Source organism: Brassica rapa, chromosome A03 (genome assembly GCF_000309985.2).
Source record: "Brassica rapa cultivar Chiifu-401-42 chromosome A03, CAAS_Brap_v3.01, whole genome shotgun sequence".
Lineage (NCBI taxonomy): Eukaryota > Viridiplantae > Streptophyta > Magnoliopsida > Brassicales > Brassicaceae > Brassica > Brassica rapa.
In genome coordinates this window covers 21,572,100-21,686,498 of record NC_024797.2, presented here as the reverse complement: position 1 = coordinate 21,686,498, position 114,399 = coordinate 21,572,100, and the positions used below count along the sequence as shown (strand labels likewise).

At 34.8% G+C, this 114,399-nt stretch overlaps 22 protein-coding genes, 3 long non-coding RNA genes and 1 other non-coding gene across 40 annotated transcripts; 13 read left to right on the top strand and 13 right to left on the bottom strand.

Moving 5' to 3' along the window:
* Window positions 1-6,832: 6,832 nt before the first annotated feature.
* LOC103860456 lies at window positions 6,833-7,604 on the top strand. Its single transcript, XR_631364.3, has 2 exons — window positions 6,833-7,052; window positions 7,145-7,604. It is a non-coding gene; the product is annotated as an uncharacterized LOC103860456 (long non-coding RNA).
* A 5,308-nt stretch (window positions 7,605-12,912) lies between these two features.
* Window positions 12,913-18,134, bottom strand: LOC108871182. 4 transcript variants are annotated; one of them, XM_033288388.1, is made up of 4 exons: window positions 14,707-18,134; window positions 14,509-14,590; window positions 14,314-14,430; window positions 12,913-14,232 (listed from the first exon to the last, which is right to left on the bottom strand). In XM_033288388.1, the coding sequence occupies exon 1, from the start codon at window positions 17,907-17,909 to the stop codon at window positions 16,809-16,811; it is 1,101 nt and encodes a 366-aa protein (XP_033144279.1). In that variant the 5' UTR covers window positions 17,910-18,134; the 3' UTR covers window positions 12,913-14,232; window positions 14,314-14,430; window positions 14,509-14,590; window positions 14,707-16,808. The 4 variants fall into 4 exon arrangements, with proteins under 4 accessions (XP_033144279.1, XP_033144278.1, XP_033144280.1 ...); XM_033288387.1 differs by having other exon boundaries at window positions 12,913-14,430; XM_033288389.1 differs by having other exon boundaries at window positions 12,913-14,590; window positions 14,707-15,497; window positions 15,601-18,134.
* Window positions 18,135-22,546: 4,412 nt separating this feature from the next.
* Window positions 22,547-24,561, top strand: LOC103860455 (BEL1-like homeodomain protein 7). 2 transcript variants are annotated; one of them, XM_009138058.3, is made up of 5 exons: window positions 22,547-22,772; window positions 22,857-23,420; window positions 23,487-23,866; window positions 23,950-24,010; window positions 24,095-24,561. In XM_009138058.3, exons 2-5 carry the CDS (start codon window positions 22,893-22,895, stop codon window positions 24,476-24,478), a joined length of 1,353 nt encoding a protein of 450 aa, XP_009136306.1. In that variant the 5' UTR covers window positions 22,547-22,772; window positions 22,857-22,892; the 3' UTR covers window positions 24,479-24,561. The 2 variants fall into 2 exon arrangements, with proteins under 2 accessions (XP_009136306.1, XP_009136305.1); XM_009138057.3 differs by having other exon boundaries at window positions 22,603-23,420.
* On the bottom strand, window positions 24,554-28,746 carry LOC103860454 (protein CHROMATIN REMODELING 35). The gene is made up of 6 exons (XM_009138055.3): window positions 27,979-28,746; window positions 27,307-27,863; window positions 26,998-27,222; window positions 26,715-26,867; window positions 24,868-26,621; window positions 24,554-24,775 (listed from the first exon to the last, which is right to left on the bottom strand). The coding sequence occupies exons 1-6, from the start codon at window positions 28,004-28,006 to the stop codon at window positions 24,772-24,774; spliced, it is 2,721 nt and encodes a 906-aa protein (XP_009136303.1). The 5' UTR covers window positions 28,007-28,746; the 3' UTR covers window positions 24,554-24,771.
* Window positions 28,747-29,009: 263 nt separating this feature from the next.
* On the bottom strand, window positions 29,010-34,106 carry LOC103860453 (phosphatidylinositol/phosphatidylcholine transfer protein SFH7). Of its 3 annotated transcripts, none has more exons than XM_033287198.1 (13): window positions 33,891-34,106; window positions 33,630-33,672; window positions 33,292-33,538; window positions 32,484-32,583; window positions 32,122-32,388; window positions 31,943-32,020; window positions 31,720-31,871; window positions 31,518-31,617; window positions 31,350-31,436; window positions 31,133-31,253; window positions 30,677-31,053; window positions 29,425-29,499; window positions 29,010-29,317 (listed from the first exon to the last, which is right to left on the bottom strand). In XM_033287198.1, exons 2-13 carry the CDS (start codon window positions 33,646-33,648, stop codon window positions 29,303-29,305), a joined length of 1,638 nt encoding a protein of 545 aa, XP_033143089.1. In that variant the 5' UTR covers window positions 33,649-33,672; window positions 33,891-34,106; the 3' UTR covers window positions 29,010-29,302. The 3 variants fall into 3 exon arrangements, with proteins under 3 accessions (XP_033143089.1, XP_009136302.1, XP_033143090.1); XM_009138054.3 differs by having other exon boundaries at window positions 30,677-31,041; XM_033287199.1 differs by lacking the exons at window positions 33,630-33,672; window positions 33,891-34,106 and having other exon boundaries at window positions 33,250-33,484.
* Window positions 34,107-34,360: 254 nt separating this feature from the next.
* LOC117132560 lies at window positions 34,361-37,337 on the top strand. Its single transcript, XM_033287200.1, has 2 exons — window positions 34,361-35,544; window positions 35,746-37,337. Exons 1-2 carry the CDS (start codon window positions 35,435-35,437, stop codon window positions 36,587-36,589), a joined length of 954 nt encoding a protein of 317 aa, XP_033143091.1. The 5' UTR covers window positions 34,361-35,434; the 3' UTR covers window positions 36,590-37,337.
* Window positions 37,338-41,388: 4,051 nt separating this feature from the next.
* Window positions 41,389-43,011, bottom strand: LOC103860452. 2 transcript variants are annotated; one of them, XR_631363.3, is made up of 3 exons: window positions 42,918-43,011; window positions 42,681-42,818; window positions 41,389-42,376 (listed from the first exon to the last, which is right to left on the bottom strand). It is a non-coding gene; the product is annotated as an uncharacterized LOC103860452 (long non-coding RNA). The 2 variants fall into 2 exon arrangements; XR_004456252.1 differs by lacking the exon at window positions 42,918-43,011 and having other exon boundaries at window positions 42,681-42,880.
* Window positions 43,012-44,734: 1,723 nt separating this feature from the next.
* LOC103860451 (bifunctional dihydrofolate reductase-thymidylate synthase 1) lies at window positions 44,735-50,556 on the top strand. Of its 2 annotated transcripts, none has more exons than XM_018657870.2 (9): window positions 44,735-44,840; window positions 48,049-48,100; window positions 48,209-48,657; window positions 48,722-49,148; window positions 49,243-49,308; window positions 49,417-49,478; window positions 49,543-49,617; window positions 49,703-50,099; window positions 50,198-50,556. In XM_018657870.2, the coding sequence occupies exons 3-9, from the start codon at window positions 48,248-48,250 to the stop codon at window positions 50,297-50,299; spliced, it is 1,539 nt and encodes a 512-aa protein (XP_018513386.1). In that variant the 5' UTR covers window positions 44,735-44,840; window positions 48,049-48,100; window positions 48,209-48,247; the 3' UTR covers window positions 50,300-50,556. The 2 variants fall into 2 exon arrangements, with proteins under 2 accessions (XP_018513386.1, XP_033143481.1); XM_033287590.1 differs by having other exon boundaries at window positions 44,763-44,840; window positions 48,049-48,147.
* A 406-nt stretch (window positions 50,557-50,962) lies between these two features.
* LOC103860450 (40S ribosomal protein S25-3) lies at window positions 50,963-52,094 on the top strand. Its single transcript, XM_009138051.3, has 4 exons — window positions 50,963-51,215; window positions 51,296-51,370; window positions 51,451-51,585; window positions 51,858-52,094. Exons 1-4 carry the CDS (start codon window positions 51,213-51,215, stop codon window positions 51,969-51,971), a joined length of 327 nt encoding a protein of 108 aa, XP_009136299.1. The 5' UTR covers window positions 50,963-51,212; the 3' UTR covers window positions 51,972-52,094.
* A 21-nt stretch (window positions 52,095-52,115) lies between these two features.
* Window positions 52,116-54,205, bottom strand: LOC103860448 (F-box protein At2g16365). The gene is made up of 3 exons (XM_009138050.3): window positions 53,955-54,205; window positions 53,111-53,709; window positions 52,116-53,036 (listed from the first exon to the last, which is right to left on the bottom strand). Exons 2-3 carry the CDS (start codon window positions 53,691-53,693, stop codon window positions 52,369-52,371), a joined length of 1,251 nt encoding a protein of 416 aa, XP_009136298.1. The 5' UTR covers window positions 53,694-53,709; window positions 53,955-54,205; the 3' UTR covers window positions 52,116-52,368.
* A 6,161-nt stretch (window positions 54,206-60,366) lies between these two features.
* On the bottom strand, window positions 60,367-68,723 carry LOC103860447 (3-ketoacyl-CoA synthase 18). The gene has a single exon (XM_033289016.1). The coding sequence runs from the start codon at window positions 63,178-63,180 to the stop codon at window positions 61,717-61,719; it is 1,464 nt and encodes a 487-aa protein (XP_033144907.1). The 5' UTR covers window positions 63,181-68,723; the 3' UTR covers window positions 60,367-61,716.
* Window positions 68,724-69,001: 278 nt separating this feature from the next.
* On the top strand, window positions 69,002-72,992 carry LOC103860446 (probable LRR receptor-like serine/threonine-protein kinase At2g16250). Its single transcript, XM_009138048.3, has 4 exons — window positions 69,002-71,408; window positions 71,494-71,619; window positions 71,718-71,740; window positions 72,084-72,992. Exons 1-4 carry the CDS (start codon window positions 69,547-69,549, stop codon window positions 72,677-72,679), a joined length of 2,607 nt encoding a protein of 868 aa, XP_009136296.2. The 5' UTR covers window positions 69,002-69,546; the 3' UTR covers window positions 72,680-72,992.
* A 137-nt stretch (window positions 72,993-73,129) lies between these two features.
* Window positions 73,130-73,201, bottom strand: TRNAQ-CUG. Its single transcript has one exon. It is a non-coding gene; the product is annotated as a tRNA-Gln (tRNA).
* Window positions 73,202-75,215: 2,014 nt separating this feature from the next.
* Window positions 75,216-76,415, bottom strand: LOC103860445 (putative FBD-associated F-box protein At5g50270). Its single transcript, XM_018657357.2, has 4 exons — window positions 76,232-76,415; window positions 75,778-76,130; window positions 75,565-75,699; window positions 75,216-75,494 (listed from the first exon to the last, which is right to left on the bottom strand). Exons 1-4 carry the CDS (start codon window positions 76,413-76,415, stop codon window positions 75,216-75,218), a joined length of 951 nt encoding a protein of 316 aa, XP_018512873.1.
* An 849-nt stretch (window positions 76,416-77,264) lies between these two features.
* Window positions 77,265-78,596, bottom strand: LOC103860443. Its single transcript, XR_631362.3, has 2 exons — window positions 78,359-78,596; window positions 77,265-78,227 (listed from the first exon to the last, which is right to left on the bottom strand). It is a non-coding gene; the product is annotated as an uncharacterized LOC103860443 (long non-coding RNA).
* Window positions 78,597-78,722: 126 nt separating this feature from the next.
* LOC103860444 (plastid division protein PDV2) lies at window positions 78,723-80,105 on the top strand. 2 transcript variants are annotated; one of them, XM_018657974.2, is made up of 3 exons: window positions 78,723-78,956; window positions 78,987-79,154; window positions 79,339-80,105. In XM_018657974.2, the coding sequence occupies exons 1-3, from the start codon at window positions 78,870-78,872 to the stop codon at window positions 79,909-79,911; spliced, it is 828 nt and encodes a 275-aa protein (XP_018513490.1). In that variant the 5' UTR covers window positions 78,723-78,869; the 3' UTR covers window positions 79,912-80,105. The 2 variants fall into 2 exon arrangements, with proteins under 2 accessions (XP_018513490.1, XP_009136293.1); XM_009138045.3 differs by having other exon boundaries at window positions 78,787-79,154.
* Window positions 80,106-80,426: 321 nt separating this feature from the next.
* Window positions 80,427-84,921, bottom strand: LOC103861105 (putative defensin-like protein 9). Its single transcript, XM_033289021.1, is given in 3 exon segments — window positions 80,427-82,146; window positions 82,148-82,160; window positions 82,652-84,921. Coding segments are annotated over 3 exon segments (225 nt in total). The 5' UTR covers window positions 82,716-84,921; the 3' UTR covers window positions 80,427-81,998.
* Window positions 84,922-86,524: 1,603 nt separating this feature from the next.
* LOC103860442 (indole-3-acetic acid-amido synthetase GH3.10) lies at window positions 86,525-88,858 on the top strand. The gene is made up of 4 exons (XM_009138044.3): window positions 86,525-86,892; window positions 87,010-87,111; window positions 87,180-88,006; window positions 88,238-88,858. Exons 1-4 carry the CDS (start codon window positions 86,585-86,587, stop codon window positions 88,774-88,776), a joined length of 1,776 nt encoding a protein of 591 aa, XP_009136292.1. The 5' UTR covers window positions 86,525-86,584; the 3' UTR covers window positions 88,777-88,858.
* A 689-nt stretch (window positions 88,859-89,547) lies between these two features.
* On the bottom strand, window positions 89,548-90,362 carry LOC103860441 (cold-regulated 413 plasma membrane protein 1-like). Its single transcript, NM_001302037.1, is given in 5 exon segments — window positions 89,548-89,796; window positions 89,834-89,841; window positions 89,844-89,899; window positions 90,007-90,114; window positions 90,193-90,362. Coding segments are annotated over 5 exon segments (591 nt in total).
* Window positions 90,363-92,443: 2,081 nt separating this feature from the next.
* Window positions 92,444-93,004, bottom strand: LOC103860440. The gene has a single exon (XM_009138042.3). It carries the CDS (start codon window positions 92,905-92,907, stop codon window positions 92,686-92,688), a length of 222 nt encoding a protein of 73 aa, XP_009136290.1. The 5' UTR covers window positions 92,908-93,004; the 3' UTR covers window positions 92,444-92,685.
* A 1,871-nt stretch (window positions 93,005-94,875) lies between these two features.
* On the top strand, window positions 94,876-95,985 carry LOC103860438 (diphthamide biosynthesis protein 3). 3 transcript variants are annotated; one of them, XM_033289020.1, is made up of 2 exons: window positions 94,876-95,279; window positions 95,757-95,985. In XM_033289020.1, the coding sequence occupies exon 1, from the start codon at window positions 95,030-95,032 to the stop codon at window positions 95,276-95,278; it is 249 nt and encodes an 82-aa protein (XP_033144911.1). In that variant the 5' UTR covers window positions 94,876-95,029; the 3' UTR covers window position 95,279; window positions 95,757-95,985. The 3 variants fall into 3 exon arrangements, with proteins under 3 accessions (XP_033144911.1, XP_009136288.1, XP_009136286.1); XM_009138040.3 differs by lacking the exon at window positions 95,757-95,985 and adding an exon at window positions 95,422-95,724 and having other exon boundaries at window positions 94,878-95,279; XM_009138038.3 differs by lacking the exon at window positions 95,757-95,985 and adding an exon at window positions 95,494-95,710 and having other exon boundaries at window positions 94,890-95,279.
* A 240-nt stretch (window positions 95,986-96,225) lies between these two features.
* LOC103860439 lies at window positions 96,226-97,547 on the top strand. Its single transcript, XM_009138041.3, has 3 exons — window positions 96,226-96,791; window positions 96,891-96,998; window positions 97,091-97,547. The coding sequence occupies exons 1-3, from the start codon at window positions 96,477-96,479 to the stop codon at window positions 97,391-97,393; spliced, it is 726 nt and encodes a 241-aa protein (XP_009136289.1). The 5' UTR covers window positions 96,226-96,476; the 3' UTR covers window positions 97,394-97,547.
* A 2,216-nt stretch (window positions 97,548-99,763) lies between these two features.
* Window positions 99,764-101,025, top strand: LOC103860437 (CCG-binding protein 1). The gene is made up of 2 exons (XM_009138037.3): window positions 99,764-100,068; window positions 100,432-101,025. The coding sequence occupies exons 1-2, from the start codon at window positions 99,858-99,860 to the stop codon at window positions 100,821-100,823; spliced, it is 603 nt and encodes a 200-aa protein (XP_009136285.1). The 5' UTR covers window positions 99,764-99,857; the 3' UTR covers window positions 100,824-101,025.
* Window positions 101,026-101,183: 158 nt separating this feature from the next.
* On the top strand, window positions 101,184-104,026 carry LOC103860436 (pollen-specific leucine-rich repeat extensin-like protein 3). The gene has a single exon (XM_009138036.3). The coding sequence runs from the start codon at window positions 101,239-101,241 to the stop codon at window positions 103,810-103,812; it is 2,574 nt and encodes an 857-aa protein (XP_009136284.3). The 5' UTR covers window positions 101,184-101,238; the 3' UTR covers window positions 103,813-104,026.
* Window positions 104,027-104,361: 335 nt separating this feature from the next.
* LOC103861104 lies at window positions 104,362-106,901 on the bottom strand. Of its 4 annotated transcripts, XM_033289019.1 has the most exons (7): window positions 106,134-106,901; window positions 105,980-106,046; window positions 105,214-105,903; window positions 104,996-105,132; window positions 104,824-104,904; window positions 104,658-104,735; window positions 104,362-104,581 (listed from the first exon to the last, which is right to left on the bottom strand). In XM_033289019.1, exons 3-7 carry the CDS (start codon window positions 105,365-105,367, stop codon window positions 104,546-104,548), a joined length of 486 nt encoding a protein of 161 aa, XP_033144910.1. In that variant the 5' UTR covers window positions 105,368-105,903; window positions 105,980-106,046; window positions 106,134-106,901; the 3' UTR covers window positions 104,362-104,545. The 4 variants fall into 4 exon arrangements, 3 of the variants coding, with proteins under 3 accessions (XP_033144910.1, XP_033144909.1, XP_033144908.1); XM_033289018.1 differs by having other exon boundaries at window positions 104,362-104,735; XR_004456892.1 differs by lacking the exon at window positions 104,362-104,581 and having other exon boundaries at window positions 104,718-104,735; window positions 104,824-105,659; window positions 105,748-105,903.
* A 258-nt stretch (window positions 106,902-107,159) lies between these two features.
* Window positions 107,160-110,501, top strand: LOC103860434. The gene is made up of 9 exons (XM_009138035.3): window positions 107,160-107,398; window positions 107,472-107,669; window positions 108,109-108,206; window positions 108,644-108,713; window positions 108,779-108,967; window positions 109,050-109,306; window positions 109,395-109,485; window positions 109,583-109,793; window positions 110,012-110,501. The coding sequence occupies exons 1-9, from the start codon at window positions 107,225-107,227 to the stop codon at window positions 110,230-110,232; spliced, it is 1,509 nt and encodes a 502-aa protein (XP_009136283.1). The 5' UTR covers window positions 107,160-107,224; the 3' UTR covers window positions 110,233-110,501.
* The last annotated feature ends 3,898 nt before the right edge of the window (window positions 110,502-114,399 follow it).

Below are 114,399 nucleotides of genomic sequence, written 5' to 3'. Positions count from 1 at the left end.
AGCAAATCCACCTTTATAATAGAGTTGCTCTATTTTAGAGAAAAATATAGAAATAAAAATAGAGGTGGGTTGGAGATGGTCTTAGATAGCTTCTTGTCTTCAAAATGTCAGGGCAGGCAAGATATGCATGTGTCTTGAGCAACGGAATATGATAGTGTTATATTTTCTTAATTACGCACTTATAGAACGCTCAGAAGTTTTTATATTACACTTCTTAGTTTGTTGTCATCTGTTTATTTATTTTGTTCATTTTTTTATCGCCATTATTTTTGTCAATTTGCTTTCCTTGAGTATGTTTAAAAGTTAAAACTTTAGAAATTAAAACATAATGCCATCATTATTAAAAAAAACAGTGTGGCTTAGAGAAACAACATACTAATTATGGCCCACAGTGAGGTGGTCATGTGGAAGATAAGACAAAAAATGTGCTATAATCTTTTTTGGAAGTTTGAGTGTTCACCGGAACAAAGTCACTGTCCGTTTGAAGTTTAACAGACGATCTAATTATCATTGACAAGATTCAGAAAAAAAAAACTCCAAACTCAAATAAGTGTGATAATCAGTCCACTTTCTATAGTAGTAAATTTGTTTTTATGGTTTATTATTAAATTGAGCGGATAAAAAATATAAAAAAATTATGGGTTAAGTCTTATATCTTTTCTTTTATTAAAAGGTTTCAGCCCACATCTTTTATTTTTCGTTTATGTTGTCATTTTCTTTGTTTCATATAATATATGTTTTAATCTTTAAAGTTTAGGATGCCTAAAAAATATCGAGATAGAACATTTTCCTCAAAGTCTATATAAGTGTAATTTTCATTTCGTTTTTGGAACACCAAACCACATTGAACTAATATTATATAATATTCAAATTAAGAAAAAAATAATCTTATATCATCTCCAATAATTTACTTTATTTTATATTTTAAAAATAAAGAGAAATTTGGCTCCATTAAGTCATCTCTATCTTTTACTTTGAAGATTGATTGTTATTTAATTTTTATTATCTTACAAAACAGTTTACTTTACAAGTCCACAAATTCTATATATTTATTTTGCAAGCTTAGGAAATTCTATATGGATGAAAAATATAAAATATCAAAATCACTTTAGACCATCTCCAACCCATCTCTATAATAGAGATCTCTAAAGTAGAAAAAAATAGAAATGGTGTTTTTGGTCTAATGTGTTCCTCTATAATAGAGGAATGCTATATTTACCTCTATAAATAGAAGAATACTATTTTTTCCCTTAAATATAGAGGAAAAAATAACATTCCTCTATTTATAGAGGCAAATATAGTATTTCTCTATTATAGAGTAACACATTGGAGCTAAAACACCATCTCTATTTTTTCCTCTATTTTAGAGATCTCTATTATAGAGATGAGTTGGAGATGCTCTTAGAGATGAATTTTAGACAAGATCGGACCAAAAATAAGTAAAACCGAGATTTTTTCCGATTGAACTAGACAAACCAGGTTCAGTAAAACATGCATAATTTTTAATTTAACCGTTGAATCGACCTTAAACCAGTTGCATTGAAAAGCTAACACATTTCTATATTTTGTGTCTGGAAATGAGTTCAATCCATTGGTGCAAAGTATTTTATTCATTGATAAACTTATGAATTTTGTATTTTAATTATTTTTTAGATCTAAATTAACGTTTTATGTTCTAAGTTGACCTATAATCTAAAAGACTCAGTAAAAAATTAAAAGATTTTTAAAATACATTTTGACTCGACAAAAGATTCAAAACAATGATTAGAATCACAGTTTATGAAGTTCTAATACCATAAAACAATTTTAAAACTTGATTATATTCATTCTTCAAGTAAGGTTATAGAATGATGTTGAACCTTTTTTTTTTAACACAATGATGTTGAACCTAATACTATTAGGAAGATACTAGAATGTGATATATATAATAGATTACAAGAAAGTGTAATCCTTTATCGTACTAAAAGACAGCACTCTGAAAGAAGTGGAAGACTCGAGTATAAACCAGCTCCAAGTTTTAAAGATAACTCTTCTCGTGAAATCTGGTTGGTTTGTGGCAAAGGCAAAGAGGATCGTCCTACGATCTTGCACCATGTGACATTGTCGATCTTGTTTTGTCAAGATTCTGTAATAACATTGAGAGCTAGAAACGAGAAGCTTTAAAATAATTAAAGCTTTGTAATAGTTAGATATATGTATATAAATATATAATAGTTAATGCTTTGTGTATATGTTTTTTTTTATAAAAGGTTTAATGCTTTGTATGTAGTTAGATATAAGTGTAACTAGGAGTTTGTCACTGCTTCGCGCGGGATATTACATTATTTTAGTTTAATATTTGACATTTTAATTTTTATTTGGTATTAAATATATTTTGTGATAATTATTTTAACTATATTTTCTTTTTTATTGTTTTTTTAGTAAAAACACATTCTCACTTCATCTTCATATATTTTTAATTGAATTAACATTATTTTCACTAATTTTATTATTTATTAAGAAATTATAATTTTTTAACATTAAAAAATATTTTCATGATTATACCTATTGTAGATTTTTTTAAAAATGTTTGTAGATTTTTTTATACCTATTGTAGATTTTTTTAAAATGTTTGTTATATTTTTACTATAATAGTAAGTACGATGGAGTTTCTTAAACATTAAATTTTGGTGTAAGCATGTTCGTTGGACGTTCGAAGATTGGAAGATAAAGTCCGGTAATGATATGTATGTATTTACAAAATCTGTCAGCAGTTGTGGACTATTTTTTGTTAGATTATGATTAACCTCGGTTTCTTATTTGGAATTTTTAACTCATGATTTGATACTTTTTTTTACACTTTTCGGTTAAAAAATGTCTCTTATATCTCTTATTTAAAAGACGGTTCTTAACTTTTATTAGTTAAAAGCTAAAAATCGTCTTTTATCCGAAGATAAGAACTCCAGTTAAAAAATCGGGGTTAATTATGACCTTAAGGTTTTCTTATTTGGGTTTCTGAATCATGCATGGACCTTTTGCGATGAAAATTAGGATACTGATTGTTTATTTTTGTTCCCTTCTTGTGTTTGTAGTAATAATTCGTTAGTTAAGCCATCTTTTTGTCTTTTTTTTAGTTAACTTGAAAGGTTTTGTATGTCACCGTTAATTATTTGGCATTAAGCTTATCTTCAAGCATATATATGTACGTTTAAGTTAATTTTATCGTCTACAATTTTTGTTGTTTATAGTGTATTGAATTCTAGCTATAATACTTATCTAAATAATATTATTTCTGTTTAAAGTTTGAGTACTTTAGTTGTGCTATATCATTTTTCTATTATTTGAGGAATATTTTAATTATACAATCTTTAATTTGTATTTTATTTACAGCCATACCATTGATGAACAGTACCACATGCATCCTCGCATCAAATTTGAGTTTATCCTTTCTCTTATAGAAAAATTACATAAAATGCCACTCAAACATTAATATGCTGACCAACATTTCTGGTTTTGGTAAACCATCTTCGACGTACGCTCGAATTCGAAAAGCTCCAAATGCAAAGATAGCCAAAAGCTAGTTCCATATACCTGAAAAAGACAAACCCACTGAGGTCATTCACATATCCGTAGTGCGTAGAACCCATGGATAGCATGGTCCACAAGATATGTAACCTACTAACCTCCATAAACTTGAAGAACAAAAACAGGAATTGTCTATCAAATTTAAATTCCATGTGATATATAATGGAGATGAAAACCATATTTGATATAGAGTATAGAACAAAACTCAAGATCAAAACGATATTTGTTTGTAATTGATAAACTTTATGAAAACCATATTATGTTGCTTGATATTATAGAATTTTTTTATAAAATGGCGTACCATATTTTAAATATCAGCTATTCATCTCTCATATGGTTTTGTTTCAATATCTTCTCCAAATATTTCTTAAAATAAGTTCTAAGAAAAACGTTTAGTAGAGCATAGAACAAGTCAAGATCCAAACGAATCATACGATAATATATAAATATAGTATTATATATATATAGTATTTTACATGAAATGAAGTACCATATTTTAAATATCATATTTTTCGTCTGTCATAGACCTCTTGAATTTAATGTTATGAACCCCAATTTTAAATATGCTCTAACCGATTTCAATTGGTACATGGGTTGGCGTTGATATAGCCATATTCATTTAGCCATATTTTAGGTAGCGAGTTTTTAATTAAAAAACGTGATTAAGCATAGATACCATATAAAAGATTTCCTAGATCTTTCTAAAAAGAAATCTGTAATAAATTTCAAAAAATCCCTTAACCTGAAAGTCAATATTTTTTAAGTAAGGAATGAACTGCCGCAAAAATTCCCTATATATAAATCCTCGAGCATTATAACATGTTTTGTAGCCACGTGTCATCACGAAAATGATTTTTAGAATTGTTATAAATTAAGTTGGTCAAATATTACCCGAAATGGTGAAATAAGTAATTAATAATGTACAAAACAATATTAATCGGATATCAATTCGCGTTCGGATATAACCCATTCGGATTCAAATATTACCCGAAATGGTGAAATAAGTAATTTGTTTTGTTGTTCTGATTAGATGATTTTTATACTGAGCTGGTGAATATATACAAGAAAAACATTTATATTTCGAGTCTGCACTTATATTATATAACAGCTTGATATATTAGATTTGAACACTAACATGTTCATATTGTTTGCCAGTAATTTTTTTTCAAAATTTTGATTCTTAAATATGTATATAGAGTGAAACTAACTTTTACAGATGTCCATTTTTTTAATTGACACTTATGTAATTCACTGAATTCATAAAAAAATTTAAGAAAAAGAAACTTAACTCATATCAACGAAACAAAGACAAGAACGGAATCACAATTCTATAGAAGTAGAAAATGAAATCACTTATGGAGAGTTAATAGTAAACAAATATAGAGCAAAAAACCTAATCTCCTTTCGTCATTATGACATTATACAATCGATGTTGCCTATTTGGTTTTAGTGATTTGTGTCAGCCATAAAACTTAATTTTCTTTTATATATATGAAGTCTTAAAAATAATTAAATTGAGATGTAATACGTCAACTCTTCAACAACGATGATATATTTAAGGGACTAACATTTGTATTCATCATTTTATAATCGATAAAGATTGTAGTGTTGCAAAATGTTAAAATCATTTCATAAACAAACATTATTATAAGAACTCACAGGAAGGAATGGAAGGTCGATCTTATAAGCGAAGTCATAGACGCGGAGGACGTTCCCAAGATTATCTCTCTCCAAATTAGCAAGACAAACCGGAGTGATGGATATAGCTGGAATCATACAAGCTCAGGATGCTATACTATGAAATCGGATTATGCTATTGCAGTGGAGCAGAGGAGGAACAGGCAGGATGCTGAAATGCTCTTGGAACCGAGCTGCAATAGCTTTAAGAAGAAAGTTTGGAAGCTAAAAGCCCCGAGAAAAATGAAACACTACCTATGGCAAGCACTGTCAGGCTACGTGGCCTCTGCAAGCAAGTTAAAGGAGCGACATTGTGGCACAGATACGGTCTGTCAACGGTGTGGAGCAGAGAATGAAACCATTAATCATATACTTTTTGAATGCCCACCAGAAATCCAATGTTGGGCTCTGTCGACAGTTCCTTCATCTCCGGGGTTTTTCCCGTGTTCATCTGTATACGTTAATTTTGATACTTTGCTGCGACTGGGAGGAAGTTTAAATACTGAAGGCATGGATACACCGATCTTTCCATGGATCATTTGGTATTTGTTGAAAGCCCGGAATGATAAATGCTTCAGTAATAAGGACACATCACCGATGGATACTCTGCAACTAGCAAGGCATGAAGCGGAGGCTTGGAAGCTAGCTCAAATTATGCCAGAAATGGTCGGAGCAAACGAGATCCACGAGGAGACACAACAAGCGCATGGGACTTTTGCAGCGACTGGCAGATGGAGATGTCAGGTCGATGCGTCATGGACTGAGCAGGACACCGAGACTGGATTGGGATTTACACTTTTGGAAGAGAACAGAGATAGTAGTGGGACAGCGCAAGGTTAGACGCTCGAACTCACCACTACATGCGGAGGCAGAGTGCCTCGTCTGGGCTATGGAAGAGCTAAGTGGCCGCGGTTTCAAACATGTGAATTTTGAATCCGACTGTCAACAATTGGTGCAAATCGTTACATCCCCAAAAGCCTGGCCAGCACTCGCACCGGAACTCGATGATATTCAATTACTTCGATCATCTTTTTCTCTATTTTCTTTATGCTTCATTTCAAGATCTCTGAACTTCCGTGCGGATTCTCTTGTAAAAGAGGCCCGATCACGAGACTCACCTTTTCTACTTGTAGATGTTAAGGTCCCTCAACAACTAGCTCTCGAAGCTAGAGTGTTAGGATCTATTTGATCTTTGAATGAAGCTTTTGATGACAAAAAAAAAAATATATAGAGCAAAAAACCTAATCTCCTTTCGTCATTATGATATTATACAATCGATGTTGCCTATTTGGTTTTAGTGATTTGTGTCAGCCACAAAACTTAATTTTCTTTTATATATATGAAGTCTTAAAAATAATTAAATTGAGATGTAATACGTCAACTCTTCAACAACGATGATATATTTAAGAGACCAACATTTGTATTCATCATTTTATAATCGATAAAGATTGTAGTGTTGCAAAATGTTAAAATCATTTCATAAACAAACATTATTATAAGAACTTACAGATTATCATCTAGTTGTTATTATTTTAAACTTATAGTCTTATACGATATGCTTAGTCTATGGTCAAATTTACATAATTACTCAATTATGTGGCCTAAAGTACTTTTGATGATATATAAAAGTATCACTCCCAGCCTAATTCAAAACTATCCTAGACCAAGCGAAAATGAGTTCTATGAATTTCGTTCTCTAAGTTGAAGCCTTACAAATAATGTGGGATCTAAAGGTGAAAATCACTTGAATTTGGAAGTATTACTTGCTGCTGGTGGAAAGACCATTGAAATGGTCTTTCGTAGATGCAAAGGTAACATACCGTATAGCTTTTGCACAAATTGTTTTATATTACATTAGAGTTTGTACTGGATTTTATATATATAATTTCAAATATATAAACAGGTGGTTTCAAATATATGAGGAGCTTTGAAGGACGTTCTCAAATTTTGTTTGAACCTGAACGTCCAGAGATAAGCTTTAAAAAAGAAGTAAGCATATATGAACATTTTCATGCTTCTGGATTAACTTACTATTATGTTTACTTACATAAACTAATCTGTTAGGAAGACTAAATTATTTTTCATGATTTCAAGCAGTGCCTTTTGATGGGATGCATGATATTTCGAATTTGATTTATGTTTTTATTTTCTGAATAATTGAGCATTTTCAGTGTATCGTTGATGTTAACCTTCTGCAAGTTTATTGATGTGTCTACCGTTACATTATCTTGGCAGGAATAAACTATATTAATGTGTTATTTTTAGTTGAGTATGATTCATGGTTAAAGAAGAAGCAAGAATAAAGAAATAACCTAACCAATCGATTATTCCATCAATTTACAGCAGCACATATAAATGCAGAATCAGATCTCTTAGAAACACAAAGAGTTATAAGAACAACTTTTTTTATTATCTTTAGAAACTACTCAAAACTAAAGCTCTCAATATGTTTCACTTAGATCATATTGGAACACTTCTCCATTAGACCTATATTTATATGAAAGACAATTCCCTTTAACATGTGGGATATGGAAAACACAACCTAACCTAAATAGAAATTTCCTTTTCCTATTTTTAGGTTTCCTTATTGTGTTTATCTTAACATATTAAACATCTAATAATATGTTAAGTTTCCACAAGCTTGGAATTATCCAACATTCACCCCCTTAATTCCAACTTGAATTAGGGAGATCAATTTCTTGAACTCCGATTAAGCTACTCATTTGCTTGAACATAATCCTTGCAATGGCTTGGTAAGGATGTCGGCCTTCTGCTCAACACCCGGCACATGCTCCACTTCGATATGCCCGTTCTCCACACACTCACGAATGAAGTGATATTTCTTGAGTACATGCTTACTCCTTCCATGGAAAACTGGATTCTTGGTTAGAGCAATGGCTGATTTGTTGTCGATCCTAAGCTTGACTCTCTCGCCTTCTTTACTTAGTATCTCACTCAGCAACTCCTTGATCCATATAGCTTGCTTTGCTGCTTCTGTTGCTGCCATAAACTCTGCTTCGCATGATGACAATGCAACCGTCTGTTGCTTCTGCGACGTCCAAGTAATCAGTGATGAACCGTAGTAGAATGCATGTCCTGACGTGCTCCTCCCGTCATCGAGATCAATGTTGTGACTGCTGTCACTATAACCAACGACACTCCTTGACCCATCTCTCTTGAAGAACAGACCGAAGTTTGTTGTTCCTTTCACATACCGCAGTATGTGTTTGATGGCTTGTCCGTGAGAGTCTCTCGGATTGTGCATGTATCTGCTAAGAACACCTACTGCGTAACACAAGTCGGGTTTTGTGTGAAGCAGATACCTCAAACATCCTATGATTCTTCTGAACTCGGTAGCATCTATCTCTTGTTCATCTTCTGCTTTTGAGATCTTCAAATTCGCCTCCATTGGAATTTGAATTGCGTTACACGCTTCCATCTTTGTGTCACGCAGGATTCCTTGAGCATACCTCTCTTGTTTTATTCTGATTCCGTCTGCTCCTTGAATCACCTCTATGCCAAGGTAGTACGTTAGCTTACCTAGATCTGACATCTCAAACTTCTTAGACATCTCCTCCTTGAATTGCCTAATCATCTTAAGCGAAGTTCCTGTCACAAATAGATCATCAACGTAGATGGCTATGATCAAGACGTCTCCTCCTTCAGTCTTGCAGTACACTGATGGTTCCTTCGTGCACTTCTCAAATCTCATCTCCTTGAGAACCTGATCGAGTTTTACATTCCATGCCCTGGGTGCCTGGCGTAACCCATACAGAGCCTTGTGTAACACATACACTCGATCCTCTTCTCCTTTCTTTTCGAACCTTCAGGTTGAGTTACATACACTAACTCCTTTAGATCTCCATTCAAGAAAGCGGTCTTCACGTCCATGTGATGTATCTCCCAACCGTTCGTTGCTGCGAGGGCTATTAAGAGCCGAATGGTTTCAAGTCTTGCCACTGGTGCAAACACTTCGTCGAAATCTATTCCTTCTCTTTGTACATAGCCTTTTGCCACAAGTCTCGCCTTATACTTGCTCACTGTACCATCGCCTTTCTCTTGATCTTGAAGATCCACTTCAACCCTATGGGTTTCACTCCAGCGGTCTATCCACAAGTTCCCATGTCTTGTTTCTTGTGATAGACTCCAACTCGGCCACCATCGCTTCACCCATTCTCGTACGTGTTCAGCTTCAAAATAGTTCTCTGGCTCGCCATCCACTGTGAGCAACAACATTGCACTTCTTGATCTGCAAGTAACACATAATCATCGAGATATCTTGGTTTTGTTATGGTTCGGCCTTGTCTGGTTACCAGCGGTTGACCTCCACCGTTTTGGTTTGCATTGTGATCCGCATTCTTTTCTTCCTCATCTTGGTTTATAGCTTCCTGTTCATGATCCTCACCTTGATCATTACCTTCTTCTATATCACCCTCATGTGGAAGCTTAAGCATGCTCGGTTCACAATCAGCTTGGTTTGTTGTAGACGCCCAGTCCCAAGCTTTCTCTTCATCGAAAATCACATCTCTACTCACCATCACCTTCCTTGTGTCTGGATCATAAAGTCTGTAGGCTTTGGAACCCGGCTCAGTTCCAAGATTGACCATACTCTTTGATCTCTCATCGCCCAGTCCCAAGCTTTCTCTTCATCGAAAATCACATCTCTACTCACCATCACCTTCCTTGTGTCTGGATCATAAAGTCTGTAGGCTTTGGAACCCGGCTCAGTTCCAAGATTGACCATACTCTTTGATCTCTCATCCAACTTCTTCAGATAAGGGCCAGTGATTTTCGCATGAGCTACACAACCGAATATCCTCAAGTGCTTGATATTTGGTTTCCTCGATGTAAGGCACTCGTATGGTGTTTGATTCTTCAAGGCTTTTGTAGGAACTCTGTTGATGAGGTAAGTTGAATGTCGTACAGCTTCACCCCACAAGTAGTTCGGCATCTTCATTGCCTTCAGCATACTTCTTGTCATTCCCATCAAGGTTCGGTTTCTCCTCTCCACAACACCGTTTTGTTGAGGTGTGTAAGGCACGGTTAGGTGCCTTTTAACTCCATTCTCTTCACAGAATAGATTGAACTCAGCTGAGGTAAACTCTCCTCCTCTATCGGTGCGAAAGGTTTTGATGGTTGAGCCTGTCTGCTTCTCTACACTCTCTTTAAACCTTTTGAATCGATCGAATACCTCACTCTTCTCCTTCAATAGCATAACCCACATATACCTAGAGAAGTCATCGATCAAGACAAAGACATACTTATTATTTGCAGGCGTTGGTGGTGTGATTGGACCACACAAATCTCCATGCAATAACTCTAATGGCTTTGTCGCACGAAACATGGCTTTGGTCGGGAATGACTGTCTGATCTGCTTTCCTGCGAGACATGCGTCACACACGCTTTCTTCGTGTGTTACACACGGCATTCCTACGACCATCTCCTTCCTTACCATGTTGTTCATCACTCCATAGCTTATATGTCCTAGTCGAGCATGCCACCTCCATGTAGCATCTACGTCCCTGACATGTAAACACTCCGGGTAGCTTATCTCCATAGGGGTCTTGTAGAGACGGTTTGGAGATCTTGTCACACGAACTAGCAACCTTCCATGCGAATCTGTGAGCGTTAAGTAGACATCTTTCATGTTAACCTCACATCCGTTCTCTGTTGCTTGCCCAAGACTCAATATATTGTGCTTCAGATCGGGTATGTAGTATATGTCCTTGAGTGCCTTCTTCTCTCCAGTCTTGCACACAAAGGTAACCACACCCTTTCCTACAATGTCAACACACGATCCATCACCAAACTTCACCTTCCCTTTGGTGTTGAGATTCAAACTCGAAAAGAACTCCTTGTTCCCTGTCATGTGATTGCTCGCTCTATTATCCAAATACCAGACACTTGCACTGCCTTTGTCGATATCAAGATTCTTCGGAATCACCTTATCTTCGTTCAAAAACACCACCTCGTGTACATAGAGTGCATCAGCCTCTTCTGTCTCGTTTAGGTTGGTTTCTTGATCCTTCTCTGGCTTCTCGGGACAGACAGTTGCGTAGTGACCAGGCTTGTCACATCTCCAACATATCAGCTTTGAACGATTCTTCTTCGAGTTGTTATCTTCGGTGTGTGACGCACGGTTTTGGTTGTGTGACCTACCTCGACCTCTGCCTCTACCGTTCCTTCCTCTTCCTCTACCACGGGAATTCTCATAGTCCCTCTGACTATGCTCTTCATTGTTCGAAAACATCAGCTTCCCTTGGTCTTCTTTCTGAGTTTCTTCTCATACACGCTTCTCGTACGCCTTAAGCCTTCCAACTATGTCTTCAAACCCCGTCGAGTTGAGATCTAGGACTTGCTCAAGTGATGCTACGATCTGGATATACTTCTGTCTTGGAAGACCCTTCAAGAACTTCTTGACCATCTTGGATTCTTCTATGTTTTCTCCCAACGAGGTTGCTTTGGATGATAGGCCCGATATCTTCCCCGCGAAGTCATCGACCGTATCTGCATCATCCATCTTCAACCTATCAAACTCTGTCATCAACGTCTAAAGTCTCGCCTCCCTTACACGATCAGCTCCTAGGTGTCGCGACTTGATGGCGTTCCAGATCTCTTTTGATGCGGTTTGTTCTCCCACCTGGAGAATCAAAGTCTCTGGAACAGATTGAAACAAAAGAGCTATCGCAACATCGTTCTTCTTTTGATCATCTGAACCGGTTCGATTGTGTCCCACACTTCATGAACACGTAGTAGAACCTTCATCCTCATCGACCAAACTGTGTAGTTTGTCGATGACAACATCGGACATTGGATGGATGTAGATCCAAAGTCCTTCGTGCGTGGAGCCCTAGTCACGTCAGCCATCTTGCCGTCGCGATCTCTTGTTCACAAGCACCAGGATCTTAAGCTACAACTTAAGCTTAGATCGAGTCTCCAACCTGAGGCTCTGATACCAATTCAGATCTCTTAGAAACACAAAGAGTTATAAGAACAACTTTTCTTATTAGCTTTAGAAACTACTCAAAACTAAAGCTCTCAATATGTTTCACTTAGATCATATTGGAACACCTCTCCATTAGACCTATATTTATATGAAAGACAATTCCCTTTAACATGTGGGATATAGAAAACACAACCTAACCTAAATAGAAACTTCTTTTTCCTATTTCTAGGTTTTCTTATTGTGTTTATCTTAACATATTAAACATCTAATAATATGTTAAGTTTCCACAAGCTTGGAATTATCCAACACAGAAGACAAATCCTGCAATTGTTGATAGATATGTGCTTGAAAGGCATATTCCTTGGTTCGTCAGTCCTTGGATCCTCGGTGATAATGTACTGGTCGGCTTTTGAAGTCATTGTAGCTTGAGATTTTTAGAAATTGTTCCCGGAGTTGGAGTGAAAAGGATTTGAACCTTAGAAAACAGAGATGGTATATGAAACTTCATATTAAATTTGGAAGGGGAGGATTTTGGGAATGTTTTCATCGTTTAGGTAGAATTTTAGGTGAAGAATTTGTTTTGGGCTGTTACTAACCTGGCCAAATTGTTCTACAATTTGTTTATCATCCCACGAAGCCCATTCAATGTTTGTGAAAGGCCTGCTCATATATGTACTCATTTACATGTCTATGGACCATAAAATAAAACATGTAATAGTTTATAGTTTATAACTTTATATGTAAATTGCTTTTAATATGGTTATAGTTTTATGATTAGTTATTTTAACTCATAATTTTTTTTATTAAAATATGTAAAGTTTAATATAGAATCTTATTTAATCATTTTGGATTTAACTTTTTTTTAGTAGACTAATTTATTAGTTATCATGGTTTTTACTTATTTGGTGATAGCATATCCCATAAGATGATTTTCTGTCTTCTTATGTTAAACTCTTATATGCGTTAGCTTTTTTGAGTGGAGAATCAAACACATTTACGTATTACTATAACTAGGGGTATATCCTCCGCGTAAGCACGGAACTGGTATGTTGTTGATGCATTGTGTAGTTTTGTACGCGGAATTTTGTCGTTTGTTATTTTTCTTCTAAATTTTGTTTTTTCTGTGTTGTCTACAATGACAAATATGTGTTGTTGTAGCTTAAAAATGTTATGGGAAGTGGAGTCAAGTGTTTTGGTTAGTATAGTCGTAGAGATTTATAATAGAAGTAAAAATTTCTTGTATTGTATTGTTGATGAAGGTTAGTATAGTCGTAGAGATTGATGTATATGTTAATATATCCACGCTTTTATATTATTAGGAAACATAGATCAATAATTTAAGTATAGGTATTTTTTTGGGCGAGTATTGTATACGTTTCAACTAATACCGAATTTAAATTGAGTTCGTGTAGTTGGATTTCAGTTGGTAAAACTTATGTTAGTTAGTGCTAGCCTGTTTGACAAAAAAAAGAAAGTTAGTGCTAGTCTGTGTCAAAAAATTTATGAGGTTTTCTTGTTATTTTTTTCTCTGACTATTTTCTGTGTTGAATTTCAAAATTTTATCCGTCCAGCCTTCGGCCTGACTGAATGTATGCATAGAAGAGAGTGAACACAAAGGCATCGTGTAGCTCAATTTTGCATGTTTACCTGTAATATGGTTCACTATATGAATGACCTTTTGTGCATTTTGTTATCGACTATACTAAATATTACGTCAACCCTTTTTTTATAATATTAAATTTAGCAAATGTTCTCCTATGAGTAGTTACTTTGCCGTAAATGGCAAAACAAAAAACAAAAACTGGAAATAGAAAAAAAATTGCTAAGTCTGTAAAATAGGAAAAGATTGCTAAGTGGCCGCAAACACCCCCGTGATCATAATGATTAAAACAATGGCTTATCTTATATATCTTTGAGTATCAAAAGTCTTGACTGCCAGATTTGTCTAGCTTCCTGCTGCATTCAGTGCAAGAGAAAAAAGACCAGCCATTTTGTTGCAGGACCTCAACAACCCGAGCCTTGCAAATGAAATCCGCTTCCTGTGTCTTCATCAAGACAGTAGACTAACTATTTAATAATTTATTATCTCAAACTAAAACACATTTTAAACGAACCATGAATGTTACCTGCTCATCAGAATTGGAAATGAATTTGTTTAGATCTCTTATTGAGACAAGTTCCTTCTTTTTATCCCATCCTTGGTATCGATACAGGGGAAAGCTTCTCAAACTGGACTTCCTAACCTGGAAGCAAATGGTATCATCAGATAAGTTAGTGTACGATTTCATTTTGGTCAACAGCGAGACCTAATGAGTTGTTACCTGGCTGTGAACTCTGCAATGGCTGGGAGGTTAGTGTCAAAATAAAACTTCGCTGCTGGGGTGGAGTTGATGTACAGGTTACCTGCGGAATAAAGAGTGTTTGGTAGATTATGGGTTGTACGCAATATTAATTACGAAAATATATGAATTGACAAAACCTTCCTCAATATGGTATATAAGTTTACCGATATAACAAACCTCCAAATATTTTGGGATTGACGGTAGTGACCACTGACCACCATGACAGACTGGGTTCTATCACCTGATTGATGAGACCCTTAAACATTTCTGCAGCATCATCCCATAAACACAGGTACACAACCACCGTCCTGTCATGTGAATTGTAATAACTTATTACGTTAAGGATTCCATAAGTAATAGAGTTGAAAAATAACGGCTTTGTACACTTACGGTTCAATAATGAAACGGACCACAACTCGGGGCATAGCTTCAGCGTCCTTAAGGTCAGAACCTTGGACTGAACATGAATTTGCCCAACAACATCTGCCATGTGATGAAAGGCTTAAGATTTCAGCACCAAATCATATACAATAATTTGAACAATAAATTACCAAATGTATGGGGAACAAACCAGGGAGTTCTAAGTCAATGTTTCTTAGAGCTTGGAGCTGGTCAAACCTCCTTAGTATGAATGTTTGGAGGTTGATGACGGGAGCATTGTCGATGACTTCATCAATGGTTGTTTGGGGGATGAACCGGATCACCAGTAATCTCGTACATATTTGTGCATCTTGAAACTTCAAAATTTCAGCCGTGTCTGATGCAGGACATAACCATCAGTCTTTAACCACACCCACACACTAAGGACAAATGCGAGAGAGTGCATCAAGTAAAGTTCTACACATCAAATAGCAGTTGAGAGAAGGAAAGAGAAAATATCTCACGTTCCAACAACATTAGTGATTCTTTCGATTGTCCGTTATCGAATCTGTGAAGCTTCCAAGTACATATCAAGTTATGTCCGAGTCCTGAAAAACAGTACACAAAAAGGCTGAGACTAATGCCATCAACTGGAAAAAATATTTCAAGTTCAGTAACAGAAAAAAAAGAAAAATAAGAAAACAAAGTTACCAGTATAAAAGCGAGTACGGTTCTCTCGGAAGAGCAGAGATATAATTAAATCATCCAGAATCTTTCTGAAGACACGCTTCACTTATAAGATAAGTAGCTAACAAAGGCCAATCCGGAACATCATCACGTTTCATCACTTCACCAGCCTCACCATTGGTCCACAAATAAACCCATGAAAGGAATCTTAAGCTCATGACTTCATTGAAAGTTTATTTAAAAGTTCAACGCTTCTGAGCTTACGGAATCAACACTGATGACAAGATAAGCTTCTCTCCTTTTCTTAGGTTCTGAGAAGCGTAGACGGCAATGTTGAATGGAGAAGAAAGATAATAGTGAAGCCTAATCGACTCAAGCATAAAACGCAGATTTCAACTTAATTATTATGCAACCAAATCAACATTAACATATACTTGTCAAGGATTCAAAAGCAATCTCAGCCTAAGTACTCTGCCTTCAGAGAAGCTAGCTTCGGACATGCTATATTCTCGATAAAGAACAGGACACACGCTTACTATGGTTGGCACATGAACCAGGATGGCTGCGCTGTGGATGGTCATGGTGACACCATGTGGTTCTTTAATAGATTCTGGTATCCCATTGATGACTCTCCAGATGATGATTCTTGATGAGAACATAAGTATCTTATTTGTATGCATCAATTTTATTGTATATGTTTTATTTTTTTAGTTTTTAAATCAAACAGCGAAAGTGTATGTAAAGAATTAGATCAATAGACAAATGCAGAAACTACAGATTTTTTTTGTATTTGTAATTGTTTGGGTGTATCTGTTCTGGCTTAGAGATTATGACTCAGTTTCAATTCTACCTATCAACTTGTTTACAGTTGATTTAATTCAAGCATACATGTTTTTTTTTTTTTTTTTGAAACACTTTTCTCGCCCAAGCACGCTTAACTGCGGAGTTCTGATGGGATCCGGTGCATTAGTGCTGGTATGATCGCACCCCAATTCAAGCATACATGTTATTATCTATATATCAGCCTATTAGCAGTATCCAACGGAGTGTCTCTATTTTTTTCTTGCTATGCAAGGGAACATTGGTTCTTTGTAGGCATTATTTCATTGTATTGCAAGTTGCAACCATGCTTCAAATTATTTTGACATAGTAATGTTTAGCTAAACTCAAATGCAGAAATAATTGAAGAAACTGATATACTTTTTTTTTGAAACACAACTAATTTTCATTCATCAATTTTCTTGAATACAAATACTAGAGGGAATTATCCATCCTCTTTGATAAAAAGCATAAGATACAATAACAGACCAAATTAAGAAAGATAAATCTTCAAAGGAAGATGACAGCGAATTCAAGACAAAGCTTGGATGCGTCGATGGGGCATACCCGACAGAGCCGGACAGCTGAAACTTAGTCACATAATGTGACGTTGAGGGCCAACCCTCACCTGCGAGACAACACATGGTAATCTCGGTTGCATCTTCTGGCCCCGTACAGACCGCTACGCAAGATAACAAACCGGTGATAAGGCTGAAGCCGAAGCTCGGCAGCGAAGCCGAGAAAACATCTTCTTCCATGGGAAGAAGGTACGGTGGAAAAGTCCTCTCTTCAAAAGACGAGCAAGAGTGAAATGGAAACGGTCTCGGTGAATCCACCGATAAACTCTTCTTAACAAGATAATATGCTATTATACGCAAAAGTAAGGCCCCCGTGAACCCACCGGAAATCCTTATCAAACAAGTCAATACCAAAACCACATTTTTCAATAAAATCAGTACAGTCGGTACCTTCAAAAGCAGTACCGTATTTCTTGGTTCTGTGTAACTGGTTTGTGGGCTATAACAATAAGGGAGATTAGCAGTCCAGGCCCAATTAGTGATCACCCTTGGCCCAACCCAAGACGATTGATTGAGAGACGGGAACGAGTGGAAACAGACGTCAGGGATGGAAACTCCGGCGGTGATGGATACGCGGCCGTCTAGCCAGGGATGGTGCGCTTCAGCAAGCGGCGAGCTTGGACCACCAGAGAAGATGGGTCCTACAAACAAACAGAGAGGAAGAGCGGCACAGTGGATCTCCTCGGAATCCCGGAGAGGACCGTCAACTTCTGCGTTTGTCAAGCTGGATCTGGTGGGAGAAGTTCGGGAGTGGCTCGACCTTATCAGGTAGCACGATATCGGTACTGAATCCTTGGAAAACAGTGGAACCCCACATACACAAGGGTATAGATTACCGCGACCGGGCACTAAATGTGGTAGAGAAGGTGGAAACGGCCGACGACACTGTCGAGGCGTAGATTTAAAGGTTTGGGGGTGACTGAAGCTGACCGGCATGATGGAGAAGCAGGGAGACCCCAAGAAGGTCACGGATCCGGAGCCCCAGACTCCGAAACGAAGCCACGAGCGGCGGAAACGATTAGAACATGGTGGTGAGCGACTTGAAGACGATGAGTAGCAGGAGATAGAGTTTAGGGCCCGACGCCGGCGGCCAGAGGCCTCACCGGCGTCGAGAGAGATGATGTTTGTCGGCTTCTCGATTTTCGGGCCCGAGAGAGAAATTAAATTTTTCCCCCTTGAGGATTATACGGTTGAAGAAACTGATATACATTTACCAAATTTTGCAATGTTATTGTAACACACAGATGTAAATTACTTAAAGAGTTAACATGTTATCTATAACACACGATTCTTGGGCTTTTTACCTCTCTTAGGATAAGGAAATCTTAGAAAATGGATCGTGTCCTAGGATCAGATATATGTTCAGGGTTTAGTTCTGAAAAGTTTAGTGATACTCTGTAATTGAGATGGCATACAAACGGCTTGTTCTAATCTCCTGACATATCATTATGCCTCCATCACAAAGCGTCATTACAATTCTAATAACATGATGTGCTTCTTTAAGCAAATCCTCCAAATGTTTGGCTTTAGCTTACTCGGTAGCCAATCCTTCAAGATTTACCTCCGTCACCGATAGTGATGTACACCGGAGTAGACCAACATTTTGATGTTATTTTACTACACTTTTTAAAATGTCTAAACTATCCATCAGTAGAACTAATGTGAACGGGTACAATTGATAACCAATATAAATTAGTATAGACAGTCCAAACATCCGTAGAAGTTAATAGATCGACCAAAAAAATTAAACACACGTATAAAATATTAAAAACCCATAGATAGAAATTTATGAACTCAGCCCATTATCTACAACCAGATTAAAACACCCGCAAACTAAGAACACATTTTGAGAAGCCTAATACTGATATCCGATTAGATGGGTCATGACTAAACTTATAGTTCAACTTTTTTTTTTTTTTAGTTCAACTTCATTTAGCTAACGAGGACCCCAGATACTAGATTAGTGTCAACGAAAATGAGTGTTTATGTATTAGTTTTCTAGAGTTCCAAAAAAAAAAAATGTATTAGTTTTCTTATTAAAAGGTACCTCAGAATCTCATGTTTAACGTCAAAGCTTAGAACATAACAATTCTCTAATTTCCTAGCCAAAACTCCCTTTTAATTTCTTACTATATTCTCTCGCTCCTTCCCTCTATCGTCTACATTATTTGTTCTTATCATTATTGTAAAGCAGTGTTGGTTGGTCGTATATGAGTGTCATGTGTCACTCTTCCCTATCCCTGAGGCTGACTCTGACCAAGTCCCTCTCTCTCATTCTGCTATCTCTGGCCCAATTCAGACATCTTTACCTTTCCTTTAGCCACCCATCAATTCAAGTTTTTCACTTTTTTTTTTGTCAGCTACCCATCCAGACCAGATCAAGTAGAAGACAAACGAGCCAATTTTTCGATGAGCATTTCCATCTGTCCGGATAAAAATTGTAGTCTCTGATCCTTGCTTTTTTTACTAATGTGTCTGCCCAACCGTTTCTACTCCGAAGAATATAAGATAGACTCACATCCTTGAAGTTTTTCAGTAATCTCTGGAACATATTGATCTCTGTCGCGAATGATGGTCAATCCATCGGATTTATAGTCATGTCCACTAAGTCCAAGCAATCCGTCTCGAACCGTATCGAAGTTATCCTTCTGTTTCTCATACATAAGGGCATCTGCATTAGTGAAACTTAGAAGGGGTTCACCAATTAATTTTTTATTATTACTTTCTTTTTTCGTTTGATTTATTAAAAAAAAAAAACCTAAACCAATCGTGGGCTGCCACGCGTCGTGGACCCACGAAATAGTTGTGAACCTGTCTCTTACGCATGAACCTGCAAGACCCTGAGTTCACCTTTTTTGTTTTAGAAAGCGTGTGAACCTGGATTTAAAACCCTCAATGCGGATGGCCTAAAGATGCCCAAAGTAGATTTTCCATTTCAGGATGCAAAGCTGAGAAATTCTATTGCAACCCTGTAATCCGAAATATTCCAAGTCCATTTAATCTTTAAGACTACATCCTAAACCACCGACGTTGCATTATTGATCTATGATGCATCAATTTGACAAATAGGAATTTGGAGAACTCAAGGGGCACTGTCTCAACAACTTTTTCACTTATCCACCACAAACTATATGTGCAGTTTTTTATCGTTTTTAATTTCAAATGTATATATTTTTTCGTTTCAAATATTTCGTTTAAAATCTTTAATTGTGTATCCATTCTGACATTATAAATTCAAGATATTTAATCATTTTGTACTGTCTTGAGTTCGACTTTTACTCAATTTTTTTTTGCAGCTACTTAAACATTAAAGCTATAAACAGCTCCACCATGTTAAGACAGGACCTACACTCAGGAGGTGGAAAGTAAAAGTTGTACATAAACATTTTGGACAGAAATGATTAGGCCTGGGCATTCGGATCTTCGGGTCGGGTTCGGGTCGGTTCCTTTCGGGTCCGGGTCTTTCGGGTCTAGAAAATTTATACCCAATAGGTACTTGAGAGGATTTCGGTTTGGGTTCGGGTCGGTTCCTACCGGGTCCGGGTCGGTTCGGGTCTAAAAATAAAAAACCTGCAAAAGAACCTGTTATTTTCGGATCACATCCGGTTCCGGTTCGGGTACAGGTTTTTCGGGTTTTTTTCGGTTCGGTTCCATGAGTTTCAGATATTTTTCAGTAGTTCTCGTAACATTTAACCTGAAACCCGAAATCTTTACCCATGTAAACCTGTTTACGAAGCATTGAAAACCAAATAGCCATAATTTCATATCAAACTTATATGTTTTTGCAAACAATTTAACCACACAAAAGTACTAAATAACATAAATCTTATGAAGTTTCAATCCAAAAACAAAAGAAAATAGAAAACAACAACTTCATCACGTCTTCCCCAAGTTTCTTTGCTTCAAATCAAGTTTGTGACACATGAACAAAAGTCAAATCACAAAACAACAAAACACAACTCAAAAATCAAAAGAATCAAACAAACGTAACTTAGTCATCAAGTGAATCATCGAGCAAGACAAAAACGAAACGAAACCATTATCAAAAAAAAAAAGTGGAGACTACCACAGAATTAAGAAACTTGGTTTAGATTAAGGAATTATCACAAAATTATTTTGAGAAGTCTCAGAAAGTAGAGAAGAAGAAATTAGATGAGTATGATTTAGGTCTTCCAGTTTGATTGATAAGTTTTTTTAGGTTTTGTTCAAGATTGAAGGCTGTTTGGGGGAGTGGAAACGACTGCAGGAGCCGAGGAGATACCGAGGTTTGAGACAAAACATTAAGTGACGTGCTGTAACTTGAAGTCTTGAAGCACGCCTATTTGTGTTTTTTCGGTTCCATTAATACCCGTTCGGGTATCGGGTCTTACCCGGATCCGAACCTGTACCCACGGGTCTATGAATAAAATATCCAACAGGTTAATCTACACATACTTGTACCTGTACCTGGACCTGTGATTTCGGGTCGGTTCCGGTTCGGGTTTTCGGGTCCAGGTTAAAATGCCCAGGCCTAGAAATAATATTAACCCGTAAATATCTTGGAACTTAACACAAGAAGACAAAGCTGAGTGGGGGAAAATAGCACTTATTCACTGTTTATGAGAAAAAAATAAGGAAAGGTGTTTTCATTGTTTTCGTTACTTACAAAAATAGTTCTATGCAAAGGCAACTAATTAGTAGCATGTGGACCATCATCACAAGATAATATTTGAAAAAGAACAAAAAATGTTGAGAAATTTACTTTAAAGACAAAGAAGAAGAAACTGTAAAAGCTTACCAATTGAAAAAGTTATGAGCATCCGTGTGTAAACTTTGACACGTCTAATCATATTATTCCCACCTAATAAGTACCTTGTACAACAAGGGGGCAGTTGCCACCACATAAATATTAAAAACAAGCCTAAATGCATATGATTAGTGAAGATTTACTAGCTTACTTGGTTAAAATGAATTATTTGCCCCCACTCAACCAAGGTTCAACTCTCTTTATGCTCCATTTTTTTTAATGTTTTTCAGTTTTTGACGTAAAATTATTTTCTGCCCCCATTAAAATTATTTTCTAGATCCGCCAATCTTATAAAAAATAAATACTCTACACAAAATATCTGTATAGCATCATCTCATCAGTATATTATTGATATTTTAATATAGTTAAATTATATAATTAAATTTGAAGTTCAAAAATGTAGCCACTATTAAGATATTGTATGATTAGAGTTTCTGGGGAGTTTTTGACAAATCTTGAAATGGAAGATGTTTCAGTTTCTCTTTCTTTTTCTATTTTTATTATTTTTGGTGAAATGCTCACTAAAAATATCAATAGAGGTGCTGTTAAAGTGCAAATCGGACTTATACTTTTCTTAAGCTGTATTGTTCCAAAATTAGATATGAAAACCTCCATTAATTTTTGGCTTTTCTCCAAATCTGTACTGATGAACATATCATCTAAAAGGAATTAGGAATATCATTATTTTTAACTTTTTAGTAACCAATCAGGAATATTTTGTATTTTCAACATATAGTAAATTAATAGAAAGAAGAACATGATTGTCAGGTTGCTATTGCTCCAATCAATTTATTTTATTTTATTTTTTTTGAAAATACTCCAATCAATTTATGCAACAAACAAAACAAAATGAGGGGTTTTCAGATCTTACCTCTCTCTCCTAACACATATTTGTAGTTTAAAACATTTTGATATCTTTTTTCATCTTCACCAAATAATAAACTAAGAAGAAGAAGAAGCAAGTTCAAGCACCAACCGGCTTTAAAGCATCTATTATCTCCTTACCTGAAAAGGAAAGTTAAAAAACTTTTTATTTTTCATTTACTTTGTTCTTTGTCCAAGAGTTTAGTGTTGATTGTGTTTGAATCTTGCAACAGATCAAATCCTGTTTCAGAAGAAGAAGAAGAAGAGATATGGCAACTTATTACAAAAGTAGTGGCTCAAGTGGCATTTATTCTGAGTTTGTCCCTGGCAACGCAATGATCTACACGAATCCTGCAGTTTCTTACTTTCCTGGAGAAGCTAACAATGTCTCAGCTTCAAAAGAGATTCAAGTACTGTCTAGTTACGGTGAAGAAGCTTCACACGTGGTGGAGATTCAAGATTCTCGTTCTTGGAGAGATCAAGAAGACAGGGCCTGCTTCCCGGTGATGATGCGTCCCACCACGGGACAGGGACTGTCCCTTGGCATCAGCTCGCAGATTGAGACACAAGTTGTTTCGGGCTTTCACAACTCAAAGTATCTCGAGGCTGCTCAAGAGCTTCTGGATGAAGCTGTTAATGTTAAGAAAGCTTTGAAGCAGTTCCAGCCGGAGGGAGACAAGACTGAAGAAGACAAAGAGAAGAATCTTCAAGAATCAATCACTAACCCTGACTTACCTCAAGCAGAGAGACAAGAACTACAGAACAAGTTGTCTAAACTCTTATCCATATTAGACGAGGTAATAACCCATACTCTTTGCTCATAGTGATTAGCTCTCTTGATAATGTGTGTGTTTGTCTAAAAGGTGGACAGAAGATACAAGCAGTATTACCATCAGATGCAGATAGTTGTGTCATCTTTCGATGTAATAGCCGGATGCGGAGCAGCTAAACCATACACGGCTCTTGCGCTTCAGACAATCTCAAGGCATTTCCGTTGCTTGAGGGATGCAATATCAGGACAAATCTTGGTGATAAGGAGAAGTTTAGGAGGAGAACATGATGGATTAGATGGGAGAGGAGTTGGTATAAGCAGGTTAAGGAACGTTGATCAAAAGGTAAGGCAGCAAAGAGCGTTGCAGAGGTTAGGAGTGGTGCAACCTCACGCTTGGAGGCCTCAGCGCGGTCTACCTGATTCCTCTGTTTTGATACTCCGTGCTTGGCTCTTTGAGCATTTCCTCCACCCGTAAGTCTCTTTACTACACTTGTGAGTGGTTGATTCATTGTCTGAATGAGTTTTTTTTTCTGTTTTGTAAACTGTTAACTTAGTTATCCAAAGGATTCGGACAAGATCATGCTAGCTAGACAAACAGGGTTGAGCAGAGGCCAGGTACTTATTGTAGTGTATTTTCTCTCATTCAAATGCTTTTTGGTTTGTTGTGTTCATTCTTTGTTTGGATGATTGTGTTGAAAGGTGTCGAACTGGTTTATAAATGCACGTGTGCGTCTATGGAAACCGATGGTGGAGGAGATGTACAAGGAAGAGTTCACAGACGCATTGGAGGAGAATGTTACCAACTTGTCTTCCGGAAACAACAGACTAGCAGAAACCACCGAGTCTCAAGAACAGCAACTCGTGTCTAGTTCCAACAACGGTGGGGCAAGCACTAGCACGGTGGCACGTGGTGGTGAAGACCGGCTAATGATGATCACCGAGATGACAAGAAATGGTAGTGGTGGGATGTCTTTAACATTAGGCATTCCGGACAACTACGAGAATAGTTTCCAGTACTTAAACTCTGGCAACGGCCAGCACCGGCTAGGCTCTTCACAATTGTTGCAGGATTTTGTAGCTTGATGAAAGAATACAATAGAGAGAGAGAGAGGGGTGTAGTAGTAATTATATTCTTTTTGTGGAAGTAAAACCATCAGATGAATTAAGAGGAAAATAAGGCCAAAGGGTTTAACATCAAAAGAACACTAGAAGCTCTCTACTTTATGAAACAAAACCACAAGCATGTCCAAAAGATTCAACAATCTTTCATAAAAGAGCAAAAGGAACTACCCGAAGTTAGTCTTATTGACAGGTTTCTAAAACCTAAAGCATGTCTAAAGCCACAAGAACAAGTTTCCGTCAGCAATTGCTTCGGTTTACCTGAATAAAAGGAGCATTGAGCAAGTTATATATTAACAGAGAGAGAGAGAGATGATGATGAGTTGATGACTTATGTTTAAATCTGATGTTACCTTTTGTAGAGAACTCTTATGTCTTCACGTAAGGCAGGACTTTCAAGGAACATATCACCAGCATCATCCACATCGATTGTCTCTACCTCAAAGTTCCTGAATCCACAGTACTCATTCCACTCGAACCACATCTTCGAGATGACTTCCTTTTTGAAGCAAGTGTTGTGATCCTCTTCCTCAGGTGATGACCCAGCTATCAATCTGTACGCATGCACTTTCTTCGTCTGTCCTGGTCTAAAAGCTCTCCCTATCGCTTGCCGTGTCACTGAAGGGTTTAGAGGCACATCAAGAATCAGAATCCGAGATGCTCCAACCAGAGAGATACCTTCTCCACAAGCTCTTATCGAACCGAAGAACACTTTGGCGTCTGGCGAATTGTTGAACCTCTCCATAGACAACTCACGCTGCTCAGAGCTGGATTCTCCTGTAAGAACAAACACTTCTTTCCCTAGCTTCCATCCCTTAGCTAGAGCAGCTAGTCTCTCAAGAAACTTCAGAGGCACGAGATACTGGCTGAACACCAAGAGCTTCTCACCTGCTGAGTCACACAGGTCTATCAAGTTTAGGAAGAACTTCGCTTTCACGCCTTCATTCACATCTAGCTTCTCTAGCATCTCGTCCATTGTTGTATCAGAGACGTTATCCGTCTTTTCAGAGAAAGCGTTTAGCTTCGGATGAAGGTAAATCGCACTCCCCACAGCTGAGACCTTGAATTTCCTTTTCTCGCGCCTCAACTTCTTCACTTCAGTCAACTGCCTTGGAGACAGATTGAGAACCACAGTGAAATCATCAAGCCCAGGAAGCTCATCTAAGAAGTCTCCTTTATAGTAGTGAAGCACCTTCTTTGTCATCTCCCTCAAATCTTGGATCATGTTGATTTTCATCTTGAAATCCTGGCACTTCTGCAGCGTGTGCTCCACGATCTCGTTGAAAGCCGCGGATACATCTGAACTGCCTCCCAGATGAGACCTGACATCGGATATAGGAGCACGACTCAAGATCCTTTTAACGATAGACTTGGAGGTATCCAACTTGAGGAACTTGGGTCGAACCAGGTTCAGAATGTTGAAAACCTCCTTTACGTGGTTCTGATAAAGCGTTCCTGATAGAACAACTTTCCTTGGTGTTTGGACTTGAGCAAGGGACTGCAGTACATTCGTGTCCTCGTTTCTTGGAGTGTGTCCTTCATCCAAAATGAGGATCGAGGGTACTTTCAGCAATATCTCCTGGCAAGAACGTGAGTCGGTACTTGTATCATCACAGACAATGGTTGAGAACTGCTTGTACCCGAGAAACAAGATACTCTTCTTCTCCATCCACTGTTTCAATATAGCCAGCTGCTGTGCACGGTTCTCTGCTTTAGCACTGTAGAAGTCAAGAAGTGGAATGTCTTCGACTTGCCATCTCACAAACTCTCTTTTCCATGTAGACAAAATCCCCTTTGGAAGCACAACCAGTGGCTTAGCCTGAGGATACTTTGCAAGGAAGCTCTGCATGAAACTGATGATCATGAAGGTTTTTCCAGAACCTGGAGCATGAGCCATGATACAACCACCAGGCTCATCTGCTACTAAGTTGCTGCAAAGGAACTGGAACCCTTCAATCTGATGAGGCTTCATCTTGTTTGCATGCGTTGGATGAGCAGAAAGTCCACCTATCATCAGCCCTTCTTCAGATAACTTGATCTCAAAATCTGATTCCCCAAACTTTTTCATCCGAGCTTCAGAAGCATATGTTCTCGTGCTTCTTTTCGCCTGCAACAAAACAAGTTGTCACAACTAAGCATCAAGAAACATACTTTTCCATCAAAGCAGAGAATTGCATAGCATAAGAAGAAAGATACTTACTTTGCTGAAGTTCACATCAATGATGTCTAAGATGCTTTTGTCAATAACTCCGCAGACACGGCAAACATAACCCATGTCGTCCTTCAGTATAAAGGAGTGCTCACAGTCTTCCACTTCATCAGTCTTTGATTCATTACGTGAATTATCTACATCCTACACGTTGAAAGTGATCTCAATGAACAAAAGTGACAGCACAAACCATAACATAAAGACTAAAACGAAAGGAGACTTCACAACTACCAATTATATCAAAAAGAGCACTAGAAACACTGCAATGACATACCTTGGAACACACTATTGACATAGCCATTTCACTCCAGATATTACCAAGATCCTCATCTGCTGCTTCAGACTCATCACCACTTTCATCTTCCTCAACGCCCACATAGACACCCTTATCATTGACCACACCATTTTCAATGGCAAGAACCTTTTCTCTCTTCCTTTCTTTGTCAATAGCCATACCGTTTTCTAAAGCAAGGAGGTTACCTCTGCTACTTTGCCCCTCCTGCAAAAAAAAATTACAAAACAAGAAAAGATCAATACAGAGGCGACAAGCATTTAACTAGACTTATCCCTTAATGGAACTCACCACCAAGGCCGTAATGGCACAAGACATCTCCTTCCCCTTCCCCAAAACAACCTCCTCAAAAGCAAACTGCGGAGTCACAAGCTGCACATCACCTTGACTCTTCTGATGCTGCACAAGACTTGACTGAAACGGATACTTAGGCTTCTCACTCTCAACACCCTCATCCTCATCATCATCAGAATCAAGAATAACAATCTCAGTGGAAGGAACCACACACAGAGCTTTCTCAGTACCATCACCACCATCCAAGTCGATGACAGAATCCAAAGCCAGCTGATTCTCCAAGCTCACAAGCTCCTCCTGACCATCGTCTGCTCCAAACACAGTATGTGCCAGCGAAGGATAAAGCCAGACGCAACGCTTCACGAGCTCCATCCTCAGGTTAGCCACCTCTTCCAACTCTTTGGTGACGCTCCCGAACTTGCCGCCGTCTAGAGCTTCGAGCATGTTGGTGACGGCAAAGGGGTGAGAAAAGTCGGTGACTTTCGATGAGTTTCGAAGCCGCTTTGCCTCGGAGGCGAGAGAGAGTGCATCGTCAGGCTTCCTTTTGCGGTGACCTGTCGTCATCGATCAGACATGCATTCAGTGAAATTGGAAACCTAAATTGTTGTTATTGTTACATTTGAGTAGCGAAATCGAAAAGTGAGAGGGGATTGAGGAGAGACGTTATACCGTTAGAGGTGGGTTGGAGAATCTCCATGAGAAGGATCAAGGAAGCAACAAGCAACCCAGACTGAACTTTTTTTCCCGTCGCCTCTGAGAAATTTTATGGCGATTTTTTATTTTATTTTCTTGGCCATAATTAATTAATATGAGAAGTTGGTTTATTGAAAGCATCGATTAACCGGTAGACAATAAACGGTTTGAGTTCTGCCTTATTTGAGTCATCTTGCTGATTTCCAACTGGCTGATGACGTGGAAAAGGTTAAATTGTTCTTTATTTGAGTCATCTTGCTTATTTCCAAAAAAGTTATATTTTCAAAATTTTAATATATATTTAATAAAATAATATCAATTATATAATAATCAGTTGTGTTTATTAATATTATTATTTCAATGTAGTTCGAGTTGGTAAACTTAGATATCCAGAGATTTATATTCACATACAGTTAGATGGTTATATCACTAATTGGGTATCAAATTGTTGGTTGTCGCTTGATGAACGTAAAAAGACAAACTAATAATAAGAATAAACTGGACTTGCTTTGTTCCATTGATACGCATCAGTTACTCAAATAACTTATACATGTCGAGACTCGAGAGTCGGTCAAGCAATTATATTAAAACCAATAAGAAAATTACATAATATTCACAATGTTAAATATACACTCCGAAGATATGATCCAATTGTATATTCGCCAATACCAATGACTGACAAAAAAGGGATAAAAATAATCATACAACCTACTTATATACAAAAAATCTAAAACTCAAAAGTGATCAAGCAGTTAGGGAAGGAGTCCCTACTGCTACATAAAGATTCGGAAAAATCTTAAAATCTTTATTGTTAGCAAATAGTAAAATACATAATTTGTTTGATTATCATCAATCTGTTTCCCTTTTTTATTTGTACGCATCAATCTGTTTCCCTAAAGACCATCTTTACTGGAGGGTCAGCCACAAATGGCCACCAATTTCAGTTGCCATCCAATGAAATAATTATATGCAATGACATCAAATATACTCTCTCTGCACACCAGTGATAGTTAATACATTGGTTATCATTTACTCGGACGAGTTAATTTACGTATACGTACGAAAAGTTGCAAGCGAACACCAAAATAAGCACTCGAAATTACAAGAGAGAAACCTTTTTTTGTTCAACAAGAGAGAAACCAAAGCATGCCTCTAGTGGCAACCCCCACTTTTTGCTTAACAACAAAGTTATATATAGAAAAACCATATATGCATATATTCCTCATGTGCTTTTCATCTCATCTTATTTTCAGACTGGAATTCTTTTCTTTTCTTTTTGGGGTCAGAGTGGTTCGTTGATTTAGAACCTGAAACACTGAAAAAATACAACAAAAAAAACTTTAGGGACGTTGACAAAGAATACTAGAAATTAATTAAGCATATAGTATTAATCATAAAAGTTCTCTAAAGGATTCATCTCACCAGTCTCTTCTTCTTCTTTTTCTTCTCAATAAATTCAAGAATCCCATTCTGCTTAGCGATCGTTTCATCCAAAGCCTACACCGGAAAAAGAAGCAAAACAATCAACTATAGTACAGATGATATTAGAAATTAATTAAGCATATATAGCATTAAACCCGTACTATATGCCATAGGGTGTTCAATCAGGATATCGGTTCGGTTTCGGTTCGGTTTTTTTCGGTTTTCGGTATTTCGGTTAGTAAAATATAACTACCATTCTAAATCCATATTTACTTCGGTTTGTTTCGGTTTATATACCGTCGGTTTTCGGTTTATTCAGTTTTATACCAAAAAACATAATTATTTTGTTTGAGATCATATTATATGAATTTTAGAGTCATATTGTCAACACACTCATTTATTAAAAATATATTACATGTTCAAATAAATGAACAAAAAAGTAAAAATGCTTCTACCATCAAATAAAATAATCAAATCTATAACTAAAATCAAAGCTTGAAATTTTGAAAATAAAAATATGAAACAAAACAGAAACATGAAAGAAAAGTTTTTCCACTCTTCCATATTTAGTGTTCATTAAAGTCATGCTTTTTCAATTGAAAATTTTCCATTAATTATTGTCCATTAAATTTATAATCTTCATATTAATTTAGTGAAGACTAAAATAAAGCAAAAAGATAAAAAAAGACTTAGAAAATAAGATGTCTGAATTGCGATGTATTGTTATTTAGTTATAGTTCAAGTGTTTTACAAATTAAGGTTTTTTATTACTATAAAATCATGGTAATAATTATTAACACAAATTTAACTTATGTAACAAATAGATTTTCATGTATTGTTATAAAATAGATACATATTTACATGTTTCTACTTTTAATCGGTTTTGTTCGGTTTATTCGGTTTAATCGGTTATATACCAAACCATATCCAAATCCTACGGTTTTTATAAAATTATATCCATTCGGTTTATATGGTATATACCAAAACCAAACCATATTGTCTATTTCGATTCGGTTCGGTTCGGTACGGTTCGGTTTTACCATATTGAACAGCCCTAATATGCCATCTTTTTGAAAAGTAAATGTAGTAATATGTATTTTTCTTTTTTAAAAACGTGTTTATTTCCACTAGTTTGCATCAGTACCATTTTGCTACTTTCTTTAGCATTTATTGATTAGCTAATTTAATATTTGTTCTTCGTCGTTTACTCGTTTATTTAACTGAGTCTAGTTTGACTGAGGTTAGATCTTACCTTTTTGGTCTCAGATAACTCATGCTCAAGCACTTGGACCCGGTTTAGCGCAGCCTGAAGTTTATCTTCTTTCTCTAGACCATCATCCGCTGGTTTCGAATCAAGGGACATATACTTTTCTTCAAGATCGGACATTCTCTTTGCCATTAATACATACTCGGAGCTTGATACTGGTGTTGAAAGCTGATCTTGGTCGGGGTTAGTCATTTTTGATTCCTCATTGTAAACTGAGTTGCCAAATAATGCAGCCTCCGTGAGCTTGCGTGGAACGTGTTTAGATAGTCGGACCATTGCTAGAATTCCCATCACAAAGGCGATAACCCCTCCCACAAGAAAACCATCATCTTTCTTTGGTAGCCCATTCCCTACGTAACAGTCTATGACGATTAGACAAATTGGATTATAGAGCGAGAAATAGTCTTCAGACTTGAGCTATAATGTCAATAGCTATATTACCTCTTTTGACGGTTTTTGGAGGCTTTTCAGGTAAAGACAAAGCCATGAACTTGTCAACAGTTGCAATGTGTTTCTCACACACATTGACTTTTATGGTTCTCTTCTTCTTTCTCTCTAGAGGCTACAAAGTTAATGCATAAAATATTGTTAATTAGGTATAACTGATGAGAATTATAAGTTAAATGTGTTTTGGTTGTTGACAAAGTTCTCAGCTTACTTCAAAGACCATCGATATTTCATCTTCTACAAGTATGCGTTCGTCCTCTGAAATAGTCGAGAACTTGGCCTCAGGGTTCTTCACCATCTGCTTTCCATAATAACACACTTATGTTTGGTAAGAGACTAAAAAAAACGTAAAAAACAAGTTTTAAGCTCCTAAGTTGACCTTAAGAATCTCAGGATCGTTCCATGGGCCTTTATCAGATCGCATGCAGCCTCCTTTGCCTTCACAAGTGCAACGACCGCCAAAGAAATGTGGCAACTCGCTATCACAAGAAATCGAATTTTGTAGAAAATTACAAATAAATATATATAACACAACGCAGCATTAATTAAGATGATTAATCACTAGTAAATAGTAATCTTACCTAGCGTCAATGGCTTCGAGCAATTTGCTCTGGTATTTGTTCCCAAGAACATGAATCTTTGACGTCGTCTTTGGATCAAGGAAAGATTTAACAGGGCCCCATAAGAGCCGGAATCCAGGACCCGCATTGATGATGAACATTCTGTTTAGAGTCTACAAAGAAAAACTTAATTCACAAATTTGTTACCATTTGTAATAATGAAAAGCTGTTTGAGATTGAATACCTCAGGGTAATTTTCGTTGTCTATCTTCAGAAGGCGTTGTAGTAGCTCCCTTGCACATTTGTTGAAGTTCTTAAGCCCCTAGTATTCGAAAGATGCCACATATTTTTAAATATCCACATTCTTTTTCAAATTTATATACTGTATCTTTGAAAGAAACGATATATGAAAAGGTAACGTACCACGCCTTGCACATCAAAAATAGTCGTGCTTTGATCGATGTGCTTCTTGGCTGCCGCTGAGCAAGAAGGGAACTTGATATTGAACATTTTCTCGAACTCTTTCACATGGTATCTCTCGTACCGGTCCATTGTAGTCACTTGTAACAGCTTATTAGCATCGATTTGGCCTAATCTCTCGATGTAAACCGGCCTTCCTTCTTTGTCCACTCCATGATAGCCTTGAGGATAATGTTTGACAACTTCATCGATCTCTTCAAACTCAAAATCCTTCAGCATCAGAAATTTTTTGAAGAACTTGTCAAATATTATATATTTACTCGGCATGAGAGAGATGTTCCACGAACTATGGACAAAATGTGAACCTCGATGATTGTATCGGCTCCGAAATCTTTCCTCCATTGGAGCATGTCACTCCACATTTGCTTCGCTTTCTCAGTGTCAAGTTTTCTCGCCCTTAAGAATCTTCGCAGATAAAAAAAAACATCAGAGATTGTAACGTTAATGTTATATTACTAAATTCGCAAAAACTATAGGAAATTTATTGGCAGAGAAAGACAATTAAGTATATAACGTGCGGTATAAAAAGTTCTTGATTCTCAAGTCAGTTTTGGACATTTTCGGATCTGATACGAAATTTTATAATACGTAAACACATCATAATTTTTGTCATCTAATATATTGATATCATCCACATTTTTTGACATACTCTCACTATAAATAAATCTAAATAAGTTATTTGAATGACTTGGCCAGTCATGAGTATGTGGGTCCGTAATTTTGTAAGAAATACGATACCCATACCAAGTAATATAACTTTTATTTGGAGAGTGGACTTCTTCCAATATGACTTGAATTCATTATATTTAAAATTAATATTAAGTAATCTATGAGTTTTAATTAATAGATCAACTCAAAGTTGGTTGAAGTCTAAAATATTTCCACGTCCAAAAACTAATGTTCCACAACAGTTAGTTTTCATCATGCCACCTACTAAAGTTAAAAAAAAAAACTAGTTTATGTTTCTTTTATTTTTGGATATTTGGGTAGTTGGCTTCGCTGTTGACCTTGGATTTGGCAAACAATTATAGATTCATTTTCCAAAATGCAATAATCTATTTTAAGTTGTACCTAAGTGCAATTTTTGTTTTCTTTCATGCGTTGAAAAAGAACCTGAGCATCATGTGAGGATCATCGTGTTGGGTAGGTAAAAGGTCGTCTTGGAGAAGGAGTTGACGGAATGCATCAATAGACCTAAGATCCTCGGCATTGATGCCACCTGGTTCTGATACGATTCTGCTGCTGGTCCTCCGACTCTTCCTCCTGAACGACTTCTTAAATCTGTTTGATGCGCTTATTGCTTTCTTTCTAAAGGAGCTTATCTTCACAATCTTCCTCTCATCCTCCGAAGTTTCAATATCTAAACCACCCATGACTCATTAGTTTAAATTAACATTAGAAAAGAGAAAATATTGTATTTACGGCGTAGACAAATGCATTGACTTATATACCTTGTTTGGTGTCAGCCATGCTTAGATGAACTTAATTGAGCACCTAAAGACAATTAAGATGATTCAGAAATAAGTATTGGCCGGATATGCAATGGCCGGATTATTCATACAATTAATATGAAATAGGAATTGTTGAATTAAACGCCCTGGCGCAATTTCAGAGAAGGGTAGATGGTGAAGGATCAAGCAAAAGATAATTCAAGATATAGAATAATCAAGATTGAGAAAGATAAGATGAGAAATATTTGTTTTAGTCTTTACCTTATCGGAGTTGAATGATTGAGAGGGGAAAGGGTGGAAGATGGTAATGGAGAAGATGATTTGAAACTAAAACTTGGAGAAAAATACTTGATTTGCAATCTCACAAGCCATTGATAAGGTCCAAAGATTATTCCCTTCTTTTTTTTTTTGCAACTTGTTTTTTTCTGCAACTTGTTTGTCTTAAATATGGAAATGGACATGTGTGATATATTAAAATCTACGAGCAAGCAATCATATATTTACAATAAACCTATATAATAGAAGAGAGAGTGACGCCTATGTTGACTAAGTTCAGGCTGTTCAGCCCACTACTCCGAGATTGAACATATTTTACATCAACCACGCTAAAATAAAAAACATAGACACGTAGCACGGTACACTCAATTGTTTTTAGAAGTGGGATTTGCTGAGACAAAAGTCACAAAACTAATGGATTTCAGAGTAATAAATTACAAATCACTTTTTTAAAGCACAACCACACATATTACATTGGATTTTGGATACACCGATTAATTAAAGCATACATATATGACAATATCATTTTAAATTGAGGTTAAACACGTTGGATTTTATCTGTGTTTGGATGCTAACTTTTTTCCTGCTTTTCCACGACGGTTTATGTTATTTAATTGTTTTTATTAATTTAGGATATGTTCCAAATCTATGAAAAAATTTAGACTAATTTCTAAGTGAAATCGCAGTCTATGAATGAATCGTCTTTCCAGATATTTACATAAAGTCCACAACACAATTTTTATATCCTTATGGCCATACAAGTTTATTGTTACGAAAGTTGCTTCAAATTCAAGTTGTTTAGCCTCCCAAAATTCGTCTATCACTATCACTAGACTATCTATATACAGACCATCTATATACGGTTATATTATTTTCATGGAAGTCATAGTTTTAATCAATACTTAATGAATTTGTGGAACATGTTGGGCCGGCTTGCCCGTAAGATAGAACATATTACATATGCATTTACAGAATTATATCATTGCTTTGAGGTTTTATATATTTCGTAAGATTAACCGGCTTTCATAGAATATAACATTTTAGTGGAAAAAAAAGATAGAACATGTTACCAAAAAAAAAGAAAGAATTAGTCAAAAAAAAAAAGAACATATGCATGCATGCCTCTTTAGCCGCTTCCTCGCAAAATTTAATAGAGATTGATGACTTCATTCTCAATTTCTAAAAAGATATCCGGAGACGTTTTTAAATTTATCCAACGTAATCAAAATGAACAAAAGAAAATCACTCTAATCAACTCACGTAACCATATGACACACGGATTGTTTAGGACATCTCTGCTTTAAAATAGAATTTACAGTAAAAAATACTTTAATGATATTTTATTTTTCATTATACAATAGAGTAAAAAAAATGTGTTCATTATTTTCCACTCTAAAGTAGAGTACCATTATCCTCCGGTCCCTCCAGTACCACCCGACCCTCCACATGTTCTCTTGGGTAGTGCTTTTCTCTGTCAGATCTCACCGTCTTGCTCCTCTCCTGTCCAACAAAAGGAATCTGAAGCTTTTATGCCATGGGATCTCTGCTCTGATGTTGATGTGATGTCCACTCAGCCTCTTCTACTGCTTCTTCCACTGGCTGAAGTTTCTCTTATCCGCACTCTCACCACTATGGGAAGGTACTCCGTCCTCCGTTATTCTCTGGTGTCCAAGCTGATAAATTTTGTCTCTGGTGAGGAACATGATTTGTTAAAGTCAGCTTTAAGGGCATTGACTATATAGCATCAAGAGAATTGTGTGGTTGTGTTATTTGTTGCAAGTGTTTTGGAAGTGATAGCTGATTGCAAGCGTATCTCCTTACATTGCTCATCTTTTCAAAGTCTTGAGGACTGGGTTTTGAAGGATGAAATATTGGCGGTGAATTGCTTTCTAAAGGCAGCTTTTATTACCTTAGCGCAAGCTTTTGGAGGGTATCTCTTTACTGTTATGTGCAGGTCTCAGCCAAAGCCTTTTCTCACAGGGAAACCTTGGTCACATGTTGATGGACCCAGTTTTCTTTCCTTCAAGCTGTCGCAAGATGTTATGATGTTCTGGAATGACTCTTTCCCTCGTTTTGAGGATGTTACACACCCTTGGAGTTTCAGGGTGAAGTTCTCTTTACCTCTGTATGAGGAAGTTACTCTTTGTAGTACCACTTTATTACCTCATTGCGAGGCTGTTACATGGAATTGTGTCTTTGTGGCTACGGATTCTATTGTCTCAGACTGGTCTACTTGGCTATGGTGGTCCTGCTCACAGCTATTAGGCTCTTCAAAAAGGTGTTTTGTCACCTATGAATTTGTAGCTGGGTTTTCTTCAATTGGTTATGATTGTTCAGTGATTGGATCATGGATTGAAGCCTGTGACCCCCATCACTCATCTAGTAGAGTAAGTGAGTACTCTGTCCTAGTAGTTAAGGCTATTTTGCTGCATAAAGCTTCTCCATCTGCAACATCATTTGGACTCTCAAGTCTCCAGTGTCTTTCAGACTCAATTGTCTCCCGTTTTGCCCTACGCTTAGGGATGGATTTGAATGAGATCACAGGTTTCTTCATCTTTGAAAATCTTGTCACTCTCTTCACTCCTCTATCATGTTGTTCTAATTTATGCACAGCAATTTGTTTAGCTGTTGCCTTTGCAAAGGGTTTAGTACCCAAACTTTGTTGTTTAAATACTCTAGTTTGAGTTGGATATGAAATGAAACCTTTGACAAAAAAAAAAAAAGTAGAGTACCATTAAATTGAAGTATATCACAATTTTGTTATAGAATTGCTATATTTTAGGTGAAAAATATGGTAAACCATTAGAAATAGTTTAAATAGACAAATAATAAAAACCAAGAAAATTGTTTTGAATTAACATCGGTTATTTCGTGAATCCACCATGAGATACAGATTGTAACCATATGACACACAGATTGTTACATTGGGCATCAAAATTATGAAAAATCTACACCTGAAAAGGGTGATCATATAATTCTCCTCTCTAGAGATCCGAAACGCTCTTCCTAGATAACTAGCCGATGTATCATGTTCTCTTCAGTGACATCTACAGCCTACTGCAACTCATAGATTCTTGGTGTTTGCGTTTTCGTGGAGCCGACAGAGAACTTTGTAGCTTCTTAAATAACAAATAGTGTCACTAAGGACATCATATACCAATTATATGTAAAGGTCTGGTCCCACCTGATATGCTCTCCTCTATAATAAAGAAGAACACAACAGATTAAGCGCCGGTTTTAACTTATGGATCAGAAATCCTTTCTCTGACCTTTGCCTTATTATGGTTAGATGTCTTATTCGTCCTTTGTTTTGGCTGATGCCTTATGGTGCTCAGTAGCCACTTTGACATATCTTATTTTTAATTTATTGGTTCTGTTTAAGTTTCCGTAAGCACCAATCAATTTGCATCGTTTGAATGAATCAGTATTAAAAAGAAGAAGCAGTTTTAATATATTACTCAGAAATGAAGATTATAGTAGAAGGTTTTTTCAGTCCGCACTGAAAATGTAAGGAGTATTCCAACGCCTTATAAATCACTCAGGTACCATGCACATGTAATAAAGAAGGGAATATGCTTATTACACGGATTGCTCATGTACAATCATCGTATATTTTGTTTTTGTAAATTACTAGGGTTAAACCCGTCCTACGGGCGGGTAAACAAATATACAAATAATTTAAATATATTTAAAATGTTCAATTCATTTTTAGCTAAACATTAATTTACTTTTTATATATTTATCATGTTAAACTTGTCTATCTATTTTACAAATCATAAATTTAATTAACTCTTAAAATTAGGGCTGTTCAATATGGTAAAACCGAACCGTACCGAACCGTACCGAACCGAACCGAAATAGACAATATGGTTTGGTTTTGATATATACCATATAAACCGAATGGATATAATTTTATAAAAACCGTAGGATTTGGATATGCTTTGGTATATAACCGATTAAACCGAATAAACCGAACAAAAACCGATTAAAAGTAGAAACATGTAAATATGTATCTATTTATAACAATACATGAAAATCTATTTGTTATATAAGTTAAATTTGTGTTAATAACTATTACCATAATTTTATAGTAATAAAAAACTTTAATTTGTAAAACACTTGAACTATAACTAAATAACAATACATCGCAATTCAGACATCTTATTTTCTAAGTCTTTTTTTGATCTTTTTGATTTATTTTAGTCTTCACTAAATTAATATGAAGATTATAAGTTTGATGGAAAATTTTCAATTGAAAAAGCATGACTTTAATGAACACTAAATATGGAAGAGTGGAAAAACTTTTCTTTCATGTTTCTGTTTTGTTTCATATTTTTATTTTCAAAATTTCAAGCTTTGATTTTAGTTATAGATTTGATTATTTTATTTGATGGTAGAAGCATTTTTACTTTTTTGTTCATTTATTTAAACATGTAATATATTTTTAATAAATGACTGTGTTGACAATATGACTAAAATTCATATAATATGATCTCAAACAAAATAATTATGTTTTTTGGTATAAAACCGAATACACCGAAAACCGACGGTATATAAACCGAACCGAATCGAAGTAAATATGGATTTAGAATGGTAGTTATATTTTACTAACCAAAATACCGAAAACCGAAAATAACCGAACCGAAACCGAACCGATATCCGGATTGAACACCCCTACTTAAAATCATAAAATAGATTTTTTGTTTGTTATAATTTAGCTTATAACGACATGTCACCTCAATTATTTTTAACAAAACAACATCTTTTTTTTTCTGAACAACAACAAAAAAACATCTAACAAATAGTTGTAGACTTAATCTAAATCGAATGTTAAATTTTCTAAGTTGCTCTCATTTTTATATACAGTCACACACAAAAAGTATTATCGTAAACTAAGTTTGTCATCATCTACCTTTATTGTGGAAAATCATCATCTGTCGACTTAAAAGAACCGTTTCTTATGTGTTTGCCTCTTAAAATTTTCCGACAAACAATAATGTTTTTTTTATTTTAATATATATGAAGATGTTTAGTTATTATGTATTGTATATTTTATATTTACTTATTCGTATATACAAAATAAGAAACAATAATGTTTACCTTGTTTTCTAAATTAGCACATCTCATTTAATTTTCGATGATCCTAGACTGCTTTTGTTACAATGAAACAATAATGTGATAAAGACCAAACGAATATTATTAAAATTAATCACATTTTTTGACCGAGCTACGATTCATTAAAATAAAAGCAAGTTTACCCACCACAAAAAATTGTCAAGTTTAGAGATAAGAGAGTTGATTTTGCCACTGCATCAACCTCTTTATTACATAATATAGGGATGCGATGGAAAGAGCAAGCTTTAAAGAAGCTGCTGAAATGGTCAATATCAAAGAGAATGCCATTAACTCTCCTTGATGAGTGTAGCTTGGAGAAAATTAGACAACATGGATGCCTTAAAATCGAAGAAAAAAATATGAACAATAGTTTGTCATTTACTTGTGCAATAAGTTGATCATGCTAACCGTTATCCGTATATACCTATAGATATTATATATTAAAATTTGTATAACTTTATATATAATTTGATAGTAAATGTGACGATAACGTTTTACAATAATACAATGTTTTCTAAATTAAATTCTTATCCTAAAAAATGTGTAAATAAGAATTATGATGTTAATATCTGAATGATGAAAATCAACTGATAAAATCTACACTATTATTTATGAAGTGATTTTGCTTATTTGTCATGTTCTCTATGATTTTAGATAATTTTGCTTATTTTTTTTTTTTTTGTCATCAACAAACAGACTCATATAGATTCTGCGAACCAATACGGTAACTCCGCATCCATGTGAACGACGAAAGACGATTGTTTTCTGGCACATCGTGCTAGACTATCCGCCTTTTGTTTTTCTTGTCCGGGGTACATGAATGATCTCTGAGCTAGTAAAACATGTCTTCAGTAGCTTTATGTCGTGCAGATAACTCTCAAACGCCGGCCATTCCTCTGGTTCCGAAACCATCTTCACCAATTGAGAACAATTCGTAGCAAAAGTAACTTGAAACTGATGTAAATTCTTCATACATTCCATTGCCCATATCAATGCTTCCATCTCTGCATGAAGAGGTGAAATACATGCCCTAGAATTTCTTGCACCCATCAATCCCTGAAAGCCCTCGAGTATGCTATACCATCCTTGACCTGAATAAGGTTCTTCATTTTTCCAGGAACCCTAATTTTGCTTATTTGTCATGTTTTATTAGGTTTTAACTAAATTATTGATTTATTATCTGTTATTAGATGAGTCATTAATATATTAATTTAAAAATATCCTTAATGAATCTTGTATATAATTAAAACGAATGTTAATAATATTAAATTTCTGTGTTATATTTTAAAAAAAAAATAAACAATATCTTCACTGAATTTTATATATTATTAAAAATGAATTTTATTTTAATAGTATAAATTTTATATGTTATATGTTACATTAAATAATTGATTATAAAATAATATAATAGAATTATAAAAAATAAGATTATTCTTATCTATATTGTGTTGCTATCTGAAAACAATATTTTATTATAAACTTTAAAAATTTAAGATAAAAACAATTAATAATAATATTACTCAAGCAAAAAAATCATATAAAAAAATTTTCTAAACTATTTCTAAGATATGAGTGTTTTAAAAAAAAATAACACAATAGTAAGTATATATTTTGATAAAAAATATTTGACATATATAAATACTTTGATGTTTGATTTAACTATTTAAAACAATAAATAATAACTTATTATGTTGGTTTTAGATTAATAAAACATAAGCTAATAAGTATCCATAAGAAGTTTATGCCCGTATGTGCGGGCAAAATACCTAGTAAATCTTTATTAGTAAAGAAGAGTAAGCCAAACCGATGGTTACGTTTTTATACATGCAATAAAAACATAAATTATAAAAGAAAAGTAAAACATATTTATGGATATTAATTATGAAGTAATCGAATTATTAAGTAATCGATTGAAGTTAAACTTGTGATCACTCTAAAGTCTAATGCCATTGTGCTCACTCTAATTATTAATTATTAAATTATAAAAGGAAAATATATTTATGGATATTAATTATTAAGTAGTGCCATTGTGATCACTCTAATTAAATGGATGGTATATATTTTACATTCAGAAATTTCTTACTCACCTTTGTGAATAGTAACATATTTTGTTATTATTAGTGGTTGTGATAATGCTTATTAAGACGTCGGCTGCTATTCCGGATGAGTTTTAGTTTTGATTTACTTGCATGAGAAGTAAGGAAGAATATGTGTTTTAATTTTGTAACCATATATGAGAGTGAATAAAATAACATTAGAGAGGATGAGTTTAACATTTTCACCGAAGCAACATATAAACTATCCCTCCACAGCTTTAAAGTGATTTGTTGTCGTTCACGCATGATGTTATGTGTCATTCTTTTTTTTTTGGCTTAATGTTATGTGTCATTCTTGCACTCCTAATGTTTTGTTTTCAATATATCTCGTGGAATGTTGTTATTATGTAGATTTAATGAACCATATGTAACTTGTTTGAGATGTTAATGATGGTATCAGGAAGTGTGGTGTCGCAGGAATAAATTATTCATTTAGATAATAATGCTTTCCATGTGCAGACGATTTGAAGTGAAGTGTGGTGCTTATTTCTTAACAAATAGAGCTAAAGAAATAGATGTGCTGACGATTTGAAGTCATATGACTTTGTAGTGATTTGAAATTAAATTAAAAACTATAAGGCGTTGTGAGTGTAAGCCGGTAAGGTAAACTGGATAAGGCCAGTCTGGGTGGAAGTGCAAATTTATTAACTTGCAAATGTCTGAGCGGTGCAAATTTAGAAAATATAGAGCAACAAAACATAATCTATAAAAGACTTGAAGTGCTCTGACTTCGTTGAACTTGGAAATAAAATAAAAAAGCTAATGCAACGGACAGTCCACATGTCTTGCAACTTCAGCTCCCTTTGTTCTTCTAAATTACTTATTGTGTTGTTTCTTTCCAGAGGACTCAGCTTTCTTCTCTTGTCATCATCGCTTCTGTTCCTATAAAGACAATGCTTTAATTAGATAACAACTTGCTTTTGAAATCGAACATATCAGACGAACAAAAGATCATAGAATGAGAGAACCACACAAAAATCCATTTTTAGAATGAGAGTTCAGAAGCCTGAAGTTTATAAAAAGTGACTCTTGGCTACCAAAAAAGTTTTGCAGAGAAGGTGAAAAAAGAAAAATCAATCAATTGAGCAGACTCTTGGAAAGGAAAACACTTCGGAAGAGATTTTTCAGTGAGTAAACGCCTCCTTGTCAACCGAGAGTAACCGAGTAGTCAGTCATCTTGAACGGGTCGATCAATTATTTCAAGGTGAAGTGAGAGCTATCATCCTCATCTCAACTCCATCTCCTCACATAGCCACGTATCTAAACACAGATAAACAGCAGAAAATTATATTTTTGGCATCAAAAACACATATGGATTCAAACACTAAATTTCTCTCAAACAGAGCTACAAAACAATGTTGCGCTTGTGGTTAAACACAAACAATCCAAGACCTAAACTTTCTATGTTAAATAGACAAAACAATAAGCCTTACAGACAATCAAGCAATATTCAGGACATCAAGGATACACTTTCATTTCGTAGACGAACTAAAACTCCATAATCCATAATCCAATATCAAATTTCAATTTCAGATTCAAATCATAAGAAGAAGAAGAGAGTGACCATGATGACCGAGATCCCGAGAGGAGGAATGAGAGGTACAGAATCAGAGATCTCCACGACTCCTTCGTGCTTAGGGCTGATTCGAACCGATGAGGACTCTCCGTTCATCGCAGTTTCTTGTGTTGCAGCGAGAAGCCACTAAAGAAGAAAGATTGATTAGTTAGCCATTCACACAATAAAATTAACTTTGGTGTTATCACGGATTGAGAGGATGATGTTCAAGGAAAGAGGGCTTACCTTTTATAGGTGCATAGAGACCAACTTGCAGAGGGATAAGATGCATCAATCTCAGATCATGCTCAGACGCGGATTGATGGTATTAAGAGGTTTGTTAAAGCGATGAATTAATAACCTCTAACGTTTCGAAGAATTAGAAAGGAACGTGTAAAGACGCAACCGAAGCTTCTTACAGATAGGCCGAAAACAATATATGATTGGCCCACAAACAATGTCCAATTCGATGATCCAATATTCGGTGGTGATGTGGAGAGATGAAGCTATATGATTGGCTAGAATTTATAGTCCTACGTGGACAGGCTAAATGGGGTTTATATTTGGCTTTTAGTATAGGTTAGATACATCTTTTCATTTATCTTGTTGACACACAAGGTAGTAAAATTTAAGGTAATTTTTTTGATAATTTTTACTCGTTAAAAACTTAATACTATAAAATTGAATTTTTTTTCTTTCCTTGAGCCAAAAACTGACACTTATCATGCTATCATTTGCTGAAGGGCATTTTCGGTTCAAATATTATTTTAATGGATTATGGCTTGTAAATTAAGTAGTAGTAACAATAATAAATGTAAGTAATATATCTATTAATTATTTGATTTTCAATAACTTAAATTATAGCTAGAATTAACGTCCAATATTGATATGGTATCTGCATAATTATGAATTTATGATGAATTAAGTAAAAAATGAAATATTACACATGATCAAGTGTTAGATTTAAAATTGCTATTTTCTACATAAATGGAATTATCATATATATTATAAAATATTATATAAAGTTAATAAAAATTGTCATATTCCAAAACGGAAAAGAGCAAATAATCTATTAGTAATTTTTACAACTGCAATTTAGTAAAATATAGATATTTAATGGTTTGGTCGATAAAAATGTTGGATTGAAATCAAATTTTATCTATTTATTAGAAAAAACAAATGAAAGAATGATTATTTGACCTTGTATAAGGAGTAAGAATGCAAACAAAAAAAACACAAATCAATCAAATTGAGTTTTTTATTCAAATCGAACTAATCCATAAATAAATCAATTGTGTGAATTTGACTTTTAACTGGACGAAGTCAGTTTAATTTTATGATTTGGTTATTGTGACAAAATAATGATACGTGTAACTAATATAAGTCAGTGTAAAATATATTTAATATAAATTCAAAAACTAAACTAAATCACTAATTATTTTTTTTGTAAACCAAAATTTACAGAAAATTTCAAAAAACTAAAAACTTGAAATCAAAATACCAAAACTACTCGAACAATGAAGACCTAAGAACAATCTCATCACTAGTATTACGAAGGATTATAATCAATAAATTTTTTTAAAAAAAGATAAAAAGAAAGAGAATAAAGAAAATACAGAGTTTTGGTAATTTGTGATCTTTGAATCGGATTCAGCACAATTGGTGGCAGCAATTGTCGAACAATCTGGTATCTCCGATCTCCATGGAATCCTGGCTGACATCTATCTTTTCTCTTTGCAATTTGATTCAGTCTCTTTTAGATATGTTAATCGTCCCTCTCTCTGTTTTGAGGATAACTTGGCTAAGTAGGCCCTCAGAGGCCCTGTAAAAAACCCACTTTAAATTTTAAGTAATGAAGTATTTGTGAACAAAAAAAAAAAATACAGAGAAAAAAATATTTTTTTTTGAGAACCTAATTAAGATACTTTTGCAAATGTGTCAATTTATGATTGGTATAATATTGTTTTTATGATTTTAAAATTTAATTAATAATGAAATAATAACATTATTAATATTTTTGTTTATGAGATAACTCTGGTGGGTTTCCGCTTATTTATTTACTCTCTCGCTTATCACACCTCTCGCTGGCCTTTTCAAGCGCCAGAAAGAGAGTTTCACAATCAAACAAAACAACAGTTAGGTGGTGAGGAACAAGGAGGCTTTACCTACCAGAATATGAGACAGGAAAACAAGTAATGATAGATAAACCCAATCCAGAGGTTCACCGAGAACCCGGAGATCGGAGAATCAAAGCCTAGAGGACGACCACGAAAGAAGAAGGATCATCCCGAAGAACAGAGATTCAATGGTGAATGATGATGAACATGATGATAGAGAGAGTTAGGGTTTAAGAAGATTGTTTTAATGTTTGATTGATTATTCCCAAATGGGTAAACGTTTACATATAGTGTTTACTAAACCAAAGCTAAACCAGAAAGCTAAACCAAAATGCATAAATGAAATATCTAAACCGGAATTAACCATAATTCCTGTCACAATACTTCCTCCTTCAGAACATCCTTGTCCTCAAGGATGATAAGAACTTGGTGCCGAAACCATCATAATATCTCTGTTGATCTTGCTCTGCTAACATCTCTGGTGGTCTTTGTGGATGAAATACTTCACCGACACAAACTTCAGCAAACCAATGATTAAAATAGCCAATATTACCAGCCATTGAAGTAAGCTCCAGCTTTTGTACCTCCCTGCAGTATCTGCTTTGTTCCAACTTAATCTTGAGAGCCTGTTGTTGTGTCTCATTCCTGTCTCTCTCTTGTCTCTTATCGTTGTACTTGAATATCCAAGCTTTTGACTGAAACATCGCAATAGTTCTTCGGACTTCAACGTGAGATGATACAACCTCTTCTCTTGCTTGGCCAGTGGTGCCACAACTTGATACATCCTCATTTCTAGTACCAGCAAATAATGATGTTAAGATCTCATCCCTTAGCTCTAGTTTTAACCCTTTGAGTTTCTTCTTTATTTTCCTGAACTCTGGAGGCCGTGGCAATGATCCATAGAACAACAGAAGTGACATTATGTAGATACATATAATTTGTAGCTTCATGATATCTCTGTCTCCGTAACCTCTGATCAGATAAGAAAGCTTGAGTGTGGCTCCATTTCCATTGTACTTATGTTTCTCAGTAACTAGGAAGGAATCATCAAAGCTCCATGTGTTCGTAACTGGCGTCATCTCCTTTGATATACAAATGACAATATCCACGTGTGGCTGTGTCAACTTAGTGCATCGCTGGCCTTGAATACAACTTGGCGAGGTAACCCTTTCACCAAAAATCAGCCATCTTGATGAAAAGAACCTTACTCTTTTCTGCCATGTCCACAACCTTAGAAACCAGCCACTGCAAGCTTGACAAGTCTGTTCTGGAGGATACCATTTCCACTGCAAAAGGAACTCAAAGAAGCTACAGTGTCGGCTCTGTTTTGTTAATAGACTCCAGACAGAAGCACTAAGAAAATATTCTTGCATCATGTGCCTTAACACCAACCCTTCAACCTTAACAAGATCACAACTGTCACAGTATTTATTTCTCCACCACATATAGAAGGAGAGCATTTGAACATCCGGGTTGCTAAGCTCAGCTTCTGATCATGTTGTACTCGAACTTGTGACAGCTCTTTGTTGGAATGAGCAAGTACACTCTTAAAGTTGTTAAGCAAAGGATGACCCGAGTCTGTTGTAGCGCTATCTGAGAATGAAAGCTTTCTTGTTTCCTGTTTATTCTGTTGAGACAAAATTTGCAAAAAACACTGCTTCAGCATAGTCTCACAGCTACAGTGTGCATGATTCTCTTGATAAACTGGATATCCAGACTTAGTCTCCTGCTCCCGAACTGAATATGCATTCATGCAACAACTTGGGAAGAGCACAATGTGATCCGTAGTGATTTCCAGGCATGAAAACGATTCCAATAGCCTAGATCTCCATTTGTGCTTCAAGTGGAACTTTATATCAGCAAGAGTAAGCTGTCTCAAGCCTAAAACTAGCTGTGGCCTACTGCAAGGCATAACTGGTTCCGGAACGTTCAGTAACGAGTTAACGTCTGACGCTGCCTTCTCCAATGACCTGAACTTCTCTAGATTTTTCAGTGAACTCTTCTCATCAAGCTTTATCATCACTGAACAAACCAACTCTATCATGTGAAGCCATCTCATCATGCTTATAGATGCAGAGCCTACAACTGTCAGACCACATGATTTCCTCATCTCTTGTATAACCATATCATCAAAGCTAATATCAAACGGAGGCGTTAAGATCGCAAGAGCAAACGTAGCTTTTAATCCTCCACGCTCCCATACACGTCTTGACTCTTTAACAAGCAGTGACATCAGTTTCTGATACTTACAAACATTGGTTGCTAGCCTAATCCATGTTTCAAGACTAAGATCAGAAAGTACCTTGAAGCTCTTCCTCTCATTCACCGACTTAGTTTCTGCCGATTGAATGAACATCTCCAAACCATTTCTAAGAAGGTTTCGTGTGGGTAGGTACTTGTCTAAGCAGTTCCATGAAGTTGGCTTGGCAATAAGCCCACCTGGTTCCCATACGTGATCAGCCACTTGAGATTTCTTGCCCACCATGTGTTCGATGTTATTCCCAAGAGAGAAACTCATGTTTTCTTCTGCAACACTTTTGTTTTGAGCTTCTTTTGGATCTGCAGCATAAACAACCTGTAAATCTGAAGTCAAACCCTCCAACGATTCAGAGAAAGAATCTGGCTTCATCACAGTTTCAATAACAAGTTCATCAGAGTCGGCCAAGCTTTCTTCAACCATGGGTTTGTGGTCGCTTTCAGTCACGACAGGTTGGTCGTCACTTTCGATCATGAGAATCTTCACCCCTTTGTGCTTCAAATCATGATGACCAGGCGTGTCTCGTTCTTCACAAAAGATACACAACCCATTTGACATCCTCTCTTCGATTTCTTCACAGGAATACTTCAGAAGGGTCTTGCTTTTTCTTGCTTTGGGTTTGTAGTTGAACGATGGAGCCTCCATCGCAGCTATTGTCCGAGAACCGTAAGGCTCTGATACCATTGAGACAGGAAAACAAGTAATGATAGATAAACCCAATCCAGAGGTTCACCGAGAACCCGGAGATCAGAGAATCAAAGCCTAGAGGACGACCACGAAGGAAGAAGGATCATCCCGAAGAACAGAGATTCAATGGTGAATGATGATGAACATGATGATAGAGAGAGTTAGGGTTTAAGAAGATTGTTTTAATGTTTGATTGATTATTCCCAAATGGGTAAACGTTTACATATAGTGTTTACTAAACCAAAGCTAAACCAGAAAGCTAAACCAAAATGCATAAATGAAATATCCAAACCGGAATTAACCATAATTCCTGTCACAGAATACCCCCAAGCAATCCGCCAAAGATTCTTCCTTTCGCCTTTAAATCGGTCAGTGATAGTCTCAGTATTCGTTTTCTTTGCAATTAAGGCTGAAAGTTCGATTCTTTCGATAGTTATTACATCATATGAATCTCAATCTGTGTTCCATTGTCTCAGCCTCTGCTGTCTTAAACTACAAAGTCTTGATTTTTCACCATGACAACTACTCTCAATGCCGATGCTATAACTCCAGACCCTCAGAGGACTTACCAAGTCGTTGTAGCTGCAACCAAACAAATGGGTATCGGCAAAGACGGCAAATTGCCGTGGAACCTCCCCACTGATCTCAAGTTCTTCAAGGACATCACTCAAACAACATCCGATCCGACCAAGAAAAACGCTGTTGTGATGGGTAGAAAGACTTGGGAAGCTATCCCCACCAAGCACAGGCCCCTTCCCGGTCGCCTCAACGTTGTTCTAACTCGTTCCGGTGGGTTTGACATAGCCAACACTGAGAATGTTGTCACTTGCAGTAGTGTAGACTCTGCTCTTCATCTCCTAGCTGCTCCGCCGTATTGTTTGTCTATTGAGAGAGTGTTTGTCATAGGAGGTGGTGATATATTGAGGTATATGAGTTAAACCTTTTTAAAATTCCTTTATCTTATTGTTGATTGTTGTGTTTGTTTGTAGGGAAGCATTGAACATGCCTAGTTGCGATGCTATTCATTTGACTGAGATTGATACAAGTATTGAATGTGATACGTTTATACCTGAGGTTGACACTTGTGTTTATCAGCCTTGGTGTTCTTCTGTTCCTGTTACTGAAAATGGACTTCGGTTTCGCTTCACCAGTTTTGTCCGTGTGAAGAGTTCTGCTGATGAGTCATCCTCTAACGGGTCACAACAGTCTCCTCTTCAGTTTGATGGGAAGAGGTTTTCGTTTCTTCCCAAGATGGTTTTTGATCAGCATGAGGAGTTTCGGTATTTGAATATGGTTGGTGATATTATCTCAAACGGTAACGTGAAGAATGATAGGACAGGGACTGGTACATTGTCGAAATTTGGAACACAGATGAAGTTCAATTTGCGCAGAAGCTTTCCACTTCTTACAACAAAGGTATATGCTCACTTTCGAAGGCTTTGGTCTTCTGTCATATCTTGAGTGGCACTATATCTCTTATTAACGCAATTTGGTTGCATCTTGTGTTTAGAGAGTGTTTTGGAGAGGTGTTGTTGAGGAGCTTCTATGGTTTATAAGTGGCTCAACTAATGCAAAGGTAAAAAAGAGAAAGATGTTTTATCACCATGGTTGAGCTAAACCATCTCTACTGTGCTTTAAACTATGCAAATGAATAGTTCTGAGAGGCGACTCTATGCATTGGCAGGTCCTTCAGGGAAAAGACATTCATATATGGGATGGGAATGCGTCAAGAGAGTATCTTGATGGGTAAGATGTTAAACCGTTTCATGAAATTAAAGCTTCTTGCTGATACATTGCCACTTAATTTCAGTATTGGTCTGAGTGAGAGAGAGGAAGGCGACCTTGGACGTGTTTATGGATTTCAATGGAGACACTTTGGCGCCAAGTCAGTAACATCTCTATGCATCTCTTCTCTTGGATTTTCTTCTTCTCTGTTTGGATGAAAAGATATTTCTCTCGTTTTTTAACAGGTACACAGATATGCATGCTGATTACACTAGCCAAGGCTTTGATCAGCTCGCAGACGTAATCGACAAGATCAAGAACAATCCTGATGATCGGCGTATCATATTATCTGCTTGGAACCCTTCTGACCTCAAGCTGATGGCGCTGCCTCCGTGCCACATGTTTGCGCAGTTCTATGTGGCGGAAGGGGAGCTCTCATGCCAGATGTATCAGCGTTCAGCGGATATGAGCCTTGGTGTGCCGTTTAACATTGCTTCCTACTCTCTTCTTACTTGCATGCTAGCTCATGTGTGTGATCTTGTCCCTGGTGATTTTGTCCATGTCATTGGGGATGCTCATGTGTATCGAACTCACGTGAGGCCTCTTCAAGAGCAGCTTCAGAACCCACCAAAACCTTTTCCTGTAAGTTACCAATAATAACAAATGATGGTTGAGGAATGAAGACATGTTTATCTATATTCAATGTGTTTTTTTTGTTTTGGATACTGCATGTTTTGAAGATAAACGCTGAGAAGAAAGACATTGACTCTTTTGTAGCAGATGACTTTGACCTCATTGGTTATGAACCTCACAAGAAAATAGAGATGAAAATGGCGGTTTAGTTTGCCCCATCTCTTAAGTGTGTTGATGTAAAATGTAAGATTGAATTGGGATGAATGACCCTTGTGTGGTGATAACTCTTTTTCACTGATAGTCTGATACATGTATGTGTTGGAATACATGTATGTGTTGGAACTTCCACACAGGGTTCTAAAGCGATTTAGGGGGGTTACTCTTTTTCTTGATGCGAGTTTCTTTTCTGTTCTGAACTACTTTGGTCTGATCTTAACCATCCTCATCTTTTCAGTTTTTCTTTTCACTATACTTAGAGGAAAATCCCATTTTGGTATTTTTATTTTATTTTTTATTTTTAAGAAAAAAAAAGAAACCGACACGTGATTATTTTACCTGTAAAATGAACAGTACATGTCGCCTATAAATTAAAAAACGTCTATTTGAAAGTTTAAAGTACTAGTAAAAAAACTTCAGTGTTTAAAGTGGTAGAAAGTGACACTTTCATTGTTTAAAATGCGATTTTCCCCTAAACTTAGTAATAATAAGTTCAAGATGCCTAAAAATCCTTGGCAAATCCAAAAATTTCCAAGTCCTGAAGTTGCCAAAGATCATTTGTGAGTGACAGTCTAAAGGTTTTGTTTTAAATAAGAAAAAGAAAGCAAGGAATGTAGAGAAGTGAATGAGAAGTTAATCACTGCTTAAAGTTAGGAGTCCCAACATAAGTCTTGGGTTCTTCTACTTGATCATTCTTTGAAAATGTATGTCGCAAATGACAATGAGTAAGAAGCTTTAGGCCTTTTTGTCTTTTGTTTAGGGCTTTCAAAACAGTCTAAAACGCAGAGTTTTATTAAGGACTTCCTCTTCACTGTTTACAAAAAAAAACACTCTTTAGGTTTAGGTTTTTCGTGTTTTCAGATCCTCCCCTTGTAGCGCCGCTCTTCTGTTCAGTCAAGTTCTTCAATGGTGTGTGGTCCATTTCTACCTATCTGCTGTCGTATTATGACGATTATCTGATTAAATGGTTTTTCTTTTGGTGATTCCAGGCACCGAAGAAGGATAAAGTTCCACCACCGTCCTCAAAGCCGGCCAAATCCGGCGGCGGAAAGCAGAAGAAGAAGGTCGTTTGTTCGTTTTCCATCAAAAAAATCAAATCTTATTTGCATTTGTTTGCTTACGTTCGTTTTATTGATGTCAACAGAAGTGGAGCAAGGGAAAGCAAAAGGAGAAGGTGAACAACATGGTTCTCTTCGATCAAGCTACTTACGACAAGCTTCTCTCCGAAGCTCCCAAGTTCAAACTCATCACTCCTTCCATCCTCTCCGACCGTCTTCGGGTATTTCCACTCCTCAAAGTTTCAAACTTTTCACCAGACGAGATCCAAAGTTTATTGATTTACTCTCTAAAGTTTAGCTCTTTGTGGTGTGGGTTTTGAGCTTTGATTAATCTTTAACTTGATTGGGTTTTTAGATAAAGTTGTCAATGGTCTTAGCTTGAGTTTGTTTATATCTGAAAGCTTTGAAATTTGTTATTGGGGAGTAAATGATCTGATTTTCATATGATTAGAGTGTTAAGTGACCTGATGATCATATTTGTGGTGTTGTGCAGATCAATGGGTCACTTGCTAGGAAGGCCATTAGAGATTTGATGGCTAAAGGAACCATCAGGATGGTCTCTACTCACTCTAGCCAGCAGATTTACACTAGGGCCACCCACAACTAAGTTTCTCGTTTCATTTTGTGTGTTTCCTCTCTCTCTTTTGTCTCAAGTCTTTGACTCGATGTTTAGATGTTGAATCTTTTCCCTTCAATCAAGATTTTCAAGAATGGAGTTTTTAATTGTGCAGTTTTTGTCTTTAAGATAAAATAAAACACAACTGCAATGTGATTACATAGTCTAATAGTGTTGCAGCTAAATGATTTGTTTATATTACAAATAAGTTATTATTCATATATAACTGATAAAATAACGAGACCAACGCTCCTAAGTAGACTTGATGATTTGGGATCTGTCAAAATCGTACATGGTTCGAATTCAACTGAAGCCTGATATCTAGTTCTGGTGCTGTCTCTAAGTAGTAATGATAGCGAGGAGGATCAGGATGGTGGTTTTGTTTTTCCTACCTAAGATCCCGAGCATTCCAGACCATGAGAGAGTCTGTCTTTCTAAGACCATACGGGTTCAAACCGCTCAGAGCCTTCCCCATCAGTGCCATAGCTGCAATACTCGGATACTGTTTCTTCTCCATCTCCTTTTGGTTCTCTGTCTCAAACCTAACATCTTCCCCTTCTGGTTGATCTGTATCCTTCTTCTTGCACCATCTCTGGATCCATGGGTGCTGAAGCGTGACGTCGTCATCGCCTCCCTTGATTTGTGGAGTGTCAGGTTCTTGATTTCTTGGTTGGAGATTGTTGATACCTGACTTCAAGATTTCAAGGAATAGGTTGTTGTTGTTGTTGTTCCCTTCTTCTTCAATCTTCATCAGGCTCTTGGTTTCATCATGTCCGCTGGAATCAAAGGAGTTTCTCTTCAGACGCTTGACCCAATTACTGCTGGCTTCCGGTTCTTGTTCCAACCCCACACGTTTGCAGCCTCTAGAGAGAAAATGGTCCACGTTCATGCTTTGAGTAGCTGAGTTGCTTGTTTCTTCTCCCTGATGCCCATCTACTGAGTTCTCTCCATCCATAACCAGAGGCGGTTCTTCATTCATGTCAGGTATCTCAGTCCTAGGAACGGGCGAATCGCCTTTTCGTCCTTTGCCCTTAGTTGAGGAAGAAGCAATGGAGCCTGCCAAGAATAATTAAATCAGAAATGAGAATAAAGAGAGCAAGCAGCTAATGATAACACAGTTTTCTATATACCAGAGAGATGCATCATCTGAAGTTTATCCATTTCCAAGGTATCAGTCTCCGCAGATGATTCATTCTTCCCTTCTTTGGTATCCTTTGAGCTTTCCAGAGACTCCAGCCTAACTCCTCCTCCTCCTTTATGCTGGTGATGATCTACATTAGGAAACAGATCAAGATACCCACCAAAAATCTTCCCTTTGAGTTTCATGGAGCCCTTCAGTAGCTGAGGATGATGACCATCTTCTTCTGGCAAGTTGATCTCTCCAGAAACTCTCTGAACCGAATCAACCGTTGCGTAAAACCTCACTGGTCTCATCAACTCTAGCAGGTTCTGTGTAGTCTTTTCTTGAACATCGTCATTATACATCCAAGGCATTCTTTTATTAGCAGCCATAGCTTTCGAGCTTGAACCCACATCGTCTTTGGCTTGAAGCTTTGTAGTATTGACCTTGAACATAGGAAACGGCAACACCTCTTTATCTTCAGCCCTAATCAACTCCTTAGAGTCACTACCACTACTCTGATCATAAAACTTCACTTCATTACCTAACTGAGTCCAACGACCTAACCAAGCAGATTCCTTTTTCTTGCTCATTCCTTTGTCAAATCACCTGCAAGCAAAAGTCACTTTCTTTCTCAATTACAATGGATAAACTCATCAAAGCTTCCAGATTTCACCCAAAAAGTCACATTTTGATTCGAATTTCATAAAAACAAAACAAGTGTTGGATGGTTAAACACAAACAAAGGGTCTAAAGATCACATTTTTCAATCAATTCTCAGAAAGAAAGAAAAGACACAAGCTTCACTTTCAGACAAGACATACAAATCGATGCAAGAGATTTGAGATTGTTACCAGAGACGAATAAGTGGAGAGAAACTGTCTTCTTTTTGATGAAGGAGGAAAGAAAGAGAAAAAGAATCAGAGCGAGAAGGCGAATATCACCAAATCCATTTCTACAAGAAGCTGAAACCTCGTATAGTGTCGCATAGCATCTACGAGTACAATTATTTTCTAATTCTTTACAAAATTTCGAAAATTATTTTTAATTGTAAAAGTGACGTGTTCCTTTTCCTGCCATGTCTAATGCAAATGGCGCACAATAAAGATCCGAACAATGAATGTAGTACTGTATACTATACTGTGCATATATCTAGACATTGTTTTGTTGTTCTATCGGTCGGGTTTACCAAACTTTGGTTAACAAATGTTTGAGATACAAAAAATGATAATTACAATCTAAATGCAGCACGAAAGTTGATTATACTATTTTTATTGATTTTTGAACACCTTAAAATTATTAACATCCCACATCGTGTGTGGATGTTGGTTCCTTGGGCAATATATATATATATGATGTGGCAATCCTCCACTCTTAAGCTAACTTTTGGGTGTGAGTTAGACACATCACTAATAAAAATAGGTTTTAAAGAATGTTAATCATTGGAAACGACTTTTAAATAATAACAGAGATAAAAATTTATATTTTAATTTATTACCAAATTATAAAGAACCTTAAAAAAAACACAAACCCATAAAATCTTACGTTACATTATTGGCGAATTAACGAGTTTTTAAATTAACAGACTCTTTACGACAAAAGTTTACGATTTAATAACAACGAATGAACGAGTAAATTTGAGATGAAAATATAATTGCATTGGTGATATAGAAGTTTTGAAAAATACTTTCTTTGTTAATCATTAGTAGTTTCCTACTTATCAAGGATGAAATTTCATATGTAATATATATATATATATATATCATCCCCTATATATTAATTGAAGAACATTTGAAAAGATATAACCTCAATTTTGTATTAATTAAAAAAGGCCCCAATGCATAGGTGGCACTCAATTAGATAGTCAATTACATTCAATTGAAAAATAAGTAGGTCCACATTCGATTTTTATATGTTGTTAGATACATAAGTTGGTCAAACTATATGATATAATGATATGATATGATATTTTCTTTCCTTAAATAAAACCTACGGAATTACCATAAATGACTAATATATATATATGACAATTAATAATTTTAATAATAAAGATTTGATAACAATTTATATCTCCTCCATCATTTTTTGTTTAATTTTATATTATTAAAATAAATTAAACAATCAAATTAGCTATAAAAATAAAATTTAGATTTTTTCGTATATGTTATATTTTGAATTTTTAAAAACGACAATAAATGACTAAAACTATTAAAATTATTATGTTAAAAATTAATGATCAATGGTTTAACATTTTTATTATAAGAAGATACACATGATTTTAAACCATATGAGTAAAAATATCATTTAATAATAAAATAAATATATATATATATATAGATTAAACACTATATACCATAAGATTACATAAATATTTAATATTAAAACTTTCAATGAATTTTCAAGAACATTTATAAATTATAAACTTATTAAAGATTTCAGATTGAAAATTTTGTTATCGATGATTTAAATATTTTGTTATAAAACAATATGAATGATCATAGAACCGTATGATTATAAATTCTTATTTAATAAATAACTATACAAAATATACTATTCTTAGAAAAATAGGTTGGTCCATCTTAACTTATATTACACTTTTTATTAAACTAACTATCGAATTGATAAATGACGTACCAAAAAATGTTTTGCACTTTCCTTAAATAAAAGCTACGAAATTACCTAATATGATTAACGTATATGTGAAAATTAATTATTATGAATAATAAATATTTCATAACAATTTTTGTATCTTAGTTTTTTTTTAATTTTATATTATTAAAATATATTTAAAAATCACATTAAATATATAATAAAAACATTTAATTTTTCTTATATGTTATATTTTGAATTTTTCAAAACGTCTATAAATTATTAGAAATTTGAAGATCCCACTCTGAAAATTTTGTGATCAATAGATTATTTTTTTGTCATAATAAGTTACAAATGATCATAAAATTGTATTAATATGAACTTTTATTTAATATTATAAGAAGATACACATGATTTTAAAACCATATGAGTAAAAAATATCATTTAATAATAAAACATATATATATATATATATAGATTATACTATATACCATAAGATTACATAATATTTTAATATTAAAACTTTCAATGAATTTTCAAAAACATTTATAAATTATAAACTTATTAAAGATTTCACATTGAAAATTTTGTTATCGATGATTTAAATATTCAGTTATAAAATGATATGAATGATCATAGAACTGTATGATTATAAATTCTCATTTAATAAATGACTATATAAAATATACTACTATTCTTAGAAAAATAGGTTGGTTTATTTTAACTTACATTATATTTTTTATTAAACTAACTATCAAATTGATAAATAATCTACCAAATTTTTTTTGCACTTTCCTTAATTAGAAGCTACGAAATTACCTAATATGATTAACGTATATATGAAAATTAATTATTATGAATAATAAATATTTGATAACAATTTTAGTATCTTAGTTTTTTTTTTTAATTTTATATTATTGAAGGATATTAAAAAATCACATTAAATATATAATAAAAACATTTATATTTTTTCTTATATGTTATATTTTGAATTTTTCAAAACGTCTATATATTATTAGAAATTTGAATATTCCCACTCTGAAAATTTTGTGATCAATAGATTATTTTTTTTTTTATAATAAGTTACAAATGATCATAAAATATAACGCATATGAATTTTTATTTAATAAATATTCAAACTAAATATATATATATATATATATATAGATATATATATATATATATATATATATATATATATATATATATATATATATATATAATATATATATATATATATATATATATATATATATACTAATGATTTAAAGCAACAAGATTGGCTGATCAATTTAGTCGTCCAGTTGAAATCTTTCAAAAGTATGAAAGACTAAAGTCAAAGTAAATATGGATTTAGAATAATAGTTATATTTTACTAACCGAAATACCGAAAAAAACCGAACCGAAACCAACCCGATATCCGGATTGAACACCCCTAATCCAAATGAAGCTAAACTATTGTTTTATTCTCCAAAATATAATAAAAATAATAACTTAATCCCGCGCAAGGCGCGGGTCTTATCCTAGTTTCTCTTAAGATTGAAACATAAAAAACTTAAAAATTTCAAATAGAGAATGACGTCCTATGGCAATATCTACGAGTTATGGATGTATAACTCCGACGAAAGGGTGGCGAACAAGGTTCTCAATGGTCTAGAGATATTTTTGTACCATGTGTGTATTACACTAATCACGAATAAAACCAGTAAGATGCCATCTTTTGTTTAGAGTGAAAGAATACAAAAATTTGCTCATAGTGAAACTTTATAAAACCATTTAGTAAATAGATGATTTACACCATAATATTACACATGGTTTTAATATGGAGAAGGTTATGGTTGAAGGTAGGCATGAGACTTTTATCCGAGATCCGGATTCGATCCAAGATTCGATCCGGATCCAATTCGAAAATCCGGATATCCGAAAGGGCCGAATCCAGATCCAGATAGTAAAATATTGGATCCGTCAAAGCCAGATCCAGATATTTTAATTTTTTAGTCCGGATATCCGGATCCGTAAGTTTTATTACTAACTATTTCAAAAATAGTAATATCTATATATAAAAATTAATTTTATTTAATATATTTTCATTTTTATAATAGTATATGTAAAATTTATGTAAATTTTGTAATATTATACATAGAAATAATTAAAAACATTATATATATTAATACTATTTTTTTATTTATTTTAAGGATCTAAATCCAGATCCAGATATCCGCCGGATATTACAATTTTTAGAAGGATATCCGATATCCGGATATCCGAGAACCCCGGATCCGGATAAAAGCAGTAAAATTACGGATCCGTCGGATAAGGATCCGGATCCAGATACTTTAAAATTGCCAGGATACCCGATTCGTCTCATACCAAAGGATGTGATACTTACCAATCACAAATAAGTTGAAAAGATTATATCAATATGATATACAGTTAGAACGATGAGATGACATGCCGAACATATCCAAACGGATAGAGAAGTTAATCATCCATCATATGCAAAAGCGTGGAAATATTTCAATATGCTACATTTTTATTTACTATAAATATTTGAATATTTATCTTGGGTAATGCACATCAAGGTCAACAACTCAAAATGGTCGTGCTGCAGCAGATTCACGTTCTGATGAATGCCAGTCATCCTTTATCGACATATGGATTTAGTCTTGTTGTAATGTCTAGAAGACAATATTTATTGTGGTAAGTAATTTTTACGCCAGACAACTTTTCGTCGGAGATTTGCATTGGAAAGGAATTTGTACTTATTTCTAAGTATTTAAAGTGGCGACTTGATCTTTTCTACAACTTTTGATACAAGAATTCAAAGAGTTATGGTCAACATAGATTTGCACGATTGAGTATTCATTGAAAAAGGATTTTGTGATAATGGGTCTGCACGTTTGAGTTATTGTCAAACTCTAGTCATAATTATAAGATAGGACATCTTTATAGAAATCTAACATCGAATTATACAGTGTGTTAGACAACCAAGTTTTTGTTTCAAAAACATTATCTAACAATGAACATAAGTTTTTATTTCTTAAACTACCATATCAGCAAAAAAAAAACATAAAAATGATTGTTAAACTAGAATTTAAGATACATAAAAGCAAAAACAATATCCCCACGATGGCACAGATCATACTCTAGCTTAGTCTTACAACATATAGTAAGATTATTTTGGTTGGTTCAACATATAGTAAAATTAAATGTTAAAAGTAATACACAGAATACCAAATATCAAAACTACAAATAATTGTTCTCTAAAAATTATTAGCATTAAAATAAATGAAATAGTATATATGAAATCATTTCACATTTCTTGACCATGCTTATTGTCACAATCTCTAATAAATATTTTAATATAATATGTAACATATAAAGTACTCAACAAAATTATAAATTTAATGGAAGAACTTATGAATGTTATTTTTTATTTTTTGTTGAAAATTTCACACAAAAAATAATAATAAAATAAGCACAATATATTAAAAATAAGCAATATCCAAGTAAAATATAAGAAAAATCTAAAAATAAATAATAAAAATATTATATATAACATAGTTAGGAAAAATTAATTTTGCATAAAACAAGAAAGAGGATGCCTATAAAATAGCAAAATTATAATTTTACTCAATATGATGATAAAATTACATTTAAATTTCAGAATACAAAATACTGAATCTATTGAAAATATATATCAAATTTTTATAGTCAAAGAAAAAACCTCATATATGTAAGTAGATATAGCAAATCCCAAATTTACATGTGATTGCATTAGTGTGATTGTTCTATTGTAGACTTAATCCAAATTTACATTGATCACACATCATCTTTAGTTAATAATGTGAGTTCCTCAATAATATATCATTAGTATCAGAAACAATATACACATATATTGAAAAAAAAAATTTGATCAATTGATAAAAAAACTTGAATAGACAGTTAGAAACATTAAATATTTTGTTTGAGAATATGAATAATAATTTTTGATGACTCATTTGATGTATTCTTATATTTGATAATCCAAACTTTTTCAAAACTTGCAGGGTGAATATTTTTCAGATATGGAAGGAGAAGAAAGCCAAGTTTAGTGTGTTCCCACTTTTGGCTACATTGTTGAAAGTGACATGTGGTTTATTTACGGCATCTTCCATCCAGGAAACATCATGGTGATTCTGAGTAATGGCTTTGGAATAGTGATGACTTTCTAAAAACTGTTTACCTTTAGCATTTATGTTATGTAAAAAGATAATATCACATATTTTTTCCTTAATAATGATTTACATCAATCATATTTTGATGTTATTGTAAACTAACTTTAATCTAATAAAACAAAATCAGATTTTGAAAATAACATTTACTTAATAAGTAATTTACAGAAAATGTTATTGAAAATTAAGATGTAACTAGAGATTTTATTAAATATATTTTTGTCTTTTACTAAAAATTAACCAACCAAAACTATTGTCTATTTATTTAAAATATTACTGGATTTTGACCCGCGCTTTAAAAGCGCGGGTTTTTCTTAGGATTATATACAAAATTTGTGAATTGATATTTTGAAAATATTGTAAATTATTATGTTACAAAATCATACGATATCAAAAAGATAATTTATTTAAATTATATAATTCATGAATTAGTTTATTCAAGATTTTGTATGTATTTTTTTTGTTCAAATATATGTACACTCTTATATAACTCTCTCTTAGGTATGAGCATTTTACCAAACCTGTAAGTTGTTAAAATGCTTTGATGAAAATACTAATTTGTTATATTTTTGTGATGAAAACACGGACTCATTTAAATAATAGATATCTAATATATGGTTCATTAAAGTCTTGTTATATGAGGTATAATGTTGGTTTATAATAATTTCATACCATCATTCGATACAAACATATTATATAAACATTACTAATAGAAACAATGGTTCATACAAAACCTACGTACATATTTAAAAGGCTATAGGTCGACAGTTTATATTATAATATTTAAAGTCAATAAACAGTAATATGTTTTATTTAAATGTAGGAGATTTTTATTTGGTTGCTATAAAATAGGTTGCTTATAAGATTTAGTTATATATAATAGGTTGGACTAAAAAATGAAAGAGTCCAACAACTTTATTTAAGTAGATTTTTTTAAAATGTTTCTCTTTTAATAGTATAGACTAGATTTTGACCCGCGCTTAGAAAGCGCGGGTTTATTTTTGAAATTAAATACATTTTTCTTATATAAGAGATAATGTATAGGGTTGAGTACATTTACCCGAGTACATTGAACCGTACCAAACTGAGAAAAAACTCAAAATTAAGCTGAATTTCATAATAATCGAGCATAGAAAAATATAAACCAAAGTAAGGACCAAATGAATACTTAAAATTTAAACTACAAATTATATACCTATTAAACATAACTACACCATTAAAAGTTTATACTATTAATAGATTATATGTGGTAATGATCACATTTGAATAATTATCATATATTCATATGGATTTATTGTTAGAGCAATTATATAATAGATTATGAAAAAATAATAAATGAATTCATTTAAATTATGTAAAGTATTTATATAGTTAGAGAAATATAAGTTAAGACCAAATAAATAGTTAAGTCTAATGAAATGGTCCAACAACCTTGTTTAAGTAGATTTTTTAGGAGTGATTCCCTTTTAATAGTATAGATAATCACCAGATTTTGTGAAAATTTTAAGCCACAAGATTTCTTAATAGCTATAAACCATAATTAAATCACATTATAGCTAACCTTTTTAAATCGTGTTTGTTTCGTATTTACCACGGAGAACAAACAGTGTATGTATAAACAGTAAGTATCCAGTTTCTTAAAGATTTATAGCTTTTAATTAATTCAACTTGCATGAAAACTTCACATGGCACAGGGGCGAATCTAGACACAAAAGCACTGGGGAAACATACTCACCAACATTTTATAAAAGGAAGAGAAACAAGTGGACCGATGCATGCATATTGGAGATCAACCTTATTAACTTTGAAAGAATCAAAGATCAAGCTTAACCGGGTATTTGTCAATGCAATGTTCCCAAGGACTATTAACCGAAGGGTTAACATCGCGTAAAGCCACCCACACCGCACTGTTACACTTAAAACCTGAACCTAAAGCAATCTGCCAAGCTTTGTTCCCTTTCTTCATCCTACCTTTAGCCTCCGTATAAGCCAACTCATACCAAATAGAGCTCGAAGAAGTATTACCAAACCTATGCAAAGTCGATCTCGATGGCTCCACGTCAACCGGAGATAGCCCCAAGCTTTTCTCGAGCTCATCGATCAGAGCTCTCCCACCCGCGTGGATACAAAAATGATCAATGGCACGCTTAAAATCCGGAACATAGTGTTTAATCTTGTCGTCGAAGTACTTCTTGCGTAAATAAGTCTTGAAAAAGAGGAGCTTCTCGCTCATGGGAAGAACCAATGGACCCAAAGTGGCTATGTTTTTGGTAATAGTCCTCCCAGCAACAGAGGTTATGTCTTTGGTTAATGAGATTCCGGTTTTGCCCTTATCATCATCTTCTTGCTGCACACATCTAAAAGATTTGTCATCCGCTCCGGTGTGTGTCCGAACCGTGTGGAGCAGTTTATACTTGGAACGTCTTCTGTCTTCAGACTTGTTAGAGAGCAATATCGCGGCTCCACCGAGACGAAACAAGCAGTTGGCGACAATCATAGATTTGTTGTCGCCTGCGTACGCGTTACGGCTGATATTCTCTGTGCTCACCACAAGAGCGTAAGTGTTCTTGTGAACTTGCAACAAGTCCTTAGCGAGATCGATGGCGATGACGCCTGCGCTGCATCCCATACCGCCGAGATTGATGCTTTTGATGTTGCTCCTAAGCTTGTACTTGTTCACCACCATCGCTGAGAGCGAAGGAGTCGGGTTAAACGTGCTGGAGTTGAGGATGATTATACCTATCTCGCGCGTGTTGACTTTGGTGTTGGTTAAGAGATTGTCTATGGCGTCGAAGATGACTTGTTCTGTCTCTTCACGTGCCGCCGCCATGTTCTGGAGAGGTGGAACGCTATGAAGTGCATTAGGAAGGTAGGTCTCTTCCCCCAGGCCTGAACGTTCAAGAACCCTATAAAAGAAGTCCAAAGACGACTCCTCGCCCAGTAATCTTAGAGAAGGATTTATTTCTAGATTCTTTTTGATATTATCTCTGATCATTTGGACTGTGATCTTTTGATGCGCAGGAGGAAGATGGCAGGAGTAATCAACGAGGTAAACAGGTCTAGGTCGGGTCAAGATATATACGGTTGACCCGAATGTGAAAATTGCAAAGACAATGGTTAGAGTTTGGAGGTTGTGTTGGAGATGGAACCAGAGATTGTGGAAATCTTCTTGGGTTAGGCTTGATGCTTTAGTGGCCACTAGTGCTATTAATGGGAGAAAGAAGAGCTTGAAAAAGTGGGTTATGAGGTAATGGTAAAGAAGCTTTACGTTAGCCATTAGAGAGTATGCGTGAACAAAGAAAGAAAGAATGGGTAGGTACGCTCTTTCTATCTTATCTCTTATTTCTGCACTCTGCTTCTAGCTATATTCACATGCAAATACTTATAGAGATGAGCATGCAAAACCTGCAAATATTATATTTTGTATATGACATGTTCAGGAATCTTCAAATTGCATTTACTCTACCAGAAACGTAATCAAGATGATTTTCACTGAGGCTTATATAGTATATAAACTTGATATATTCAAAGTAAAGTAATAATATAAAATTGTATGCATTTGTGAGTTATTTGAAATTGCTACACAAATTTCTTTGGGGGAGTGTTTTGAAACCCGACCCAACCTCCTCTCCCTGGTCGAATCGGTAAATCCGGTTTGGGTTTTAGAAAAAATCTATTATTTAAAAATCTATTATTTAAAAATCTATTAAAACCCACAAAAACCGTTAAAGCCGAAATTCGGCTACCGATTGAACTACTGGTTGAACCATAACATAACTTTTAATTATTTTTTTTAGATTTTTCGGTTACATTATTAGAATATGTTTTGTATTCTAATTAAGAAGTTAAGTTTTTAGTTTTAAAAAATAAATAACAAGATCATGTGGATTATGAATATATTTTGATGTGATTTGGCATTAGTTTATTTTTTATCGATTATTTATTACAATTTTATGTTTTACTTTTGGCATATTATAGATTTTAAGTTTCATTTTATTGTTCATATTTGACATTTAAATAATTATAGAATTCAAGTCTTGATATACTATTATTATATGTCACAATTCTTAACTTGTTATGAAATTGTTAAATAGTCTATTTTTTGTTGATATTTTGTATGTGAAATGAAAAAAAAACTATAGTTAAGTATTTTTCCAAATGTTTTTTAAACATAAAAAAATTCTTATATTTTTTAATAACTAATATATTATTATATAACAAAACTAATTGATTTATTAATCTTTGGTTTGTCCTTGGTCGACCTGGTAAGTTATCTGATTCAGAGTCCGAGTCGGATTTCAAAAATACTGCTTGGGGGTCAAAAACTAATTTTGACCAAATATTTCACTAATTCACTTCAGTTTAGACAAAATTAGTAATCTATTAAATTTTGGACCACATCACATATCTTCTTACCTCAGCCACTAGATGATTTTGATGTAAGGGCGGATCTCCTTTCCAAATTATCTCGTTTCCAAAGTTCTCTCGTTTTCCATGTAAATTCTTTAATTTCGGCGTTTTCCAAATTCTTTAATTGAGTCAATAATACATGGATTTTGACGTAAAAAAAGTAGATGATTTTGATGTTATACGGATTTATAGTTATATTATAAAACGGTAAAGGCAGTGTGATTAGTCACGTGGTTTTGTTCTAGTACACAACGGTAGAATACTAACGAATCCCAAAAACACGAAAGAGCATAATATGTTGAGGGTTTTATGCCCAGTGCACATGTTCCCACGCTGTTTTTTCTTGTATGGGAAGTTAAACACTCTAGCCTTAAAAAACCTATTTCTTTCTTGTCTGTCAAGAAATTTAGGTTTAAACAAGTAATTTTGTTATCTTCCGAGAAGTTGTGTCCTCAGTTTCATCAAACTAATCTTTAAAATCCTATTTATTTCCTTCTCCTTTTTTTAGGAACCAAAAAGGACCCATAAGGCATGCAGTGGCTGTATCGAGGCGTACGGCGAAAGAATAGAACCTCCGGTGCTTTGTGGAATTGTTGCCAAATCCAAAACAAGAAATTAATGCAGACAGAGTAAGAAGTAAACTATGACTAGTCACAATGACACCAAAACAATGGTTAGCGTTTGCCATTCGGATTTCAGATGGGTTTAATCGGATAATAGGTGTATAATTGCAAATGCTATTTTAAGTAATTGAACTTGATTTTCACTCTTTAAATATTACAGTTAGTTTGACATAGATAGTTTATGTGGTTTAATGATTTTTTTTGGAACACATAATGATTCAAATAGTTAAATTAGACAGTTTAATGATGAACTTGACAGTCTGAGATAGGGGATAAAATCCGAATGACATAACCAAAAAATCTGATTCATTATCTGATCTAAAACGTAAAAAATACACAGACATATACAAAACATATCTGAACTTGATGTGTTATTAACTGAATCCGAACGAATAACCCAAAAATCCGAAATAATAGTCAATATAAATATTTGAAACATACATATATGTTTCAAATGATCACTCCAATGTTTATTTTGATATGTTATATAAAATAAGTATTAAAACTTAAATATATACTATAAATATCCAATTACCTTATAAATACGTATTTCATAATTTACTCTTTAAAATAACATGTCTACTTTATCTATAAAGTACTCCTTCTGTTCCTAAAATATCCATATTCTAGAGAAAACCTTTGTTTCAAAAAGATACATATCTTATATTTCCAATGTAATTTTTGTCAACTAATAATGATAAATTGTGAACTTCAAAAATATTATTTGCATTTCTTAAAATCGTACTGATTTTAAAATATAAGAAATATAAAATTACAAAATCTATGCATTTATAGCTAAGTTTTATATGTTTTATTAAAAAGTGTGAAAATTCTAAAATATGAATCTTTTAGGAACAGAGAGAGTAATATACATATTGATTAAAAACTATTTTCCCTTGTGTTTATGCATGATTCAACACTTTGTTGTTATTTTATCAACTTGATGTATGTTGAATTATCTTCTATTCAGTTTAGGTGTTTTTCTTATTTTTTCTTTTGAATTTTATCTTTTACTTCAGATACATCCGAACTGGACCGATATAACTCAAAGCTGAAAAATATACGGTTTACTTATACGTTTAAGATTTATTAAAAATTAAAACTGAATCCGAAGAGTTATTATCTAAACCCGGTCTGTATTTATAAATTATTAGAGTGGAACCTAGGAAAATGAGAAAATTTGAAATAATCTATCCATACTTGAATGGATAACCGAATACCCAAACCTAAACCTAGTCTGAGAGGTATCACCAGTCGACTAGAAAACACAAGACTACTCTCTCGTGTGTCAGCTCAGAAGTTCTCCCGTTTCCACTATCTATTTCTGGTAATGTCTCTACACTTTCTCTTGAATTATGAAATTCAAGGTTCTTCACTTGTTTGATCAGTAGCTACGATTAATTTTGCTGTCTTAATCAAAGATTCTTCTGTTTTTATTGTTTTCAGAAATTTGTGGCTCTTCTCTTGCTTAAAAAAAAATTCAAGTTTAGGTTATTGATTCACGACACTGAGAGTTTCTATGCTTTTTATGACATGCAATGTTAGGTTCTTGTTTGATCCTTGTATTATACGTTTCTCTGTTTCCTTTGAAGAGATTCATGTTTAGTTATATGATTCAGTTTAATTGTAGGTTTTGGCTCATGTTTTAGTTTTCATGGATGAGTCCTTCCAATAAAAAAATTAGGTTTTTTTTCTGAAGACAAACTTTCTCGTCAACTATAATGAATTATTCTTAACTACCAGAGATTTATGATCGTGAAGAGTTTGACTAGAGCTGGTAGGTTAATATCTGATCGTGTTCAATGCAATTTACGTGAGATATCCATATGGTTAGTGGTACAAGATTACTCATTGTGGAATATGATATTTATAGGTTGGTTACTACTTATGTAGACTATGTATAATTTTCTTAGTCTCTTTCCTTAGAGACTGTAGATTGTTGTGTTGAACCCCAAATTGCATCCTGCTAAAAAAGGGGTTGTGTTGTGTTCTTTTCTTTGTTTTCAATAGTTTTACGAAGATTCACCACCCCTTTTAATATCGATGATAAGAGGACAAATAAAGAGCGATCAGTGTCTTCTTCTTCTTCTTCACAAGACAGTGGCGATGTCGTCTCGACTTCTGAGGATGCCGTATACAGCGAGAAGTTTGATTTGACCAATAACAGCTTACGTGATCACTACGCTAAGCTGAAAACCTCCTCTGAGAAACCGATTGTTGAAGTCGAGACTGTGACAAACAAAGATAGCAGCAAGATGACTACAACGGGGTTGAGAAAGGATGGTAAAGTCTCTCGTTCCGTGAGCGGAACTACTACTTGTGAGTTGTGACGTTGATTTGGAAGCTGTTGAGGGGAATAACGGACGTACCTTTAAAGATTTCGGTGGGATTAAAACAGTGTTGGATAAATTGGAGACTGATGTTCTGTTCCCGCTTCTCAATCCTCGACCGTTTGATAAGATGAATGTGAAGCTACGAACAGGCTTGAGGCTATTGATGCTGCTCTGAGGAGAAATGGGAGATTTGATTGTGAGATTGCTCTTGGCCTTCCGGATGTAGATGCGAGGGCTCAGATACTCTCTGTTGTGGTCCAAAGACTTAGACTTGAGACATGGTAGGTTTGGGAACCTTGTGTATGTACCTCTACCCACCGCGGATGAGCGTGCTTCAATCCTTAAAGCTATGGGAAAGAAGAAACCCGTAGATCCAGTGTTGACCTGGATGCCATTGCGAGGATAAACTGTGAAGGTTTCAGCGGAGCTGATCTGGCTAACCTGGTGATTTTTTTTTGTTTTCTTGAATCATTAGATGACTGGTGTTCTGTAATGTGTGAATGATTCTGATGGTTTGGTTTGAATTTGGAAGGTGGACAAAAGTTATACACGTGGCAATAGAGGAGAAATTTATTTCTATTGAGTCGTCTGAAGGTGATGGTGTTATTGATTGTACCATCAAGGTGACTCATTTTCAGCAAGCCGTCTCCTTGGTCTCACCGTCTGTGAGCAAACAGGTTACGATGCTCTTCTCTCTCTTTGTTTTCACTAATTTGAAGCTCTCGTTGAATTTTAAATTGAAACTCACTGTGTTTGTGGTTGTGCAGCAAATAAAACACTACGAGAGGCTACGAGAAATGCTACAAAGACGCGGTTGAAGGAACAACAACGAACAAGTCACCATAAGATCATTTTTTACCCTTGAGTAATAAAAACATTTTCTTACAATAATTGTTTACAAAATCCCATTTTTCCCAGGACGTAGAATACCATTTTATTAATATATGAACACGTAATTTCCCCTTTATATATACTCAAACGCTTTTCAGCATGTCTCATCAACCCTATAAACACACTAAAATCACACAAGTCTCTATAGCACAAAACCGGTTCGAAACCTAAAGAACATGATGCTTCGTGGGTTTGGTCTTGTGTGACTTGTTCATGGTAGTTAACAAAGCCTACGCTTAGAGAGTTTGCGGTCAGTAAATTGTATAAGTTAATAAAAAGCTACTTAAAAGCTTTTCTTAGAAAACTTTTTTTTGGTCAAGTTTCTTAGAAAACTAAAGTACATTTTCTCAAGAAAAACAAATAAATCGTAAGTACACTTTTAGCAGAACCGATCTAAACCAGTGCCCCCGTGAATTTAGATCATTGAGATTTTTAGTTGACCAGTACATAGTGTATGGCTAAATCTTAGTGAAAGTTCGTTGGTTGGATCATTTGGGAACCTTTTTCAACTGGTGGTAACAAAAGAAAAAAAAAAGCATTTTTTCTTCAACTAGAAAAATTAGAGAACTTTATTTTCTTTTCTCATTTCTAGAATGAAGATTTGGTTTAATTGCATAACATGTGACCACCCAATAATACGATGTGGTAGTTGGAACAAGTCAAATAATTCATATCATAACTTATTATAAATGTTATTTAAAAAACGGTTTTAAATTTATGTTTATGTGAGTAGGTATTATTTCAATAAACACATAAAAATTACCTCATTAAAAAAATGAATATAATATTTATTTCTTTAGTTGGAAGAATATATTACCTCATTTTCTCAAGAATGCCGAATTTAGTACATGAATAATATATCATTCCTTAAAAATCCAAAATATTAATTTTGAAACAAATAAAGAAAGAGAAAGGGAACTTTTGTTCCCAGCGTGTTCTACAGAAACTGGCAACTGGCTTCACCTAAAATCAAACCAAACAATAAAAGGACATCACCTGTAATGTAACTATATATGTTTTAAATTTAATGCAAACAAATAAATAAAAGTCTAGTACTAATAATTTTTCTTTCATCATTGTGCGTATCATTACATTACTGATTATGGAGTATTAAAATCCATGTTAATTAGTGTCTTCAAAAAAAAGAGAGAGGACTGTCACAGTCTTCCATTTGTTTTCTCAGTGATCTCGATCTTCTCCTCTCTCTCCAAGTTTTTTCACAAATCCTTATTTTTTTTCAGTTTTTAAAGATTAGTGATATTCTAATTAGGATTTTAAAGTCTCTGTAATTGGGATCCAGACACAGACTAAAACCACTTCGACATCTGTCTCTGTCTCAAAATCCAACATTGTAGTGATACGATGTTGGAGAGTGGAAAATGAGCAATGGTTGATCATCACAGAAGCTCATTGTTCTTGTTCTTGTTCTTGTTCTTGTCTTTATTGTGTTTGCTCGACTTAGTTGTAGTTGCTTCGAAATCACGAACTCGATACGACGAGCGTCTCACTCTACTCCGTCTCAGGTCCACTCTCGGCCTACGAGGAACCGACTGGCCAATCAAACGCGACCCTTGCCGTCTCTGGAGAGGGATACAATGCAACAGCAACGGAAGCATCGTCGGGATCAACATCTCAGGCCTCAGGAGGACGAGACTCGGCAAACAAAACCCGCGGTTCTCCGTTGATCCGCTCCTCAACCTCACCAGCTTAGCTTACTTCAACGCCTCTGGATTCTCGCTACCTGGCTCTCTCCCCGATTGGTTCGGTCTTACGACTACATTGCGTGTCTTGGATCTCAGTTCTTGTTCAGTTACTGGCGCTGTCCCCGTGACGCTCGGTTACCTAACTACCTTGAGGAGTTTGAACCTCTCTCGTAACGGTTTAACCGGTTCGGTTCCGAGCAGTTTAGGAGGTTTGTTGAGTATATCCGAGATTGATCTTTCTGATAACTACCTCGCTGGTCCCATCCCTCCTGGTGTTGGATTGTTATCGAAGCTTATGTATCTGAACCTCTCCAGCAATAGCTTCTCTTCTTCGATTCCTCCGGAGATAGGTGACCTCGTGGATCTTGTTGTTCTTGATCTCAGCATTAACTCGTTGTCTGGTTCGGTTCCTAAAGAGTTTAGGAAGCTAACGAATGTTCAGAAGATGGTGATTAGTGATAACCTCTTGAGTGGAACCTTACCACCTGATTTGTTTGGTGCTAATAGCAAACTTGAGAGTTTAGTTCTCAGAGAAAATAGCTTCTCCGGGAATCTACCTGATGCGTATTGGTTCTTGCCTATGTTAAAGATTCTAGACGTTGCTAAGAACAACTTCACAGGAATGCTACCAAACTCTACCTCTGGTCCGAACCAGATCAATGCAGTGGCGGTTGATATCTCCTCGAACATGTTCTACGGCGAGCTCACAGGGATTCTCACAAGGTTCAGCACCATGGACCTCTCTGGTAACTTCTTTGAAGGCAAGGTTCCAGATTACGTGCTGAGAGCAAACGCGTCTGTCACAAGAAACTGTTTGCAAAACGAGAAGAGACAGAAGTCTTCAGAAGATTGTTCGTCGTTCTACACATCTAAAGGACTAGAGTTTGATGATACTTCGGAGAAGGCTTCTTCAGGGATAAGCCGCAGGACTGTGATTATACTAGCAGTAGTTGGTGGAGGAATTGGTTTTATTCTGATATTCATTCTCTTGCCTATTCTTGTGGCTTTATGGATACGTCGAAGAGGGAACAGTGATAGGCCTACTAAACATTTAAATGAAACTTCACAGCCACCTAAAGGAGGAGCACAGACTTTTGATCTGTCGCGTCTTGGGAACGCGTTTGCGTTTGAGCAGCTTCTCCAAGCTACAGAGGAGTTCAATGACGCGAATCTGATCAAACATGGCCACTCCGGGAGTTTGTTCCGTGGGGTTTTGGATAACGGAACACAAATTGTTATAAAAAAGATCGATATGAAGGGAGGAAAAAACGAAGGGTACTATGTATCAGAGCTTGAGGTGTTGAGTAAAGCTGGACATCATCAGAGGCTGGTTCCTTTGCTTGGACACTGCTTGGAGAATGAGAGCCAGAAGGTTCTGGTGTACAAGTTCATGAGGAACGGTGACTTGGCTAGCTCTTTGTTTAGGAAGTCGGATAACGAAGGTTTGAAGTCTTTGGATTGGATAACGAGGTTGAAGATTGCTCTTGGTGCAGCTGAGGGATTAGCTTATTTGCATCACGAGTGTTCTCCACCTCTAGTTCATAGGTACATTGATACTTGTTGCTGTATTGTCTAGTAAGTAAGCACAAAAGCGAAAGTAACTCGTGTGTGTGTGTTCAATGTTGCTTAGGGATGTGCAAGCAAGTAGCATACTACTTGATGATAAATTTGAGGTACGTCTCGGAAGCCTAAGCGAAGTATATGCTCAAGGTGATGTTTATCAAAGCAGGATCTCTCGTTTACTTCGGTTACCACAGTAAGTTCTCATTTACATTAATTAAACTCTGTATGATGATGTCTCGTCACTTTCAAGTTTAACTTATGCTCCTCCCGCTTCTTTTCCCTCTCTTGCAGATCGACTGAAGCATCCTCTTCAGGTATGTTTGCGATATAAACTAAAGTCTTCTAGTTTTTGAAGTATACATGTGTGCAACAGTTTAGTTGCTTCTTGTCCTATGTTACATTAAAAGTTATCAGGGCCGGCTCTTAGATTTTGGGGACTGTAAGCAATTTAATAAATGTGTCAATAAAAAAAAATTTGGGGTCTTTGTCTATGTAATTCTTCAAAAAAAATTAGGTTAGAGGCGTATGTTTCATTCGGTTTTGCACAGGACCGGCCCTGTAGTAACAATGTAACATGTGTTTAAGGTCTGAAACTAAGAAGCCAAATCTATTAGGATTCTTTGAAGCAATGTGATTGAATGGGTTACCTCTCATCAGGTGCAGCAAATGCAACATGCGCCTATGATGTCTACTGCTTTGGCAAAGTGTTACTTGAGCTAGTCACGGGGAAGCTCGGGATCAGCTCGCCAGACAACGCAGAAGCAAAATCCTACATGGAAGAAGCTTTGCGATACATAAGCACAAACGAGAAGGAGCTAGTGACCAAGATCTTAGATCCGTCGTTAATGGTGGACGAGGATCTTCTAGAAGAAGTATGGGCGATGGCTATCATCGCAAAGTCATGCCTAAACCCGAAACCAACAAGACGGCCGTTGATGAGACACATTGTGAACGCGCTTGAGAATCCGTTGAAAGTAGTGAGAGAGGATAACAGCTCTGGCTCGGGAGGGTCTTCACGTTTGAGAACAAACTCGTCGAGAGGGTCGTGGAACGCTGCTATATTTGGGAGCTGGAGGCAGAGCGCGTCGGAGGTTCAAGCTGGAGGAACAACAAGTGGTGGTGGTGGTGGTAATGGAAACTCGGGGTCGCAAGGGAGTAGTGGAAGGAACAATAACAATGGGAACTCTTCGTCGAGAAGACGGCATTCTAGTGAGATTGTGCCTGAACCTGCTGGTTACGGTGGAGATGTATAAGTGCTTATGGGGAGAGTTAAAGAGGATAACGTTTAATGATTCGTTCATCGATTCTTTGTGTTGATAATAACCAAAGCCCCTCACATACTGCATTATGTTAGAGGGGAGAATACGGGGTTTTATCATTTTTTATTTATAGATTTATCATTCTTTTCTCTCTTTTACTGTCTTTTTTAAAAAAAAATTTTAAGTTTAGATTATTATTATTTAGATCATTATTATTGTAAATTGTAATTCATGGAGGTTGGGTTTTCTGGGGTTCTTTCTTATTGAAGGCCGGGAAAAAGAAGGTGAATGTGTGGTTTCGTTTAAATGTTTCAGTTCCACTTTTTATCCTGCGTTTTGATTGGATCTGATCTTATGTGGATTAAAGTAATAGTTAGACCTTTTTGATTTCATGTGGGAAGCTTCAGAATATATTTGGACGAAACAAAAAAAAAGACAAAATGTAGGTTCTACCGAGAATTGAACTCGGGTTACTGGATTCAGAGTCCAATGTCCTAACCGCTAGACCATAGAACCACTTTGTTGTTGTCAACTGCTTGCTATATAGCTATAATCAAAACTGAAACATCTATATAGGTTTTGTGTTCTGTGCGAGTTTCCTGTGACAACTGTTACATTTACCATCAAGGCATCAATAATACCTTAACATTATTATTTACTAGGTATTGAACCTGAACCTGCGCAATATCAAGAGAACTCATTTTATATAGAGATGCATGGATTGCTTAACAATGACATCATACAATCAAAAACACACCACATCTGAATGGCGTAACAGAGATAATGAATCAGACATTGCTGAAGAAAGAGGTGCATGCTTTCTAATGTTGGTTTAGAGAAGAGGTTTCAAGCTGAAGCAGTGAATACATCTTGTTATCTTATCAATTTGGGACCACATACAAGCATCGAGTGTAAAATACTTTATGAGGTATGTCAGCTGTATCTGCTGATTACTTAATTCTTAAAGTTTTTGATTGCACATGTTATTATTGTGTTACTAAAGGAAAGCTAGAACCAAAAGTTAAAAAAAAAGTGTTTATGGACTACGGAGATGGAGTCAAGAGATACAAAGTCTAGTCTCCATCAGAGAAATGAGTTGTATTGAACAACAGTGTTGTATTTGACGAGAATTTTATGGCTAGGATTCCAGGGAGTTCATTTCAGAAACAGAGAATGATGATATTGACAAGCAGATAGAGTCACAGGAGTTCCAACATGAAAAAGTGGAAAACTTGTTAGATTACCCATGATCATTAATAGGCGAATGATTCTCATGTTAGTCACCCTTCTTCCCTCCTATTCAAATTAGGTAAGTAATAATAGCATGACACTTCGAATTCAATATGAAATATTTTAGATTAAAAAAATAGATTATATATTGAAAAAGTAGTATGAGATAAGAAAGGAAAGTGAGATTGACAAGTAAGTACTGATCGGATGGATGGATGTTTCTTGAGGTTTTTTTTAGACTACCGTTTTACGATTTTATCGATAAGAATTTTAGTTACTTCAGCTATCGGATTTATGGCTTTACTATGTTATGAATTATTTAAATTGACTTTCAGCAATTTATTTGATTTGAGATATAAGTTGTGGTTGGTAGCATGGGGTTCTCCAGGAAAGATGAGACATGTGTTACAAAGTTACTTATGGAATTTCTAAGTTGTATTGTGCATTATAAAACTCTTTCCAATAATTGTTAATGCCTATATTTGAAGTAGTTATACCTAAAACTGTATTTTAATGACTATTGCTCGATTATTTTTAGGAATCATATAAATTTAATAATAGATGCACTTTTCCACTTCCAAACGTAATAGATGCACTCTTCCAGGGCTAGATGTACTAGATTCTATCTTTGCTTCGGATGTTCCTTCAGATCAAATGCGTACTCGGGCCAGATTAAACAAAACCTGTCTAGATGTTCAATAAGTCAAAGCAATCTTAAACATGTCGAGGAAACGAGTTAGTGGCCATGTCAGCAATGTTATATGCATTTTCCCACTTTCTTCATTTTAATTCTCTTCTCATCTCTCAAAAGTGTTATATCACATCAATATCGTTGGTTTTCTTGTGATGAACATGATCCTTGGCAATACAGATGACGCTCAAACTGTTTCAATACACAATTAGCCTGATCGTGATGTAGAACGAGATCATTGATCATGTGACAATGCCAACTGCACGGGTGAGGATTGTGAGATCAGAACTTAGCTGATAGGTGGAGCTGATGTCTACATTCTCGTTTGTGGCAAGCATTACATCAAATATAAAATTTTCATGATCTCTTCAAAGAAAGTGTTGGATTCTGACAAGGCAAAAGCTAAATTTTGCGTGGTCACCGTTGCTTCTATGATACAACAATTATGTAACCAGTTTCAAATGAGTGAATGCAACAACATCGTTTCGTTATGTTTTATTTTAAAATTAATTGCAAGGTTCGTGCAAGGGACCAAAACAATAAATAGAAAAGCAAACCTAAAAATAGAGCAGATGAATATAACAAATCTTAAGAGCTTGATACTATCGTTTAAGGGAAGATACGCTGACACGCAGTTGAACCTCTAGACAAGTTTGAGAGGTAGGTGCGGATTCGAAGCTTCTCAATATCACCAGCGGTGGATACGGGGACAATCTTGACCTTTGTTAAACACGTAGAGTTCTTGAGGAGAAAAGAGATAACATCTTTGTCGAATTGAGTATCCATATAATCTCTCCATTCCAAGGTTTCAAGTGTGGATGACAAGCACTTGGGAAAACTAGTAGTAATTGGCTCAGCCCAAAGAAAACAACGTCTCAAGTTGCAAGACTGAAGAGAAGAAGAAAGTTAACATCATATAAAGCTCTAATTATATTTATCAGAATTTAAAAAATCGCACCTTGGTTAGCTGGAGATAGCGTAGTTTAGGAGAATATTGAAGAAATGCGATAAGCGAATCCCACAAGGGGGAACATGTGCACATACAAAAATGCTCAAGCTTACCAAAGTAAGGGCCAATGGTGACGGGATCCCACTACATTTTTAAGTTACCGGTGAGTATCAATAATATTGTAAGTACTTAGTTAAACACATATTGCGTAATATTTTTTACCTCTGATGAGCACAATGTAAAGCTCTTCAATGAGTTTTTTCTTGCCATGTAATCAAGAAACTGTTTATTGTAGACATTGTCACCGCGTGCCACTGACTTCTTTAGAAGAGGAGCACCAGCGGTAAGCTTACCGATAAACATGTGGGCCGACACTTGACTTGACACGGAGAGGTACAAGTAACGGAGCGATGCGAGACAAATTGGATATTCTTCAGGTATGTCGTCGAGTACAAGGGCCTTTACCTTCAAACAAGTTAGTGTCCCACAAGTGTACAGACTCTTTGGAAGAGTCGTGATCATCGGGTTCCGGGCAGCGGTTAGGTCGATTTCAAGGTCACGCACCTTCCGGGAAACTGCGAAATTAATCCAGGTTCCAACATTTCTTGTGGTGCAATATGGACTGACCGATAACTTGAAACTTCTAAAAACCCGACCCTCGTGTAACTGCAAAAACCTGTTGACAAAGTTCGAAAAGTTTTGCCATCGTTTTGGCTAAAATCATAATCAAGTTTTGCCACTTGCTTCCAAAGAAACTTCCATTGTCTGGACAAAAGCATTGTCGCCACCACTTCTCTTGTTGGAAGCCATGAGAGTATCTCAAGGAGCATGTGGTCAGGTAAGTCACTAATCATACCCATTCTCTTGGTTCCTTTAGAGTACACAAAGTAAGTAGAAGAAAACCCTCATCTTTTTATCTCAAGATCTGCTGAGATATGTGTGTATATATATCGCCAATTTGTTTTAACTTATAACAGCCCCATAGTGACCAATAAGCAAAACCCTAAATAGTTAATTTAGTTTGCCACTTAACCAACTTTGTCTAACCAAACTTAACCGGTTAAACCAAGTAAAAACACCAAGCAACGTGAAAAAGTAAGCAACGGATTTAACATCTGGCCACCAGGGTTCGAGTACCAAGCGCTCGTAGCTTAGTGGTAAAGGAGGTACAGCTGTACTGCCCGCCTCCAGGGTTCGAGTCTTGGCCACAACGGATTTAACATCTCTTCCGTTGAGGCGCTGGACCCCTTTCGGGGGATAGTTGGGAATGTGACTGCTCTGATACCAGAGTTATCAAAAAAAAAAAAAAAAAAAAGTAAGCAACAAAAAAATTAAAACCGTATTAATAATATTACAAACAAAAAGATATAAATGATCATAACAGAATATATTTCTAAAAAATCTGGATATATTTGTACTTATTTTTTAGATATTATATGTTAATTGTTTACTTTTAAAATAAACTAACATTAGTTATTGGCTCTTTTATTAGCACAAAATCTTAACGGTTAAACAAAGTTCAAAATTCCAAATCCTAACAATTCAAGAAAATCTCTAACTGATACAGTTTTCCGTCGACACACCGTGGATCTTTTCATCTTAGTAATCAAACGAGATAAGTATTCATAATCTTTATATATTGCCTGAAGCTATCCTTTAAATGCAAACTAGAGTTTGACCCTCATTGTGTACGTAGATATGTTGTTTTCTTTATAAATGCAACTTTAGTTTATCAGTTTTCTTTAGTAGTTTAGGTTTCAATTAAATTATCAAATGGTAAACAATTTAGTACTTGCAATATTTGGATTTGGAAAATGTAATTATACGATGAAAACAAAATTTAGATTTTGTACTGTTTTTCTAAATCATCTTTATCTTTTAGTATAAACATGTTGGACCACTTTGATAATATAAAATTTTAAAAGCTTATACTTCACTATTTTTTGCTGGCACTATAATAAGAAAGCATACGATTTTTTTGAAAAAGGAGAAAGCATACGATTTGCAAGAAAAAAAAATCGCGACGGAATATTGTCCTCGCAAAATTGTGGCGGAATTGTGAAGAGATTACAATGCCAAAAAAAATTCATCGTAAATCTTCCTCAAATTATCGAAGGAGTATGAGGGAAATTTTTTAATTCTCTCAAATTTCTTGCAAATTTTCAAATCTGTTATGTTTTTTTTTTTAATGTATGTAAGAATGTTATGTTTTGTCATCTTTGTGTTAAAAAATTCAAAAGTGGCTTCTATCAATTTCCCTTCGGTCCTTGTTCCTTTTATTTTTTATTTTGTCATCGGGTACTTTTATTAATGGGTCCAGGTCGAAACAGACCAAATCCAACAAAAACAGTATACGAAGCCAACCAACCGACCGAAACTAAACAAACAACTTAGACCGTACGTCCAAGGATAAAACCCATCAAAGAAGATGCCAACTCATCCCACCTCGTGGACGAATGCCCTGCGTCCTGAAACACGCGTCAAGAAAAGAAGATACAACCTTTCACCGGTGCTTGAGTGCAGACTTGACGGAACTCTGCCGCCAAACAGAGTCAGGCCGATGAAGAACGACTTACGACGGAGTCATTTTCACAGCGGAATAAGTCACACACCAGATCTACGTTTCCAAAAAGACAAATCGTCTACGATCTAACCCACCACCATCGATCTTTCTGCATGATGAATGATCATTTTTATAAATGAAAAAAAAATCTAAAGATGAAACGGCTCAAGATGAGGAAAGGAAGAGATGAATCGAGACTGAGGAAAGAGAGTCGATTGGGCAGAGAAAAACCGAAAATACCGAACAACGAACCGAAAAATCCCCAGAAATAAATCGCTACCGCTTTCAAAAAGAAATACGACGCGGAGACAAAGCTGGATAGCTCCGTCAAGAAGACCGTGAGCCACCGGAAGCAGAAACCGGATGTACTCGTCGAACTGACCACAATATACCGGAGGTGAAATCACCGATAAGAAACCATGACGAGAATCAAAAGTTTCAATTCAATCTCTTCCTTATAAAAGATAGGAGAGAGAACAGGAAGAGAGAGAAAAGACGGTCCTTCTTCCTAAATACTGAAATAATTAAAAAGAAAACGAATTGTTGAATATTTGTGGCCGTTGATCAAAAGCAGGAAAGAAACAGCAGAACGAAATCTGAAATCTGAATATTAACCAACCAGAGTCACGCGTTCTGTTTACAACACTCTCGACGAATCCAAACTAAAACTTGTCTCTTCCCCCCCCTCACTCACTCACTCACTACCTTACAAAAACCCTAACCCCCAATTTTCTCCTTCACTCGCTTGAAAATGGAAGACGAAGAAGGCATCGGGTTGATCTTAGCCAGAGCCACCGAGCTCAGACTCAAGATCACCGATTCTATCGACAGCTCCAGCCCCGCCGTCAGCGGAAACGACCTTTCTTTTCCCGGAGAAGGAAAGAAGGATGGGACTATCGGGAATCAAGATAAGGAGTTTGACTCAATCAGCTCTGGAGATGTAGAGGAGGAGGAGGAAGAAGAAGAAGCAGATGAACAGCTTCTGCGTATACGCGATGCTCTCGAATCTCTAGAGTCTCAGCTTGCTTCTTTACAGGTTCTAAACCCCTGCTTCTATGTCTTTTTGTCTCAATTAGCCAAAACCAGACCAAAGTTTGTGGCTTTTTTAGTTCAAAACATTGATTTGGTCGGAATTGGTTTCACTGTCTTAATTCTCAGTTAATAAGATCTGTTATCTATCATGGTATTGATTGGTTTTCTTGTAATTAAAAAAAAAACAGAATCTACGGCAAAGGCAACAGTATGAGAAGCAAGTTGCTCTCTCCGAGATTGATTACATCAGGAAGGTGTTGCTTGAGAAGCTCAAGGACTACAAAGGGAAAGAGCTCCAAGTACTGCGCGAGGCTTCGACTTTTGCTGGCGAAAGAGTTGACTATGAGAACGATCTTCTCCTTCCTCCTTACCCTGTTCACCCTCCTCTCTCCCTCGGTTTAGATAACAACAATGGCTACTTACCTCTTTTACCGTGTAAGCAGAAGATATCTGATGAAAACGGGTTTCGGTCAGGACATGTGAGAAAGGAAACCGAGGTGGGAAGTCCCCATGGAGTTGTTCGCTTCTTAGGCTCTGTTGCGAAGATCATGCTTCCGATCATCGGTGTGATATCCATCTTGTTTGCTTCTGGATATGGTCCAGAGATCAGAAAAAGAGGGAAGAGAACACCGAACCAATGTCCTCCAGGGAAAGTGCTAGTGATTGAAGACGGTGAAGCGAGGTGTCTTGTGAAGGAAAGAGTCGAGATACCCTTTGACTCGGTGTTAGCCAAACGAGATGTAACTTACGGATACGGTTGAATTGTAATAACGCCCTACTCTGTAATCTTCATTGCCTCATGAGTTTCAGTGTGTAAAGTTTCAATCTGTTGTCTCTTTTAGATGTGAAGCTACAAAACTCCCCCAAGGTTTTGTTCTTGCTTGTGCCTCTCAGCATATAATCTTAGATGTGAGATCCATTTGCAAGGTAGTATTTATCTTCTGATAGTTAATCATATGGTTTCAGTGTATCACAACTATCACCACTTGCGTAATGGCCAGACAATGTATTTTAGTTAGTAAAATAATGAGAAATTTTTTTATTGTGGTTTGACAAAAACTTGATCAGTTACAGAATACTAGCACATAGATTTTTTTGTTACCATATAACTTTTTCTGGAACTTGTTTAGCAAGTACTGTCTTGGATAACTCAACAGGATCATATAATATAGACATTTTTATTAACTATGGTCTAAAAATAAGTGTTTGTTAATATTAATTGAAATGAGCTAATTTTATGAGTTGTGGATTTTATAATAATTAGTAACCATATGTGTTATTAAAAATTATCCTCAAATTCCTATATTGAACATCAAAAAATATATCAGAACTTCTTTTTTTTTTTTTGAACAACTATATATCAGAACTTCATGTTGGCTATAATATATCTATATTGTACGTCTAAAAAATATTTCAATTGATAGTATTGAATTTAAAATTATAGTAATATTTGTAACATATTAAATTTTCAATGTACTACAATATAAGTTTTATGTTGATTTGTCGAGATTGTGATATCTACATTTGTAGGATTTACACTTAGGTTTAAGGGTTGTAGGTGATGAAGACCATAAATTCAATATATTTAGCATAATTTAGAGCACAAAATATGGAATTAAAATCCTTTTTGTTAAATAAGTGTAAGGCTTTCTACAAATTTGGTGTAAAACATGTTTTAAGATTACTTTTCAACTAATATCAATTTTTTCTTCTTTAAAAGTTTTAAATCAAATTTTTTGATCAAAATTTTTTAAATACTTTTCTATACTAAGGTTTGATGAATTTGTTTTTGTATTATTCTTTAATAAACAGGATAACTTTTAAGGAATATGTTAGAAAATCTTGTTTTCTATATAATTTCACAAAGAATGTGAGAATATACTTTTTACACCTTGTTAATTAAATATATTGCTACATAATCAATAATACAGTTAAAAGTGTAAAGCATTGTTTTGAAAATCAGACCAGATACCGATTCAGTATAGGTTTTAGAGCAAATAACATGCAACTACAACAATAAAAATATAGATTAAATTTTATAATTAAACTTCTACATGTACAGTCCAACCAATAATTCCATATATGGTTTGTTTTGTTATGTAAGGTTTATGGTGCAATATTGAATATTATCTGATGGTGCAATATTGAATATTGAGATATTTCATCTTCCGCTACATAAGATAAAAAGAATGTCATATCTTATGGAATCGTTAAAAAAACATTTATATAAATTATATGACCTATTCCAAATAAAATTGTATAGATATTTTATTATATATATATATATATATATATGTGTGTGTGTGTGTTTATATGAACTGAGTTTTTATTTGGAAAACCAAAAAATATTTTAATGATGATGATATAGCTTTACATTGCTATGGAATTGTGTGTTATAATCGTGTGTTATAACTGAAAACAAAATGATAATTTGGAAAATGATAATTTGGGTTGTTTAATAGTAATTTTTGATGATATAAATATTTTATGATTCAGTAATCCGATATATGAATTAATATATGAAACAATATTTTAATTATATGGAATCGTCAGTTATATTAAACATAGAATGTATTAAATTTGTTAACCATAAATATAGGAGTGACATACTTGTAATGAAAGGAAATCAAGAAGATGTCAAAAATGTCTTTTGTGTTAATTATATTGATAATTACTATATTTATATATTTGTAACTAACGAAAATAAATATATATGCGATACTGATCAAGGAAAATAATCATATCTTAGAATTAAAGTTCCAGTACATGATTTTTTATTAAATCAAATAACTAGTAAATTTATTTATTGATTTTTATTTAATCAGTTAAATAACTTTTAATTCAAAAATCAAGGTTTCCTGCAAACACATTTGCGGATAAATCCCTTGCAATGACCATCAGGAAAACCTTCGCTTATACATACTTGTTTGCAATAACTCCACTTCAAACACATTCCCTTGAAATTTATGCTCTTTGCTTCACACATTTCTTGTCCTAACCATTTTCATACCTATAAAAAATATCCGATAAAAATTCAAATTAATGACCATAAATGTAATCAAGAACTACAAAAAAACTTCATAATTGCAAAAATTATATTTCAGTTACTTCTAGTGCTTAATATTTATGTAAAAACAATCATTTTATAACCAAAATTCATGTATTCATCGCAATAATGTCAGTTAATTTTTGCTAAGTAGAACAAAAAATTGTTTAATTTTATAATGACAGTTTGTTATATATTAAGGATTTCATGTAATCTATGGGTTTTCAATATTCTATCGAATACTTTTTGTACAGCATAAATATTTTTCAAATTATGAGATGACGGTGTAAAAACAATTATTAATAACTCATACATTAAAACTTTTTTTTACTTAGTCTATGCATGCAAAATACTGAATTATATCAAACAAAAAAATTAAAATATATGAATATAATATATTATATAAATTAGCAGATTTGGTTACATACATATAACTTAATATCATAGAAAATTACCTTGGCCGGCAAGTAGTATGAAGATAAAGAAAAATTTAAAGATTAACTGCATAAAATTCTTCATACTTAGCAACTAGTTTAGATAAAGAAATATAATCTAGAGGTAAAATAGAAATATTAATATTAGAATTAACTTGTAACATTAGTACGAGCAGCTAGAATTTTATAGTAAACAAAAGTATAATTTTAATTGGTAGAATATCAACATATATATTATTTATTATGTGGAACGATGAACAATAAAAATATATGGAACAAAATCAAGTTTTTAAGGAGCATATATGTGATAATTTATATTTTTGTGATTATGGTCCTAATGTATATATCTTGTACTTAATTATACCATAGACTGCATAGAATCATAAGAAGACATTACAGTTCAATCTGCATAGATGTGTGGGTATTTTTTTTCATTTTACTTATGTTCCTAAGTATTCTTTCTTACTAATAAGTATTCTGATTTTTTGTTACTAAATTAAGGTTTCAAAATATTGCATTATTTATTCTTTTAAAACATCATGTTACATTTAAAAAAATTATACTTTAGCATCTATGATTTTATCTTATGCAAAATTTGGAATATTATCATTTTAATTTTGAAATATTCATTTTCTAAATTATATATTTGGTCAAGAAAAATTTCAAAATTACAAAACTGTTTTTTGAGTGTAGAAGAATATATGAATTTCAGATTTTTTACTAAATCAATGAAATGTTTTATAAAATATTGAAATCTTAGGCAAAATTTTTTATATTTTTTAAATATTTTATTTAATTAAAATAATTTTAAATTACAATTAAAATCTATTCTTATAATTAATAATGTAATGAATTATTAAAATTTAAAGTTTTCTAATTGCATATTTTTTAAATAACACAAGAACCAAATTTTAGTTATATATTATTATATTTTTTTATATAATCATGTTTAGAAAATATTTTATTATGAGTTTCAAAATAAATAAAATATGTAGTAAACATGAAAATTCCCCTTAAGGTAAAGATGAAAAGTGGTATTATGAATGTGGTATTTTTAGCAATTTCTCGATAAAATATTGAAATCTTAGGTAAAATTTTGGTATTTTCTAAATAAATTTTGTTATAATTAAAAATGTACATTAAAATTATATTAAAATGCATTCATCATTAATATTTTTAATGACTTATTAAAATTTCAAAGTTTTCTAATAGCATATTTTGGAAATAACACAAGAACTAAATTTTAGTTTTATATTATTATATTTTGTATACAATCATGTTTAGATAATATTTTATTGTGAGTTTCAAAAAGATAAAAGTTTAAAAAATAATAAATAGTCTAGGTATAAAAGATTAAAATATCTTAACAATTTATTTTTTATATAAAAATATTATATAGTTTACAAATTTTAATCCCTTTTAACGGTGAATGATATTTTATTTATTTATTTATGTGAAATTACTTTTAAAAATAAAATAATTTAATATATCAATTTAACATAATTCTGTCATATAGTACCTATTGTAATATGATATAGACTAACTATTAAATTTAGAAAGAATAACATCTATTTTTTCGTTTTATAATAAAATTTACCTTAACAATAGTTTATAATATTATTATTATATTATTAATTATGAATTTAATTAATGCATTAATTATAAAAAAAACTATTTCAAACTTTTAGTATTTTTTAGATTTTTTTCAATAGAATTTGCTATAATAAAAATAAAAAAATAAATTTAAGTTAAAATAAATTTATTATTATCTTTATAAATTAATAAGATTTTTGAAAATTGTATACTCCCTCTGTTCCTTAAAGATACATATTCTAAAGAAAAATTTTGTTTTTAAAAGATTTATTTTTTACATTTTCAATGCATGTTTTATTAACTAATTGCAAACTTCAAAAATCTTAATTGCACTAATTGAGTTTTTATTGGTTTAAAATTGTGGAAAAAAGATTAACACAAAAAATTATGCAAATTTAATTTGTTTTATTAAAATGTGTGAAAAAACTAGAATATAGATATTTTAGGAACAAAGAGAGTATATTTTAATGATTACTTTAAATAATCAAATAAGTTATAATAAATAATTAATGAAATGGTCATACTCAACACTATTTCAGAAACGCTCACAAGAACTCTGATTGCAAAACTGATAAATCTCTTATGGGATTCTATCAGATATTGAATCCATATCATATCTCTTTGATTTCTGCATATTCTCTTTCTTTCTTAGAAACCAAAATGGGCTTGCATACATCTAAGCGAAAGCCTACCCACAAATATAAATTTGTTTAAAATTATATAACTTATGAATAAGTTTATTCGAGATTTTTTTATACACTCTTATGTAATGCTTTCTTAAGTATAAAAATTTTACCTAAATTTGATAAACGAACCAAACTAATACGAAATAAAGGCTCAGGTTCAAGATTGAGAAAAAGTACCTATTAGATTTTTTTGGACCTGCGGGTCTCTGTTGAACTCCGGGTATCCAAAGTACCTAGAATGTTTTGTTCATATTATGTATATTTGAGTAGTTCATATATGTTCTCAGTATAAAAAATATTATTGTAAATTTTGGATTCACGTTTTCTGTTATAGTTTCAGGTTTAATTTCAAATTGTAAAAATATATTTAAAATATTGGATATTTTTGGTTCTCGGGTAAGATTTTGGTCTTTTAGATATTTAGTTATTTTTGGTATATGTTTGATTTTGAGTATTTTCGTGTTTTGATTTTTTTGGCTTTTAGGATTCTTTAGATTTTTCGTCCTAAATACTCGAACCGAGCTAGACTCATTACGTAGCCAAATTACATAGTAAATTTTACAAATATTTTAATAAGACTCAAACTTACCTGGAATTAAAAGAAACAAACCTGAACAAAAAAATATATTCAAATACCTAGTTGGATATAAATGCCAAGACCCAAAGAACTTGGACCTGAAAAAAACCGATTTATATTTGACCCGAAGACCCGAATGCCCAAATCTCACATTTCATTATATCTTTGTGCATTTTATAAAAGTTACTTTTGATTAGTTGGAGAAACTTAAAATTTATTTGAGAGGTTTTTGGCTAATTTAACAGTATAGATTTGTAAGTTTTTTGTTGAGCAGTAAAAAAAGATTTGTTGGGTTTTTGATAATTTTAAACTTATCTTAAATATTAAATTGTTATTTATCAATAAAATAAAATTAACATAATATATCATTTTTAAACTTATTTTAATTATGAAGTTAATGAGACATATTTAGAGAAGAGTATAATAAAGTGTATGTGATAATATTTTCGTGAACCAAATTTATGTGATCGTATATATATGGTATAATCTTTTTGTTTACAAAAAGATATGTGTCCAATAAATAAAGCTTTGACTAAATGATTGTTAGAGAAATTTAAGGCAACATATTGTTTGTCCAAATAATGTAATAATGTAAGACTAAAATATTATTAGTTAATAAAAGGGTCCAAACAACTTTTTAAGTAGATTTATTAAAACTCCTTCTCTTTTAATAGTATTGATTACAAAATAAAAATGTTAATAATATATTAATAAACCTTTTAAGAACACTTCATTAGATGTTTTAACTCAGAATCTCTCAAAATTAAAAACAAAACAAAAAATTGAAAAGAAGGAGATACCGTATTTGTAAGGAGTTATTATTATTAAAAACTTTTAGATACTTTAGGTACAAGTGTTATTCATATAATGAAGTTAAATATAAAAGAGTTTAATTACAAAATAAAATTAGATTAAAATATTTATTATAAAATCTGTGAAAAATGACTTTTGAGATACTATCTAATAGAGGTGCTCTAATGGGTGTCTCACTAATAGAAGTATAAAATTTAAGATGATCAGTTACCAATAGTACTCCTTTATATGTTGCTATTCCTTTGAATCGCTGAGATACAACAGTGCGCTAAAAGCTAATCTCTGATGGAAACTGCAGAAGCTGGGCATGCTGATGTTATTGGTTGGTTCGAGCATGTCTCGGAGAACGCCTGCAAAGCTCAAAGAGAGACACTGCGACGGATTCTTGAGCTCAACTGTGGAGTGGACTATCTGAGGAAATGGCTTGGGAGTGTTGATGTAAAAGAGATGGACGATAACAGCTTGGAAACTCTCTTTACTTCCTTGGTGCCTATTGTCTCACATGCTGATATGGATTCGTATATTCAAAGAATTGCAAATGGAGAGACTTCTCCTTTACTCACACAAGAACCCATCACTGTTCTCTCCCTCAGGTATATTTTCATGAATATATATATATATGAACATCTTTGTGTGTGTGATATAAATACTTACAAAATATACAATTTATAATAACTATTGGTCTCTTCTCTTCTTTTTTTGTGACACAGCTCTGGAACAACAGAAGGGCGACAAAAGTATGTTCCGTTTACTTGTCAGATCACGCAAGCTCTTCTTCAGATGTCCAGATTATCAGCGGCTTACACATCAAGGTTTCTTTTCATTTCTTGTCCATTAAATAGTTGTTCATTTGCTCACAAGTACCTGAGAATTAATGCAGGTGTTATCCAATAAGGGAAGGAGGGATGATTCTTGAGTTTATATATGCCGCCAAGGTATTTAAGACACCAGGAGGACTAGACGTAGGAACGGCCACAACACTTTACTACGCGAGCAAAGAGTTCAAAACAAAGCAAGAGGCAACAAAGTCTTTCACCTGTAGCCCACAAGAGGTCATCTCGGGAGGAGATTTCGTGCAGTGCACGTATTGTCATCTCCTACTTGGTCTCCATTTCTCTAGCCAAGTAGACTTTGTCGCCTCTGGTTTTGCCTACACCATTGTCCAAGCTTTCTCCTTTTTAGAAGAAAACTGGAGAGAGATATGTGCTGACATCAAGGAAGGCAATCTTAGCTCAAGAATCACTCTGCCCAATATGAGAACAGCTGTATTGGCTCTCATCGGACCAAACCCATCTCTAGCTTCTCGTATCGAAGAGATATGCATGGAGCTGGAATCAAACCTAGGATGGTTCGGTTTGATTCCGAAGCTATGGCCAACTGCAAAATATGTCTCCTCGATCATGACGGGTTCTATGTTGTCTTACCTTAAAAAGCTGAGGCATTACGCTGGTGGTTTGCCTCTGGTGAGCGGTAACTATGTTTCATCCGAGAGTTTGATTGGTGTGAACGTTGATCCTAAGCTTCCCCCTGAAGACGTGAGCTTTGCTGTGGTTCCCACCTTTAGTTACTTCGAGTTTATACCACTTCACAGGCAACAGAATCAACAAGACATGACTAGTGACGGTGACTTTGTCGAAGAAAAACCTGTGCCACTCTCTCAGGTCAAACTCGGCCAGGAGTACGAGGTTGTTCTTACCACTTTCACAGGTAAATAAAAATTCTCCGCTGCATTGACGAGTTACTTTAGTAAAGATTTCAATAAAAAAAATTATATAAATTTTGAGGTCTGTCTATGTAATTTTCTTTATAAAAATTCTCCGCTGCATTGATGAGTTATTTAGTAAATATTAAAAAAATAAAGGTCTGTGTCTATGTAATTTTCTTTATAAAAATTGGGTTTTCATTTGGCTTTGCACCGGACCTGACACTTCTCTTCAGGTCTTTACAGGTACAGGCTAGGAGATGTGGTTGAGGTGAGCGGCTTTCACAACGGCACACCTAAGATAAGTTTCATATACAGAAGGAAACTCATCTTAAACATCAACATTGACAAGAACACAGAGAAGGATCTTCAGGAAGTGGTGGACAAGGCGTCTCAGCTTCTGAGTCAAACAACACAAGCCGAAGTCGTTGACTTTACGAGCCATGCAGACGTTAAAGTTAGTCCCGGCCGTTACATAATCTATTGGGAAATCAAAGGAGAAGCAGAGGATAGAGCTCTCGAAGAATGTTGCAGAGAGATTGATGCTGGGTTTATGGACCATGGTTACGTTGTGTCCAGGCGTATGAAGTCGATCGGGCCGCTCGAGCTGAGGGTCGTGGAACGAGGCACGTTTAGGAAAGTGGCCGAAAAGTTCGTTGGGAAACGTGGTAGCTTGAACCAGTTTAAGACTCCTAGGTGTACGACCAATTCGGTGATGCTTGACATTCTTGATGCTTCTACCGTCAAGATATTTCGCAGCTCGGCTTATGATTAAACACAATTAAAATTTTAAATTTAGTTCCGTGCTTTGTCTCTGTGATTCAGTTATGATTAACAATAAAACAATAATGTTAATCTTTGCTTTAAATATGAGGTATCGAACCACACAATCGTTGTCAAGTGGTACCACGGGTCCGGAAAAGTGGTAAGCATGTTCAAAAACTACCATCTCAGGTATGTCCGCTCATGTGACCAAGGAGACATATGTATTTAATTCCAATTACAAGCAATCGAATCTGCCCGGCACCCATGGACAGACCCAAAATATTAGTCGGTTGGTCTCGGCCTACTGACCTTTGGAACGTTCTGTGATCTGATCTTCTTTTATCCAAAAATATCTTAGAAGCCATAAAAATATTTTAAACTATTCATGGTTCTAAAACATCGACCAAGCCTGCTCAGAATCCACAGAACATATCTCATGCCACCACATGTAAAGATATTACCATGGTTAGGAAGCTCATTCATACCACAAGCTTTGATTATATTTACAAATTGCTGAAACACCACTTTTCCTCTTCTAGGACCTCATAAATTTTCGCACTGAGGATCTCAAATGACAAATTTGAGCTTTCAATGTATTTGACAAGAGATCTCAATGATAAATCTTAGTTCAATCCACACAACAAACACCTGATGTCTTATTGGATAGGTCAAGAGCGTAGAAACTAAAACCACATTGGTTGACAAGTTATGAGAGACAGAGAATCATACAAAATCACAAATATTACATAATAACAAATATGAAATCAAACAGAGAGTTGTCTTAAAAGGCAAGAGCCCAAATGGGAAAGACGACGAGAGCTATGATCCCAAGAGTGTTGGAGATGCCATGAGCTTTTGTGAACGCGTTTCTAAATCCACCTGAAGCTCTAATATGTTCTTGGAGCAAGTAACATCCGATCAATAAGCATACGACTAAACCAACCCAGTTGTCTCTAAATGTGCCGGCGATGAGCCCCGGAGCCACCACGATGAGTAGAATCAGAGCCGCCGGTAATTCAAACCATTCTTATGTACAACAACAGAGATAGCCAATCAGCAATCAGTAAAAAGTCTTGAGTTCTTAGAGTTGACACACAACAGCTACAAACGCGATCCATTTACCGACATCTCCTCTGTCCAATTTAAGACACGAGTTAGAGAAAAAGTCTTTGTCTGAATCAACTTTGTCTTTTTGATTATTATTATTTTTTTACTTTTGTCTCTTTTTACTTTGTTTTACCTGAAAAGGCCAAAGATCACAGAAGGAAGACTGAAGAAGATGTAAGGAATCAAAAGTGATGTGAGCATATTCGTCTTCCAGTTAGTTCGATCCAAGACCAACAAGTATCTGCAAAAAGAAATCAAGATGAGCATAAAGAAAAGAAGTAAGAGAAGCAGTGAGAGAGAAGAGGAGAGAAAGATTTACATGGCGGCGATTGAAGCAATCCATTCGAGGATAGAAGTACCAAAGCCTAAACCAGTGAGCATTAAGGTGTGATTAGCGAGATTCTTAGCAGCAGTAGCGAGCTCGTTGAGATCTGATCCGACCATAGCTTGAAGGGTTCCATGGTCTCTCCTCATCGCTGAGAAAGTCATCTCTTTCCGGAGATTACAGAGGAAGGAGGAAGAGAAAAGATGTTAGAGCTTTAGAACTTTGAAAATGACGAATGTTGTGAAAGACTCGTGATTCATGTTAGAAACATATAGAAGTGAATCGATGGATGCCTTTCTGCCACGTTGAGTATTGAATGAATTACGGAACTATTTAGTTATTTTTCTATTAATAAATGTGTAATCGGAAAGCAGATATTTTTATGGGTTTTAATTTAGAGTATAGATTACTATCAATGATGATGAAGACGTTACACATGTCGGCTCATGCTCTTGACACGTGACGGTGGACCTTTTAGGAGTGTGTGTGATTGGTGGAGGTAAGCAGCAAGCCAGCAATGGTCCGAGCCAAGCTATATTTTCTAAATAATTGGTGAGTGACCAAAACGGAAATAGCCATGACATCTAATCTACAAAACATTTTAAATTGTATTTTATTTAAATGTGAAAGATAAATAAAAATGATAGGGTTATAATTTTTTTTTTCGATTCTATTACTCAAACATGAAATGGTTTGGATAACCAGACCGGAATAGAACAACCAATAAAACATAAAGATCTGTGAAAAAAGCGAGTATTCTTAGCTAAGAAATCAGCAATTTCATTATGCGTTCTTGGCATAGATGATCTTGAAATCCGAATAGCACTAGGGGTGGGCACTTTACCCGATATCCGAAGTGGCACCCGAACCCGATCCGAAAAATCCGAACCGAAGAAGCAAAATACCCGAACGGGTATTGAATAAAGAGAGATTGGATACCCGAACCCGAACGGATAATACCCGAACCCGAATGGATATCCGAAGATAACCGAATATATGTATAATTAACCTTATATTTCTAGTTTATATCTCTCATTTTATATAAAATATTTATATTGATACTACACATACTTTAAGTTCATATGATATACATACAATTACGGAAAAAATGATTTGCTACTCATTTAAAATGCATGTCAAGTTTTTTATTTCAAAAGTTAACAAAAAGTTACATCTAAAATTAAAAAAAGTAACTAAATTAATGCCTTTTTAGTTTTAAAATGTTATGTCCAAATCTATTAACCATTCAATCTATTAAAAATAAAAAATTAGTTAACTGAAAGTTATATTTTTAAATATAACAAACTTGAGAAATGAAAATTTTATTTTTTTTTTCAAAATCTAAATATCCGAACCCGATCTGAAATAACCGAATCCGAACTAAAAATACCCGAACCCGACCCGAAGTACAGAAATACCCGAACGGGTTCTAGACCTCTATACCGAAATACCCGAAAATCCGAAATACCCGATCCGAACCCGAACGGATACCCGAACGCCCACCCCTTCGGGTACCCGTTCGGGTTCGGATCAATAATAATGAATACACGAAAAGAGAATAACTAATTATTTATGTAAAATCTATGAAATGGAAAGAAAAACAAAATAATTCTTAACTTTAAGCAAAATAATACTTGTAAACACAAAAATTCAAATTAAGATTATATTAATTAAATAAATTAAATATAAATACTATTACTTATGTTATATAGTTTACAAATAACTATACTATTAGCTATTACTATATTGTAATAAATTAGTTTTAATTGGTTTAATCGGTTAGTAACTTAACCATATTCATATACTACATTTCATATATAAAATACATATGGGGTTTATTTGGTATAATCAAATCCAAATCAGTTTCTTTATTTCGGTTCAGTTTTGGTTGTTCGGTTTGGTTTATCGAATTCAACACTCCTAAATCCGACCCCAACAAATTGAAATGACATTTTGCATCTGATTGATAATATGTCGAATTCTGGAACAATGAACTTAACCAAATAAACAAGAATCAGCATGCTACTCGATCGTGCTTATTGTAAAAATAACTCTATAATTGTCTTTAATCAAACAAAAGTCCATGATCGTCATGTGGTTGGTAATACATAAAGATGGATAATTTTCTCTCTTCTTTACTACTATATCAGTCATGATTGACCTTTTTCAATCCTGAAATTGAATTTTGTTTTTGTTCTTCCACATGTCACATAAATTAGTTTGGGTTTCGCCCAAAATAAGGAGGTTATCAAAAGAAAGCTGTCATCATTTTTTATTATAGTAATTAAACACTATATATTGACTAAATAAAACAAAGTAAAGCTCTCAAAACACATTACTCTCATAGATTTACATGGAAATTTAAGAACATGGTCTGCATATACATCTATATACATATATATACATATATATACATATAACTCTAGATATATATATATATATAAACATCAGCAAAGAGGAGATCTAAACAAATACTATATTGGAGAATCACCATGGAACAAAACGGTCCATGAGAAGACATACAGTGAGCTCAGACATAGTTTTATCCTTCTCTTTCACATTTTGAGCAACTCTTCTTTCTTCTTCTCCTTGTTGTTTGGACATAATAGAAGTTGTACTCTTCTTGCTTTGCATCAACGGGTTTCTATGGTTTATCTTCTCACCCAGCTTTTTCATTTCTCCAACCCAAACCTCCATAGCTTTTGACATTCTTCTTGTTGATCCCAGTATGAAATTATGAGAAAGAGAGACGCTTTGAGCTTTATGTAGAAAATGAAAAGGGGGCTTTCTAGTCTTTTGACATACGAAAGACCATGGCAAGTTTGATGGGTTTTTATATAATTGTACGTTCTTGATCAAGAAGGGAGAAAAAGTAGACATCTTCGTGGTGGTGGGGTTTACACTTGGACAGCATCCAATAATACAAAGTCAAGAAGAGTTGTCTTCTTGCGATATGTACACCCTTCCAATATTGCAAGTCAAGAAGAGCTGTCTTTTTGAGATATGTATTCATCTAATAGCCCGGCCAAATCATCTTGAATTTTCCAAGTTATGCAAATAAAAGACGTTTCGCTGACCAAAAGAAAAAGCAAAACAAACGACACATTTCAAGTGAATGGTTATTAGATATTAACAGTTTGCTCACAGATTTCAGCATGTGACAGAAACCTTTTAGGTTGCTGGTTAATTGGATTCAGGCAGGTCGGATTTTTTAAAGCTAATTTACTCCTAATGGTAAAACTGAATATTCTATAAAAAAAAAACTGAATATTCTATCTGTTTGCTGATAATGTTTCTTTCAGGTGTGACGTGTCATTAAGATAATGGTCTGGCCCAAGCCTGATGTTCTTCTTATCTTATTCCATTATTACTTTTTCTTCGAACCCCACTTGGTACTAGTTAGTTTGGTGAATGATTGTTATCTGAGTTGGATACTTATCTGTTATATTATCCATTTCTTCGTGGTTCCTTTTGTCTTATAGTTGTTAACATTACATGTTGTTTCATTGAAAAGTAGTTTGATATGTTTTTAAACTGAGTCGCAATATCAGTGTTTGGTTCAAACAATAATTGAGAGTATTCGTACTTTGTTATTTAGAATGTGGTAGAAAATATGCAAACTGTTCCGAGTTACCACCAGATCCAAACTATACACACAAGAGGGAGATTGGAGTTTAACGTCGTCCTGCTTCATCAGAAAGGTTAGGAGCAAATCTGAGCCCTATCAAAAAAAGCCCCGAGAAGTTCTCTTATCATATGCCATTCACCCTGTCCACCTGATGATTCCAAGACCTTTAGTTCGCGTTTGGTAAGCTGAAAGTGGTAGCAACATATGAACATGTAGTCAGTCTTTCACACCCCAAAATGGATCTGAAGAGAACTTTCTTTATTGCAAGTGGATATGTCTCTTAAGTTTTCAAATAGCTTACCTCGATAACACATCCACAACGGTGAGGCTTAAACCCCCTTTATAGACATGTTCCAATCACAAAGGTAAACCCGCCTCCTAACACAAATGACCGGTTAAGTGCAGCATCATGAGAGACCAAATGTGCCAGCAATAACCTGATGTGGCATCTCTCCGAGACTTGTGGCGAGATATTGGTCAGAAACTTCTGTCTGATTCAAATCATTTATCTAAATCCACGGAGGCCAGCCATCATATATGTTGCAGAGGTTTTTTTTTTTTTTTTTTTTGATAACTCTGGTATCTGGCAGCCACATTCCCAACTATCTCCTCGAAAGGGGTCCAGCGCCCCAACGGAAGGGATGTTAAATCCGTTGTGGCCAAGACTCGAACCCGAGTGGCGGACAGTACAACTGTAACTCCTTTACCACCAAGCTACGAGCGCTTGGTTATATGTTGCAGAGGTTATCAACACTTCTAGCTTGTTCATAATCCATGGTTACAACTTACAACATTTGTTGATAGTGTTTTAGGGGATGTATTAATTGGAAGTTTGAAGTGATTTGTATTAAAATGACTGTTTCATTTGTATTAAAAATGACAACTCCATTATTATTCAAACATGAGTTTTTGGATTAAAATTTTAATTATCAAAAAAGTAAAACTAAATAGTATTTCGAAAACTTGTAAATATAAAAGAAAACTGATGGTATTAGGATTAAAATTTTATAATTGAATGTCTGAGGTGGTTTGTTAATAATTCATAAAGTTAGAGGACTAAATAAAAATTATATCTCTCGCCTCGATCATCATCAAACTCTTCGAAATATATACATTTAACGCGGCGGCGGAGCTCACATACGCTGTGCCCTAATTTTAGCCGGAGAAGGAACAAAAAAAAAGGTTTTTTCCAAACTTCCGGCGATGTCGTACGACGATGTGGAGATAGAGGATATGGAGTGGAACGAAGAGATCCAGGCGTACACGTACCCTTGTCCCTGTGGCGATCTGTTCCAGATCACCAAGGAGGATCTGCGTCTCGGCGAAGAGATCGCGAATTGCCCGAGCTGCTCGCTCTACATCACCGTCATCTACAACATGGAGGATTTTCAGAACGATACGAAGAAGAAGAACAACCAACCTAAAAGCAGCCCAGCCATCGCCGTCGCTTGAGGTGAATCTTCCAATCAGATTTTTAGATTCGATGCTTTCTGTTTAGACCTAATTGGGTTTTTGAAATTGTTTGTGAAAGTACGAAACTTTTTTTGAAATAGTTGAGTTGTTGATTTAAAACAGTGTTGGTTGCGTCTTTTTAGTTTTGTTTGAGAGAAGTAGAGAGATTGAAGTTAATTACAACCAACGAAGAAAACATCTTACTTCTGTTGCAGATTTTGATGGAAGTGTTCAAGAGCAGTAGATGTGTCATTCCTAGATTAGGGGTTTTGATACTAAACCATTTGTAAAAGTTACCAGACAAACAGAGGTCTTGTGGTGTTACTACTGGTTATGCATTGATTATTGAACCCAATTCTTGGTGTTTTCTTACACATTTTGATCCGATATTACTTACAAAACTGGTTGGTTTGAGAAAGGATTGTACCGCTACATTGCCGTTTCTTTTCTTGGCTGTTTTTGATTTTTGAGGAAGCAGAATGATAAAAAAAACACAGCTTATTGAGATCCAAAGCAAAGAGATGTTTCGGTGACTCAGTCCCATCTAGCTCATAAAATCTTATTATTAGCAGTGTTCTAAATTCCTTCTAGTATCTGTCTCTAGACGCCTATGGTGATTACTTTTTAAAATGCAAAAAATTATAATAGTAAAAGTATTATGTATAATTTAAGATAATTGATATATTATATCATAAAATTTGGTATTTATAAATTGTACATTATTTCATATGTTATATTACATGTATAGTGTTATCTGTAAATGTGAAACCTGTCTAAATGACAATCCAAACTCCTTTTTAAACGTTTTGATGGTGGCAGCTTTATACACACTAATTGCTTGCACCAGATTGTATTCCCTTGAATTAACTAGAGAATATGGCAAATAAAACAGCTCAGTTTTACCAAGAAGCAGAAAAAAGAGTATACATTACCAACAATAGCAATACATTCAATTACTTTTCTGTTAATAAGAAATTACTAATTTAAGGAGAGATCCAAACAATTAGTGTTCCAAGAAAGAAAAAGGAGACAGATCCATTTTTACAGCCGAAGTAACCGTTTGTTGCGTCTTAACTCCATCATTTTCTTTTCCTTTGAAGGATCATCCTAAACCCAGAAAAAGCTCACCCTTGAAACAACCTCGTTCTGATTCTTATCCTTTCTTCACACGATCAATTTCTAAAGAGGATCTCTAGGAATGGTGAAACTGGCAACCTTAGGAAATGTCACTACGACCATCATGTTATTGATGGTGATGGTTGATGTTTTGGTCGGAGCCTTGGACAACAACGTGGTGTACAGTCCATGTTCAGACACTGAAATAAGCAAAGGAGATGGTTTCACCGTAGGTGTTGCAATCTCAAGCAAAGAAGCTTTCTTCCTTGACCAAATCCAGCTTTCCCCTTGCGATTCTCGTCTTGGTTTAGCTGCGAAAATGGCGCAGCTGGCGCTTTTTAGACCTAAGGTGGACGAGATCTCTCTTCTCTCCATCGACACAAGTAAGTTCAACCCGGTAAGTATCTCAATGGCTATATCATGACGTAATCTCAATGAGACACAACCACAAAAAAAAAAAAAACTAAATAATTATTTGGGATGTTGTTGTGAAAAGAGTGAAGCAGGAGGACACATGGTTGGGTTCGCAGGCTCGAAATACGCAGCAAGATCTTACCCTGCGAAGGTCGCTGATGGAAGTCACACAATCACATCTTTCACACTTGTAATGATTATTAACCTTAAACCCTTTTTCAAAACAAAACAACATAACAACAATGCATTTGAATCGCTAAACTTGAAACATTATTGTGGCAGGTGATGGAGTTTCAGAGGGGAGTGTTGCAGAATCTGTTCTGGAACAACTTCGGATGCGACTCGTGCAAAGGAGGATCGTCTTCCGTGTGTCTGAATGGGACGGATTGTGCGGTTCCAACAGCAAAATGCAAGGCTAATGGAGGCGAGGCTAATTGCAACATTGGAATCCAGGTGGCGTTTTCAGGGACAGACAAGAACCTTGAGACGTTGAACTCTTGGTACGAGGTGAGAAATCTGAGGCAGTACTCTCTTACCGACCTCTACGCAAATGCTGTAAATTCTTTAACTGGAGGGCTTCTGTAAGAGAGACAAAAAGTGTAATGCAGAAGCAGTACTATGTAATTGAGGTTTCTAAATAGTTTTTTTTTAATTATCTTCCATGGACAAATAACTTGCCCTCCAAGTTCACCAAACCAAATTTTACATTTCTATGGATCAAATAATAGAATAGAAACTCTAATAATTATTTTTTCAACAAGAGCTAATTTTGTTGCAATTCTACACGAATACAAGCCGTGGAACAAAATATTAATCGACAATACAACCAAAACAACTTTGTATGGACATCGCTTTGTATGTTTGTAGAAACAATGTACAAGCCCTGGCCATTTCCAATCAGACATCGAATGTGTAGGGTGACACAAAAGTATTCATCCCGCGTATAAACCGTTCTTTAGGATTCAATATTTCTCTAGAGTAGTTCACAAAACAAAAGTACTCATTACACTTCTAATTTGTGGACTCAAACATAAATATTCAACAAATTGAGTTATTTAATTCCATTTGCTGCAAATTAACATCATAGGGTATTTGCTTTTTAATATGTTTGTTATAAATTATTTGATTGAAAAGTTTCATGACATATTTAAGGAAAATTTAAAGTAGATTTACATCTCTATATATAGTCACCAGGCTAAAAAATGAAAATAATAACAAGAACCTTCGTGTTTCCTTCCATATGAAAGTGCAATATAAATACAAATACAATATTCAAAAATTTGTTGCTGAGAAGAATTCTAAAGAAATTTGTCATATAAATGTAATATACATTACCATGTTTAATATGATGTTGTACTTTGATTTTTTTTTAAATAATTAATTCAAACTCTATTTTGAACTATTTTGTCAGCAATATCTGATTAATTTTTTTGTACCTTTTCAATTTTTAATAAAACATTGCATATCTAAAATCTATTCCCGAGATTTTATGATGGCGTATTTTTGACGTTCTAAAATAATTATCATGTCAATGTCTTTTCGAATCTGTCGCAATTGGGTATGAATATTAAAATAGTATATTGATAAAATGGTAACATATCAATAAAATAAATTTTACCAAAAAAATACGTTTATTTACCGGTAATCACTCAAATATTATAAAGTAATAGTTTACGTCATTATGAAAATTTATTGGCAATTTTTTGTCAGTTAAACTTATATTTACTTACTTAAAACGACACTTATGATAAATTTATATTTTTTTTATTAATCATAATTGTTAATAGTATATGCAAATGTAAATATAAATTGAAATTGCTTATAATTATTTTCAAATTCTCATATAAATCGAAAATCTGATTACGTTCTTTTATTGGAAAATGTCATTCATAAAAACATTAAAAAGTTCAAGTATTTCAATATATATATTATATCACTATTTATTTTACGTTTCCAATACGATTAGATTAATAGAAGTTAAGAGTTTATTATTATTTAATTTAAAAGTTTATATATATGTGGGTTAAAAAATTTCATCTTAAAAATAACTTCCTATATTCGACTTTTCATTTTATGCTTGATCCATTGTTATTTTTTAAAGATATCAGATTTCAATTTTTTTTTTTGTGAATATTTTATTGAACTTTAAATTTTTGTACGGTTATATATGTATTTTTACAAGTTTAAAGTCAATCTACTATTTTAAATGTCATTTAATTATGCCATTTAAAAAGAACAAAAAAACAGAAATGAGCTGTTTGCTCTGAAAGATTTACAGGAAGGAAAAGAACTGTGAAGTTGAATTTTATATTAATTAATCATTTTGCAAACATCGCACTAATATATATATATATATATATATATATATATATATATATATAATAATTTTGATATGATTTTCTAGATATTCAGAACCAAATTAGCTAATGTATGCTGGTAGCCTAGCTCTGCTGGATTGAAAGACACCAGCATTAGTCTTTTGGCAAAACCCATTTAAGATATTTTGGGTGTGGGACCAATCAAAGGATATTTTATATTTATACAACCTTATCTTAAATTATGATTATATACACAAATAAAATTAACGGCGCTAAATTTATGGGCCATATTTTCATAATTCAATTTGCTTTTTCCTTTTCTATATAAAAAAAATAATATATATATATATATATATATAATAATTTTGATATGATTTTCTAGATATTCAGAACCAAATAATGTATGCTGGTAGCCTAGTTCTGCTTGATTGAAAGACACCAGCATTAGTCTTTTGGCAAAACCCATTTAAGATATTTTGGGTGTGGGACCAATCAAAGGATATTTTATATTTATACAACCTTATCTTAAATTATGATTATATACACAAATAAAATCAACGGCGCTAAACCTATGGGCCATATTTTCATAATTCAATTTGCTTTTTCCTTTTCTCTATAAAAAAAAGTATCCGAAGCCTTATCCATTTCACTCTTCTGCATAATCTCGAACTTTAAAAACCAACCCTTCTTTCTTGCTACTTGCTGATAATAATATCTTTCTTTCAGTGAAGATGATAAAGTCTGTTACTCTTCGTCCGTTTCCTCTCCCTATAGAGTTTCACGGCAAGCCTCAGTTCGTCGAACCGTCGAAGTCTTGTTTTGCGGTGGTCAGGTGTTCAAGCACGAGAGACGTTCCTAAGCTTGAGCTCTTCAGCCGCGGAAAATTCGACCGTGTACTTCAAGATCCGCCATTAATAGAAAAGGCCGAGACCGAACTCTCAGGTACATATATTTTACCGACCAAGAAAACGTTTCCTGTTCTGTTCTTGCATGTATTACATAGAAAGATGTCCTTGAGAATATATGAAATATCTACTTTTTAATATATGAAATATTCTTTGATGTTTTAGAAAGAAGAAAAAATATAAAAGATAGATTTTTGTGTTTTCTATAAAAAATTGTAAATTTTAAGAAAATTAACGATTTTGTTGAATTAGTATTGTTAAAAGTTACTGAAAATTGAATTTACAGAAACTGTAGTTTTTTTTAAAGTAATTTAATGTATCTTTTTAATATGAGTGAGATTTTTTTTTTTGTAAATTGATGTTATTAGATATTTGAGACATGTTTTTTGTTCGATTTCAGATTACTGTTCTACACTCGAAGGTGATGCTTCTTACAGCTGCTGGAGAGCTTACTTTGAACTCAAAGACCTTGAGAAGGAGAAGCCAAAGGTGGAAGTTGAGAATCTAATCTTGCAAACAGGCGGTTTGAAATTGCTAATCGGGTGTTTACATGGACTTGCTTCGATGAAGAAGGAAAGCAAAACCAAGAATGGTTTAGAGGTTACAGAGGAAACGGATTCAGATAAGATGAAACCGCACGTTCACGTCCCCGATGGTTTACCAAAATCTCAAGAAGAATTGGAAGAAGAAGAGAAATCAAGAATGCCAGATTCTGCTTTCACAAGATTGCTTAGAGCCAAAGGAACCATCCCTGCTTGGTTCTCTCACGCTCCGGACCACGAAACAGACTGAGAGAATCCATCTCACAGAGTTTTACTTCTATGTACATATAGCAACAAGTGGTTTCTTGATATTTTGCTTTATAACATATAATTATTATAATACCTTTTCATAATACCTATAAAATATGGTTTGTCAATGTGTGATGATCTTGAATGGTTTAATGATAAAGTTGTTTTGAAGCCGTGTGCTTATTTTAGTACCTGGTTTTGGTGACGGAGAGATTTCTATTCTTGATAATGTTCTGTCTCCGAATGTTAAGCAAAATCTTTCAAAAAACAAAACAAAAGTCTTCTAAATATAGGACAAAAACTGTTTGGTGATGCAAATTGAAAAATCGTTTTGGTATTTATTAATACTAACCCCCTTTGTTATCTCCATACTTTCCATGCAGCCTTGGGTCTTTTCCAAGGTTTTGATCTAAGCCATGACTAAACCTCCTCCATTTTCTCTCACGGCCTTTGGCTGTGTCCTATTCTTCTTATCCTCCTCTGTTGTTTTAGCACTCACGGACGCAGAAGCCTCGTTCATTGCGCAGCGACAGCTCTTGACATTACCCGAGAACGGCGATCTTCCTGATGATATTGAGTATGAGGTCGATCTCAAGGAGACGTTTGCCAACAATAGGCTTAAAAGAGCTTATATCGCTCTCCAAGCATGGAAAAAAGCAGTCTATTCAGACCCGTTTAACACCACCGGAAACTGGCATGGTCCGCACGTGTGTGGCTACACAGGCGTGTTTTGTGCACCGGCTCTTGATGATCCTAGCGTCGCGGTTGTGGCCGGCGTAGATCTTAATGGTGCAGATATTGCGGGACATTTACCCGTTGAGCTTGGTTTGATGACGGATGTGGCCATGTTCCATTTGAATTCGAACCGGTTTTGTGGTATCATACCCAAGAGTCTCGATAGGTTGAAGTTAATGTATGAGTTCGATGCCAGCAACAACCGTTTCGTCGGACCTTTCCCTTCGGTTGTCCTTTCGTGGCCGGCTGTTAAATTCATCGACCTTAGGTTCAATGATTTCGAAGGTCAAGTCCCTCCTCAGCTTTTCAAGAAGGATCTCGATGCCATTTTCTTGAACAACAACAGATTCACTTCCACCATTCCTGAGTCTCTTGGGGAATCCTCTGCTTCCGTCGTGACCTTCGCTCACAACAAATTCAACGGTTGTGTCCCTAAAAGTATTGGGAACATGAAGAATCTCAACGAAATCATATTCAAGGACAACCGTCTTGGAGGTTGTTTCCCATCAGAGATCGGAAAGCTAGCCAATGTGAACGTTTTTGATGCTAGCATGAACTTATTCACGGGTGTTTTACCGCAGAGCTTTGTTGGGCTTACTGGCGTCGAAGAGATTGATATCTCTGGAAATAAACTCACTGGGTTTGTGCCGGAGAATATCTGCAAGTTGCCTAAGTTGGTTAATTTGACGTATGCCTACAATTATTTCAATGGACAAGGTGATTCATGTGTCCCAGGTAGTCAGAAGGAGATTGCATTGGACGATACACGTAACTGCTTGCCAGATAGGCCTAAACAAAGGTCGGCCAAGGAATGTGCGGTAGTGATTAGCCGTCCCGTTGATTGTAGTAAGGACAAGTGTGCTGGTGGCGGTTATAGCCCCTCTACACCATCGAAGTCGAAGCAACCATCACCGGTGCCATCTCAGCCAGTACATAACCCACAACCACCTAAAGAGTCTCCAAAACCAAATGACCCATCTGACCAGTCTCCTGTGAAGTTCAGGCGTAACCCGCCTCCTCCACAGCCGCATCATCCAGTGGTTTCTCCTCCGTCTCATATTCAGTCTCCACCGCCTCCGGTATATTCTCCACCGCCACCACCAATCCATTCACCACCACCACCAGTACATTCTCCTCCGCCACCAGTCCACTCACCACCACCGCCCCCACCAGTCCATTCACCACCACCGCCGGTTCATTCTCCACCACCACCGCCGGTTCATTCTCCACCCCCACCGGTTCATTCTCCACCACCGCCGGTTCATTCTCCACCCCCACCGGTCTATTCTCCACCACCACCTGTCCATTCACCACCACCCCCGACACCAGTGTATTCACCACCATCACCGGTTCAGAAACCACAAGCTCCGAAAGAGTCACCGCAACCAAATGATCCATATGATCAGTCTCCAGTGAAGTTCAGACGCAGCCCGCCTCCACCACATCAATCACATCCCCCAACGGTTTCTCCTCCACTTTCAGTCCACTCACCACCAGCACCTGTCCATTCACCACCAACAGTGTATTCATCTCCACAACCTCCAAAAGAGTCCCCACAACCAAATGATCCATATGATCAATCTCCAGTGAAGTTCCGACGCAGCCCACCTCCGCCACATCAATCACATCCCCCAACGGTTTCTCCTCCAGTTCCAGTTCATTCTCCTCCACCCCCAGTCCACTCACCACCACCACCAATTCATTCTCCTCCACCCCCAGTCCACTCACCACCACCACCGGTACATTCTCCTCCACCACCAGTCCATTCACCACCACCACCGGTATATTCTCCTCCACCACCACCGGTACATTCTCCTCCACCACCAGTCCATTCACCTCCACCTCCAGTCCATTCACCTCCACCACCCGTTTATTCTCCACCACCGCCACCACCAGTCCATTCACCACCACCACCGGTACATTCTCCACCGCCACCAGTCCACTCTCCTCCACCACCAGTCCATTCACCTCCACCACCACCAGTCCATTCACCTCCACCACCAGTCCATTCTCCACCACCACCGGTATATTCTCCCCCGCCGCCTGTCCACTCTCCTCCACCAACTGTTCCCTCCCCACAGCCACAGTCGCCAACGCCAATTCAATCTCCACCACAAACACCGGTCAACTCTCCTCCCCCAGGAACACCGACACAGACCACAGAGGCACCACCTCCAAGTGATGAATTCATCATACCACCATTCGTTGGTCACCAATATGCATCGCCACCACCTCCAATGTTTCCGGGCTATTAATATTAGAGAGATTTAATTCTATATTATGAATCGCGTTGTGAGAGAGAAAAAAAAAGATCAGAAAACTTGAGGAAGACAAAAGAAGAAAACAAATGATGGCAATGTATCGAAGTAGCATTAACTCCTTACAAAGAATCATATGAAGTTTGTGTAGTAACAATTAACATCTTTTTTGGTACATGAAAGATTTTACATTTTGAAAGTTGTTATGCTTCTTCTCTGGTTAAGGCCGTTTCACGATGATGGTATATTGGTATCTTAGAATCTACAGTTTCCAAACTCGATCTTAGGTGAATTGAAAATTAATGTATCCAATAAGCATGATCTTCACAACGGGAGGTTAAACCGTTGTTAAGAGTTTCTCATAAATTAGGTCTCAAAACAATTTTTTCAAATGCAAAAACTAAAGGCGGACAAGTTAAAAGGTTTAGTATTGAACAACAATTGAATATAGTCACCTCACCAAACTAACTAAATCTGGGAGCTGTATCTCTCTATGATCATCTTCACAAGCATTACAGAAATGCATAAAGCGAAGCAAAACTTAAAAAGTGTTTTGAAATTGGTACTTTATTCAATGATCATATCAATCAGGATGTTGAGTTTGAGCTGAAGAGAAAAGACAAATAAGGGTCACAACGTTTTAACCACCAAAGAATCGATTCTAAAGTATTGCATATACATCAAAATCCCTTCTCTACACCATTCAAAAGCTCTTATTGGTCTTCAGAAATTAGTTCCTGGACACAATCTGGTCTCTCCCCATCACCTGCCATTCAAGTTGATGGAACTGAGAACACCTCACAAAACACATAAGCAAGTATGCAGAGTCCTAGGAGGCTTACGTTTTCGAATAACAGAATCTCTGGTCGAATCTTCAGTTTTGCAAAAATACTGAGAACCCTATTCCAATCTCCACTAACCTGTATAAAAGCAACACACCTCACTCAGTTCAACTTTTACAAAATCCAATATAAAACAAGTCACAGATCAAGACACTTGCTGCTTGACCTCATTCTGACTACCAAAATGTATGACCCAGCTTCTGTTTTCATAAGCTATGCAACTGTACTGATCTCCATGACAGCAAACCTGAATATTACAACATCTTGAGTTGGTTTCTGGTAACATAATCTTCAATAAAAAAAAAACAAATGAAACTTACGGATTTAGATATACGTACCATGGACACAAGACGGTATTTAGTGAATAAACTGTCACCTTCGTATTTGAATATCTCACTAATATCAATTTCAGTAGCCAGAACAGAAGTGGTAGCAAATATATCTTCTTCAGTCTCATTCTTCTCCCACTCCACAGCTAAACAATTCCGTTAAAAAAAAGAACCCTCAAAAAAAAAGTGCATTATAAGAACCAAAATACACTTTGATAAGCTCTTACCAATAGCGAAAACAGCTGGAAGTTTACTGATCACACGCTCAACATAGTTTTGTTTCCCACATCCTTCCTTGTCACAAGTCATCATCATCAAGGCGATTCTGATAACCTTAAGGATGTTCTCAAATGCGAAATCCTTGAATGCAGACTGTGTCATAAAAACCAAAAAAAAACATTTCTAGCATCATTTTAAGGAAAAAAAGGACGCTTAAGATAATAAAATAAAATAAAAGTTGACTTGCCTTGATTTCCCTGAGTGAGCTAGCAACTACGATTAGACCGTAAGAGCGTTCAACCGGATATACCGTAACCAATTTGCACCTGTTACAAATCTTTTTCGCCACTTGGTGGTATACTTCAAACTTGGAACTCAGAGGTTCTTCTACACTTCTCCAGAGAGGTAAAACCTCCAAGATGGTTACCAAGAAGTCGAATAAACCGTTTGCTTCCTGAAAAACAAGATATATATGGAGGTTAGAGAAAGAGTAACTAACCATAACCATAGATCAAAATGTCTTAGAGGTCAGAGACTCAGACCAGAGGATGGATGACGATTAGATTGCTGAGAAGAAAATCACGAAGCTGGGTGGAAGGGGGAAGGGCGTATTCACCATCTTCAGTGAAGCTGTGATGTGTTTCTTGACAAAACTCCAACAGAAAATCGCTTAAGAAGACGCTGATTTTCAACAGAGACTGCAACAACAATCACGTTCTTGAGAGACTTTACGATCAGATCACGAGGAAAGAAGATTTAAGTAAATAAAACCACCTTGAGTATCATATCAAGAGCTAGAACACGAGTGGCGTTTGGGTCCTCTTTAGATTCCTCTGATTCTCTGTACAAATAGTTAAACTGATTTTTCGGAGAGGTTCTATGGAGAAAGCGTAAATGTAAATGAAAGGAGCTTAGTTTTACTACTCACGGATCAACTTTCTGGTGTGTTTCTTCGACTTTCCCCGCTTCGTGGACCTTTGGTGACTCCATCTCCACTATCGATTCGGAATCGGCGAAGTTTACTGCTGAATCTTTGAGAAAATCAACACTGGCGTCTTCTCTTTCTCTCTGGATGAGGGAAGCTTTGAAGAGAAGAGAAGACGAAAGGCAAGGATTTGAAGAGTCAGAGTCGGTTAGGTTTCTCCACGTGAGGGTCACGTGATTTGTTCTGAAAGAGGCGCGAAAACTGAAGATGACATTACATCATCCATCTCGTAAATTCACAAAGCTTGTGATGTTTAAATAGGGAAGGATTACTCCTCTCACCTCATCAACCAAAAATTTAAGAACAAGACATCATCGTGATTATTATGAGAATTTAAATTTCTTGACAAAACGTTTTAATATTGAACTTTGTATATTAGATGACCCACTTCAACATAAGAAAATGGGGAAAAAATATTTTTTTAACACTGATTTATTATGATAAACATTTATGATAATTATTACATAAATAAACGATTCGATAACCAACAATACTATCTGACTTATGAGGATCTACGCTTAGCTGCATCATCTGAGCCGTCTTATGAAAATCCACTCCTAACCAAGTTTACTTACACCATGTCGAAGATCTCTTGTAAATTTTTCTTTTTATAGTCTACATTAATAAATCATTATTTACGAGACTTGAAACTTAAATTTTCTGTAATCTGCAAGAAAATTGTATAGCTTGAGATCCGATCTAAATCTTGGTGTAGAAGTGTTTAAACAGTAACCAGTAGGCTACCGTGGAAAAAAATATTTAAACACAACTTTTTTAACGTCTATATTTTAGACATGGTAGTTGAGAAAAATCAATAGAAAAAAAAAGAAACCTGTTGGGCCTAAGAATAAATTATTGGGCCAAGGAAGAAAGATAACTGTCTTTTTTTTACGTATCGCGAGGGATGGTTTTTCTGCACGACGAAGGCATAATAAAAAGCAAAATGGTCAACTCGTGAGACTTCACTCATCTATCTAAAACTGAAATACAGTTTCGATTCGAACCCCCTTTTGTTACCATTTCCATTCAATTCGATGGAGGAAGACGACAAACCATCGCACGAGGGGGCGAAAGAACCGATTCAGCGAGAGAATGCCGAGAACGCGGCGGAGTCGCCGCCGAAGAACACCGGCGGATGGGGATGGGGGTTTTCCGGCTTCTCCGTGCTCTCCGATCTTCAAAAAGCTGCTCAAGATATCTCTCGCAATGTAACGAAATTGACCTAATGTGATGAGTTAGTGTGTATTCTGAGATCCGACTAATCTGATCCTTGATTTGTAGGCTGCAGCAGTGGCGGAGAAAGCAGCGAAAAGCATTGCGGATATGCAGGAAGGTGATGAAGAATCAGACTCGGAATCATCTGCCAAGGAAGAAGAGAAGGCTGAAGAGCCTGAGGATAGTGATGATGAGAGTCACAAGTTGAAGAAGTTAGCTTTGGCTAAGTTGGAGGATGCAAGTGAAGAGTCTCTTCTTAGCCAGGCAAGTTTTTCTTGCTTCTTATTGCGGAAGCTCACTCTCCATGTTCATGCCATTATTCCTTATTTGCTAAGAACTGAGGCGTGCCTGCAGTGTATTGAAAAAGACATTCGCTTTAGGCCCCGATTAGTATAATTTTTTAGGGCTCCAAAATTTAAAATAATTTATAATCTAATGGTTTAGACTTATTTTTTAAAAACCCTTTCCATATAGTAGACTAACTAACCTTCTGAATTCATGTATTTTTTTCGTATATGACATAATATAGCATAAACTTATTCTTTTACAGCGTTAGATTTGTGTATTTGGTAAAAGCGATATATCATATTACAAAACTGTTTTCATTATAGTTGTAATAAGTTTATTTTTAAAATTTGTCTTAGGCCCCTAAGACTCTTCGCACGGCACTGGCTAAGAATTTACGGGTCTTGGTCTTTTCCAGGGTTTGAAGGTTTTTGATGATTCAGTTGAGAGTTTTGCTTCTGGAGCTTGGCTGGCACTAGGAAATGCATTAAAAGGGGGCACAAGTTTGGTTCAAAAGTATGTTACTTTCTGTTTTCTCTTTGTTTTACTAAAGGCTTTCACTATTTTTAGTCTGTTTCAAACTTTGTGAATGGAAATAAGCTTTAGTTCCACTGTTGTAATGCTCCTTAAGGAAAGTGTGAATAGTATATTAGTTACTTCAGTTTCGGAGACTCTAAGCAATTAATACTTTGCTGACTTAAGAACCCCATGAACTTAATGGATTCTTATTCTGGTAAATTTGCTTGCTTCTTTGGTTCTCCATCACCAATAAAACGTTGGGTAGGCTATTTGTGTCAGTTTGCTGAAGATAAGAATTCATTTTTTTTTTGCTGGCAACTGATTAGACTGTGGTAGCTTAACGAACCAAGAGGTCTTGTGCTGCATTAATTGGAACTGCTTTTCTTAGGAGGAGACAGTTTAAGCTGTTGATGCTGCGTTGTTTCTTTTTGTAGGCTTGAAAACAGTGTCCAGCAAGGTTCTTCGCCTAGGGAAGCTGGATCTGATGCACCGTCTCTATTGGAGGTTTGTGTCTTGTTCTGTATTTCTTTAGCTTAACGTTTCGTTTAGATCTGACTTCTGATCTGCAGACGGGAAAAGCATTAACTGCCAAAGGAATGCAAGTTCTTGAGTTTGTGGGCAAGGAGACTATGGATTTGTTGATTACAGAGACTGGTCTTGGAGTTGACAAGAACGAGGAAGGCTTTAAGGATCAAACTGTTGAGGAAGTGACATTTGATCGATGCTTTTACATTTACGGTGGTCCGGAGCAGCTTGAGGTGAGATACATTTGATCAAATTTTGTTTTTTTTGGATTATTTATATTGTGTTTCCTCATTTTTCTAAATGTGTTGATTCCAGGAATTGGAAGCATTGTCAAGCCACTACACTCTGTTGTTCAACAGGAGAAAGGGGAAACTGTCACAAGATGAGAAATCGATGTATGACGGGAAGCTCAAACAGATCCAGCAGCTGTTTAGCTTCGCTGCTGAAATGAATGGAATTAAAGCAGAGTCTGACAAAGGGAAGCAAATAGATACCAAAACTGAAGGCAGTGATGATGACATGAAGAATTTACATAACTCGAGTGTCAGCAAAGCTGCTGATATGGCTGCTGGGTAATCATGAGTATTCCCTTATGTGTCAGTATATTTGACTGTGATCTGTTTTTTTTTTTAATTTGCTCCTCACTTTTGGTGTTTTTAGGTTCACAAACGCTTTAACTGGACTAAGCGTAAACGATATAATCCAGCGGACTGGTGGCAGGCTTGAATCTCTTCACTCAGAAGGAGTTCATGTGCGAAGAGTGTTCCCTTATTAACGCTGTTAATATATTGAAGATTGTTCACTCTACCACCAGTATCCAACTAATATGATTTTTTTTTGTTCTGCAGAGACTTTCAGAGATGTGCTGTTTTGCAGTCACTCATCTGCTTATTCTCGGTAAGTCCATGATATCTCATGCCAACAAAGTTCAGGATGAAGACACCGAAGCTTTGAAAATCGAGTGGCCAGAGGATCCTACTGAAAAAGCTAGGCTGATTAGAGGCAAAGCAGAATCGATGGCTGGATTTGTCGAAGCAGTTTCCAACAGTTTTATAACAGGTTGGTCTACAATTATCCAACTCATTTAGTATCTCATTTGTTATATTAGAAGGTATACAAGGGACTTCTTTTCTACTGAATAACCCAAAACAAAACAGAAAACATTTCTTCTACTGTGAAGGTTTACTTAGCATAAATGTACTTTGATAACGGGTCCTCCATGTAAATGCTTGTTTGTGAAAATCGAGAGAACTAAAATACTCCTTTCCACATTGCAGGTATATCTGATGTATCTGAAACATACTCAGCTGCGATCAAAGGAGCTTCCACAGATGATGATTCGAAAGATAATCTACTGAAAACATCAACCATGGAGGAAAAGGCAAACACTTTTAATGATAGTCTTCGCTCTGACCAAACTACAGCCATCACAAAGATCCAGGAAGGACTTCAGTACCTATCCTTTGTCGTGATATCTACCTCAATGCCTTCTGCTTAATATAATAAGAGAGTCAGATTGGTATTATTTGTGGTTTGCCTTCTTTTCTTGTAGATATTATCTGTTTCGCTAGTTGCTCTTATGGTCAGTTTGCTTCAACTTTAGCTTTGCTTCTCTGTTGTTTGGATCTTTGAAAAGTTTGATAAAATCTGGAAACCAAACGTTAAAACAAGGGTAGATAGATTAGTTTTTTTTCAGTTGTCGAGTGTTGCTTCCAAAGTTTTGTTGGTTGGACGTTCATTTAATTGTGCTTTCAATATTTGCCGACTTATGTATTTGCGTACGCGTTTGAAAATATATTCGTCGGTGTGAAGGGCAAGTGGTTAGCTAGGCTTTGAAATAAGCGGTAAAATTTTCAGGGTTAGTTAAGAAGTGGGAACTAGAAGAAAGAATATAAGAAGATAAATTAATGAATGCAAATAAAGGAATGAGGAATTGAGGACAACAAGAAGGATGTATGTCTTTTATGTGGAGAACGACAAAAACAAGAGACCACCTCTTTTTTTTTTGCTTGTCTCATTGTCTGTATACTCTTTTGATAGAAGTGGTGGGTAATCTTTACGGAGCAGAACCTGACCCGGACTGGAATGACACATTCAAGCAACTTTGCTCTCACTGGCTTGTTTTCTTACCTTACATAATCGCACATCACAGACAGTGTGATGCAATTGGCGAAAAGCTTGAAATCGATTCATGTCTATATGATACTATGAAAAGCCAAAGATACAACGTCTATTACAACTTGGGTTCAATAAGTCGATAGTCTAGACAAGTGGGAGAAGGAGTTTTGTTTTAATTTTTGATAAAAATTATGTAAATAAGTAAATAACCATTCTTTTACATGACTAATAAATTTTATATTTCATAAAAAAGAAGAAATATTTACCAATCTTCTGAAATGCTTATAAAATAATGTAAATAAAGCAATATAGGTTTTGTGATATAGTTTATACAAAAAGAAATCATTGGAACTATATAAACATGAGAAAATTTCTCGAACCGAGCCAAAATTTTCTAACCTGAACCAAAATTGTCAAACCAATTTATAAAATAATTTGAATATATGTATATATATATATATATATATATTCTTTTATTTTTGCAAAAGGCTTAAAAGATTTATATATTAAATTAACCAGTTTCAAATTAAACCAAATTATATAATCCTGAGCTGAATATAAAACTAATCCTTTGAATATAAAGAAAATAAAGAAAAAAATATGTTGGAGTTTAAATTCGCAATCCAAAGTTTAGTAACGTAATTTTATAAGAAATCAATTTTTCTTAAGTATGTCACATGAAACAAGAAGTAATCAGAAAATAAGCGCAAATTTTGTTGCTTATACGTACGCTTAATTGTGCTATTATTCTATAAACATTGCTTTCAATATTTGTTGACTTATGGATTTGCGTACACGTTTTGAAAAACATTAATGGGGATGATTGATTAGGCTTTAGTGGAGTAGAAAATTTACTTTAAAATTTAATCAGTAGGATATTTTGATTTAGTTTTAAAGAATGTATCTTTTTTACAGCAAAAAGATGGGGCTTTAGGATGACAAAAAAAAAAGATGGAGTTTTAGAAAATAAAATTTTACAACTACTTTTTGTTTTTTTTTTTGCTGTAGCTTTATTTTTTTTACTGTAATTTTAAAAATTAATATAAAACATAATTGATAATATTTAAGGTTGTAAATGAAAATTAAAGTTAAAATTTCTTCCATACAATCCAAGGTGCGAAGGACAAGTGGTTACTTGGGCTTTGACATAAAATTATCAGGGTAAATAAAAAGTGGTACTAGAACAAAGAAAATTAAAAAAAAAATGAATGCGAATAAAGGAAAAAAGCTTGTGTGGTATATTCGATAAAAAGTGAAATAAGTTTGTGTGGTATATTTGACACATAGCGAAATCATTGGAATATAAAGCTGAGAAAAATTCCCAAACTAAGCCAAAATTTTCAAGGGAACTCGGATCAAAAGTCTCAAACAATTTATAAAATAATTGAATAGAACTGAAATTTGAGAAATATTCTAGAATAACTCTAAAACATTTTCATCACAAAAATAATCCACAGAAAGAAAAATTACCAAAACAAAAATTAATTAACGATCTTAAAGATACATATACACTAAAGTTAATTGATAAAGAGTTATGGTTTAGTTTTTTTTGTGGGTTTAGAGTTTAGGGTCTATAATTTAAGATTTAAAGTATAAACTTTAAATTAATAATAAAAAGATTTATTTATTTAATAAATTTAATAATAAAAATATTGATTTATTTAATAAAATTAATAATAAAAATATTGATTTATTAAATATATTATTCATTAGAAGTATTTTAATTTTTTTATTATTTGTTATAAATGCCATTTTGATCATTTTTCTCTTAGTAAACTATTTTGTGATAAAATAAATTTAAAGGTTTTTGAAAAAACTGTCCTTAAAATTTATATATTAAATAACATATTTTAAATAGAAATAAACTAAACTATATAAAAATCTGAATCGAACTAACACTTGTTTAATTAAAATTTTAATTTTATTTAAAATTAGTAAATTATTATTTTATGTTATCAATTTTTTTTTATAAAAACTGAAATTAGATACTTTTAGATTTCAAAAACCCAAATCTCACTAGTCCGCAATAAATTAATCTAATTATAGTTTACTTTCGAAGGATACCTATACTCCAAAACTCAAAATTTAAAGCAATATAAGTTTTTGTGATATGGTTTATACATAACAAAATCATTGGAACTATATACAGCTGCGAAAAATTCTAGAACTGAGCCAAAATTTTCTAACATGAACCAAAATTGTCAAACCAATTTATAATTAACAAAAAAAAACTCAAAATTCTGATTTTTTTTAAATAGAATCGAATAACCTAATACCCACCCACTCGTAAGATGTTTTGGCGGTGAAAATGGGGGTTAGATCGAATTTATTCAACACATAATATTGAAACGTTGAAATAGATCTTAGATCTAAACTGTTTTTGTTGCATGGCTTTAACAAACTTCAACTGGTTTGGTTCAATACAAAGTGAGATAAGCTCATTAGGATGATTGTTGATAATTTTGGATATCATCTTGTGACATGTACTCCATTAAATCATTGGGTGTTTGTGGATGTTGTTGGTTTTTCTGATCCTGTTTTTGAGATATTAATTGTATATAATTAAAATTTAATAACCAAAAATAGTGGAAATTTATTTGTTAAAAATGTATTTTTAGAGTTGAAAAAATTAGTCGTGAAAGCTCTTTTGATCCAATGATTTAAATAATAGTTAATTAATGTTTTTACAGGAGGATGTCTAAGTTTCGATCTCCATATAAAGTAGAATTATGTGAATTAATGAAAAAAACTTACAAAAACCTTATAAAGAATTCCCACATGTATAATTGGTAGCCGTAGACTAGTCTGTAATAAAAGAGTTTAAAAAAAATTAGTAGCAAGTTTTTGGTGGCAAATATTTGATGTTTGATTAACGTAGACAGCAAAACGGTTAACTTACATTTATAGCAATCTCTAGTCGGAAGTGACTAATTACCTGCTAATAAAATTACTTACTTTTGTTCTTCTAAATGTTGAAAATGAACTGTTATCCCAAGAAGAGGTTTTTTTGTTTTTTTTAACGTCAAACGGCCATCTGAAGAAGAGGTTATACGAACTTTTATCAAATGATTCATACTGAAGTTGAATATCATTTAATGCATGCTAGCTAACTATATAATTTCTATGCTCAATAGATATATACAAATTAAATCATTATTTATCATCCGACAACGAAGGTTTATAACATTTAATATAATATGGTGGATGCATCTTTCCGAGTTTAATTGGTAGCCCAGTTTGAGGCATGTAGACGTGCATCTCATCCGTTCAACTGTCCGTTTTAACCATTTATTTTATAAATTGCAAAATTGTTTTTATTGTTTCGTCAACTTGGTAACTACCAATTAAATTTTATAAAAAGAATTTTTTGATAGATGGGATACATCAGTTTCAGTGTGGAAGCACCGTAGCCTATTGGTTAAGGTTTAAAAGCTTCTACATCCAAATATGGGTTCAAATCTCAGATTATGCAATTTATTGCAGATTACAGGAAATTCAGGTTTTAAGTTTCGGAGAGAGTGGTTTATTAAACAATTATGCAGACTAT

What these genes read in the sequence shown, in the direction of transcription:
- LOC103860434 (XM_009138035.3), top strand. Translation starts at nt 107,225, where the DNA reads ATGGAGGAAGACGACAAACCATCGCACGAGGGGGCGAAAGAACCGATT. An exon ending in AAGAGTCTCTTCTTAGCCAG is followed by an intron (nt 107,670 to 108,108) that starts GCAAGTTTTTCT and finishes GGTCTTTTCCAG; the next exon opens with GGTTTGAAGGTTTTTGATGA. An exon ending in ATGCACCGTCTCTATTGGAG is followed by an intron (nt 108,714 to 108,778) that starts GTTTGTGTCTTG and finishes TCTGATCTGCAG; the next exon opens with ACGGGAAAAGCATTAACTGC.
- LOC103860444 (XM_009138045.3), top strand. Translation starts at nt 78,870, where the DNA reads ATGGAAGACGAAGAAGGCATCGGGTTGATCTTAGCCAGAGCCACCGAG. An exon ending in CTCAGCTTGCTTCTTTACAG is followed by an intron (nt 79,155 to 79,338) that starts GTTCTAAACCCC and finishes AAAAAAAAACAG; the next exon opens with AATCTACGGCAAAGGCAACA.
- LOC103860440 (XM_009138042.3), bottom strand. Translation starts at nt 92,907, where the DNA reads ATGTCAAAAGCTATGGAGGTTTGGGTTGGAGAAATGAAAAAGCTGGGT.
- LOC103860450 (XM_009138051.3), top strand. An exon ending in GCGGAAAGCAGAAGAAGAAG is followed by an intron (nt 51,371 to 51,450) that starts GTCGTTTGTTCG and finishes TGATGTCAACAG; the next exon opens with AAGTGGAGCAAGGGAAAGCA. An exon ending in TCCTCTCCGACCGTCTTCGG is followed by an intron (nt 51,586 to 51,857) that starts GTATTTCCACTC and finishes GGTGTTGTGCAG; the next exon opens with ATCAATGGGTCACTTGCTAG.
- LOC108871182 (XM_033288386.1), bottom strand. Translation starts at nt 17,909, where the DNA reads ATGCCGGTCAGCTTCAGTCACCCCCAAACCTTTAAATCTACGCCTCGA.
- LOC103860446 (XM_009138048.3), top strand. Translation starts at nt 69,547, where the DNA reads ATGGTTGATCATCACAGAAGCTCATTGTTCTTGTTCTTGTTCTTGTTC. An exon ending in CGTTTACTTCGGTTACCACA is followed by an intron (nt 71,620 to 71,717) that starts GTAAGTTCTCAT and finishes CCTCTCTTGCAG; the next exon opens with ATCGACTGAAGCATCCTCTT. An exon ending in GACTGAAGCATCCTCTTCAG is followed by an intron (nt 71,741 to 72,083) that starts GTATGTTTGCGA and finishes ACCTCTCATCAG; the next exon opens with GTGCAGCAAATGCAACATGC.
- LOC103860451 (XM_018657870.2), top strand. Translation starts at nt 48,248, where the DNA reads ATGACAACTACTCTCAATGCCGATGCTATAACTCCAGACCCTCAGAGG. An exon ending in TTCCACTTCTTACAACAAAG is followed by an intron (nt 49,149 to 49,242) that starts GTATATGCTCAC and finishes TCTTGTGTTTAG; the next exon opens with AGAGTGTTTTGGAGAGGTGT. An exon ending in ACCCACCAAAACCTTTTCCT is followed by an intron (nt 50,100 to 50,197) that starts GTAAGTTACCAA and finishes CATGTTTTGAAG; the next exon opens with ATAAACGCTGAGAAGAAAGA.
- LOC103860436 (XM_009138036.3), top strand. Translation starts at nt 101,239, where the DNA reads ATGACTAAACCTCCTCCATTTTCTCTCACGGCCTTTGGCTGTGTCCTA.
- LOC103860453 (XM_033287198.1), bottom strand. An exon ending in ACGATCCTGAGATTCTTAAG is followed by an intron (nt 31,437 to 31,517) that starts GTCAACTTAGGA and finishes TATGGAAAGCAG; the next exon opens with ATGGTGAAGAACCCTGAGGC. An exon ending in AAATATCGATGGTCTTTGAA is followed by an intron (nt 31,254 to 31,349) that starts GTAAGCTGAGAA and finishes TTAACTTTGTAG; the next exon opens with CCTCTAGAGAGAAAGAAGAA.
- LOC103860454 (XM_009138055.3), bottom strand. Translation starts at nt 28,006, where the DNA reads ATGGAGATTCTCCAACCCACCTCTAACG. An exon ending in TCTCCAACCCACCTCTAACG is followed by an intron (nt 27,864 to 27,978) that starts GTATAACGTCTC and finishes CGATGACGACAG; the next exon opens with GTCACCGCAAAAGGAAGCCT. An exon ending in TGTCAATAGTGTGTTCCAAG is followed by an intron (nt 26,868 to 26,997) that starts GTATGTCATTGC and finishes TTCAACGTGTAG; the next exon opens with GATGTAGATAATTCACGTAA.
- LOC103860448 (XM_009138050.3), bottom strand. Translation starts at nt 53,693, where the DNA reads ATGAGCAAGAAAAAGGAATCTGCTTGGTTAGGTCGTTGGACTCAGTTA. An exon ending in TCAGATGATGCATCTCTCTG is followed by an intron (nt 53,037 to 53,110) that starts GTATATAGAAAA and finishes TATTCTTGGCAG; the next exon opens with GCTCCATTGCTTCTTCCTCA.
- LOC103860455 (XM_009138058.3), top strand. Translation starts at nt 22,893, where the DNA reads ATGGCAACTTATTACAAAAGTAGTGGCTCAAGTGGCATTTATTCTGAG. An exon ending in TCTTATCCATATTAGACGAG is followed by an intron (nt 23,421 to 23,486) that starts GTAATAACCCAT and finishes TTTGTCTAAAAG; the next exon opens with GTGGACAGAAGATACAAGCA. An exon ending in TTTGAGCATTTCCTCCACCC is followed by an intron (nt 23,867 to 23,949) that starts GTAAGTCTCTTT and finishes CTGTTAACTTAG; the next exon opens with TTATCCAAAGGATTCGGACA.
- LOC103860447 (XM_033289016.1), bottom strand. Translation starts at nt 63,180, where the DNA reads ATGGCTAACGTAAAGCTTCTTTACCATTACCTCATAACCCACTTTTTC.
- LOC103860438 (XM_033289020.1), top strand. Translation starts at nt 95,030, where the DNA reads ATGTCGTACGACGATGTGGAGATAGAGGATATGGAGTGGAACGAAGAG.
- LOC103860437 (XM_009138037.3), top strand. Translation starts at nt 99,858, where the DNA reads ATGATAAAGTCTGTTACTCTTCGTCCGTTTCCTCTCCCTATAGAGTTT. An exon ending in GGCCGAGACCGAACTCTCAG is followed by an intron (nt 100,069 to 100,431) that starts GTACATATATTT and finishes GTTCGATTTCAG; the next exon opens with ATTACTGTTCTACACTCGAA.
- LOC103860439 (XM_009138041.3), top strand. Translation starts at nt 96,477, where the DNA reads ATGGTGAAACTGGCAACCTTAGGAAATGTCACTACGACCATCATGTTA. An exon ending in ACACAAGTAAGTTCAACCCG is followed by an intron (nt 96,792 to 96,890) that starts GTAAGTATCTCA and finishes TGTTGTGAAAAG; the next exon opens with AGTGAAGCAGGAGGACACAT. An exon ending in CAATCACATCTTTCACACTT is followed by an intron (nt 96,999 to 97,090) that starts GTAATGATTATT and finishes TTATTGTGGCAG; the next exon opens with GTGATGGAGTTTCAGAGGGG.
- LOC103861104 (XM_033289017.1), bottom strand. Translation starts at nt 106,195, where the DNA reads ATGGAGTCACCAAAGGTCCACGAAGCGGGGAAAGTCGAAGAAACACAC. An exon ending in ACACACCAGAAAGTTGATCC is followed by an intron (nt 106,047 to 106,133) that starts GTGAGTAGTAAA and finishes CTATTTGTACAG; the next exon opens with AGAATCAGAGGAATCTAAAG. An exon ending in TAATCGTCATCCATCCTCTG is followed by an intron (nt 105,660 to 105,747) that starts GTCTGAGTCTCT and finishes CTTGTTTTTCAG; the next exon opens with GAAGCAAACGGTTTATTCGA.
- LOC103860445 (XM_018657357.2), bottom strand. Translation starts at nt 76,415, where the DNA reads ATGGGTATGATTAGTGACTTACCTGACCACATGCTCCTTGAGATACTC. An exon ending in TTTTCGAACTTTGTCAACAG is followed by an intron (nt 76,131 to 76,231) that starts GTTTTTGCAGTT and finishes TTAATTTCGCAG; the next exon opens with TTTCCCGGAAGGTGCGTGAC. An exon ending in TTACATTGTGCTCATCAGAG is followed by an intron (nt 75,700 to 75,777) that starts GTAAAAAATATT and finishes TTAAAAATGTAG; the next exon opens with TGGGATCCCGTCACCATTGG.
- LOC103860442 (XM_009138044.3), top strand. Translation starts at nt 86,585, where the DNA reads ATGGAAACTGCAGAAGCTGGGCATGCTGATGTTATTGGTTGGTTCGAG. An exon ending in ATCACTGTTCTCTCCCTCAG is followed by an intron (nt 86,893 to 87,009) that starts GTATATTTTCAT and finishes TTTGTGACACAG; the next exon opens with CTCTGGAACAACAGAAGGGC. An exon ending in TCAGCGGCTTACACATCAAG is followed by an intron (nt 87,112 to 87,179) that starts GTTTCTTTTCAT and finishes GAATTAATGCAG; the next exon opens with GTGTTATCCAATAAGGGAAG.
- LOC117132560 (XM_033287200.1), top strand. Translation starts at nt 35,435, where the DNA reads ATGCCATGGGATCTCTGCTCTGATGTTGATGTGATGTCCACTCAGCCT. An exon ending in ACTCTCACCACTATGGGAAG is followed by an intron (nt 35,545 to 35,745) that starts GTACTCCGTCCT and finishes ATCTTTTCAAAG; the next exon opens with TCTTGAGGACTGGGTTTTGA.